Source organism: Papilio machaon, chromosome 10, assembly GCF_912999745.1.
Source record: "Papilio machaon chromosome 10, ilPapMach1.1, whole genome shotgun sequence".
Taxonomy (NCBI): domain Eukaryota; kingdom Metazoa; phylum Arthropoda; class Insecta; order Lepidoptera; family Papilionidae; genus Papilio; species Papilio machaon.
The window spans coordinates 2,664,642-2,799,299 of NC_059995.1; the positions used below are offsets into that span (position 1 = coordinate 2,664,642).

The 134,658-nt window shown below is 33.0% G+C and overlaps 10 protein-coding genes and 1 long non-coding RNA gene across 14 annotated transcripts; 6 read left to right on the plus strand and 5 right to left on the minus strand.

Annotated features, from left to right (window-relative positions):
- Nucleotides 1–11,375: 11,375 nt before the first annotated feature.
- On the plus strand, nt 11,376–16,541 carry LOC123721318. The gene has a single exon (XM_045679778.1). The coding sequence runs from the start codon at nt 11,376–11,378 to the stop codon at nt 16,539–16,541; it is 5,166 nt and encodes a 1,721-aa protein (XP_045535734.1).
- A 2,069-nt stretch (nt 16,542–18,610) lies between these two features.
- Nucleotides 18,611–21,342, plus strand: LOC106717491 (soluble calcium-activated nucleotidase 1). The gene is made up of 4 exons (XM_014511362.2): nt 18,611–19,324; nt 19,676–19,885; nt 20,199–20,432; nt 21,019–21,342. Exons 1-4 carry the CDS (start codon nt 18,785–18,787, stop codon nt 21,220–21,222), a joined length of 1,188 nt encoding a protein of 395 aa, XP_014366848.2. The 5' UTR covers nt 18,611–18,784; the 3' UTR covers nt 21,223–21,342.
- Nucleotides 21,343–21,686: 344 nt separating this feature from the next.
- LOC106717490 (mitochondrial glycine transporter A) lies at nt 21,687–30,327 on the minus strand. 3 transcript variants are annotated; one of them, XM_045679659.1, is made up of 6 exons: nt 30,065–30,327; nt 26,784–26,917; nt 25,293–25,547; nt 24,919–25,094; nt 23,338–23,507; nt 21,687–22,070 (listed from the first exon to the last, which is right to left on the minus strand). In XM_045679659.1, the coding sequence occupies exons 1-6, from the start codon at nt 30,146–30,148 to the stop codon at nt 21,951–21,953; spliced, it is 939 nt and encodes a 312-aa protein (XP_045535615.1). In that variant the 5' UTR covers nt 30,149–30,327; the 3' UTR covers nt 21,687–21,950. The 3 variants fall into 3 exon arrangements, with proteins under 3 accessions (XP_045535615.1, XP_014366847.2, XP_014366846.2); XM_014511361.2 differs by lacking the exon at nt 30,065–30,327 and adding an exon at nt 27,045–27,536 and having other exon boundaries at nt 21,691–22,070; nt 25,293–25,550; XM_014511360.2 differs by having other exon boundaries at nt 21,692–22,070; nt 25,293–25,550; nt 30,065–30,324.
- A 3,149-nt stretch (nt 30,328–33,476) lies between these two features.
- LOC106717489 (myophilin) lies at nt 33,477–48,121 on the minus strand. Its single transcript, XM_014511358.2, has 4 exons — nt 47,869–48,121; nt 35,818–35,954; nt 34,826–35,030; nt 33,477–33,806 (listed from the first exon to the last, which is right to left on the minus strand). The coding sequence occupies exons 1-4, from the start codon at nt 47,920–47,922 to the stop codon at nt 33,636–33,638; spliced, it is 567 nt and encodes a 188-aa protein (XP_014366844.1). The 5' UTR covers nt 47,923–48,121; the 3' UTR covers nt 33,477–33,635.
- A 1,655-nt stretch (nt 48,122–49,776) lies between these two features.
- LOC106717527 lies at nt 49,777–50,904 on the plus strand. Its single transcript, XM_014511399.2, has 2 exons — nt 49,777–50,095; nt 50,596–50,904. Exons 1-2 carry the CDS (start codon nt 49,862–49,864, stop codon nt 50,860–50,862), a joined length of 501 nt encoding a protein of 166 aa, XP_014366885.2. The 5' UTR covers nt 49,777–49,861; the 3' UTR covers nt 50,863–50,904.
- A 1,113-nt stretch (nt 50,905–52,017) lies between these two features.
- LOC106717529 lies at nt 52,018–53,223 on the minus strand. The gene is made up of 2 exons (XM_014511400.2): nt 52,964–53,223; nt 52,018–52,234 (listed from the first exon to the last, which is right to left on the minus strand). Exons 1-2 carry the CDS (start codon nt 53,213–53,215, stop codon nt 52,085–52,087), a joined length of 402 nt encoding a protein of 133 aa, XP_014366886.2. The 5' UTR covers nt 53,216–53,223; the 3' UTR covers nt 52,018–52,084.
- Nucleotides 53,224–54,347: 1,124 nt separating this feature from the next.
- On the minus strand, nt 54,348–56,499 carry LOC123721319. Its single transcript, XM_045679779.1, has 5 exons — nt 56,494–56,499; nt 55,736–55,986; nt 55,361–55,453; nt 54,855–54,986; nt 54,348–54,374 (listed from the first exon to the last, which is right to left on the minus strand). Exons 2-5 carry the CDS (start codon nt 55,916–55,918, stop codon nt 54,348–54,350), a joined length of 435 nt encoding a protein of 144 aa, XP_045535735.1. The 5' UTR covers nt 55,919–55,986; nt 56,494–56,499.
- Nucleotides 56,500–57,684: 1,185 nt separating this feature from the next.
- Nucleotides 57,685–58,717, minus strand: LOC106717530. Its single transcript, XR_001357342.2, has 3 exons — nt 58,597–58,717; nt 58,157–58,379; nt 57,685–57,752 (listed from the first exon to the last, which is right to left on the minus strand). It is a non-coding gene; the product is annotated as an uncharacterized LOC106717530 (long non-coding RNA).
- A 9,768-nt stretch (nt 58,718–68,485) lies between these two features.
- LOC106717474 (alpha-(1,3)-fucosyltransferase C) lies at nt 68,486–71,508 on the plus strand. Of its 2 annotated transcripts, XM_045679855.1 has the most exons (3): nt 68,486–68,511; nt 69,336–70,295; nt 71,212–71,508. In XM_045679855.1, the coding sequence occupies exons 2-3, from the start codon at nt 69,487–69,489 to the stop codon at nt 71,477–71,479; spliced, it is 1,077 nt and encodes a 358-aa protein (XP_045535811.1). In that variant the 5' UTR covers nt 68,486–68,511; nt 69,336–69,486; the 3' UTR covers nt 71,480–71,508. The 2 variants fall into 2 exon arrangements, with proteins under 2 accessions (XP_045535811.1, XP_014366829.2); XM_014511343.2 differs by lacking the exon at nt 68,486–68,511 and having other exon boundaries at nt 69,246–70,295.
- Nucleotides 71,509–86,399: 14,891 nt separating this feature from the next.
- On the plus strand, nt 86,400–91,442 carry LOC106717473. The gene is made up of 4 exons (XM_045679780.1): nt 86,400–86,430; nt 90,035–90,207; nt 90,835–90,998; nt 91,235–91,442. Exons 1-4 carry the CDS (start codon nt 86,400–86,402, stop codon nt 91,440–91,442), a joined length of 576 nt encoding a protein of 191 aa, XP_045535736.1.
- Nucleotides 91,443–91,743: 301 nt separating this feature from the next.
- Nucleotides 91,744–93,897, plus strand: LOC106717521. Its single transcript, XM_014511392.2, has 4 exons — nt 91,744–91,970; nt 92,286–92,458; nt 93,167–93,333; nt 93,678–93,897. The coding sequence occupies exons 1-4, from the start codon at nt 91,796–91,798 to the stop codon at nt 93,895–93,897; spliced, it is 735 nt and encodes a 244-aa protein (XP_014366878.2). The 5' UTR covers nt 91,744–91,795.
- Nucleotides 93,898–134,658: the final 40,761 nt, after the last annotated feature.

A 134,658-nucleotide genomic window follows, 5' to 3' on the forward strand; every position in this document is an offset into this window, starting at 1 on the left:
AATCGCAATTGTACAGGCTCGTCGTAAAAACAAGTATACCAGCAGACGATGCTTTACTAAGTAAAGTAGGATTTAATGATGCCTAATATAGGTTCTAAGCATCTAGGAAATTATGGTCGGATGCCACAAACAAACCCTTATACGTAAAGTTACATTAGTATTGTTTCGTTTTAAAAATGTGAAATATAATTTACAATTGATTTTAAAGGTAATATAATTTCAGAAACTGTAATAAATTTCCGTACATATTTTTTAATTACCGGATAAATATTTTATTGTTTTAAATGAACTAATGAAGTGTGTCGAAGATATAATTTCAAATTTTCATGCATGCATGCATCAACAACCGTGTATTTACATAACGTGTACATAATTTAATTACACGGATTTTTATGAAAAAAACATGTACTATGTAGCATTAACGTAATCTGATTTTTCCTTGTAAATAATTTTGATTTTAGTACTTACTGCGCTATTCGAAATTGAATTGGAAAGATGAAACATTTATCATTATTGTGTAATTTTTCCATTCCTTTCCGAATTTCAGTGATCCTTTTTTATACCGAGTCCGGCCCATGGTAACTTAACCTAACTTCTTTACACCTTATCCAGTATATCCAGTCATACGTAAACTGTTATAATATATATCTTTCCGTTAGTCGATAACTTCTAGAAGGACAAGTATTAATAAGACTCGATATACAATGGATATCAGCGCATAAACCGCACATTAGTCCGCTCCGGTACATTACAATACAGGACATACAACTTTAATAGAACAGCTCTTAATGATGCATTTATTACAAGCAATCAGACTGAATATTCTACTAGCCATTCCCGTGCGTCTACATGAAATTCCATTCAATTTTGTTCCACCAAAAACATTGTTTATATTGCGTAAAACTTTCAATTGAAATGCTCAAATGACAACGAAAGCCTTCACCATTGATTGAGAATTACCGTTACCATGTGTCTTTGCTGCTGTTGGCTTGCAATTTTTGTCCCTTTGGACATTTAACATGGAAATTTGTAGCCTAAAGGGTGTCGTAAGAGTAGGGTTTTTTTACTATGAAAATAATTATTTAAAAATATGCCGTGATTGCTACGATCCTGCGTTAGAAAAGAATGTGTATTTACTCCTTATTATATTAGTATAGATGACGGGTAATGACTAGGATTTTAATATATATCTTATATTATAAGGTGGCAAATGAACACGCGACTACCTGAATTCGTCGAAATAGCGAGCGAACGCCAATAGGTATCCGCAATTGCAGATACTTTGTCTACCTTTAATCAACGGAGAAGGGAAAGCACAGCAAGAGGATATTTCCCTTCCCGTTCGTTCCCTCCTCCCCTAAATCCACTTACCTTTTCCATCATTTTCTTATAAGAAAGGGGTGTGAAAGGAACTGAGACTAAAACGACGGTCGTCCCGGTCGTACACCCAACAAATATTATTGTAGCGGGATCTATGTACTGTTCCCTATGAACTTTATAGATTAAACTGAGACACAAAGGGTGGTAGAGTCGAATCGGCTATTGTCGTGAAATATATCTTAAAATTGTTTAAGCCTTTGATGCCACAAAATGAGGGTATGATAGGATTTTTTTCTCTAGCGATTTAAAGTAACTACGTACAAGTTTCGATGGTAAAATTATCGGAACTTACTTTTGTTAACATGCAGCGTCGACGTACACGCAACACTATATTTGGTGAGCTAGTTATTAAACCTATATTTAAGTCGAATAGGAACAGATTAATCGGAAACAATGCACAAAAATTATCACTTTCTACGTCCGTAACCATAATCGCCTGACACTTTCGCGGAAACGTGCGTAAAACGATTTCTTAATCGATTATCGTCAAAACGGTAACGTCCACGAATGTAGAATAATCGATTTGAAATCATGTTTTCATTAAGAAAGCACAAAAAATCAATTAAAATTTTTTGGGTGCTCCGCGCACTGCTTTAAATGCATGCATTTCATAAATGGTTAAAGTAATAAAATTCCGTGCTTAACTTCTTACATTACAGATTTTTCAATCCCGCAATTTTAATTTTTTACTTAATCTTACATACCACAGAAAAAAGATCAAAGGCAGAAGACGCCTTTTATTTTTTTTCATGTATTTTTTCGAAAATCCAAATTAATGGTTAATCTCGATATTAACTAAAATTGAGTAATTGTAACCTATTAAAAAAAATCATAAAAAGACAAACATTTTTATTTTTTTAACATTCTAAATAAAAAATAAATAAATAATTATCTCACCTTAAAAAATACTGGCATGCAACACTTGAAAAAATAAAAGGCAATATTCTTTTCGATACACGTATTCTGAATTTAAAAAACACTACGCACAAGTTTCAGTAGTGCGCGACGCACGCGCTACGGCTGACGGATTGCGCGCGCACCTTACGGCCTCGGTTCGCGAGTGACGCGCGCCGCGCTTTACTCGCGTTTATACGCTGACGAGCTCAGGGTGCACTTTCGCCGTTGAAGGGAACCTGACATAGGGTAGAAGATTTTCTTTCATCTTATAGACGCAACTAGCATAACCCAGCAGATTTATTACGTCTTGCAAAACGTCATCGAGAAATATTAAAACTGTCTAAACACATAAATTCGCTAAGTTGAAGTCACAAACAAGATTATCGTTGTTGTCAAGTAAATAAAGAGTACAAATTCGTAGAATGGATTGGTTATAATTTTAAGCATAAATTTTGGAATTAAAATAATAGAAATTCATTTGATTTTCATTCATGTTCAGTAGTTTAGGTAATTGTTGCGATTTTTTTAATAACTTTTTTGTTGCGAGTTGTTTCATAACGATCAGAAGAAAGTAGTCAAGCGCCAAGATTATCCAAAAAAAAGACCATTGATAAAAAGCCGATTAAAACATACTCGTGGGTTTTTATTACAGTTTTATATAATAATACATGTATTTTTGAATTTAAAATTCCCGATAGAAATTTGAAAACTTGGTGTGCGATGTACGCTAAATAAAATATTGGCTAGCCTAGTTTTAAGAATTTTCGTCAAGAGAATTTGCATAGAAATTACGTACACAACTTTATTTATAGTTTATAATAGGACATTAGATTTCCAGGTAGCCTTAAAACTCATAAGAATTGTTTAAACAAGTAATATGACTGTCATTCGATTTTTTGACATTTAAAATGACTTTATATTAAAGTGATTGATATTATATTAATGTAAGTTCTGATAATTGTCAAGAACTTTATTATAAAGGTATTTGATACTCTTAGATGTTCGCTATAAAGAACGGAATTTCGCAATAGGCATTGCACCTAGCGGTTAACGGTTATTATTAATTAGGAACTACTTCGCATTCTTAAAATTTACTAGATTTTTAATAACAGACACAATGAATATTTGAAATGCCAACCCGCGACTTCGTTAGCGCAGAATAAAAAATAAAAAGTACCCTATAGGTATTCTCGGGTCCATCAGTTACCTTCCTTTCCAAATGCCGTCAAAATCGCTCTAGCCGCTCTAAATATTATCCGGAACAAACATTGCCTTGCAGACAGACAGACATATATCTCGTGAAAGAATTAAGGTTTTTATTTCGATGTTATATATATATATATATATATATTTTATATATATTATAAGGTGGCAAACGAGCAATCGGCCACCTGGATTTGCCAAAATAGCGAGGGGACCTTTGCCCATAGACATCCGCAAATGCAGATGCGTTGCTTACCTTTAATCAACAAAGAAGGGGACGCACAGAAAGGGGATATTTCTCCTTCCTATGACTCCGCTCTTCCGCCAAATCCACTTTCCCTTCCCGTCCCACCCTTTTCTTGGTTTCGTGTGGTCGTGGTATTTCACCGGTCAACCTGACCAATTCGTGCACCCAACAAATATTGTCGTTGCGGGATCTACCTCTGTTAAAAATATACTCAAATTAATTAATATATAATTATATATATTTATTGCTATTCTTTTCTACACTTGAATGAATTTAAACATCCATAATCAGAGCCTAATTTATTCCTTGTGATTATAATTTATGCCATGATTTAAAAGCCTTGTTATTAGACACGCCTTCAGTTTCCTTAATCAATAGCGTTGTAAAAAATGGATTTTTGCGTATTTGTTTTAAATTTGCTATAGGCAAAAAATGATGCCGCTTATTTTATAAAAATATGCTCTTACACAAATTAATTAATTAATTGCAAATTTTGTATCTTGCTAATTGTGTGCTGAATTATAAATAAATATGTTTTATTTTCTGTTTTATACGGTAGTGGAAATGAACGTCGTAGCGATAACCGTTGTACTTATGAATGGACCGGTGCGTCCGACGTGACCTCAAAGAATACAGGCGTGAAGTAGAGGTGTTTTATCACAGTGACTTTGGTTCGCTGAGTAGATATGCTCTTGAGCCATAATATTATCCTTCCTTTTTCCTTACGTGTTCTATTCTCTGACTAATATAAAAGTGAGCTTCCACTGTAGTTACTTCTGTGAAAACATTTTAGCCTCCGATTTATATTCAATTTTTATAGAAATGTATAAAAACAAAATGATTTACTTATTGGAAAAATTTTATATATCGCAGAGTTGTCATTAATCTCGCCGTTTGCTCTGAGCTTTTCTGTCCTGTTCTTCCATAATACATTTTATGTATCTTCTCTTTCTATGGCATTCATACTGTAGGATTACTGTCTGAAGATTGGTACTAAGACATATTGTAAAAAATAAACAACAGTAAATGTGTTTTAACAAAAGTGTTACTGAATTTTATGGTAATATTTTTCGCAGCATGGGCGTACCAATATGCAGATTACAATTAGCTTTCAATTAACCCATAGATCGGGATACATTGTCATAGTTGATTACGTTACAGTGTTGCGTAACGATCTAAAATCTATTTTACAGCACCATATAAGTAAGAATAAATTCAAAGAGGTAAGATAACATCCTTTATTTATATCAGACTCTTCTTCCTGCGATTAAAACAATTTACTTGTTTACGGCGCACGCATTATACTGTAAATACTTTATTGTCTATAACGTGTACATAATCTATGATATTTATTCAATACTCATATATTTTAGAAAATAATAGCAAAAAAGACGTAACACATAATTGAAAACACTATTTGTTAATTAAAAAACACGACTTACTGTATTTCTATGGCATTGACAAGAATCATACGAATAGGTTTCCTTCTTTATGCACTTTTAAGTTAAAATGGAACATAATGGAACTTATATACAAATCCGCATTCATAAAACCCTCTTGTCGAGAAAATTACGCTTAAATCTAAATCTTTGTTACCGAAAGATTACATAATTATTTTTCGATGATTATTTTATATTCTCTTTGTTCCGATTAATTTATACAAAACTTAAAGAAAAGTTCAGATATAAAAAATCAATTACCTTAGAAATATTACAAAAATTTTACATAAAAAATAGAAAAAATTTCACTTAGATTTCATTTTACTTACAAACATTTCATTTGTATTCATCTCTAAGCCATTATCTCTATTCTATGATCGACAAAAACCATTTCTTTTTACCTAAATTTGTGATAGATTCAAGATTAAAAAACATTAAAACAAAAAAAAGGAGTGTAATAAACAAACAGCGTAAATATCTTGTTTTCGTAATACCGAAAAAATAGTAAAAAATCCGGTATCATTTTTTGGGTACTCTGGAAAAATACATCTGAATTGATAACATACTTCTTTTGGAAATCGTTTAAGAAACAATCGTATCACATTCCACAGCTATCGATTTCTAATTTCATACTAGTACCAGTACTTATGTTGGTATTAATCTAGAAAAAAATAAATACTTACTAAGTACCACGGCTTTGCTATTCGTGCACTGTTTCATGATAAATAAAAGAATCACACCGTATCTTTGTATGGTTATCATATTATATTTATTTTCTTTTAACATTTAAATAAGTTTCCACTTATGATAAAAATCTGTGGACGATCTCTGTGCTCAGACGCGGCCCACTTCCCGCGAGATTGTTTGATAACATTTTTTTTTAACAATCACGATACTTACTTAATTAGTCGAGGAAAATTCAAAATAACTGAATATAATTTCGTTCAGTTAATTCTACGTATTCATTAAATTCCAATAATTATATTGTAATTAAATTGAATATTTAGCTTTAGTTTTAGTAATTATGTAAGACATTACTAAAATTATTTATTACATACATGTATATTATTACATACATTACATATTAAAACATTAGTACATTTTTTAGCTTTAATAATACAGAGTTTTATATTAGAGATATTTTTCACCAGTATCTGTATAAGTTGAAAGTAGAAAAAAGCATATTATCCTGCGTATTGTATTATTTAAAATCAAGTTAAAATACAATAACAAGTAATTTCAACAATTATAACAATTTACAGTTATGAAAAGGATTTAAAATTTATATTTAATTTTAAGTAACCTAACGGTCAACTTGTGTGCAAAATATTTATTATCTTAAAACTGGACGTTTGGAAAATGTTTTGTTTCTGCGTTAATGTTGAAGTTACCATAAATTACTAGACATTATGTAGATAAGTAAATTTAAACCCTTTGAATGACTATAAATAAATATAACATGCAAATTGCCCATCTTTCCACGCCACGTAAACAAAGTCTTCCGCCCCTTTTCACTTAGCTCCTGTATCTATTTAAACAAAGGATTTTTAAAAGCAATTAAATTTCTACAGAAACAAATATACACTGCATTTTGTGGCAAGTAAAATCGTAGACCAGTCAATATAAGTTTAACATATTCAAGGAGACCATTTTCAACCATAAAAATTCTTAAACTTAAATTGTTTAATAATATCTAATATATAATCTATATATGTAAAAGAAAGTCGTGTTAGTTACACTATTTATAACTCAAGATCGGTCGAACTGATTTAGCTGAAAATTGATGGGGAGGTAGCTTAGAACTAGGAGACGGACATAGGAACTTTGTTTATCTTGTGTGCATTTTTTTTTATACCACGCGGACGGAGTCGCGGGTAAAAGCTAGTTAATAATAATCATATGTAGTAGTGTAGTTATGTAATATAATTTTATAATAATCTTATGTAGTATTGGAAAGGCCAATTGTAATAATATTGTGGACCCAATAGCCAAAGAGTTCCTTGAGCTACGAAAGTTCTAATTGCCTTAAGTGAAGACGGGATAGAGAGTAGAAAAACTGGTGGGGTAAAATAATGGACGCTGATTTGAAGTTAAATCTCACTTGTTACTAATTTTATGAATGCGAATTTTGGGATGGATCCATTCTGTTAAATCTGCAAATAGCCGTTCTGGAACGGCTCAACAGATCTCGATGAAATTTGGCATAGATACATAGGCTACTTTTTTTTATTCAGCGCGGACGGAATCGCGGGCGATAGGTAATGAATCAATAAATTAATTTGTGTTTAAGTGTGGATCGACTTCTGGTAAAAGTTAATACAACATTTTATTATTTTATCCAGCCAGTAATCGATGCCTAGAGCATGTAGAAATTAATTCGTTATTCATGAATGGACATGCCAATCAAAATCTCATATATTGACATCGTGCAAAAACTAAAACATAATCCGATAACATCTTTGTTTGGCAGCTTTGGCACCCGTCTGTTGAGAACTCACTTTCATTCTGGCTGCATTTTTTTTTTGTTTTTGGTGCTTTGTAAGCATAGAGTATTAACATGTAATTACAAATATAATAATTAATTACAAAGTTCTTATCAATGTTTAAATTCAATTTAAGCTAAAGCCATTCCGAATGCAAATATTCGTTTATCATCCATCGTGAATGTGAAATACATTTTAATTTCTTCAAGAAATATCATTCATGCTTAGACTAAAACATTGTCACGGTCACTCTGTAGTCTACAATAGGATTCCAAACGAGTATTTTCCTTTTTTTATTCAGAGAAAGCAAGCGAGATTGAAACATACTTCTTTGAAATGACATTACGATTGCATTTACGGACACTTATCATCGAAGATATTAAGATTACTAACATGAATATGCTGAAAGAAAGTATGTATATTAAAATAAAAAATGGTTCATTACTCTGTGCAGCCTTTTTGCAAGCTTACATGCAAATTAAGGCTACACGGCAACTATAAACCTAAACATGGTCGAACGTTAATTACTTCGAATCAAAGCGCTTTATTGGAGCAGTAAGTTTAACTTTGACAAGTGGAACGGCTTTAAAACTTTCGTGCTAAGAAATGTATCAGATACTGCTATCATAATATTATGAAGAATTTCTATTTAATTAATGAACGTCATGTCTTGTTTAGTACACGCTAGAAATTTATAACTAACATACTACAAAGTCATGAGTTCGAATCCGATTTTGACGTCAATTTAGCGTAGTGATTCCCATCGTAGTCCCATGGTACCCTAGAAAACCTACACCTATGTACGACAGTAAATGAAGTTGAGGTTTCATATAATATATCGTAAGGTCAACTTTAAGAAACTATTTCTCTGGAGATTCTCATTTCTTTTATTTATGATTTACGGTGGAACAAAGAGTCCAAACTTGAGCTTGGTATCGGATATTAGAGCGTAGGCGAAATAGTAACAAACGGCGATGGTGACTATGCTCCCGATGAGCCGGCAAAACCAGATGCAGCCCATGTCGACGCACACTGGCCGCTGGTCCGGCTCAGGCGGCTTGCATTTACATTTATCGCTCTCGATGCTTTGGTAGCTGAAAATAATACACACATCAAAAAAGTCTAAGCAACACATACTATTTCAAGTTATTAATCAATTATTTTATCATTTTTTACCAAGTAGGTAATACTTATGTAAACTTTTTTGATCTATAGGACATACTGGCTGGTTGTGAAAAAAAATCGAGTATCATTTGTTTTTTTTTTCACAAATTCAAAAGCGAATGCAATTGTTCGAATTTTACAGCGTTTTCTTTGCTTATTAAAATTTAGTGTTCGGTATCAATTTTAAGATTCAAACAATAATTAAAAAAAGTTTTGAACAAATTTGAATTTTGAGACATTTTTTACGTTATGGAGCGACGTCATTTGAACGCAGATGGAATGCAGAGAGCTGTAGGGATGTTGCAAGCGGGAAGAACTCAATCTCAGGTATCTCGGTATTTTGGTATCAACAGAAGCGTTATTTGCCGTGTTCATCAGCGTTAAACTAACACGGGAGATCCTGCTGAGCAGCACGCAGGTTGAGGAAGGTGTACAACAACACGGCAAGATCGATACATACAACTGACTGAAAGACGCCAGCCGATGTTAACCGCCCGAGAGATAGGTTTGAGGCTACAAAATTCAAGTAGTGTTGTTGTTAGCTGCCGAACTGTGTGAAATCGATTGCATGACTATGGCCTACGAGCACGACGGCCAATTAGGTGCCTACCGATACGTCACGGGAATCGCGCTCGTCGAAATGAATGGTTTAGGCAACACATTATATGGACCCGGAAACAATGGGATAAAATTTTATTTTGCGATGAGTCTCGATTTGAGTTCTAGCCTGATACTAGAAGGGTAAGAGTGTACCGTTGTCCTGGAAATACTGAAAGACTGAGGTGGCTTCAGGAAGTGCATCCATACAACGACTTAACAGTTATGGTATGGGCGGGTATTATGAAGAACAGACGAACTGAGCTCGTTTTTGTAGATGGTAACATGAACGCTGTAAATTACGTTGAGAATGTTCTAAGACCTTATGTCCGTCCATTCGCACAAGCGCTTGGCTTCGATTTCACCTTGATGCATGACAATGCGCGTTCGCATACAGCATTGCACACACGGGAGTACTTGGCAAGGGAAAACTTCCTGATATTGCCTTGGCCTGCACAATCGCCAGACCTCAACCCCATCGAGCATGCACGGGACATGCTCCAGAGACGTGTTTTAAATGACTTGGATGGAGTGACAACAACCCAAAAACTGATGGACTTACTAAAATTTCATTGGGAGCAATTACCGTAGGATCACATTAACAGTCTCATCGATTCTATGAATAATCGGTGCCAGCAAGTTCTCCATAACAGAGGAGACCACACTTTGTATTAATTTATGCAATTTTTGTACAACCATTTAATTTTACTTTAAGTTTAGTTGATTAGGCACCTTACTTTGTACTACGTATAAACATTCCTTACTCGTAATTATTGGTTATTAAGATTATTAAAAAGTAAATAAAAAAAACAATTGTTGGTTTATATTAAAAAAACATTAATAAATAATAAAAGTACGAAAATACTAAGGATTTAATGCGAAAACACATTGTAAAATTGAAATTTATATGTGTTGCTTAGTGTTCAAGATGCAACTCACATATTGTAATCACTTAGGTCGTTAGATGGCGTAGTGTTCTTATTAGATCGCACTATGGTTTGGTTAGCGTGGTAATGTATACGGACCGCGAGTTAAAAATAAAGACACGCTCAGATCAGAATACAGTTGTGGTTTTATTTAATTATTGACCCTTCTAGTAGTTCACAAATTTCGAGGAGCTGTCAAGAAAACACGCGAAGTGTTAAACATTTGGTCCTGAACGAGCCGAATTGTTCCCGGTATTGTTTGGATTCGTGGCTCATTTGGCCACACCAGCGTGTACTCGCAGTGGATCGCTGCAAAGGAGTACGCGTCATCGCCAGGAGGTAGCAGTTCACAAGCGCCTACCGGTGGAGTTCAAGACAAGGTCAACGGGCGTCACAGAGGGCGCCACCCGACACTTGGACGTGACGCATATCAATCACAGAGTGAGTGAGTCAGTGAAGTGCAACTGTAAGTACAATTTAATACATACAATAAATAGTGCAAGTGAATTAGATCAAGAGATTTTGAACCTTATATACATGAAGATTTTAACTTAGAAAATTGTTGAAGAAATAGAATTTAGAAATTCGTTTGAACTTTAAATTAGTAGATTTTAGTTGTTAATTGTTTTAGTTATAATACTGTGTGCATGTGAGACTTAGTGTAATTTTATACAAAAACGGAGGAACGGGGAATCTATGCCGATTTCTGCGGGTAGTAAACTTACCTTTTAAACACTTGTAAACGTTTTTGCATTATTTTAAATTTATGTTGCTTATAATCATTTTCATATTTTACATGTGTATAATATAAAGTATTCTATTTATTTGCTTTAGAAACTTAGTTGTAGTTTGCTGTATTTAATATTTATTGCTTATTAGATCAATCTCGAATGTTCAAATAATTTTAGTGTAAAGGTTTTTGTATACAAATATTATAATGGAGGGTTTAGTTAATGTTTTAAAGGACATTCAGAATGTCATACAAAGAGGTTTCACTAATTTTAAAAAGAGTCCCAAAGATAGGTTAACCGTAGAATATATGGAAACAAGACTTGAATTATTAGAAAACGATTGGGCACGGTTTAAAGAAAACAATACTAAATTACATGAAAAGTTCAAAGCTGAAGAATGTAAAACATTGGTAGACATGTATGATAGCACGGAAGAGTCATATATTACTTATAAGTGTTTACTCAAATCATTGTTGAATAAATGTAGGTCGGTCAATTCGTCAGAAAAATCTGGTTCAAATGATACTTCTAAGTGCAAAGGTTCAGTTAAGTTACCTAAAATCACTATACCCACATTTAGTGGTAAATATAGCGAATGGACGACATTTCGGGATTTATTTTTGTGCCTTGTAGATAAAAATGAGAGTTTAGACAATGTAGAAAAGATGCATTACTTAAAATCGCACCTTACGGGCGAAGCAGAACAATTTGTAAGACATAAAGAAATTTCTGACTTGAATTACGCCCAGTGTTGGGCCAAGTTAGAAAAACGCTATAGTAATAAAAAATATCTCTCAAATTGTATTCTAAAAAGATTGTTTAGTCAAAAGCGTATGTTAGTTGAGTCTGCCGCTGGTCTCAAAGAGTTGCTCGACACAACAAATGATTGTCTTAGTGCGCTTACTAATTTAAATGTCGATGTATCTACATGGGATATTATCATCATTCACATAGTCACTTTTAAACTTGATCCCGAAACTCGGAAACAATGGGAGTTAACTACTAATAGTAACGACATCAATGAATTACCTACCTACGAACAATTTGCCACCTTTTTAGAGAATCGTTTTCGCGCCTTTGAAAGGATAGAGCCAAACAAGGTTCATCAGGTCACCAGGTCCCATGTTCCTAAGGCAATGGTAACGACAAGTTCAAGCAAGATTCGCTGTGAATATTGCTCTGATTCACACAAATTGTGTTTCTGTAAGAAGTTCGCGAACCAACCAGTTGACTCAAGACGGGACTTTGTTGTAAAACATAACATATGTTTTAATTGTTTGGGTAGCAATCATAGTGTTTACAATTGTAAGAAACAGACAAATTGTAAAGTGTGTCTAAAACGGCACCATTCTTTACTACACCCAAGTGGTGAGTCCGTAAAGAAAGATCAGGATATACGAGCTAATGTGATGACTGTTGATGCTAGCTCTTCGGCTAGTGTTGATCATGTTGTTGCGTGTTTATCTACCAATAAAGTACCTAGAACTCGACAGGTTTTATTAGCTACAGCACTGGTTAAAGCAGAGTCCAAGGGGGGTGACTTTCAGTTGGTAAGAGTATTGCTTGACCAAGGCTCTCAAGCATGCTTAATCACTGAGGCCACAGTTCAATACCTAAGACTTCCGAAAATTCCAATTCAAGGAATTGTGTCTGGCTTAGGTAATAGTTCAACTGTTGCAAGGTACATGGTACAAATAAAAATTCAATCTCGGATAGATCCGCACTTCAATTTACAAGTAACAGCTTACGTGTTGACGAAAATTACGTCTTATTTACCGGAGCAGAGCATAAATAAAGATATTTTAAAATGTATCAATATATCAAGTAATGATCTAGCCGATCCCCAGTTCAACCAACCTAATAAAATTGATATTTTATTAGGAGCTGATGCTTACAGCTGCATTCTAAAGGAAGGCATAAGGAGAAGTTCATCAAGTAACTTGATCGCGCAGAACACCAATTTCGGATGGATCTTATCAGGTGCTGTAAATAATTCAAATGAAAATTCTAACTTCACACACAATAATATTAATGTAATGCATACACAAATAAGAGAAGAAGATGTTCTCAAGCGATTCTGGGAAATTGAAGAACAAATTAATAATAAAAAGATACTTACCCCAGATGAACAAAAATGTGAAGAGTTTTATGCCGCTACTACCTCAAGACGAGAAGATGGTAGATACGTAGTAAGATTACCATTCCGCATTGAGGTCCCTCAATTTGAAGATACTCGTTCCGTAGCTGAAATAAGATTTAAATCATTAGAAAAAAGGTTAGAAAAGGACAAGGAGCTAAAGGAAAAGTACACTAGTGTAATAAAAGAATACTTACAATTGGATCACATGAGACCTGTAAATGATAATAAAGGGGATGTTGCTGTATACTTACCTCACCATGCAGTGATACGGAATGACAAAACAACTACCAAGGTAAGGGTAGTCTTCAATGCATCAGAAAAATATAAGTCAGGTGTTTCGTTAAATGATACACTCATAGCCGGTCCATCATTGCAAGCAGATTTGAGACATACTGTGTTGAGATGGAGAGTTCATCCTATTGGTCTAGTGGCAGATATTGTTAAAATGTACCGTCAGATAAGGATAGCTGATGAGGACACCAAATACCAACGAATACTCTGGCGTGATAGTCCAAATAAAGAAATAAGGGATTACGAATTGCTGACAGTAACGTTTGGAACCACTTCAGCTCCTTACCAGGCAGTCAGAACACTTCACCAGATTGTTTACGATGAAGGTAAAGTATATCCGCTAGCAGCCGAGAAGGTTTTAAATTGCTTTTACATGGATGATTTGATGACTGGATGCTATAATGTAGAAGAAGGACTAGTAATTTATAAGGAAATGACAGAATTGTTAGGAAAGGGGGGATTTTTATTGCAAAAGTGGAACAGTAATAATGAGGAAATTATTAATAAGATAAATGAAGCAGAGAGGCAAGGAATACAAAATCAATTAGATCAAAAGCAAATAGTTCAACAACAAGGAGGTCAAAAACAAATAGATCAATGTACGGAAATGGAAACTAGAACAAACCAACAAGGAGAAAAAAATAATAAGGACATAGAAGATAAGGGAATAGATCATAAAATAGACAATGTTATTAAAATTTTAGGACTATCTTGGAACCGCAGCATAGATGCATTCCAGTATACGGTGAATCTTCCACCGCAGACGACTGCACCTGTAACAAAAAGAGCTGTAATTTCAAATATAGCACGTTTGTTCGATCCTCTAGGATGGCTAGCTCCGAGTGTAGTGATAGCAAAAATATTTATCCAAAAATTATGGCTCGCTGGAATTGAGTGGGATGAAGAATTAAATCCTGAGTTGAAACAAGAATGGAATACTTACCGACAGGAATTGTCTCATCTTACCCAGATCGCCATTCCACGCTGGCTTGGCACGAACTCCAACGATGACCGCGAGCTACATGGTTTTTGTGACGCTTCTAAGGCAGCCTACTCAGCTGTGGTATACTTGCGAATGACGGATGTCACAGGCAAGGTCAACATTGCCTTGTTAGTTGCAAAGACTAGAGTTGCCCCTATAAAGCAGATCAGCATTCCTCGTTTGGAATTGTGTGGGGCAGTACTTCTTTCAAAATTATTGATGGAAACGGCGGAGGTATTGCAGATTTCAACGAATAAAATCTTTGCTTGGACAGATTCTACTGTTGTTTTAGCTTGGCTAAATAGTCACCCAAGCAGATGGAAAACGTTCGTGGCCAATCGCACATCTGAGATATTGACTTCAATGCAACCATCTCAATGGTTCCACGTGTCAACGACGGAAAACCCGGCAGACTGTGCATCAAGAGGACTTTTACCCAGTTTGCTTGTGGAGAATTCCCTTTGGTTTTCTGGACCAACTTTTCTTAGTTCAACCATTATTTATAAAAAGCAAGATGTTCTGAAAACGGACTTAGAGCAAACATTAAACGTTTATGCTGTTGTAGCTTCAAGCATGGATGGTGATATATTTCAAACTTTTGAAAGATATTCCTCTCTATCAAAACTACTACGAGTAATTGCATATTGTCGTCGATTTAAAAATAAGGGTAAAAACGATACTGACTATTTACAGAAAAAAGAACTCGAAAAGGCATTAGAATGCTGTATAAGAAGAACACAGGAAGATACTTTTAAGGAAGAATATGTACAATTGCAAGACAAAGGGTTCTTACGGCTAAAGAAAAGTAAGTTAAGGTCATTGTGCCCTTATTTAGACGAAAACGGTTTGATTAGAGTAAAGGGTAGACTAGAGAAATCTTCGCTAGACGAACAGATGAAGCATCCAATAGTATTGCCAAACAACACACATCTTACTCGCTTAATAGTAGCCGACGCTCACATCAAGACACTACACGGAGGTAATCAGCTCATGCTAAACTATTTAAGATCAGCCTACTGGATACTTGGAGCAAGAAATTTAGTTAAAAGGCACATTAACAAATGCGTGACCTGTGCTAAGCAAAGAGCCAGTACCAAGGCCCAAATAATGGGTGACCTTCCGTCTGTCAGATGTAACCCGTCGAGACCGTTCTTGCACAGTGGTGTTGACTACGCAGGTCCTATAAATGTAAGGACAACAAAGGGTCGTGGTCACCATTCATATAAAGGCTACATATGTTTGTTTGTTTGTATGTCTACGCGCGCTTTACATCTAGAAGTAGTCAGTGACATGGGTACGCAAGCATTTTTAGCGGCCTTTAGACGGTTTGTGTCTAGACGTGGTCATTGTGCCAAACTTTATAGTGACAACGGCACTACATTTGTAGGCGCTTCAAGAGAGTTACAGCGACTCGCGCCATATCAAACTTCTATAGCACAACATTTAGAGGCGAACAACACTGAATGGCATTTCATTCCCCCACATGCTCCCAACTTCGGTGGTTTGTGGGAAGCGGGAGTGAAATCAACAAAGTTTCACCTCAAACGGGTTATCGGTGATGCGACACTTACCTATGAAGAGCTTACAACACTTCTTACCCAAGTCGAAGCTTGCCTGAATTCGCGACCGATAAGTGTTATGAATCTTAATGATCCTGGAGAACCAATACCATTGACCCCAGGACACTTTCTAATCGGTGAACCTATAATTTCAATACCAGAGTACTCTAATTACGAAAGTTCAAATGTTCATTCTCTAACACGATGGCAATTTGTTCAGAGGATGTTGCAATCATTTTGGAGACGTTGGTCTCAAGAATATTTAAGCAATTTAATGCATCGTTATAAATGGTCGTCCAAGGCTCAAGAACCAAAGATTGGTGATATCGTTCTTATAAAAGAAGACGATATGCCTCCTAGTCGTTGGTTGATGGGTCGTATTATAGAGAAACATCCCGGTGATGATAAAATCACTCGTGTAGTTACGTTGCGCACAAAATCATCTAGTATTATAAAAAGGCCAACTAATAAACTGTGTATTTTACCAGTATTCGAAGAATGACATAATACTTTTCTTAAATCATGTTCTTTTTTATTATTATATTTTTTTTTTGCATCTTATTTTTCTTACTAGTTTGTAATCATTATATAAAGTTTGGGTTAATTTCAACATTTTTCAATATTGTCAATAAACTTTATAAAAAAATTATGTATCACAAATCTAAACCAACGGCATGTATAATCATTGGCATATTATCAAGGACATTCTTCCACTAAATGTCCTTGGTGGGCGCTATGTTCAAGATGCAACTCACATATTGTAATCACTTAGGTCGTTAGATGGCGTAGTGTTCTTATTAGATCGCACTATGGTTTGGTTAGCGTGGTAATGTATACGGACCGCGAGTTAAAAATAAAGACACGCTCAGATCAGAATACAGTTGTGGTTTTATTTAATTATTGACCCTTCTAGTAGTTCACAAATTTCGAGGAGCTGTCAAGAAAACACGCGAAGTGTTAAACACTTAGACTTTTTTGATGTGTATATTTATGTCGGAGGCAAAATTCTAGTCTTCCCCTTCCCACTTTCTTATAAGAATATAATGCGAAGGAAATGTAAGCTTAGCAGAAGGGAACATGTAGAAATGAAGAATATCCTCCTGTACCTCGTCCTCTTTCTGGACGTCCCAACGTCTCTCCATTAAAGGTAGGCACCGCATTTGCAACCTTTTATAATCTACACTCTTAAGTTTTACTACGTACGAAAAAAAAATTACACAATTATCTGTATTTTGCCATCTACTTTTCTCATAATTCTATGCTTGAAGGAGCCAAGTACCATCAGCCATGTACCTAAAATAAAAAATAAACTTGGACATCATTTACGAATTATGAACCACAGTACTTAAATATAATAGAACAGATTAGTTGGAGAGTTGTGGTTATTTAAGAGTATTAAATTAGAAATTACTTACTTTTGTCTCATATCGTATCTAACATTATATTGGACGTAATTTGTGTTCGCCATATACAAAAACAAAATGAAAAATCCAATCAGTACTATAGCAAAGACGAAAAACTCGATATACCACAGGGAATTAGTAAACAATCCTTGCATAATTTACGCTTATTTTTATTTACATGGTTACGTTTTTATGTCACATTTATTTACTAAAAAGTTTGAGGTGATAAATGTTGTTTTTATTTCAACAATTTACATATTATGGCGAAAACTTGGAAAGATATATCCCAACAACCCTGTTTATTGTATCATGAATATTCAGAAAAAAGTTCTCTCAATCCTTCCAAATTGTTGAACCAATTAAAAAGTGGAATGATAAAACAAAGACAGATATGCCTAACAGTTTGGTGCACTGATTATAAATAAATCAATTGCACTTAGAACATATACATAATTGAAATCCATATAAAGTTTAAACGAAAATACAGTGAAATTGATGGAGTATCGAAGAACGTAATTAATTTATGAATATTTAACAGTACTACGTAACATGTTTATGATCTACATAAGTGGTATTCATTCAAGCGGACGTTGGACTCTCGCTAAATGGATTTCAAAGACGACCAAAAGAAAATTAGACAGACTAGCCAGCAGTCCAATTTAATTTTATTTCTATTACTTTTTTGCACAGGATGTCCGTGAGGAGCGCAATAATCACTTTTAAATTTCGTCCGACAGTGAAAGTTAATGTGCTATATTATTCTGTGTTACCTGTATAATTAACATGCATTGTTGAGACCCCTTCATATTACAATACAATTACAATGATTGCGTTAAATAACATGTAATTACGTGAACGATATAATTTAAGGTTACTGAATATAATATTAAATAATATTGAAAGTTATTTAAGAAATAACATAATTATCATCATCATTATGATTGTACATATTATATTTTTCATATTAAAATGTTAAATTAGAAAATAAAAAACAAACAACTGTTAATAGGATATTTTGTTTATTTTATGGCATAAATGAAATGTAATTTTCGACTCGTTATTTTAATCTGTGGCAAAGGCTTATATCTGTGACTTGACATTGACATCGTGACTTTTAAAAAAACTGCCATGTGTCAATATTAATTAATTTATCACAAATTTCTTTACAAAATTATAATCTTAACTATTAAGATTAATATCAAAATGTTGTATATTAGTTCCCTATCAACATTTAACACAGTTTGCCCATTCAGTCAAATTCGATTAGGAAAACTAACCTTCTACTGATAATTTCTTGCTATCGTCATTAATTCAAATGATAATGAATTAATGTCATTGAGTTATGTATGACTATTACGAGTTGGAAGATCGTAACATGAAAGGCTCACTTCGTGACTGGCGGAAAGCGCTCCGTACCCCTGCCACGTACAGGGTCGGCAATGCAGTAAGAATACAACCACAATTTGTGTTTCTCGTTGGGCTAATCGGATTATTTCTATTAATTTTAGTTTATTACAATTGGTGGACGAGTGCTCAAGTTCAAGTCACTCACAAATGGAGCACGATAACAAGGTCGTACAATACAACCTATCCATTAACACCACCAGTGAAGTCGGGTGATAGTGTCACTTACAGAATAGGAATAGTGGCTGACCTAGATACTAATTCGAAGAGTAGTTCAAAGAAGTATACATATAACAGCTATTTAAAAAAAGGATTATTAACTTATGATATTGTCAGGAAATCTGTATCAGTGAAATGGGATTCAGAGGCAGCAATTTTACTTTCTTCCACATATTCCCACAAAGGTAGAGGAATGGAGCTTTCCGAGCTGATTGTATTTGATGGAAGATTGCTTACATTTGATGACCGGTCAGGCATGGTATGTTAACTTTTATCTTTTTATTACATAAATAATAGATCTGGTGCATTTGTGATTAAAACACTTCTAAATTAAAAATGTATTTTACTTAACATAATATGAGACACTAATTTTACTTTGTTGCATTTTTTGAAATATTTAAGTCTTATTTATATCTCTTTTCTATTTTATCTTCTTTATTATACATACCCATTTATGTTTAATCAAAAAATTAATATGAAAAATTACATAAATCACAACTAAGTCACTTTACTAGATCATAAAGAGGGTATCTCATAAATTAACTCATAATTTTGCATATTTACAATGTATTATAAAATAGCAATATTATTTTGGCGTATCAATTTCCAGGTTTTTGAGATTATTAACAATAAAATGGTGCCATGGGTGATACTGACAGATGGTAATGGTCATGTAGAAAAAGGTTTTAAGTCAGAATGGGCGACAGTTAAAGATGAAATTCTTTATGTTGGTTCAATGGGCAAGGAATGGACAACTGCCAGTGGAGAGTTCCAGACATATGATCCAATGTGGGTTAAAGCTATCAACATTCATGGAGAGGTAACTGTAATTTTACGACTATAACAACCCATCCAATGTAAAGAGTTACATCTCTTAAGAGACCTTATAGATGTGTCTCGTTTCTTCGGATGAGTTGATATTTTAATTAAAAATTTATAATTAACTGTTATCAAATAAGAGTTAAGAAGTGAAGGTTATAAAATTATATAAATAGTAACTATCGGAATTAAAGGTTCATTTAGAATGTAAAACAACTCAAACAGGCATTTTACTGTCTAAATGTCAAATTTTATAAAAAATTGTCTGTAATAGGTTTATGATTATAGTTGCAATTAAATTTTTAACCTTTCAGGTTCAACATTTAAATTGGATAAATCAATATAAATCTGTACGGAGTTCTTTAGGCATTCAATGGCCTGGTTATATGATTCACGAGTCTGCAGTCTGGTCTCCGATTACAAAGAAGTGGCACTTCCTACCTAGGAGGTGCAGTCATGAGCCATACAATGAGACCAAGGATGAAGTGATGGGTTGTAACTATCTGATAACCGCAGACAGCAGTTTCAAAGCTATTGAAGCTAGAACGGTAATTATACAATGTTTTATTTTAACAGTGTTTTTTCATATGATTGTGGAGGAGCTATAGTGGTAAATGATAGGTGATAGATTGTGTTAAGGGGATTGAAAGGGAAATTAAGACTGAAAGGTGAATCATAGATTCCTTTGAAAGATGAAATCTCTTGCACCCATAGACTAACAAATAGAGTGGACAGGTAAGTTGCATACACATTTAATGGCATTTGAATCATAGATTTAAAACCATGCAAAATATTGGTTTTAAAACTTAATTTAGTGTAAGTACAAATAATAATAATTTATTATACAAAAAAATCACCAAATACATTTTTAATGTCTTGATAAACTAATCAACTTTGTGGAATGCCAATGAACTTACATATTATAGAATGTTCTAGAGCTACAAGTAATTTTTTTAATTGGTCTTTTTTTTTTGTTAATTGTTTTTTACTTACAATTGATAAAGGTTGATTAAGGTTCCACAGATAATGATTTTTTTTTTAAATTAAACACCACAATTACATTGAACAACTGTTATAATTTTTACATAACCAAATATCAAATTCAGAATTTGCAATCTTGGAAAAAAATTTCAGGTAACAAAACATCAACCGAAGCATGGTTTCTCATCATTCAAGTTTATTCCTGATTCAAAAGATGAAGCCATTATCGCTTTGAAAACTACAGAATTTGAAGGCAAAACAGCTACATACATCACAGCATTTAAAACTGATGGCACAGTTTTACTTCAAGATACATTCATAGAAGACATAAAGTATGAAGGTTTAGAATTTATATGACGTATAGATATTTTAGGTGAATTTTGTTATTACTTTTATGTATATATTGTATAGTTTTGTTACAGCGTACAATCGGGTCAATTAAAACTACATTTTTGTTTATATATTTTCTTTAATGTCAAAAATATAACAAAGAAAAATATTGCAACTTATTTTAATATTTATTTTACATTAATAACTCAACATATTGGATAAAATGACTAACATATGAAATAAAAATTGAGTGTTAGTGTAAAAAAAATATGTAAAATCCCATTGAGTGTACATTATATAAATTATATGACTACAATATAAACAAAGTGATAGAAAGAATCAAGGAACTTACATAAAGTATATAGGATCACTATGAGTATCAATTACCTAATATTTTCCCTTTTCATAAAGAATGTGCGAGATGACAATATTTGTTTATACAAGAACTCATGTTTAATATAGAAGACCAAAAAAAAAAAAAATAACAACAAGACAGGAATTCTCACATTGAGAATATGGAATTAAATTTCATAGAATAGGGAAGTGGAATTAAAAGAAAAAGTATAAAAAAATAATATAATGGCACAATTAAATTGCTAAACAGACTAACTAAAGGATAGAGAAACTTTGTTTCTTAGAATCGTAACAAACTACACTAGCAAACATTACATACACCTTGCTATAACATCTAAGGAACTAACATTCTGCTACTAAGCTCTTTTAATCACAAATTGCTTTTAAGCATCAAAATAGTGTCATTTTAAACCAATAGATCGAGTTATTTGTTCAAACACCGTCCAAGCCATAGCCGCCATTAAAGTCCTTCGTAACATCCTCGGTACCGCGCCCTTGAAGTAACCTTGAACACCATAAGTCTGAAAGTAGAAAGTAATAATAAAACAACTATTTGAAAAGATATCGTAAAGATTTAAATAACCGCATCTGCTTGGTTGAGTGGTGGCTTTTTTATCTGTAGTATTACATTAAACGTCAAAGTCGAGTGACATTTCCTAACTTTTGGCGGTAAATTGAAATTAACATTATTTTTGTAATAACAATTAGTGTGATTACTAAAAAGAAGAAAAAGTAAATTCCTAACTCAAAAAGTGAGATTAATCTTTTAAAATCCCAGTGTAAAATGAAAAAAATATTTGATAGACTATAAATTTAGCTATTTCTTATAAGGAAACTATTATTAGGTACTGCGCAATAAAATCACTCGTTCCGCGCATGACAAAGAGGTCAATAAGTCAATATGATTCGTAATTTTTTAACCAACAATTAATCAGCGAACACATTCATGGACCCATACCGGGTGGTCAGGGTTTATCATAAAGGTGAATATAAGACCTGAGACAAGACAATGGTTGTTATTGTTGCTAAATGATAACATTTATTATGTTTTATTTTTATTCAGCAATACCTGAAGTCTTTCAAAGTATGACTTAATCATTATTAAAATTAGGTTGTGCCCTGCCGTATACAATTCGAAATATCACGAGGGGAAAAGCGTTCTTTTTGTCTGCGCTGTCCCTTAATATCATAGCGTGATGATAAATAGCGTAATATTAAAGTATTACAAAGCTACCATATGCTAATATTTTTCGAATTCGGTCGGTAACAAAAAGTACTAGCAAACTTTGTTTTTATATAAAGCTACTTTTTAGGTTACATTTTTAGATGACAGTTATTAATTGAGATGGTAAACATAAAACCTGTTAAATACATTTTACACTCTCGATTACATAGTATCTTAATTATTCTGAGGTGAAAAATAGCACACAGAGATTAAAATGATAAGATCTCAGTATTTTTTGTTTTTAACTTGATGTAAGTAATCTGTATTTCAAATATATTTTTTTTCGATAAAAATTTATGAAAAATAAACTACACAAAAAAGGTGTCATAACTGCTAAAAGATACGTTTAATATAACTCACACATTCCTTAAGATAATATCGAGGATACACTGGGGCAGTTTTAACAAGATCTTGTGCTTTGGGTGTGAAAATCAGTCTGGCATCACTAAAAGTAATACTAATACGTCCTTTTGCCTCACGTGTCCTTATGGCGCTGAGTTCGGGTGATCCTCATCCTCACCTGTGCGTTAAAAAAGCCCTTAATATTAGGTAGAAGTTCTTACCTGTTGTATATAAATAGCTGCACTGAACGCGTTCGGGAACTTGTCGGGATACAGCTGCATATGAGTCTTGAGTACGTCAGCAGGGTTGGTGGCGAGGGAGGCGGCGATGCCGGCCAACACGCCGCACGAGAAGTGAACCACGCTAGCCGTGCTCGATGATTGGAGCCATTCTATTAATAAGTATAACAAATGAACCATTATTTAGGTATAAATGTCAAATATGACATTACGGTTTGATCGGAAATATAATTTTGTGTAAATTATTATTTAGAGTGAAATTATTGTAGAGTAAGAATAGGGATTTTGAACACGGCCTTTTTAAAAAGGCTTAATTTTACAATATTTTAGTAAAAACAAGAAGTTTAATAGTGGAAAATTTTATAAAGCGAAATAAATGTGACAAAAGGGAATTTTTGATATAGTTTGGTCTTACTAATTTTAGCAAAATGTGCAATGTGTATCCGCGTATTATATTTGTAACAAGGGATATAAAAAAATCTATGACAAGATCAGCTAATCAAGTTATATATCTAATAAAGTTATATATCTTATAATAAATGTTAAAATTACGGAATTGACATTTATGTTTACATTATTTCGCACTGTTTATACTAAAGGTTGATTCGTGCGGGTCACGATTTATGTAAGTTTAGATAACATTAGACATGAGTAACCACGTTTATAGATTACGTTTAAGGGCTTCACTCCTTAATGAATAAAAAAAACTACGTAAAACATAATAAAAAACTAAGTAAAACTACGTAAAAAATACCAGGAAATAGCTCAGTTATCAAGCACTATCGATTAGATAAAATTGATAATTTTGTCTACAAATTTAATACAAGTCATTTGTTTGTCGTTCTGAAAAAGTCTTGTAAAATTAAAAGAGTAACGAAGCATTCTTCAAAATTAAATAGAAATCATCTGCAAAGTTTTACGTAACAATAATAAGAAAATATAAGAACTAGACTGGTACCATTAAGTTAATAAATTCAGGTGTGCGGAGTAAAGACATAACCTTAAAAGGGTTAAAACTGGTTATCTATTTGAAGACAACATAAAAAATACTTGACCTATTTGTTTAATAGAGTTGCATATAAAGTTAATAGTCACGTATCAAAACTTCATTTTAAATTGCTTTAAGATACGCAATCTTAATTACTATATTTCTTATCGGAGTAATTAAACATAGTAATATGGGCCGAAGAAAGAATAAAAACTTAAGTCTGATAATTAAAAAATGTAACGCGTATATCAGCTTCAAATTACTCGCAATTTAAACTAAACGATTATGCATAACAAATTTACAAAGAGCGAATTTAAACCGTAAAGTAAAATGTTTGCATTTTTATCAGAACTTGTTTTTTTCTGAGGAGTGTCATGAGCCGTCTTATTATTTTGTGACATAAAGTGATATTTCTTATAATGTGGAAAAAAAGGGTTTTGCCATTTTCTAAAAAATTATGTGTTTAGCTAATTCAGCGTATATTGAAATTAGTACGAAATATTACAGTAAATTTAGTCATGAGGACTATTGGATGAGTCTATTAATTTTATAATCAATATGAAATGTAAACTTACCTTTAGGTATTGACTGTTTAGTTTGCGTATAAAACATAAGATATAGGCCAGAGAACGGCGCATCTCTTGCTAAAGTGGGTCCCAAGCCGCACACCAATCCGCGAACACCCTCCGCCCTGTAGATATCCCTCAGGGCACCGCTCAAGCTGTTATACTTGTACACACCGGATTCGTACCTGTTATAACCGAAATAAAATATTATTAGAACATAATTAAGATTTTTTTCTTTGCATATTAGGATTGTAATGGTATACATTCCCTTCCACTTTCCCTTTTACCTCCAATACCTTCCATACTTTGTAACAAGTTCTACTAAAGTGTATTTTCCTAAAAGATTACTTTAAAAATCAGTATTACCATAAAATAAATCTTACCTAGTCTTAATAACGGTGATAGGAATCAACGCAACTCCGCTCATAGTCCTCGCGATCACCCCAAGAGAGACCGCCTCCATTGGTCCCAGGTTTTCTTTACCCAGTTTAGACTTGAGCCAGTGGAGGGACGAGAAGTACAGTCCGACGCCTGGCACGCAGCGGGCCACGGACGGTACCATACCTCGCCAAAGACCGATAATGTGCTCCTGACGCACAATGTTAGCGAAGATGGTTATCATGCCGGGCTGGATTCGGCTGCTGAAATAAAAAATTATACTTGATCCTTGCTCTTTGATGGCTAATAGGACATCATCATCGAAGTTATGACGGTCCTGGGCATCTTACGAGTAACATCTGAAAAATCTACGTTAAAAGAGGATTTACTATATTATTTTATTCTAAGGTATAACGTTCTCTCTTAATACTATTTCATATGATGCCTTATTTAGTGATTTTATTGACTTGTATGACATTTTTAGAAAACTCCGATTCTTTTGACGCCCTCTGTCCCATTACTTTGACTTAGGCCAAAAGTCAAGTCAATTCTTTTGATAGCGTTCTACTTCCCACTTTTACTAGAAAAGTGTAACATCCTATATCAAGATAAAGGTCTTATGAAAGCGCTTGCTTCTCTACTATACCGGATTCTAATCGAAACCCTAACCAGAGACAAGCAATAATTTACGCTGAAATTTATAAATTCTAAAATATTTCTGACAAAACGCGTTATCGATGACACGTGTTTATTAGTGTCTATTATTTTTCAAATAAACATAATAAATGAATGAACAATGAATGAACATAATAAATGAATGAATGAAATTAAAAAGATAAAGCTGAGCATGTAGCCTTTAATTGCCTCTCGCACTAAATAATCTGTATTTATGATACAACATAACAAAGTCTTAATAATTTCACTGAGCAACACAATGATAAGGTTACAATGTTATTAATATGCTTATTGCCAAAAGCAGTTTAAATGACTCTTAGCTAAAGCTGTTTGAAAGTATATTCCAGATAATTAAAATAATTTTATAAACCAACTCTTGTTGACATAAAGTTGTTCTTATATTTTTATTATACTTTCACTTTTTAAAGAGCGACATCTTAATTTTAATAACGTGTCCTGATCCTATACCATAATAGAATGAAACTATTAAAAACTTGATTTTGAGATATTTAAGAACACCGCCATCTAGTTAGAAATAGGAGAACAATTAGCTTTATATTCAATTATTATTAACTAGCTGTCGCCCGCGTCTCCAGTCCGGGCGGAATTTAAAATCTTAATAAGTAGGTTATGTGTTCTTCCAGACTATGTTCTACATCTGTGCCAGATTTAATTAAAATCCGTTGAGCCGTTCCGGAGATATCTTCCAACAAACGTCCATCGATTCATCCAAACATTCTATTACTATTTATAATATTAGTAATAAGTAAAGTAAGTAAAAAATAAAGATGAATGCTTCTTTATTTGCATTGTACACTTACTTGACAGTCGCCGCAACAACATTCTGACTGGAGTTTTGCAATCTCGTCTTAACCAGGTCCAACGGTTGAAACAGTATCGTGCTGAAAGTTCCCGAGAACGAACCCGCAAGGAACGCCTTGAAGACAGGGTGGTACTGCGAACAAAATTAACAATGTTACATGGTATTTGGAAATTACGACGATACACTTTGACCTCAAATTACTAAAGAAACAAAACTCAATACAGACATTAGAAATAAACGTTGTTTAAATTGAACTTACATTTGCCACGATATCCATTCTTTTGATACCTCGCTACAAGGTTGAAGATCGTCAGGTAATATCTTTAGGATAGACACCAAACTTGTAGTACTCGAAATGGTACAACCAATGACAAAGGTAAGATTTTATTTGGTATAATTTAAAATGCGATCTTAGATCGTATCTGAGTAGTCCGAATAGTAAATAGGGTTGATGCGGAACATTAAGGTAATTGTCATTTTTTGGAGAAGCTCGTTCAAATATTGATGCATGTATGCTGCTACCAATGGGAATTTTAAAGGAACTTAAGCCGCAAAACACTGAGGCTTCGTGCAAGTCTTTAGTAAACACAAACACAGAACAGAATCAATGTGGGGAGAGAAAATCACTGAAGTCAATGAATTTAGCCATGAGGAAAGAGAAAAGACAATTGATAAATATTTAAATGGTGAATTAAACTTTAAATATAACGATGCTGTGAAGATACGTGTACAAGACAGAGCGACTGCACACAGACTGAATGTAGCGGATGGTACGATACAGATATTGTTAGGTAATTTATAGGAGACGTTATCAGTAGACGACCGCGGGTGAGCCGGGCTGGGGTCGTGCTCGACAACCCCGATTGATAGCACTATCTCAGTTTGTGCTAACTAGGGGGTAACGGGCACGCCGCACCGCATTGATACAGCGTAAAATAAACAGAATGTCTGCTCATGTTATAACAACGTAACAAATAAAATTGGTTAAAGTTTAAACAAATAACAATAAAAATGACAAATGGATACAATTTAGACGAATTAAGGGAAATTGAAGATAAGGAAAACAAATATAATTAATCCTTAAAAAACAGTGCAAGATGGAAAGAGACTAACCTCTGACATTAATTAATTGGTATTAATAACTTTACAAAAAATAAATAAATAAGTCTAGGTACTTCTAACTCGAGAGTTGCTTAATGAAAATTCAGCTTCACGAAATAACCCAAAGTGAACTGAATAAAACTTACAGCAATTTCCTTTCTATTTCACAATTAGTATGTGATACTAGCAATGGATCGTCATAACAATGGTTGTAAATTATCAAAACACTATCAAGAACACAGGTGTAAGTTATGTTAATAATTTGAGTATACATTATAGCAGTACAATAATAAAATGATGTAACAATAAAATTATACTGTGGATTTCATAGGTGTTAACAAATTGCTATTGAGAATTTATAAGAATTGTTACTAAATACTTATGAAATACTTCAAATAATAGAAACATTATTACAAAGACTATGCTTTTATTTGAAATATACGTCAGATTAATTAATGTGTTTGAGGAACTCTTAATGATATTATTATCAAGTAATAAATATCTAATATAAGTATCATCATCAACTGATGCAAACATGTTTCAAGATTAATATTTAACTACGTAAGCAAGTGCGCAAATGCAATATTTTGGTAAACAACAGATAAGTTTGGGGGTGTGTCTTAAAGTTACGGACACATTTTCGTTTTTATAATCACATAATTCCACTTCTTCAATGCTTATATTATTAAATATTTGCATCCAAAAATATAGAGACTGTCTATTTTAGCACACATTTCTCTTACTTTATTTTTCTTTACTTGTATACCATATCTTCATATTATTAGTCCATAAGTAAAAGAAAATAAAATATTTCTAGAAATCCAAACTATACAAATATTTGTAGTAACAATCTAACTAATGCGAAAGTTTAGATCACGAATTCCCAAACTATTTTGGACAAGTGACCCCCTTTTACAAAATGGACCGTTTCCACAGACCCCCATGGCCAAATTATCTACTTTTAAGATCAATATTGTTATTATTATTTTTTTTTTATTCTGACTTAGGTCAATAGAAGAAGACAGAGTGAAAATTAGCAATGCTTTAAGTTTGATATTGAGCCCTTTGGGAATCCCTGGTTTAGATGGATGGATGGATGTTTGTTATAAGTCATATCCGGCATATCTCAACAGATCTTGATTAAATATGGCACACATATAGAACATAGTCTGAAAAAACACATACTTATTAGGTTTTTTATTCCGCGTGGACAGAGTCTCAGACGACAGCCAGCTATATATACTTAAAAAATAATGAAATATATACCTTCATCACATTATATAATATCTAAGAAGCCAGTTTAGGAACAAGACAAGGTCAATAGCTATTATTGGCAAACATATTTGTGTGATTATGTACTTCTAACAGATAATGAAATATTTGTTTGTACAGATGTACAAAATTGTTTCCTTGATTTTGTTATATAAGCCATGATCAACAACTTATTATGACAATGATGTAGTACAAGAATGATAACATTTAATTTTTGTCTATAAATAATTTCATTAAAAACATGAAAATGAAATGAATTGTAATTTGTAAAAACAATGTTGTAGGTAACAAATCTAGCCATCCGAGTAAAAAAGTTACATATCTTAAGAGAACTCATAAGAATTTTTATGTTATTTATGTTAGAAGAGTTTAAGGTAAGTTTTAACTATAAAGTTTTTTAACTGTCATGGTTTAATCTGTGTAATTGTTACATAAGCTGTTAATGTAGATCCCTAAATTCTTTTTCCTAAATTCCTGCCTAGTGTACTTACTAAAACTATGACTGAGTGTCGCAGTCAAGCAACTATCACTATTAGTATTTCAGGTTAAAGATATATTTAAAAATGTAATTAATGCAAATAATAAAAATTTAAATCATCCACTTTCATCTAACACAATTCAAATGTTAAATCACTGTCATAGAATTCACATTTAACAGACAAAATTTGCAAACATACCTCACAGTAAGCCTCCATTGTGGCAATAAAAGTAAAAAGTCTGTACCGAAGAGAAATTCACAACCATATTGATTGTTATTCTCTTATTTATATATTTTAATGAACATTGATGACATATTGAAGATAGTTGCAGGAGCTTTAATAACGTACAAGAAGGCGACGTTTTGTGATAAGGTCAGAAAGGAGGTCTTTATCGAAGACAAACAAGTCCGCAGGGGGCTACACTTACGTTATCATTCGAGTTGTTGAGGTCAACCGGCGCTGTTGTATCTATCGCCCATCCATTCGAAAACGCCCCTGACGACTGCAACATCTCTTGTTAACCTAATTATAATTGTTTTTATTCTTCATTATAGTTTTGTAGAGCCAAATTATTGGCGACTTCAAGGCTATTTTTTTGCGCGACACAAATATGATACAAGATTAACATTTATTATTTTACAATCGTTTTGACACAAATTCTCAATAGTTTATTTTGTTTTAGTATAAAATACTTTACGAAATCGTATGAATAAGAAATGTTTATTTTATTGAAAACACTTCCACTGTTTTGACAGTTTTCACCTGACATTTGTTATCAAATCATTTTTTGCAAGTTGAGGTAGGATAAACTGCGTTCATAGATTCATTGTAATTCTAAATTCCATTCAATTTATAGATGAATGTTTTCTTGCGAATTTAACTTTATTCTGTTATATTTTGTAAATTAAAAAGTCTTTTAATTTTATTTAAAGTTTAACAAAGAGTCAAGATAAATGTTAACCATGTCTCAATAAATTTAAAAATATCGGTATATTATTTCTTCAGATCATAGACTATTCATACACTTTAAATCAAATAAAGTTGTATTGTTATTATATAAATTCCTACATTATACAATATAATTTGTAGACAAATTCTTCAGTGGACAACAATGTCTAACTGATCTCTCTTATGAAACGGTGATAATTTTCAAAGTTTGTACTTTAAGAAAACGCTCAGTACTTACTAATTATTATTATAATAAATTATATTTGTGTAACTATTAAAATGACGCGAATAAGTTATTAAAAATATATACAATATATAAATGACAAACAACTTATTGCTATCCGGTAGTTATTAAAAGATTTTGTATTATTCCTTTGAGCGCGAGGTTATCTTGCGGCCCGGAGACTGGACTCGCGATAAACATATCATAGGGGGTACCTCGTATCAATATCATGCGACAATTCGCAAAACAACTGGCCATTGCGCATTTTATAAATGTGTTTATAATAATTATTTTCCAATAATATTTGGATATAAATTTATTTTTTCTTATTAAAATCAGTTTATTTTGTATTAGCTGTGCCCGCGACGTCACCCGCGTGAAATACAGTCTTCGGGTAGTATTTTAAATGACTTAGGCTAATTATTTTACTTAAAATTGTAAAATGTTACAACAAAAGAAATTAAAGTTACAAAAATAAACGTTCACGTAAATCGTACATATTCCAATACAAACTTTCATATCATATTCGTTATTGTTATTTTGCACCCTTGAGAATTACAGCCTTAAAAAGCGAGACAGATAGACATAGTAACTTTCACATTTATTAGTTGGATAAAATATGTACAATATGCAAATCGAAAAACACTTTGGTACATGGCGGTATTTGAAGACAGAGCCCTTAACAACTGAGCCACCGAGGCTCATAATTAGTGATGCAACGGAAGTGTCTTACCGGAACCAGAAACGGAAACAGATGTCAAAAATAAATATTAGCAGAAACGGAAACGGAAACGGATGCGGAAACAGAAGTGTAAATAATAATAAAAAACATATTTACAAAAATATTTTTTTCGGTAAAAACAGTTTGTATTCGTTTTTAATTTATTAAAGCATTGCATATCGGTGTCCTTTAGCCTTCAATGTATGTATTTTTACTGCGCTGCAATAACTTAAAATACGCGTTTTTTTTTTAATTTATTTTCAGGAAACAAAATTACAATATTTACAAATTAAAGTTCGCCAAACCACTCGTGTTGACAAACGACAAATATATTTCTACCTATATAATGATGATGATATATTACATGGATATCACTTATTCAAAAGTACATTTAATAACTCGTAAGTATGAAATAGTCACATTTTGCCAGTTGTCAAATTTTATATGGACAACAACTAGACAGTTTACTCCAGCAAGAGAAACTGATTGTTTCAAACAGCAGCAGAAAATATTACGCGCTTAAATTCACAAAATAGTACGTAAACAAATGCGACAAGTGCCGAAAGACCGCGCACGGACTGCGCGTCTCTCGCCGCGCATTTGGATCTCTCAGCCGTCGTAAAGTTCTGTTTTATCTCCGTTATAAAAGTTGCGGAAACAGAAGCAGAAACGGATGTTGAAAAGCACGCGGAACTTCCGCACTTGCGGAAACGGAAACAGACATCCGTTGCATCACTACTCATAATATTAGTAAGGATTGGAAACTTTCGTGTAAGACTATCCTTATATCCTCATTAAACAAAACTATGTCTTCATTGTCCCTGGATTCAATTAATTCAGTACCTTCTTCCCAATCTTTATTGGTTCTACATAGAACTCCTTTGCCAATAGCGAATATTTAGCGTTAGATATTACAAAAAAACAATTCAGTGAGTACTTACGCATTGGATTTACAAGTCATGGATTCGAATCCCTACCTATAACTTTCCCTTAGCATTTTCACTGCCGAAACACCCGTTATTAAAACATTATTATCTCTTTTTTTCAAATAGAACGAAATTGAAAGACAATTTGAATGGGTACTTACATTAAAAAAAAAAACAAGTTTACATGTTTTAAATTGTATTTTATTCTACGTACTTTCATAAAGATACAGTGTATTCTATGAAACTTACAACTTTAAGAGTTTCGCGTCGTGGAATACAAATACAAGAATAAAGATGTATTCTTTATAAATCGTTAATCACAGTATGTACTAACACATAACATGGAATGAAATATTAAATTTTTTAATATTAATAAATAAGAATCTCAAGGTATCCCTGATTCCTATGAATGAAAAAACATTAAATTTCGTTAGTTACATTTCAAAGAAAAATATTCAAACCTCCTGTGGAGTTTGAAGGCACAATAGTATTTATATATAATTAAATAGTAATATTAATTGTACTGTACTAAGATAGACTAAATCATATTTTGTGTGTGATCAAAATTGGCACAGTTAATTAATTTAAAAAAAAACCGCAAATACTCACATTACTATTTCTGCCATTACTAAAAAAAATGCTGGCTGTCTTATAACTAACTGTAAGTTGGAAAACACTTACGCCCCTTACGTCATTATTAAAAAAAAAATAGAAATAAATTTCAAATATGGAATGAATTGAACATCTGGAATGATTCATCAATTTTGGAAAAATACATTCAAAATAATTAAATAGAGATTCAAAAGACTTAACAATATTGGTTCTTCATATACCCTTATTTATATTGACTTTATTACCTACGTAAATAAGTACAGAACTATTATTTGTTCATTTTGCCATGAGATTTAATGTCAAAAATAAAGTTGAAAGAGCATTTGACAAACTCAGTAAATTCAGTACAAACATTGGCGTTAATTTTTGATAACTATGTTAAAAACATATATTTAAGTACTTTAAATTAATATATTTCAACAATTAAATTCGTAGTTGAGAAAATAAGTCAAGAACAAGGCAATCTCATGTAAAAATGAACAGTCTGTATTTCGAAATGCTTATTAATTTGACGAAATAAAACAGTTCATATAATATTTCTACGTTCGTTAAATCAGTAAAGGCACGTCTACATGTGTCTTGTATTCCCGAAGTTGATGCCGCTTTGGTTGGCGCCCTTGTTGGAGCCATACTGTAGGGAGATGACGCCTTGTCCAGCTCTCAGCTGCTCCTCCGTGAAGTTACGTACGTTCTTCTCAGCTTCCTTTGGTCCTATCGACGGCTTGCCGAAGTTATGTGCCTGGAAATTATATTCATCAATTTAGATAACTGGAAAACAAGAAAACCATCAAATGGCAACCACCGAAATAATTTGGAATTTACGAATTGCAACATAAAATTTGTTGTTAATATTTAGCAGTAGATTGGATCAAGATATTATGTCTTTGAACATGATCTAAACAAAGTCACAAACATAGTATAGGTTAACATTGAAATTGTATTACTTTAATACTTCCGATTACCAGGAATTGATTGCATAAACACGCAAACAAGTTACATAAATGTATTAAGCTTATTATAATACTTATTTCTATTTATATAAAATGGAAATAGTAAATCCATTGTAAATCTGCGGAAGTGAATTTTGCGGACTTAGTGATTTAATGCCAAGACCGCGCGAAATAGAAATGCTTAATCTATGCCTTCTCCCCTGGGTAACGGGCTTGATTATGTTACTGTAGTTTAGTTTTTTCACCATTTATCTCTAGCAGCTTTAATTACTCTACATACTTTTACCCCACGTTTTGTTAGCACGAAACATTAAAATTACTTTAGACACCATAAAGCGTGTGAAGCACATTATTAGATCACAAACACAATGCTGTAATTGGATTTGAATGCTCGGCAACTGGAAATGTTTTCACAAGTTCAAGGTTCTATTCGTAGCTTAATATGGTTAATAGGTTTGCGGTCTTTGCCCTCCGTTCAAGGTTTTCAACACGTATGAGGTAAGTATGCATGCAAACATAGGAACGGCATTTTCGACATAATTGTAATATGTAAAAAAATATGTTTAGATTTGCGTAGACATGCGTATTACTGCATCATATTTGCTTGATTCTTTTGCGAATTCTATCTATAGTTTTTTTTTCGCATGATATAAACGCCTATACGTAGATTAGGTTTATGTGTTCTAGTGAATAGGTTAGACTGATATGATGATATACTCACGAATGCAAACGGTTTGTGTCTGTTGTGTTGTATTCATAATTTAGTAGAGCACTTTAACAGTTTTGCATTAAGTTGATGGCCACTTACTTTTCTCCCGAGGGACTGGAGGCATATAACGACAGAGTTCAAGTTCTGCCGTTCCCACAGGTCTACGGTCTGGAAGGTCTCCTGCGCGGGCACGCCGAGCTGACGCGCTGCTTCCAGGAACGCGTTGATGTTCTCCATGCATTTGAACGCCATCTTGGATTCGTTCACCTTCTTCACCATGCCCGGCTTGATGTTGTTCACCAATCTGGAAATTGAAAACATGATCTTGTAAAAAAGAAGTGAAAGGTACAAAAGGTTTTGTGTTCCAAACATGCATTTAAGTCTTGTGTTGTAAAATATTTATTAAGTTTGCCACCCTAAGCTTCTTTAGTGATTCTTAACGACACTGAATGTGTCAGGAACTTACCTAAATGTTGCAAAAACTAGTTTGAATTAAGCCTGGACAACAAACCCAGAAAGATGCTATTAATTTTCTGAAGTTCAATTTTGTTTATGCATGGGAAGATAACTGGTGTTAGTCATTTTTAATATAGCTCATGCTAACACTAAAGTGGCACTGTGTTTACTATTAGTATCGCTTAACCACTGTCACTAAATTATAAAACGGTAAAACACTTTGTTAATAAAGGGAATAACATAGATTCTTGATTTTATGGTTTCATGCGCAGCAGTGTTAAAAGGTTATTTGCACGCAAAGGCACTCCTTGTGTCCACACCTCTTAATAGTACTGAAAGGGGTGCCGTCCTTAATGGATGGGTCGCAAATAGGGATAATATCGATTAGGAAAACTAATTTTTAAATTTACAAATAAGGTAAATCAAATCTTTACTGCTTTCTTGTTCTTGAATTGTTTAAAGCTTTTAAACACTTTGAGGATACTTAAGTTTTTAATTCTTCTTTAGGGTATTCCACACAGGCAGGCTTTACACTTTAATTCTATTCACGCCTATCGTCAAATATCAAGTCAAGTTAGTTCATATTCTGATAAGTAACAAGCAAGTAACTAGCCGAGTTAAAGAAGTATACTTACTTGCACAAAAGAGTGCCGTCCTTAAGCACTTCGAAAAAGTTATCCATATCTCCGGACGTGTTCTGGGGCTCGCCTGTGATCTGGCGGACCCATTCTAAGCACTCCTCAGCCAACTCCTCGCTGTATTTGCTGTTGATCTGTAGCGATAGTAAAATAAAATTTAAAAAAGTGAATTAAAAAACATTTTAAATATAAGCTTTATTCATATTGTTTTTGGTAAAAGGAACAAAAAATTTTAAAAAGAAAAATTATTTGTTAAAACGAGCCCGAGCTCGATGAGGTTGTCTCTTTTCATAGCGAAGTTCCTATGGCCACCTTCCAAGTCTATCATCAGATCAGCGCCATGTCGTTATGATATTGCATTGTCACGCGATTTACAAAAGTATGCAAAATTTCAGCTCAATTGCAAGATTGATGATTAACATCGGGAAAGGTAAAACTGAATAAAAGCTTGAAATTAAGTTTTGGAACTTTCGAAATGTGAATTTTTTTACTTAACAACTAGAGCACATTTAATGGTCTAACAAATTTGACTATTTGGAGCTTATTTACACATATCGATAATAATATATTAGAAGATTAGGGAATAGGTTGTGATTACACTTTTGTCATAAAAGTCGGGCAGCATGGACAATGTCAAGGATATAAAGTGGCTCGAAAGTTAAAGAGCTATAGAGGGCAAGTTTGAATCACCATGATGACACATTATTGTGGAATTTTCTTAGTCTTTATTAACAGATAACGGAAAAATAAATATTTTATCAGAAAAATCAAAGTCTGTTTATTTTTAATTAAATCTCTATTTAGGAACACATCACGTTGTTAATACTTCACGCGCGATTCTCTTTTTCTACTATATATTTTATTCTCATTGAAAAAAAGGCAAAGGTCTTGGTGGCCAGCGAGCCACCTCTGTTTTGTTTAATTCTGCACTCAACAGTTATAGAATCATATTATGAAATACGAGTATATTCGTATTGCGATATCTATCACATACATGTATTATTATTCAAATAAATGTAACGTTAATATGTTAAAATTCCAAAGAGGTTTAGTCATCTAAATGCAATAGATATGAATCATTTACTTTTAATAAAAAGCATAGAAACAATTTAATAAAAAAGGTAGCAAATTGTGAAGCGCAAAATTTGCCGTAGTATTATTGAGCAATTCGGTGCAACATAGTCGTGCATTGTGCAAGGTCAAGCTGATAACGCAAGGGCAAACAAGCAGTTTAGCTTGTGTGTTGACATAACATTATAAATCATAACCTCACTCATGTAACTAGAAACAAAAAAAATAAGAAAAAAGAAAACCGACTTCAAAAAACATTGTCAAACAAAACTAAAAGGTAACAAACTAATGTCATGATTACCCTCGAAAGTATGAAAGTTCTCTGTTGTTATTTCCGACCAAACGACACGCAATGGCTATCGAATTAAAAAATAATTATAAAAATCGGACTACCAGGGGCGGATTTCCGAAGGATCAAAAAACGTCAAAACGAATTGAGAATCTATTCCTTTTAGAAGTCGGTTAAAAGCAAAATTTACTGTATGATTTTAGTCGAAAAGTCGAAATAAAATATTTTTTGTTGTCTTCGTACCACAACGGTTCCACTATTTTAATATAGACAGGTTGATTTATGAATTAGGTCAATCGTATAGCTATTTTCTTAAACTTTACTTACTTAAAGTTTCTTTCTATAAATGTATTGTTACTCTACATGTCAAAAGATGGATAAAGTGTGTTCAGTTGCATTTGTATGAAGAGTTAAGTAGGTAAGTAGTTATACTTCCTGTCAATGAATTTGGTGTATGCGTGCGTTAAATTATTTATTAAACAAAATAATTATAATTAAATTTAAGTGCGGGCTATATGCGAAACAACTTTCACAAATTCTTGAGGCCCTTATCATTCGTTATAATGTTTTAAATATTACTTAAGTTTCCCATAGCTAATATTTTTGGTATAAAAACAAAGTGATATACAAAAAAAAGTTTCCAGTCGAAAACAAATTTAGCTGTTTAACAATAAGACACGGTCTTAGCCGATAACTGCGTTTTTTAATACAAGTTGATAAAACGATGATGTAACTGAGAAAGTTTTTTTATAATTTAAAGTGTAGGTAAAACAGTATTATTATATTTCATTTACTTCAAATGCATTCCAATTCATGTAAATAACTTATTGCTTAAAAAAAGTTCCTTTAACGTACGATTATTAACACGTTAATTTAATAAGACAGAAACATTACAGTAAAAACTTCACCTATTTATGATAAGTAGGTATGCAGTTAGGGTTGCCAGGTCACCAAACCTACTAGCCGGACAGACCAGCCAGTTGACCGGACATTTGAGTAGAAACGTCGGACACCCTACATTATTTAGAATTTAGTCTCAGTATTAATAGGTACACTCTCGGTTGGGAAATGTAAAAAACCTAACAAAAGCTCGGACACCGTTTATTTTGGCCGGACACGCAATCAAAAAGCCTACCTATGTCAGGCTTTATTCGGACGCCTGGCAACGCTATATGCAGTAATGCTTACCATTATTTACAAAATCATTTCTTATTGCATCACTTATATTTTATTTCTATTAATAATACCACAATGATTTAATGTCATCAAATGAATAAAACATTTTGTTAAATAAAATGTTATTTGTTACACTTTATTCGTAATTCTCGAAACAAGCCGCAAATAACTCTATCAATTGGTCAGTGAGGCGCCGACTCAGCTTATTAATTAGAATTGAAGTGAGTCGTTTTGTTGATATGTCACCGGCAAATCGCGGACTCGACAAATTGTATGCGCTAATTCATTAAAATATTAGTCTAAGGTATATAATAATTTTCTTTGCAACCAATTAGAATTGCGAACTGCCGCTGGTTGAGATGTCACCTATACAAACTGTCGTAACATAGTCAATTTGTTGAATTCCTTAGATAGTATGCCGAGTCTTTACGATACCTAGGCAAATCACAAATGGGCGGTATAAACAATTTGTCGGTAACAGATGTGTTACACACAGTACAGACAGCCGAAACCCGACTCGGATACGGATGACGCAATCTGCCAAGGATTCAACAGTGACTCACTGTTGGCTGGACTCGGTTCCAACATACGTTAAAATATATCCGCATAAGGATTGAATTCCGTCTCATGCTTGTAACTAAATGTTTAGCAGAAAATTACCTATAAATTTATGAATGATTTCCTTGTTTTCACTGCCGAAACTTTTATACAAAATTATGATGCCATCCCTGTCACGCTCTTTGATAAATAACAGACAGCAATAAGATTGTATTCCGATGTTTCGGCTTCTGGAATTTTCTTGGCATGAAACCTTACATAGGGTCCGTAAGTGTACAAGCTACATCCTCGTAGGTGACGCCACTCATTTTTCTTTAATTTTTTTTTTTCATAATTTTGATGAAGATTCCAAGTGCTACTAATAAGTTTTGCTATCTTACTATCTACTACTTCTTACTAATATTATAAATGCGAATGTTTGGATAGATGGATTGATGGATGGATGTTTGTTTGAAGATATCTCCAGAACTACTTATTACGTTTTTTTTTATTCCGCGCGCACGGAGTCGCGGGCAACAGCTAGTATTATAATAGAGCATAGATCATTGAACTATTTTAAGTAGATCAAGTATAATACGCACTTTGAACTAATAAATCACAGTCCTATCACCAGATATGGCGACTCCGCCGCGCCAACAATTCGGTCGCTAAATTATTATTCAACCGCGTTATCTATTTTCGAAGACAGAGGAAGTAGTTTCTAGTATGTCCTGTTTTAACGGTTACCAAACCACTTGCTACTAAATGATAGGTTATTGAACTGTTACTAAGAAGGTCATCAAAATTACGTGACTGATAAACTCTCACTGATATTAAAAACCTATGTTACATTGTATTTTTTCTGATGGGCAAATTGTCTAGGTAAAATCAAAATCTTCTTGACTTTTTTATTCCTTCGTAAACATATTTTTAAACTCAAAAGCAAGTGTTTATGACATCCAATATCACGACTCTTACGATGAAAAGAGTTTGTAATAAAATGTAACAGTGTAACACTTTACGTCGCGTAAGTCTTTTAATATTGATAAATATAAGATATTAGTTGTAAACCATTGACGAAGAAGAATGTCACTTAAATCATGTCACCAACAAAATTAGAATTTCATTGAACTATGGACTTTCTACTTTTTATAATATTTTTTTCTTACTATAAAAGATAGGAATAAAATAGTTTTTGGCATTTTGACAATAAAAAGGTCCATATCAATGTATCGCGAGGTCAACATTGTTAGTAATGACCTCGTTAGTCTAAATATGATAAAGACACGTTTCTGCTAATTTACGCTGTTAATTAATATGGAGTAATACGTATTTATTAATTGTATTTTATTATAATAAATTAAAGTTGCTAATATTCGTGTTTAACACCGTTATACGTACAAATGTAAACATACTTTGTTATTAAAAATGAAATAGTTTGACAACAGATAAAATTAATTATCTTTGTGAAACCACAATGTTTATTTTACATTTTTATACAGTAAAAAATTATTTACTCAAGAAAGTAAATAATAAATCAAATAAAACATTAAATTATGAGTTATTTTTTAATATTAATCCCTACATCAATTTATGATTACATACCATTAACGCCAAATTAAAACGACATTCATCGCCCACGTATGTAGATGACCATACAGTCAAACAGTTAGCAACAAAAACCGTCTGTGGTCACAAATAGCCGTGACTCAATGCTCAAGCTTATCCGTTTGAATTTAACGTCTCGTTCGTTTTTAACTGAACAACATAACGGTAATATAAGATATTATTTCAAGTAACATACCTTTACGGGCCTCAAAAATAACGTTTTTGCACTCAAATTTTTATATAAATAATGGGTTTTATTGCTCAAGTATAGAGTAAATTTAAAGGACCTGCTACACCCTAATTAAGATTCTCTTAGCTCATTTAGGTTTCTAAAACAGGAATCAATATGGATAAAAGATTCATACCTATCAGTGAGAGATAATTTTAACCAAAAAGAAAAGAAAGATGAAAAAGAAAGATGAAAATAATCTCATGTAAACGATGAAAGAATACAAAAAGGTCCAAACCTTTTTGAAGGTGTGAGCAACAAAAAAAAAACAAACGCGGAAAGTGCTAAGTGTTAGTTATAACAAGAAATCCTCGAGCAATTATTGCAACTGCGAGGCGACGAATAAGGTGGCAGGAATGGGGTCAGCTTGTACGGCCGGTGGGGACGGGGTCAATGCAACGCATTCAGCCGATTTGCAGAAAGGGACGAATTTAAAAGTCCTGCGTTGCACGCAAACATTTCTTCACGTCTTTGGTAATTTTCAAATGACTGCAGGTACAACATCACATATGACCTTATTCCACAGTATTTTTGTACCAAATATTTTTTAACATTAGAGGTAATTATAGACGAAACATTGTTTGTGGTATTTATCTAATATTACCATTAATATAACTACCTAATATTTGTGATTAATAATTCCATCTGATATTTATAATGCAAATAACTAGCAACACTAACAGGTACAAAGTGTGTTAGAGAAACACGTCTAAGATTTCTACGCAAGAATTTCTAGTACTAAATTAAACATGCTTTAGGAAAGACTTTACGCAAAGCATTCCAAGTATTTAAATGTTTTATCGACACAGTTTGTTTAATGTAAATTTACTACTACGTCTATAAGAACTATGTACTTTGTGTTCACAGAAGGTACATTGCACCGGTGTATATGAAAGTTCTTTTTGAAATTTTTACGTAAAATTTCTAACTAAACATTCTAGACTAGACTGTAAGTAAAACTTGGTACCTGATAACACCATCACATACTTGTTAAAAGGTTTGAGTTAAATACCATTGTATTTGGAAGTTAGTGTTCGTTTAAATACTTTTAACTTTTGATATAGTCAATATATTTGTCATCAATTATATTCAAGCCAGTATTTTGGTCATACTGAGGAATAAACTCATTCTTATATTGAAAATTAACTGAATACATGAGTAAACAAACAACACAACGCAACGGCGCCAAAGAGAAATTTGTCTTAATGTCAATGTGCAACATATGGTGTAGTTTTGAAAGTAGCCTATATATTTAAGCCTTATACATACGTATGGCGTAAAGGCCATACCGTATAAGGCGTGGATCTGCGCCAGCCGAACCTTGTGAGTCATTGCCCGTTGTATTAGTATGAAATAAATTCTTTCAAAGTAATTGAACATCTGTCGTATGAAAATATTTATAGAGCTTGCGTATTTGATATCGTATTACGTAAATTAAGTGTTCATATGAAACTGGAACAAAAATATAACATTTTTACATATGACTACTACAAAATTATTTGATTGGAAATACATGTGTTTGAGATTAATAATTTACAACGTATTTATTCGTTTATAATACGAAATATAAATTCTACCAATGTACAGTCTTAGAAAATTAGCTACAAAAATGTTTATGAAGGAAGAAAGGAAAATTTCTGCATTCGTGTCTAATATTAATGTGATATGACTAATGTTAGTTTACGATTCATACGAGAATATATGTAGTTAAAATTAAATATCTTTATAAATCTTACTCAAAATAAAAACAAAATAGTTCAATATATTTATAGAATAAGGCCATCATAGATTATATAATAAAAACTTAATTAAAAAATAGACATCACGTTCCAGGAACACACAATAGGATTGCGTTATGCATCAAGGGGCAGTTCAGATTCATACAAAGCTACTCGTCAAGGTCACTTGAGTATACTAAACCATAGTACACTTAAATAGAAACTTTCTTTGTAAGTTTTAAAGTCTTTTAAATTAAAGGGCCGCATTAAATTTACAACCTTGATTTACGTGGACAACTTACGTAATTTTACAACGGAAACAGTCATCGTTTTAACTTTTATAAGTAATCGTTTCGTAATATTATTTCAAGAAATATTTGATAAGGTCGTCGCCATACCAATTGGATTCTGAGTAATATTAGCATTGTTAGAGGAAATAAACACATTACACTTATTAATATTATAAATGTGAATGTTTAGATGTATTTATGGATGTTTTAGGTATCTCCAAAACCGCTTAACAGATGTCGATTAAAAGAGGTATAAATGTAGAACGTCTGGAAGAACACATAAGAGAATAATTAAGTTTTATATTACTAGTGTATTAATTTGACGGTTCTCTTTGATATTTCATAGTTAATTCTTCTATTATTCGTAGTTTTGAATAATGTCTTCGAGTTCGATCATATTATTAATTGATACAGACACACAATTGATTGTATAAAATCTCTACAAATTATGCTTATTTCAGTCCCCTAAGTAGTTTTAGCATACGCATTTAATTTCACTATAAATTACGTAGTACTTCACATCACAATATAAAGTGCTTAAACATCTGTAATTCGTGTGAATTCCACACTATTTGTACAAACAAGTTAATCACACGTGAAGGTATGCGCTTTATCAGTGACGCGTTACAAACGTTTTAACCTTTTGTATACACCATTGACTGTACTAGGCATTGTAAATTCCTGTCTCTATGGAAATCTGAGCAAATGCGAATGTAAATTGAATCAGAGCGGTGACATAAAGGAGTGGAACGCACTATGTGAAGATACATGCAGAAAATACTAAAAAGTGTTGTAGTAACATTGTTTCTCATCTAGAAATAGATAATTTTATACAAATTACTGATAGAAAATGTGAATCGCCTAATAAACCATCAACATTTGTATGATCACAATATTCAGCAAACCTTTCAAATATAGGTAAGTACACAACTCAGTAAGTTGGCGCTACGAAATAATTAGTAATACGAAAAAATTCAGAAGAAGATAATCTTCACGTTTAACGAAGTAATACTTATATTGCATAAATCTAAGTGGATTATGATCTAATATTTGTAGTAATCTAATAGCAGCATATTTGTCTGAAAAGAATTACAACTGCAGCTACTGATAAACGCCTGTATTATTTTAAAAATGATAATTCAGGCGCCTTGTAATAAAATTACAACACTGACTTATAACACAATAAGCGATACATCCACATGTTCGGTAATATTCCCCTCACAAAAGTTGAATCGAGAACCGGTCCCGAGGTGTCGGCGGATTCCCCTTGACCCAGAATAACCAGTGTGGCCCGCGGCAGGAAGAAAGTCGGCCCCTTACTTGTAACAGTACTATAATCGTTTATAAAAATATTCAAAGATACACCGATAAAAAATTGTACGTACATCTTCTGTCTTGGTAGTTTAATTAAATAGTCAGAAAAGGTAACCCTTACTGGAGATGTTTGATGAATATTAAAAATTCCATAATGAGCAACGACTATAAAGTACATTTATGTTATTTCATGCTCAGTTATCGGACTTACTAGGGGAATTACTAACTCTATAGTTAGTAATTCTCAGCAAGGGAATTACTAATTCTACAGTTAGTAATTCGGAGGAAAGGAATTACTAATTCTACAGTTAGTAATTCCCCGGGTGACAGAGGACAAATGTATGTAACTGAAGCGTCTTCGAACCTAAATATTATTATTAATAACATTTAGGTTCATCTATACAACGGCAGAAAAAAAAACTGCTTAAGTACTTAACGACGACGACGACGACGTTCGGCAGAAAAAAAAACTGCTTAAGTACTTAACCATTACAAGACTGATATTCTCAGTGGAGTAGAACAGTGACAATCAATGAAGTTGCCAATGTTGAATTTAACGTGGGAACAATAATTTCTATGACGCAATCTTTGTCATCGTTTGATGACAAACGCTTATTGTTATTCTATACTTATTTACTTCAGTGAAACATAATAGAAAAATATTTTAAGTATAGTTAGTTGTCTTCAATGGAAACAAATCTATTGCTATACAAATGGAAATTTAATCAAGCAACACTGGGCATGGAAATCAACAGTTGTGGCCAGCAACAACATCTGTTGCACGAATTGGCCGGGACGACCGATGAAATACCACGACCACACCGAAGAGAGGCGTGAAGTGGAAGCATTTCTGCGTTTCATCTGATGAGTGTGAGTGCCGGAGGCCTAATTTTAGTCCCCTTTCCCTTCATACCCTTTTCTTATAAGGAAAGGATGTGAAGGGGAAGTAGATTTAGTGGAGGAGAGGACGCAAAGGAGGAGCATATTTTTCAGTGCATTCTCTCCTTCATCGATTAAAGGTAGGCACCGCATCTGCAATTGCGGATTTCTATGGGCAGCGGCCGCTTCGCTATATCAGCATATTCAGCTGACCGCTTGTTCGTTTGCTAAATTTCTTGTCTTCTCATTTAGCTTGTCTCTAAAATTCTTACATCAAATTGTCATAAGTTGTTAATAAGTTACTCTTTAATTCGTGGCATCAAGATTTGCTTTATATTCTATGAACATTACGAAGACGAAGACAGTTCTCTTACTATTAATGATGTCATTTAAGTTTGTTTTAGTTGATGTGAAAATTGGTTATGAATGGAATTTCATAATGCAGTGTCTTGTCTAGAGGTAAAGTTGGCTAGTGTTTCAACATCATATTTGCAGTTTTTTTTTTTAAACATTAAGTCAATTTTGATTGTGTTTACTATTCGTTATTATTTGCTACCCTCGAAATACATCTAATATATAAAATTCTCGTGTCACAGTTTTCGTTCCCGTACTCCTCCGAAACGGCCTGACCGATTCTCATGAAATTTTGTGAGCATATTCAGTAGGTCTGAGAATCGGCCAACATCTATTTTTCATTTTTTTTTTAACTTCGCGCGGACGGAATCGCGGGCGACTGCTAGTATATTATATAATTTATCAAAGAGAATTCGAGATGTTATTATTTCTTACTTATAAATGCGAAAGTTAAGATGGATGGATGGTTTGCTTGAAGGTATTTTCGGAAAAATTTAGGTTTTTTTAAATTCCGCGCGGACAAAGTCGGGGCGACTGTTAGATAATTTATATATTGACGGTTGTTGACATTTAAAATAAGAACGTTTTATACGTTTACGTGTCTGTTAAATGAAAATAAGAAAAAAGTACGTACAGTAGAGTCCAAATTTATACTTACGTTTTTAATTTTAGCCTTTTTATATTTCAGTCAGCGTAAACTCTCATTACGAGAGTGGAGTTTGCTTGTAAATTATAGAATAAGTTGGAGCGATTTTTATGCCTTCAAACCTTCATAACTAACTAGTGAATATTAATCCAAAAAATACCGAAATGCTTCGAAAGATATTCCAAGTAACAATTATTACCAAAAATTACATTACATAACCGTAAGGAAATAGTCAGTTTACCATTGTACAACTCTATTCTGTTACCTAAACTTCGGTGAAGATTAAAAAAATATATAAACTCGTTGTGTGGTTGACGTTTAATATAAAGCGATGACCTAATGCTAGTAACTACGAGTATATGAGATAACAATGTTAACAAAATTCATGAATAACTCTAGTTATTACAAAGATAACTAAGATTCAGAACTAATATAAATAAAAACATCCAAAAGTTGTGACGAAACTAAAAAACTAATACTGAATGTTTAAAAGCAAACAATTTCGGAAATAAGCATTTACCCAAGCTTGATATTTTATGCTGAACTACTATAAAACTGAACTAATTGTTTATCACGAATTCGTGAGAACGTGTTCGGGAAGTAATAAAAAAGTTAATTAGTAGCCTCTTCTTCCAGGCTATATTCTACATCTACCAAAGTTCTGCGAGATCCATACAACCGTTCTGGAGATACCTTCTAACAAACATCTATTCATACGTAGGCCTACGCACCAAGCCGGAAGAATTAGGTCATCGTGATAAATTCTTTCACAACGCCGACTGACCCGTAATATTCGTATCCCGTTGAGGACAACGGCCATATTCGCAGGAGCGAATATGGCCTATCGTATTCCTCGACAAATCGCCTTTATCAAATTCCAACCACGAATTATGTCGGTAACAATGTAGCCATTTTGATTATAACATGGTACAACACAAATTATTAAAAGCGGTGATAGAAGCCCTTCATAAAAGTGGGAGAAAAGCTTTGATTTATTTTCCTTGCAAATAAGCAGTTAATTTGACAGCAAGAACGACGTAAACATATCTGTTATTTACGAAGAGTGATTGTACGATGAAGACAGATTTTTCTTTAAACCTTGAATTTCTACTAAAGATTACCATCACTTGAAAATATATTGTCATTCTTCTAATTTTTATTTAAATAACTGAGATAACAATAGGTGTTTTGGCTGTATAAATTGACAGTTAAATTGTGGCAAATGAAAATTCATGTACGCCGTTTACCTCGCCCGACAAACTTTAAGTTAAAACACGTTATGTTATCAAGAACCCAATACAGTTTATGAGGTCGCCGTTGAGTAAAAGCGATAGATAAAAGTATTTTACGATTATGAATTGAATTACTAAAAAGAAATTCTATAAAATAAAAGGTACCCCCTCTTTTGCTTTATTGCGCAGACCACTCGAAATTGTTATTTTTTAATATTAAAACTAAAGTTAATAGTAATATGCAATTGTTTTCTTATAAATTATCAAGACTCCGAGAAATTAACAGCCCGCGTTTTGGGTACGTGAAGATAAAATTCTTTGCATTCGTTAAAACCTGTTTTCACCATTTAGGTTATAACTTAGTGCCTACGTAGGTATCAATAATAGCCTACACTCATACCTTGCGGGTACAAATGTGTTCGTATTGGCAAACGGAAAATTTTACGTAAGCCTTCTAACGTGCAGTGAGTTTTAATACCTGCTAAGTAATTGTTAAGCAGATTCTAATAAGAATAGCAAAGCTTTGCGAAACGTGTGCTCATGTGTTCTAAGTAGGTCATGGCTAAGTCCTTGAAACATTTCTGGAGCTCAGCATCCCAAATCAATATCTAAGTTATCGTTACCTAGTAATAAGCTGAGCTGACTTTTAAAATCGGTCGTATAATAACCGGCAACCGAAAAATTTAAATTAGAATTAGAACTCACCTTTCTTTGTGCCTCCGCGGCTAATCCAGATTTGGCTGCTCTGTTGTTGGCCATTTTGAACTAACAACTAAGTTTATACGATTAATAATAAATTAAATCACAGACACGGTACGCCGTGATGTCACTGCGTGCAGTTGAGAATAATCTGGCGTTTGGAAATGTAAACAGGCGTGCGGGTCGCTGTCGTGTCGGCTGTGGTGCCACTGCTATGTGTGAGTGTGTGCTGATGAATGACATCATGCAGCGCGCGACCGGCCACTGCACGACACGATCCCCGGCCAACGAATAGGGATGTGCACTTACGAAATATCGACTTATCTGAAATATATTTGTTTTTTTAATATAAAATAAAAAACACGGTAGTTCAATCTCCCAAGCTAATGGAGTTTAAAACTGTATCTTAAATTACTCATGTTCACTTATAAGCTGTTCAAATTAACACAAGGAGGGTAAAACAATTCAAATCAAAAAGGTTGATATTTAACCTTTCATAATTTTTGTTTTAAAAATAAATCTTTATTTTAGTCAATTTATTGATGATTTTTGTAAACTTTCAACTTACACACTTTAAAGCGATGTTTTTAGAGAAATATCTGCATTGCAGGAAGCAAAATTTTTTTAATGTTTCAGTTAAAAAATTGTCGCTCGTCAATATCGTAAAAGATCAAAGAGAATAGCAACACATATTGTTTGTAAAATTATCAAAATGCGAAAGTAACCCTGTCTCTTTGTCAAAAATGTTGTAAAGATTTAAACGAAAATTATTACACAGATAACCTGAGCCTACTTTTTAATGTGAAAAAGGGTTGAAAGATGGGATTAAAAGTTGTATGGTAGTATTTTTAAAGCTAGAAGCTTAAATTTTATTTTTTGTAGTCTGTTGAATTGATATAAATAAATGTTTGAAAATTTTGATTTTTTTCTCCTCAAGGGTGTAAAATAAAAATAGAAAATAGGGGATGTAAATTCGTTTGGAAATATGTGAGGTATATATGAATATTTTATAAGTTTGCGATAAAGTTCAAAATGTTAGTGCTATTCTGATGTAACATTAAGCTAAAGCTAACAAAATGCTACCCAAAAAACATCATTCCATGCGGACAAAGTCTATTTTTAACAATTCCAATATATTTCTTACAAATAAAAATCGACAAACAATTTTTGATACACAACACTAGTTCGAAATGTAAAATGAAAACCAAGTATGGACTACAATGAGGGCGAAGGAGATAGCAATATCTGAGTTACTGCTCGAACGTCGCGACGGAATGGCGGCGACCCGAAAAGCGTGGAGGCTGTACGGCGCAGGCTATACACATACAATATAGTAAGTACCTAGTGGGTCTACTTCTTACTATTGGGTAACCAAGAGTTAATATAATTGAACTACCTAAGGTTTTTATAGATAGTGGTACAAAATTTATGTATCAGTTCCAACATTATAATAAAATAAAATAAAGCTTTCATCTTAATATCAGAAGAATTTACCTGTTAAATTTTGAGAGATTCCAAGCGATGTGTTTTAGCGCCATCTTTTTTACCAAATATGCAAATAGAACTTCCTACTTCCTTTTATATATATAGGTTTGATTGTAAGGGTCGGTAAAAGATGGCATGTAAATGAATTCTTAATAAGCAATTAATAAAAACATATATTTTTCAAACTGTAAAATGGGTTCTTTTTACTATAATTCAGACCGTCACTCTTCAATAAATATTTAAATAGACATTAAGATTTTTTCTAATTAAACATTATTATTTAAATATACAATATTATTACCAAAAAATAAAATTATAACTGTAGCTGTCATAAAATGAAATGTATTTCTGTCAAAATTTCAACGTGATGAATTTAGTTTTTAAAAAGTAACACACCATAAAACAAAATGCTTTAAGTTACCAGATTTTTAGGGGTTTAAGGAGTAATGCAGAATAGGCCCGAAAAAACATAGTGTAAAAAAATCGATAACATCTTTAAAAAAATCCAAGAAAAATGGATTCAAATAGAAGGAACCGTAGAAAGAAATGTCGATTTGGTGTAACTACAGAACTAAATGGACTGGAAACGAGTCACACGAGCAATTCAAGTTACCTGGGCCATATCTGCACTTACTTGATACTGTCGAGCCTGATTGTAATAGTTTTCTTGCTTATGGAGTACAACTGCACCACTTGTAAGGCGAAATGTGACTTAAACTGTATCAGTAAGAACGTCGAGAATATATCTGTAAGTTGGTAATTACTATACGACTAATTCAAAGTGTATCTTTGAACCAAAACATCGTATTAGTTGGTGTATTATACTGTCCAATAGTTAGGGTAGGCCACATGTCTGCGAATTACATTCTCACGTTACCCTGTTAACTCTCAACCCAAGGCTTATAGGAGCTTTTCGCTCAGAGCGCTCGCAGGCCTAAAACTGGCACCGACAATGCTACTTATTGCAAGACTTTTGACTATCACATCCAGTCTTGGTGAATAAGAGTCTTCCATTACTTAGCTTAAGAATTACAACAGGTACATGTTGTTTCTATTTGTTCTCCTAATCATTACGAGTTAAAAATCCAAGGTAGAAGAAATTACATTATGTTTCCGAGGTCTTTTATAGTAAAAACGATGGCTTGAACGATCTGCATGTGCATAAAGAGGTTCGTGCATAGAAAAACCTAGTTCAAAGACATATAAATAATGTAATAGAAAGTTAAACATTGAAAACTAATTTTGCAGAGTCACTTAAGTTTCATGAAAGACAACTATAAAAAATTGGAAAATCAAGTATTAAAATTGTCCCGTGAGTTCCCCAAATTTGAAGGGCAATTAGAAGTATTGGAAACTCTTGCTAACACTCTCGATGCTACCGAAAATGGCTGGGATCCGAAAACACAAGAGCCTTTGCCATATGTCGGTGTATCACTTGAGTATTCGAGAAAAACATTCCGAGGATTGAATAAAAGTACACAAAATCCGTATGCAATGGACGTCAACGTAGGTTAAAATAAACGGTGGATAACAAAAAAAAAATCTTCTCCTAATTTTTAACTGGTGTCCTTGGGTAATTTTATAACAAATCATTTAATAATACACTAGGGAAGGACAACTTTTGTGTAATAGTCATAAAAAAAAAACAGCAGAATACAAGTAAAGCATAGAAACGTAGCATGCCCTAGCACCTAAAACAGTCGAAGAATAAATAATATCCAATCCAGAGCACACACATGCTTGGCGGACAAAAAGAAACATAATGGCCTATCTTTTCGTCAGTAAATGACTGTATACTCTAAGGTTTAGTACCTTCATTAAAGTATAACAGATTACAACCCTCTTTGTTTTTTTTCCAACGCGTATTGATAATTCATACAGCATAGTAGCTCGATAGTCGATTTATCGCTCCTACGCGATACCTTTGGGAATATTCGAACGTGAATTAGGTTCAGCTTGAACTCTGATCAAATATTTACTCTAACAAGAAGAATATTTTACAGCATTGTAACGTATCGAATACACATATTAAATGGGTCGAAGATAAAAAAATGGCTCTGAATCGAATGACATGAGAACCGCATGTCGGTTATTATATATTTATTTTCATACTTATTACATAGTCAAGAAAAATATTATAGCCTCATCTACAGACGGACTCTTTCTTATTGCAGTCTATTAAATACTACTGTTAAAAAGGGGAAAGATTTTATTGTTTATTTGCATTGAATTGGTTCCGAAACTACTGAAACGATTTGAAAAATCCTCTTACTGTAGGGAAGCTACACTATCCCTGGGTGACACAGGTCTTGTTTATTGCTATTTTTGTAAATTCCGCGTCGACGAAGTTGCGGGAAATTGCTACTAAAAATAAAGCGCATGTAGTTTTGGATTTCAAGACTCACGAATTTAAAAAAATTATAGGTTTTATTTGATAATAAATCAAACAGTTTGCAAATCGTTTATTGAACTTTACCATCATTGATGTCTTTTAAGTGAAACAAAACTAAGTAAAAACTAATCTAAACAATTTAATGGTTGAATTAGTAGGTTCCTGCTTACTGTATTTCTTAAACAATGAACTATGCCATGTGAACATAATCGTGGGTTTTCACTGCCGAAACAAAAATATAGTGTTTTCTCTTATGCAATGTAAAGGACCGCGATGAAAAAATATTTTTGTATAGGTGTTTCGGCAAAGGAAACACTTAATGTTGGTTGAGGATTTGGTTAATAGTTATACGGGGCCAAGTTTTTCATTACGCAAGATCGGTAAATTCTTTTCTCCAAATTCACTGGTATATGTGGCCATGTTGTTTATTGAATTTAGTTCATGTAATTCTTGGTTGACTTTATTATATTCTGAGCTGATATGGCTGATTGTATCCTGAAAGGTAATATTTTAAATTGTATTTATCGGTATTAAAATACATAATCCTATGATTTCTTTTGTAATGGCGGAAGACAAAATTCTGACAATAAAAGTTAATTTATAAAGTCCTTGTTAAGACTGTCTTTATAAATGTGTGTATATATTATAGGATAGAGCCGACGATTACTTTGATTATAACAGATAGTCAAGAATTATACCCACCAAAGAAATTAACGATCTAGCAGTAACCGAGCGACAATGAGTCCACGTTCATTTCGAAATCTCACTTCTTACAAATATCTTACTAATATTATAAATGCGAATGTTTATATAGATGGATAGATATTTCTTAGAAGGTATTTCAAAAACGGCTAAACGGATCTTGGTGAACTTTGGCACAGATGTAGAACATTGTTTGGAAGAACACATCGACTACTTATTAAGTTTTTTTTAATGCCGCGCGGGCGGAGTCGCTGGTGGCAGTTAGTTATTGCATACAAGTAAAAAAAATCAAGTAGATACACTAGATAGACTTTTAAAGCTTTTACTTTTGTAAGTTTATGAGGAGTGGGCATTGGTCACTTGAATAACTATCAAAAATATTACAAGATTCGAATATAATGGCTGCTCGTAATTTTGCATGGGACAGTACGCCTGCGAAGGCATGCGCTCGCAGCTAACCACGAGCCCCCATGAAGTTAAAATTTTAAGATACTTGAGTTACTTTGAATTAATTTATAGTACCTTTAATATGTGTAAGCTTGAATTGATTTCGCTGAGTTCAGATCTCAAGACGAAGTACTCCCACACATTGACAGTGAGGTGTGTGGCTATCACTACAGCGGCTATGAATAATCCTGCTTCAATGCACATTGTTGTTACAGACTTTTTCAGAGGCATCTTTATCGGACTGATTAATTTTGATACTTTTTTCTGGTATATTGAAGTTGGTGCTGAGACATTTTTTGATTTTTTTTTATGAAATACCTCTGACATGTTTGGCACTTTTATTCATTTTACAAATTTTTGTTATTGTCAAACTGTTACGTTGTCAAGTCAATTTAAATTAATGACAGTATTGAAAGTATATTATAGACCGACAAAGTTTTCTGACCCGGTGGCCATAAGTCAAACTAAATTATGATAGTTCACTAGCGCCCCCCTGACAGTGTCAAAAAAGTATCACAAGGTCCTTTTCGTACTGTAACTGTCATTTAATAATTTTTTGAAATGCCATTTTTTTTTACTTAAGTAGGTTTTATAATTTTCTGACAGAAGTAACCGCGTAACCTTAACAGTGGTAGATCCCGCAACAACAATATTTTTTGGGTGCACGCACGTTTGGTCGGGTCGACCGGTGAATTACCACGACCACACAGAAGACAGGCGTGAAGTGGAAGCAATTCCGCGTTTTGTCTGATGAGTGTGGTACCGGAGGCCTAATTTTATCTTTCCCTTCCCACCCTTTTCTTATTAGGAAAGGATGGGAAGGGGAAGTGGATTTTGCGGAAAAAGGGACGCATAGGAAAGATAAATATCCACTTTCTGTGCGTTCCCTTCTCCGTTGATTAAAGGTAGGCAACGCATCTGCATTTGCGTATGTCTATGGGCAACGGTCGCTTCGCTATTTCGGCCAATCCAGGTGGCCGTTTGCTCGTTTGCCACCTTATGATATAAAAAAAGAAAACCGCGATAGCTGCGTCTCTCATTATATATTTATATCCTTGTTTGACTATAGACATAAATATTTAAAGAGTTCAGTGAATTATATGCTCAAGTTCCGTATTTCTTTTTCTCTTAAATATTTAGTAACAATTTTTATTACAAAAATACTTATTTGCTGATCGAGTGACTGGTTGCATGAAGTTTGGTTTAAGAGTAAATTTCCACTGCCGACAAACTTATTATAATCCCCTTATTAACTAATATGTGTTTAGAAATGTGTTATAGCAGTAGAAAAAACACGATTACATTTATGTTTGAGGTAAAAAAAAAACGCACATAGCAATAAATGTAACTATTTAATCTTCTTAGTTATGATTTAACTATGAAATTCTGGTTAGATGAACAATACAATTCGAAAAGTTCTTTATTGATGGAATTGGAACGCTGTGTTCGTACCCATTTTTTAGTTTTTCTTTTTATATTCTAGACGCTGAAAATACCAGAAAATTAAAATTCAATGGATGTCTTCGCTATCTTATTTCGATCGAGGGAGCTAATAAGTTAAAAAGGTTCCTTTTTCAGATCAAAGATAATTTCAAATTAACTTAACATGCTTATATTCAATGCTGTTAAAAGTAACGAAACAGATTAAGAAAAATAGAGAAAGTCGCCTAAGTTATCTGTAGGGTTTCCACTGCATTTGAACAAATATCTGTCCATATCTGTCTTACTAGTTGAAAAACTTAAGTATTCTTCGAGTCAATCATTTGGAGGCTGAAGTCAGCTGCGCGCTGCGTAGTTCATCTTCCCCGTATACCTTTTCTTCCCACCGCCACACAGAATATTGTGCTTTACGAAACGACTCGTGCGATGTTCCAAGCCCCCAAGATATTTGAGCTTCTTAATAACTCTTTTGTTATTCGAGTGTTTGGTAGTGGGTACTAATGATAAACATATTAATAGAACTTACTGGAAGTTTTGGTTCCGGGATGCATTTAATTGACCGAAGTAAGCGTTGTATGATATTTTTCTTTGCCTCCGACTGTACACCTTGTGACTTTAACATACGTTGACAACTTTCGCAATAATGTAAGTTGTTTTTCTGATAAATTAAAGAAATAATTAAGTATGTAAGTAAGTAAGGATATGAAACATTATTTTACTCTCTGCCTATCCCTCAAAAGACAAAGGCAAATAAGGCGACTTAAATCATGTATTCGACCACGAAATGGGAAATTTTGTTATACAATACATACGTCGTCTATTCATTTATTACAATATCTATATATATAAAAGAAAGTCGTGTTAGTTACACTATTTATAACTCAAGAACGGCTGAATCGATTTGACTGAAAATTGGTGGGCAGGTAGCTTAGAACCAGGAAACGGACATAGGATAATTTTTACCCCGTTTTCTATTTTTTATTCCGCGCGGACGGAGTCGCGGGTAAAAGCTAGTTTAAAATAAATACTTACAGTTGTTGTTTCAACATCGTGTCTGGAGTGTTGGAGAAGACTATATTCACCAACTACCTCTTCGTAGTCGGTTTGCGCTTGAGCTACCTCTCTCTATTGAAAAAAATATAACTTCTACATTATTTATGTTAAGTCAAAAAAAAAATATTCGTGACGTCGAAGGCAATAGTAAACTTGATAATTAGAACACAGAATATATATTCACAGATAGTTAAATAAGTAGTTATAGATTTTAAACAATACAATAGAAAACTCGTAGGATGATACGGTTAAGACGTCGATAAAGATTGTGGGATTTCAATGTTTTAAGAAAATTAGTGGACGTCAACTGCTTATTAGTCGTTAGTTCAAATATTTCTTAGTAAAAAGTCTCACCGTGATAGCATTGACAATTTTCCTTAACGATTTCGTCTCCGAGGAATCATGAATAGCTTTTGCAACAAATGGTATAAACAGACTGAGTAGCATCATCACGACTATCATAGTAACTGTATAGTTGTCGATCATAATAGTCAAGCAATCGCTGAGGTAACATTTTATTTGGTCCCATAGTTTCATACTTTTAGATAATTTACGTTTCAATCCAGTTACGTTAAAGCGCGTTCTACTACGAACAGGATAAGCGCCTGCAATAAATTTTATTAAAAAATACTTAATAGTTAAAGGAATGAAATATTATATATATAATTCTATGTATCAAAGCAACAGCGGCAGCAGTAAATTAATCAAGTAATGTCAAGTAATAAAATTCCTCCCAGCTAAGTAAGAGCATACTAAATAGACTAGAATACATGATAAACACTTCAAGTAAGGTCTTTTCTACATTTATCCCCTAGTAATTCGTTTTATCCATAATTTCAATTGCTTCTTTCATAATATTATCTACAATCTTTTCTATCTTAGGCCCACCCTTACTGACCTATGCCTTTACATTCATATCTAAATATCTTTATGTCATAAGAAGTTATTTTATTTATAACTGAGACTTGAACCCTGTTCAATGTTGCCTAATTTATAGTTACGCCTTACGTGTATAACGTCGACCTAGAACTGACTAGTGTAATGTTGACTTTCAAGAATATATTAGAATTTTTCGCAGTCAAAACATCGTAATTTTTAAATTTACTATTCACCGGTGAAAATAGGGCAATGACATCTTTGATTTATATGTCTACTTTTTCTCATTGTCGTATTATTTTCTACATTATTACAATTTTTTCACATTTTTTATGTTTTGACGTCAAAAATTTTTTTGTAAATAGTTGTGTCAAATTTATTTATAGATTAAAAAGTAATAAAAAGTAGATAATGTCACAAAATGGCACAGACTAATTTCAACAATAGCAATTGAAATTAAATTCTCAATCGCGAAATATTTTAGGAAAACAGTATTGTGATCAGTTTAACGAACTTAAGATGAGAAATTGAAACTGCGTATAATATTATTATTAGACTATTCCGTTATATTAACCTTTATGATGAAAGACTGTGAATACCTTGACAAATACTTATATTATCTATTCGTTTTATAACAAAGAGGATCGAGGTATAGAGCTTTGTTTGTATTTTTAAAGGTATCTACTAGCTGTCGCCCGCGACTCTGTCTGCACGAAATTAAACACAAACTTACTAAGTAGCCTATGTGTTCTATCAGACTATGTTCTACATCTGTGTCAAACTTCATCAAGATCCGTTGACTCGTTACTCCGATACCTTAAAACAAACATCCATATATCTAAACATTCGTATTTATAATATTAGATGTAGCCTCCTACGAAATTTTCTGTTTCGTAAAGAAAAGTTTATTAGGTAAAGCTAAGCCCGATCAAGTTCTTACTCAGGGATAGAATAAATAATAAAATAAAACAATCATGAAATAAGATTTTAATAAGTAAGGCCTCGTAAGGAATAAATACTAAATATAAATCGAATATAAATAATATAACTTGGGTAATAGCTTGTCATTGTTAAGCATTTTCTTTGTACTGTTTCACCACTAAACATTTATTTACTTTTGGATTTCTCTCAGATGTGGCAGCTAAAACAAAAATGAAGAAAGTCATCTGTTCAAGTAAAAGCAAAAAAAACAACTGATTGGATTAGACTGAACTAATAAATGTAATAATTTGACTTACTTTAAAACACTCTGGCAAGCCTATTTCTCTTATAAAATCCTCGTCAATATTACTTTCGCTTGTTCCTTGACAACTGTCTTTAGATGCAGTTACTTTTTCTTCTTGTTTTTCTACGATGAGATTAGAGTTAAATTTGATACCATCGTTTGCTATCTTACGTGGCTTATAGTCATTATCTTTCAAAATAGAATGAGTAATTGTCTTATAGGATTCCTGATTTGACAAAATTGCCTCGAAACATGGACAACTTCTAACCTCTGAAACGTTAAGCAATTATTAAATATTCAGCAGCTATTCTATGTGTTACGATTCTCCCAGATAATAGGAGTGCGTGATGATGATGTAATCCCGGCCGATATCGGCCTCGACGACTTCTTCAACTCCGATTTTGACTTTGGTGTGCACGCATGTAGCTTATGTAGCCAAATTGTTTGCAAAAATCCTCGCACATTGCGAACATGATAGCACACCGTTCACATAATTATAGGAGTGCGTAGATGAACAGTGAAATAGTTATATATCACATACTGACTGCAAGCGTCAAGAACGGCAGTTATTTAATTCTCAACTTATTGGAGCATAGTTTCAACCCATGCAGTGGTGTTCCCGGTTATTAAACAATAGATAACTGATAAGTAAATTAATGAATTAAAAAAATTACGTGTTACTGATCCAGATGTTCGGATTTGACATAATGGTTTCAATAAATAAAAGACGGAAACGATGAGCACTGCAAGAGCTGCAAATATTATCAGAAGTGATGTTCGTAAGATATCATTAAGTCGATTAATTACTTCTCCTATAATATATTCTATTTGCTCGTTACTTTCAGTTGTAGACATTTTAAATTTATAATCTTAAACTATACACTATAGTAAATAAACCTGAAAAAAATACTGATTATTTATGGAGTTGAAATTTGTGAATAAAAATTGCGCTACAACTCAAGAATTTTTGGATTTAGTCTATATATTATAGTCTATAAGATTGTAGTAAGCAAATGAAGATCTCAAGTTTATCTTGATTACCGAAGTAGATCCTTAACTATTGCCAAAAATTAAATTGAAAATTTGCGAATAAAGAAATTCAAAATTTGAATACCAGGCAATTCTTTTCACATTTTTAAAGTATTGCGAATATCTTCTGTAAACGAAGACAGGGCGCATATTATGCTTTTGTAAATTTTCACCTAATTTTCTTCCAGCATATTATGTCAAGGCGTTGACGTTTCTAGTATAAAACTTAAATAATTAACCAAAAAGGTTAAATGTTATGCGGGTTTATGATTACTTTTTTAAAGCCTGACCAAATATATAACAACCATGTCATGAGAGCGCCACAATCTTCACTAACATTGCAACACTTTTTGTCTACCTCAATGCATCTTATGTCATTTAAAAATTAAATTCAGTATTTTCAACTTATCCTCTGTTAATTGACTACACACTTTTTCTCCGTAGCTATAAATTTTTTCAGCATACTAACTTACAAACTTAAAAATATTACAAACTTAAAAATTATATCACGATTTCAATAAAATTCTTCGAAAGTCAACAATGCCATTGCCATGGTAACGATTTTTTTGTAATGAAATTGTTGTTACCATTACAAAATATTAGTTCCGTAGGTTTTTCGCTATACTACATGGTGAGGGTTTCTATTGTTCTGGTAAAGCTATTTGCTATGTTATTCATTATTCATTTTATTTTATTGTAATAGATTTTTTTTTCTCTGAGGCGCGTTTTTTCTCTAATTAATTAATATGCTTAGAAAGGTAAAACCTTATCATTTACCATTTGTTAGTTTTCCAAGTCTATTCCGAAATTTATTCTGATTTTCTTCCTGGCAATTTCTTTTAGATCACTGTCATAATAATTAAAAAAAGTATTTCGTGAATGATAAATATAGTTCTTCGTAAATTCGATCTTTAATCATCCTTTTAACTGTAATCTCAATAGATTTAATTAATCGAATCCATTATTGCTAATTGAATGAATATCGAGATGATATTTTGATCGGAATATTTATTAAAAACTAGCTTTTACCCGCGACTCCATCCGCGCGGTATATAAAAAAATGCACACAAGATAAAAAAGTTTCTATGTCCGTCTCCTAGTTCTACGCATCAATTTTCAGCTAAATCAGTTGGATCGATCTTGAGTTATAAATAGTGTAACTAACACGACTTTCTTAGATAATAGATTTAAGATCTGTTGTAGGTCTTAGGTAGGTATTTTTCTATAAAAGTTTTTCCAAATTCCTACGTTAATTATAATTGATGAAATGTGTCCAAAAACAAAAATTATTTAAAAAATACCAAAAAGTTGTTTATCCATTTAATTAAAGAAATTTTATCCAAAAATTTCCAGATTTAAATTTTTGCTCCAATGGATAAAACTTTTATGATTCTAACAATAAATCTTATTGTTTATTACATTAATTACATCAAGCCTAATTACTTGAACATTTAAGCAATATGAAATGATTTAGGATTGGAAAATGAATGAGCAATCTTCATAATCCGTTTTAATTCAATGAATCACAGCCGAATTCATTAAGGTAATTTATTTTTACTTTTTAAATGAAGAATGGTATAAATAATAAATTAAATTAAATAATATTATAATAAATCTGTACAAATTTATAGAATTGGAGTAAAAAGTTGTTATGACCAATTTTTAAAATTTTTGTCTGTCTATGTATTTTTAGAAAAGCTGCGTTTGTTTCGTGTAATTTCGGCTAGAACGATTTTAATGCCTGCGAGCATAATATAAGCTACGTATTTTTTAAATCTTGCAACGACGAAGTCGCGGGCGACCGCTAGTTGAAAACACATTGAATGTTATTAGCAAAATATTAAAAGATAAATATGTTATTTTTGGAATAAATAATAAATAAGGTGACATATTTAACATAACTTATATAATTTTTATCTTAAAAACTAGATGTATAAAAAATCGTTTTGTCCGGCTCGGGTCATTAAGTTCAAGCGTTGGAACTTGTTGGTGGCAGGTCGTGTCAGTGACGCCGTGCTTGAGGGATCGTTCCCAGCTCTTGATAATGATTTATCCATGTACTTTGACGTTAATGACTTTTTATAAATCAGGGAGCATGAAATCCCTTCTCTTGTATTGACAGTCTAAATTAATAGTTATATCAAACTTTAATTAATATTAATTAAAGCGTACCTGATTTATAATTAAAAGTATTTTTTCCATTTCATGCACGTTTCCTTTCTTTGTTCTTTATGTTTTTTACATAATCCAAAAGATATTTTGTACATCCCCGTGCGTTAGTAATGAAATAGTCATCTACTAAAAAAAAAAACGCCTGTAATTTTATAATAGCACTTATTTCAAAATAAAAATCTTAGTTATTAAATAAAACAGTGAAAAATATTTGAGCGTTGACACACGCCAAAGTTTGAGACATTTTTCAGATTTTATATCATTATAAAAGTTTTTTATTTCCCATAGTCAATTTATTTGAATTGAAAGACGAACTTTCTGATTGCTTTGATGAAAACTTTTCATACTCGAAAAAGTTGAATTTTTTCAGCGATAAACAAATTAGGTCAATAAAAGTATGAAATATGATCCACATAACTGTGTTCTAGAATTTATAACCAAGAATAAATGTACAAAGCGAATAAAATGTGAGAAATATTAAAATCATGTATTTAAACAAGTTTTTCTAGGTAGTGTATGCGTATTAATGAAACGGCTGTTGGTTTCCGTCTGTTTTTCTATGACTTGTAAAGTCATGTTGTCATTCCATTTATTGTTTATGAAAAAAAATGTGTGTTTGTACAGGTATTTAGGCAGTTAAAATCCTCAGTAATAATATGATAACAATCAGTTAAGATCGGGTATATTGACGATTCCGTGTTCTAAGTTCCGTTCTAATTTTGATTATTTAGTTTTACAATGTACATTATTTTTACTCAAAGAGGTAACAGATGAATCTAGCTAGGAAACTAAATAAAACTGGGAAATTCCAAGTGAAGTTACTACGTGCTTTTCAAGTCCTTGTTAAGTTTAGGTAAAGTAAGGAAGAAAAGTGTCGCCACTTTACTTGATAGATGGAGGTACTCGGTTAAGGTGACTCGGTGACGGGAGACGGGGACGGCAAAGAGGGATGAATGGCAGACGTGCTTGCCGCGGCTTGCCGACAAATAAATTAGTACGCCATTCCTCACTTTATTAATTTGCTAGTTAATTTTTTCTTTTTAGTTTTTGTAGCGGATTAACTTATTTTAGTCCACCCGACGCCCATGAAATTGTGCAACACTAGAAGAACCGCAAATGCGTTACTGGTCTTTAAGTTAGAAGAAATGTCGCAAAGGCAAAAAACATTTCTTTCAGATATGAGAGGTAATCAATGGTAATATTTGTTCACAATATTACCATGCCTAGTCACCACTAACTTAGGGTAGGCACCGAGCCCCTCAATGGGGACGTATAATTAGCTGATGATGATCATCATCATCATTACCGTGTAGATTATGTTCGAGTTTATAGTAAATATACTTGTGACAGATTGAATTTAATGAGGCAGGTGTTTAAGCGTAATTGTAAGTAATTACTTGAGCTTATAACTAATAGTTGTTAATAATTAATTACAGCTAGATACTCGTATTTGTTGCATGGAAATATCGAAAATATTCACAAGAAACATGTTATTTGCCTCAAAAAAATACTTATGTGATTGTTCTTATTTACCTACATACATACAGCTCGTTATAAAAAAGATCTTTCTTCATTCACAAAGATGTTACAAGGGTATCAAAAGTCCAGAGTTGCTTTCAGAAATGGTTTGGATGTGTTCGCTGAAGTGAAGGCACACTAGTGCTGTTGTAAAATCTTTACCCGTTGCCCAGTCATCAAACCCATTAAGCAATATCCGTCCACGAACGACCCTTCGTTTCGACTATTACAGGACAATTTCCATGAAGGGAATTCGTTTTCGTTCCATACATTGGACTCTGAATTAAAGATTTTAGAAATTAGTTACATATGAATAGTAATTTATTTTTAAAGATTACTTAATTTAAATGGTGTTCAAAACATGGCAACTCAAACATTAATTTACATCACACCACACTAACTCTATATCTTCTATACCGATCACCGATCATCTTGACAAAACTAATATTGAATTAAAGAATTATAACAAAGCTCCGATCAACAGCTACAATACTTAATGCATAATTTCAAAGCAATTTCTAAAGCTCGTTTAATTTTCCAATCTAAATAGTTATATCATGAAAATGATGCTAGTTTTAGCCAATGCCGAGAAACTCTAATGCACTTGGGGTGAAGTTAAATCTATGCAGATATAAAATAAAATAAAATTGCAATGTCTGTATGTAATCTATACTAATACTAATATAGTAATCTATAAATAAGAAATATCTTATTAATTGTTTGTTTCCATTGAATAAGCTACGAAACTACTAAACCGATTTAAAAAAAATCTCTCACTGCTGGGAAGCTAAACTATTCCTAGGTCACAGGCTTTTCTTAATTCCGGACGAAGTCGCGGACAACTGCTAGTATCAAAATAAAATTGTCACATTTCATGCACATGCGTTAATTAAAGCAAAAAACCGTAAGAAACGACTGAATTAAAATATATGATGAGCTAATTAAGATTTATGAAAGAGTTTTTTCATACTATGTCGACCCCTCGTAGGGAAAAGGACAGGCTAATGATAATAATAAATGTTTGCGACCTGAAGAAACATTTTAATAATAAGTTCCATGCGGACGAAGTCCTGGGCACCAGCTAGTTAACAAATAAATAAGTTAAGCGACCGCTTTGCACTCGAAGAGAACGTTTACTTCGGTTCCCTCGGGCGATAGTGCTTGTAGAATTCCACTATCGTAACACTTACATTAGTAGGTATTGTCCCTTCCATTCCCATTGACGGAAAAGAGACAATATAATGAATTAATAAAAGTGATATATAATTAATTTGCAGATGCAAAATGCATAACGAGCGTCGGTGGCTCAGGGGTTAAGCACTTGACTTGCAATCTGCAGGTCCTGGGTTCGAATCCCGCCATGTGTTTTTCGATTTTCGACTTACATATGTACATTTATCCGACGTTCTTACGGTGAAGGAAAACATCGTGATGCAACCTGCACATATCTGAGAAGAAATTCAATGGTATGTGTGAAGTTAACCAACCCGCACTTGGCCAGCGTGGTTGACAATGGCCTAGTCACCCCTAAATTGGGGTAGGCTCCGAGCCCCTCGGTGGGGACGTATAGTGAGCTGATGATGATGATGATGATGAGATGCAAATTAACTTTAAACAAATTATTGCATTACTTCCTGTTCCATGACAACGTATAATAAATAATGTTTCATCTGTCTTTTTTAACGTCACAAATCGAAAAAACTCATACCGATTTTTAATACGCTTTTAATTATTACACAAAAGACATTCACCTTAATTTAAAAACTTGGACGTAATATCTTAAGCATATCATAGGCTACTATTTTTATTCAATTTTAAGTTTGTTATCTTTACTAATATTATAAGGAAGATAGGTTATTTTCTTTTTTATTTGCATTGAATAGGCTCTGAAAGTACTGAAACAATTTAAATAATTCTTTCACTGTTTGGAAGCTACACTATCCCCGAGTGACATAGGCTATATTCATTACTAGATTTTTTAATTCCGTGCGGACGAAGTCGAACTGCTAAATCATTGGTAATTTACAAAAGCCAATCCGTAACAATTACGAATATATAAAATTGATTAGTTGTGATAATACTGCACTACAAAAATCTCGAATGTATCGTCAAGCGGATGTGTAGTCAAGCGTTTGTTAAAACATTACAGGATATGAGAATTATCAAAATTTTTAATATTATAGTTTAGTTTTCGTAATAATTTTTTCTGTTTTACATTTATTACAATCTTACTTAATATTATAAATGCGCATGTTTAAATGGATGGATGTTTGTTGAAATTTGGCATAGATGTAGAACATAGGCTACATATTAGGTCCTTACATATGAAATTGGCGTTTTTCGTACTGGCCACTTTAATCACGAATTTCTCCTCTTTGGTAAGGAATTCCAAATTCAAATTTGTACAGCTATAGACTCATGTATTTGTGGTTCGATTACCGTCATTCATTTGTTTTTTTTCTTCTGTTTTTTTCTGTTTGCGTCACTCATTTTACAAAATGGAAAACTTAAAATATCGCATTATTTACGAGTACGAGTTCCGCCGTGGCACTAGTGCTGCGGAAACGACTCGAAGGGTGAATGATGTGTATGGCGGTCGTGTTGCAAAAGAAAACACAGTTCGTTTTTGGTTCCAACGTTTTCGTTCTGGAAATTTCGATCTGCAGAACAAGCCCCGTGGACGGCCTGAGACTCAAGTTGATAATGAAGAGTTGAAGGCTATTGTGGAAGCGGATCCATCGCAAACCACGTCCGAGTTAGCTGCAGGCTGCGATGTTAGTGATAAAACTGTTTTAATTGACTTGAAGTAAATTGGGAACAATAAAAAGCTTGAAAGGTGGGTACCTCACGAATTGACTAAAGCAAACCGGCAAACGCGCGTCGACTGTTGCGTTACATTACTAAACCGGCACAATAATGAAGGTATTTTAAACCGAATCATTACCTGTGATGAAAAATGGGTTCTTTACGATAATCGGAAGCGCTCAGCGCAATGGTTGGATCCTGGCCAGCCAGCCAAATCCTGCCCCAAGCGAAAATTAACCCCAAAAAAGTTACTTGTAAGCGTTTGGTGGACTAGTGCCGGTATTGTTCATTACAGTTTTCTCAAATCTGGCCAGACTATTACGGCTGATGTCTATTGTCAGCAATTGCAAACCATGATGGAAAAGTTAGCGGTTAAACAACCTAGGCTGGTCAATCGCTCCACGCCACTGCTGCTTCACGACAACGCTAGACCACACACTGCGCAACAGACGGCTACTAAATTAGAAGAGCTTCAATTGGAAAGTCTAAGACATCCTCCGTACTCCCCGGACCTTGCTCCAACAGATTACAATTTTTTTCGAAATTTGGATAACTTCTTGCAAGGGAAAAAATTCAACTCCGATGGGGCAGTCCAAATCGCCTTCAAAGATTTTATTGATTCCCGTCCGACTAGTTTTTTTAGTAAAGGGATCAATGAACTACCTATGAGATGGCAAAAGTGCATAGAAAATAATGGTTCATACTTTGATTAATTAAATATATTATATTAAAAAATATTCGACTTTTTGTTCCTCCCATACAAAACGCCAATTTCATATGTAAGGACCTAATATTAAATAGGCAAAATATGCCTCACTGATATATCAAATGAACGAATTTAATAGATCGAAATTTGACTATTGAGCGTTAACAGGTAAAAAGAAACTGACACCTGTCGCATTGTTACGGACCTTTTTTTTTATAAGAGAAGGGGGCAAACGAGCTGCGGGAACACCAAGGTGTCCATCGACGCCCATGGACACCTGCAATACCAGAGGAATCGCAGATGCGTTGCCGGCCTTTGAGATGGTGATACGCTCGCTTCTTGAAGGACCCTAAGTCGTATTGGTGCGGGATGGTCATAAAAATTGACAAACGTCTCATAAGTGGTCTCTCACGCGTTTACTTACCAGACCATGTACTACTACCGTCGTAAGAAATGTACAAAAACATATTGTCATCCCTTTATTTCTGTTTGTAAAACCAGAGACAGGTTACTCACAGAATTTAGATGATTGTTGCATTTCCTTTCCCCTACGTTAATCTAAGAAATGTAATTAGCGGACAGTTTTTTAGATTTATTTAAAGAGAACGTTTAACATCTAAAAACAGCGCAATATGATTTTGTATGTTGTACTAGTAAATATATGTATAATTTTAAAACACAGGTAATTAGTACCCACTCTATTAGGGTAAAGTGACCTGGAATTAGTTATTAATATTATAAGCTATGCGTGCTTAGTCTATCTTCATTAAGTAACGAGCTTGGAGCAAGACAAACTGCTAGTATCGATCTAACAAATATCCCTGGGGACAGAGCTTTCAAATTAAGCCTTTGCTTGTTCAAGGTAATCGATCATTTCCATTCAGTTTACTTGTGCACGATACTGGCCTGATGTAAAATATTTATAACGTAAAATTAGTTTTTATATAATTTTATAGATAACAGGTTTTGCATTGCAAAAAATAAGGGCTCTATGAAATTTTTGTATGATATTTTGGTATAAAACAACTCATACAATACATACACACAAATAAATTTAACAGTGGTAGACGCCAGGAACAACAACATCCGTTGCACGAATGGCCCGACTCGTACGGTGAAAACAATGACCAAACGGAAGACAGAGAACAGGAAGCAATTCCTCGTTTTGTTTGATGAGTGCCGGTGGCCTATTTCTTAGTCCTAATTTCGATCCCATCCTTTTCTTATAAGAAAATTATGGGAAGGAGAAGTAGATTTATCGTAGGAGAAGCATAGGAAAAGGAAATATTATTTTTCTGTGCGTCCCCTCCTCCGGCGATTAAAGGTAGGCAACGCATCTGCAATAGCGGATGTCTATGGGCAGCCGTCGCTTCGCAATTTCTGTGAATTCAGTTGGCCGCTCACTCGTTTGCCATCTTATTATGCAAAAAAAATGAACGGAAAGTTAGTATAAAAAAATATATAATATATGTTCATACTTCTACAAGTACATTTATCACGTCATAGATAAATAGATGAAAAAACTATTGTATTTCTGCTGCCTACAGAAATAAAGGGATTTCTCTCTCGATTCAAAACAAATCCTTTTGTAATAAGGCGGAGGAACAAATTTGACAGTTCCACTGAGCCGCGCACAAATTTGATTTTGTATTTTAGATATTTGTTCGCTGGTACCATCGTTACGGGACTTAGAGTGATGCTTTTGGAAAAGTTACACACAATGAAAATGCAAGAATATTGTGCTATGTTTCTGACAAGGCTAAGGTGAAATTTGTTAAAAATTATATAATTCTGTTGAAAATAAAAGTATTTGTATGGATGTATAATTAACAAAAGGTTTTTCATGTAAAAAAAAAAGTTTTCAGTTTTTGAAGAAAGTATAATCTTACTAATATTATAAATGCGAATGTCTGGATGGATGGATGTTTGTCTGAAGATATCTCCATAAAAGCCCAACAGATCTTGATGAAATTTGGCAAAGATGTAAAACATAGGCTGGCAAAACACTTAGGCAACTAAATAAGTTTTTTTTTTTAATTCTGCGCGGACGGAGTCGGGGGCGATAGCTCTAGTATCATGATAAATATATTGATTTTTTAGATTTAAAAAAAAATTGCCATGATCAAAAAAACCCATAGCAATAAAGTTAAGATGAGTAGTGTAATCAATGTACATTTATAACTTTATTTAAGAATAAAAAATAAACTCCTCCTAAGAATAAAAAAATAAAAAATATGAGTATTTAGAGGATATATAACTTCAAACTTTCATGGTTTTAAAATATCGGGAGCTCAAACAGCCTAATCGTGGTAAGAATCCCGTTTCTTACGAACATTATATTTAGAAGATGTTTATCTGCTATTAAATCAGAACAGTGATAATCATCAACGTTGTTTAGTATTGTCGATGTCGAAATTGTGTCAAAGGACCAAAAGTATGGGTCGCCCTTTTTACTGATGTAGACAACAAGATGTTGCTAGATGCGAAATAGGCTTTCATATATTTATTTTTCTTATTTTTCTATTATCTTTCCTATTTCTAAGATGTTGAGCACCTCAAATTATTTTATCGGAATCTTATCTTTCTATAAAAAGGTTCGTAAGTAGGAAACATGTGCAGAACAATGTATGCATCCAAGAAATAGTATTTTGCAATAGCGTTTGATCAGTGTTTTGCCTTCATTCGATACGTTGATTTGAAAAACAAGGCTATCATTTTTATTACCGCTCAAAGTCAGTATTGCATACTTTAATAGCTCGCTAACATCGTTGATGACTACAAGAAAACTTTAGAATTCTGGTAATTAACAATTAATTACTTTTTAAGTATTTTCATTTTTTATGTTTAATTCTTATTTTATTTCTACTTTCGACCTCAAAGGCCTTTAATCTTTTGTTTTCCTGTGTTATATACACCAACGTTTTTTTCTTGGGTATTATGGCTTAGTTAATATTATTTTTTAAATTACAAGTAATTAATTTATTGCGTGATAATTATTTTATTGTCTGTCTAATGTAAATAAAGTGCCCATTAGAACTATATCGAACTGTTATCGCTAATACTTTATCTAGTCATTTAAAATTATATTAATTATTAATTTATGTTTAAATATATTATCTATCTTTTGTTACGATTTTTAAATTACAAAAACGTGTTATTTTAAAATTTTGTACTTTGTATTATCTGACCGCTTCATTTGACACATTTTTTTTGTTAGAATATGCTTATAAAATATACTTGAGATCTACTTAATTACCGTGAGTTTCTAAGACCAAAATCTCCATTTAAAATTTATCTCTGTTTTGTCAAAGATAATGACAGGGATGGTGCTATGTTTCGTAAATAGATTATCATCTCAAAAACCCACGGTTAGTCTGACAATTTGGCATATGATATCCTATTTAAATAATTATCTGTGGTTACATTTATTAAAGGAAATTATGAAAAAATGGTACTCACATAATGCATGAGATAGTTACATATGATTTTGAGTCAATGTTATTTTTACGTCAGTGACGGATAAGGTCGTGGTAGGAGCGCGCGCGCCGTTTACTACGCACTGCGCCGCACGCACTCGCAATATCAAAAATGAGAAATCAAATATATGTAAAATTATTTTTCAGTTGCACAGTCCTATCAATACTAGTGTTTTTATATTTATCACTAAAAGATTTAACTCGTCCTCGTGAAAGTGTTTTAATCAATACTAAAATCTACGAATTAGAACAAAATATAGATAAAATAATAGAAAAAGTGTCGAATACAAGAGACAAAATGGACACCACTATTAAAAATTTGTTCTCCAATGAATCTGATTTGAAATATATATTGCAATGGACATCTTCGAAGAATGTACCGTTTGTGTATATGGGTGAAGGCAGAAAAGGTTTTATTGATAGGAAGTGTCCATACACGAACTGTTTTGTTACAGGAGACAAGAAATATCTCGGTGATTATACAAAATTCGACTTGATCGCATTCGCCGGTCCCGAAGTGGTGAGGATGAATAATATTTTTCTGCCTACTAAACGATCTCCTCATCAAAAGTATGTATTCGCGACAATCGAATCCGCGGACAACTATCCAGTATGTTCAAATAGGTTCGATGGCTTCTTTAATTGGACCTGGACGTATAGGTTGGATTCTGAAGCGAAATGGGGTTACATCGTGATTCGAGATTCGGATAAAAAAATAATAGGACCTAAGAAGGATATGAATTGGATGAAATTAGAGGAAATGAATCCGGTTACTGAAGAATTAAAGATGAAATTAAAAAGTAAAACAAAAGCTGCAGCTTGGTTTATATCAAATTGTTATTCGAGAAGTGGTCGCGAAAGATTCGTTAAAGAGTTGCAAGGTTACTTAAAGCAATATAAGTTAGATGTGGACATCTATGGAGCTTGTGGACCTTTAAAGTGTGGACGAGACCACGAAGATGAGTGCTATAATATGATTGAAAAGGATTATTATTTTTATTTAGCATTTGAAAATTCATTTAGTGAAGATTACGTGACAGAGAAGTTATTGCATGGGTTGAAACATAATGCTGTACCGATTGTTTACGGCGGAGCGAACTACACTAGGTAAGATTTTTTATTGACAAATGTGACAATCATTATTTAATTTAAATAGTAATCTATATATATAAAAGAAAGTCGTATATATCTATATATATAAAAGAAAGTTGTGTTAGTTACACCATTTATAACTCAAGAACGGCCGAATCGATTTGACTGAAAATTGGTGAGCAGGTAGCTTAGAACCAGGAATAGGACATAGGATAATTTTTACCCCGTTTTCTTTTTTTTTTATTCCGCGCGGACGGAGTCGCGGGAAAAAGCTAGTCAAATATAAAATTCTTCTCACTTACGCCATAATAATAAAATCTCAAATATTTGATACATTGATACCTACTATTAGTTGTGAAAAATTCTAAACGCAATATTGAATAATTATGTAAAATTTGTGTAGTGTTTACTTTTCTTCATTAATATACATAATTAATATAAATGTGATAGTTTAGGTAGGATGGTAGAAGGTAGATGGTGTTGGAAGATATCTCAACGGATCTTGATGAAGAACACATAGGTTTCTTATTAGTTTTTTTAACTCCGCGCGGACGGTCTCGAGTGCGACAGCTAGTTGTCTATAAACATACATCACAAGGTTTCCTGAAGCAGAAACTCTTGTATATAATCTGTTTTTTTTTTTAACTTATAATCAAATACTGAGAATAATATAGTTATTGCTAATATCGTAGCATTGGATATGCAGTACTTATAAAGTAAAAAGAACTACTCACAAAAAATAATATATAAGAATGAGGTAAGAAAAGCTTGTTACCAGTTCTTGATCCTTATAGCGACTTAAAACACATTGTTTAGTTTTCATCGGCTTAATTTATGTTTGCAACTTATGAAAGATAATTGTAATAAGCTCGGTGAAACTGTATTTGTACACATGTAATTTTATTATTTATTAGATGTAAAATTGTTTCAGGTTTATGCCCGATGGGATTTATTTAAACGCACGTGATCTTGGATTTGAGAAATTGGCAGTGAAAATGTACGAACTTATTAAATCACCAGAAAAATACGCTGAATATTTTCGATGGAAAGATCATTATTCATATTACAGAAGACACGAGAGTTTGGAAACTGATGATTATTGTAGATTTTGTTCCATTCTTAATGAAGATGAACTAGTTAAAAAAACAACGATATACAAACATTTTAGAAAATGGTGGGACCCACCAAATAGATGTTAGAAACTAATTAAAATATGTTTTAACGATAAATTGAAAGACTGTATTGAGTAGTAAAATTATAACTGTAAGAATTAAAACTTTAAGACAATGTTTTAATTAGGAATTCAATCAAGTAAAGATTTTGTACATAAGCTTATAATCAAATGGACTATCCATTTATTGTATAAAAGAATAAGGTAGGTATATAAATTCTTGGTGGATATTATAAACTGACAATCAAAGGAGTAAATCAAACGGTTTCTGTTTTTTAACATGAAATAACTAGCATATTATTTTACGCACTCCACTCTTAGACGTAGTCACAATGATTGGACCTTCTGGCGTTCTCGTCAGTTCCTCTTATGAAACTTGAACAATCTTTAGTGCACCTGTCGAAGGCAGAAGGCCTTTCGCTACTACATTGTGAAAAATATATATTTATATTTAAGATAAGCAATAAAACATCATGTTTACAAAATACATGTATACGGACGCTCAAATTTTATTAGTTTTATAGATATGAGTATTCAATGCATGTACCATTTGTTAATTTTATCTACAATACAATACCACTCATCGTATTGAATTACTTATGCAGAATGCACGATTGCATTTCACAAAAATGAGAATATAACATAGACCAGGGATTCCCAAAGGGGTCGACATTGAACTTAAAGCATTACTAATTCTCTCTCCGTCTTCTTCTATTGACCTAAGTCAGAATAAATAATAATAATAATAATAATAATTGATCTTAAAAGTAGGTAATTTGGCCATAGGGTTCTGTGGTAACGGTTCATTTTGGAAAAGGATGTCACTTGTCCAAAATAGTTTGGGGATCCCTGACGTAGACAATATATTTCTAAATACCTATATAATAAAGCTAAGATGTTATAACATAAATTTACATAATTTTTGTTTTGCAGCCACCTGAATTCGCCGAAATAGCGAAGCGACCGTTGCCCATAAACATCCGCAATTACAGATGCGTTGCCAACCTTAAATCGATAGAGGAGTAAACATATAAAAAGTGGATACTTCAGGCTTCCACTTCTACGTCAAATCGTCTTTCTATCTTTTCCTTACAAGAAAAGGGTGGGAAGGGTAGGGGACTAAGATTAGGTCTGCGGCAAGCACACTCGTCAGACGAAACGCGGAAATGCTTCCACTTCACGCCTGTCTTCTGCGCGGTCGTGGTATTGCACCGGACAAATCGACCCATTCGTGCAACAGATGCCTTTTTCCTGGCGTCTACCATTGTCATTTTTGTTAATAATTTCAAAAGAATTATTTGTTTACGATTACGGTATTAAATAGATTGGCTGTATTAATTTTGATTATAGATGATGCTTGCTATAATTATGTAATTAAAGTACCCAACATACACTTGCTTTAATTCTAGAAGCTTACGAGTAAATAATTAAAGACGTTACCCTTTGTACATCATGTAAATACTTTATCTTTCCTCTCGCATTTTCCAATAGAAAATTATGTAATGTAAAATTAACGTCAAACCTGACTATAAATTAAAGCATTTATTTTTAAACCAGACTTTCATTCATACATTTTAAAAGTGTTACGATTTTTTACTTTAATTATTAAAAAGATGTCTTCTTAAATAATTTTGTTCACACCTGTACGCATTAATAAACAACACCATCATGTACCATAGCAAAACACACTGTATTTTGCAACTTGTGCAAAGATCTAGGCTAGATTTTACGCGACAGTACATATATAGGCTGTTTCATTGTAAGTTTGTAAACCTGTACAGTTCTGTGCCAAATTAAAATAAAAGTATCTACGATTGTAACCAGTGATATTAATACTTATGTCTAATGTTTATAAAGCAAATCGCCCCTTCAATATTCATTTATACCTTGATAACAATGAAACGATGTTCAAATAAGACATTGTTGCGTTTAATTTTATGAATACTATTTAGTTTTTATTATCTAACTAGCTGTTGCCCACGACTCCGTCCGCGCGGTATTAAAAAAAAACATAATAAGTAGCCTATGTATTCTTCCAGACTAAGATCTACATGTATACCAAATTTTATCGAGTTCCATTGAGCCGTTCTGGAGATACCTTCAAACAAACATCCATCCATCCATCTAAGCATTCGCATTTATAACATTAGTACGATGTTATTCAATGTTATGTTTATGTTCATGTATTGTATGACTATTTCAAAGTAAGCTCCCGTAGTACAGACGAAATGACTGATCTAGTAAAATATACTGTTTTTTAAATTAACTTAAGGTTATTAATATATTTTTCAAAAACAAGGCAACAACAGACACTTACTGTCGGGTAGATTGTTTGTTTTTTTAATTTTATAATAATACTTTAACTAGCCAGTGTTACTCAGGAATTAGGATTCTAGTAGTGAGAGAATTTTTAAATATATTCGTATCTCAGCATCCAACTTTTTCCGAATCTATATCTATATATATGTCGCAATCAGAAGAAGAAATCAACTTTAATAAATCGAAATTAGAACACGAGCTATGTTCGAAGAGACTTCTTGTACGATGCGCGTCTGACATTAGTCATTCTGGAAATATGGTTCGTAGCTAAAGCATTGTTCGTTGTACATGAGCCTGTGAATCAATTATAACGAGTTGAGAAGTGATAAGCAGTGTATTCCTTGAATCCGATATTACCCATAGCCGCCCACAAGTGATCTCAATCAATAATAATTCTGATAGCGAGCCACCCCGGCCGTTATCAGAAGTGGGATCCATATCGGTTCAAGTCGTAATTGAGAAAATGGAGATGAGCGCAATTTTTTCAGTTGGTATTTGTGAAATTTTCCGTGAAATATGACATTGAGAAAAGAAAAGAAATAACATGACGTTTCCACCCGTCATTAAGGAAAATTATTCCGACTACGCAATTAATTTGGTAGAACGTAAATAAGAAACGTTGATGTGGAAGATTATGATAAATTTATTTGATTTTGAGTACGATCTAGAGGTTTCAGCAACTAAATACGCAAACGAAGTATGCGTGAGTCGCTACGTAGCAGTACGAGGTATACGCAAACCGATACAAGTGAGCCGCTAACATAATTTGGGAATCCTATGGCACACAATAATTTGAAGAAAACTATTTCGAAGATAAATTACGAGGAAAGAAAGAAAAATTCAACGCGCATGCACGGATCCATGACATTATGCTTCTAGAAACCAAACGTCAAAAGAAAATAATTGAAAAAAATATGAAGTTGATATTGCAGAATGATTACGTAAAAATGTATTGCTACATGAATAATAACAAGCCACCTCAGACATTGGTTCAGCATGGGCTTTGAATTATTATTTGGAGCAGCGGTGCCCGATATCCGAAATAACACCTCAAACCAATCCTTGAGTACAAGTCTCAAAATAATTCAATGCGGGTTAATACGGAAGTCCAAAATGATCATCAACAATTAAGAAACGATATTCTAGAACAGAATGAAACGAATTGAAATTGGAAAGAAGGCTTGAAGAGCAAGGTAGACGCAAGGGGTCTAGAGGTCTCCCAAAAGCAGTTGGGTCGTGCAACCTATTGAATGCTTTGAATGCATTCTGCGTGAATGTGTGTTCTTTCATATCAACAGTAGTTGGTTTCAACTTAATCATCCGGTGAGTTCGTTTCTGTACTATTTTGTGTGTTTTAGCTGTTATGCTATTGGGCACTAGTCGTGACGTATTCTTGTAAAATTCGATAATTTAAAACTATTGGTTTAATGTGTGGCACCAAAATAATAGTTCAATTAGTATTTCGGTTATTTGTGCAATGCAGTTATTGTTCGGAGTTATTTAGTGAGTGGTTTTTTTTTTACATTTTGGGATTTTTATTTCTCATTAATCAATAATGTCATGTCAATTTTGTAATTAAAGGATGTTGTTTTCAATGATTGACGTTTCAGAAAAATAAAACTGATTGTCAAAATTTAAAAATATAGCGATTTCTTTGAATGTCAACTGACATAACCTGACAGTTTTAATGAAAATTATTTAAACAGAAATGAATTAAATCGTGTAGCTGTTTCTTAAAAGCGAAAATGTGTTTAGACGTGATTAGATTTAACAGATAGTAAACTCTTCTCGGTAAACGGTAAACTTAAGAAAGTTCAATTAAATTCATTTTCTTGTTTATGGCTTTCCCTTAGCGGATTGGGCCTTCGGTCTTAAGTTACTATTGCAAGTAAACAAATGAGACATTGACTACTTCAAACGGTTCTGTGTCTAGGAGTTAATGTGGGTGTCGCAAAGATGTTAGAATTAACGAGTGCAATTCAGTAAAATTTGTAAAAACGGGTTGGCATTGATATTAAATCTTTGGGTTTTAATGTAATCACAATATGCTTACGAGAATTTGAATCTGGTGCCTAGGAGCTATGCTTGCTAAAAAAAAAAAAAGGACTTGGAGGAGGAGGAGGAGTTTGCTACTAACTGAATGAAAATATGGCATGTAATGACAGGATGTTTTCATTACGAATGTTATTGTTATTTCTTTACCGATTATTTTTCCTTTACTTAACGTCAAAACTTTAAAATATGTAAATTGTGAATAAGGAAGTTTGACTTCTACTAAATTTAAGAAGTAAATCTTTGAAATGATGTTGTCGACGTTATCGTACGAAATGACATTTGGTGCAGATGGTTTGATTGTTTGAGCCATGTTGCCATGAGTTAGTAACGGAGAGAATTTTGTATTGGAGATATTAATGTCCTTAAGGTCAAACATTCTTACAGTTAATTGATATGATTATTAACTATTCGTAAATCGTAATGATGCGTATGATGTCAGAATAAGACGAGCGGTGTGACACAGTAATCTCTGCGGTTTCGTTTTGTTTTTGCAGATGTACAATATGAAGGAAGTCTGTTATGAGGATAGCACGGGGACGTGCTAATGTCAGTATGGCCGAGACTGGCGGGTTTAAGCCACTGCAGCAGCGTCTGCGTGGCAGCGGTTGGTGGATACCAGCGACGTTTGCAGGATTGCAAAGCTTGATGCAAGATAAGTCGAGTTGATAATGAATTTGGTGATATTTAGTAAAGCTAATTTGTAACAGAAACTCGGGTAAAGATCTCTATCGGCCGTATTGTGTTCGACCGTACCAGTAGTTATTACGTCGTAACCGTAGCCCTGTGGAAATCGGTATCTCTTGGGGCAGCTCAAGTAGTCCGTGGGTGAGCGGTGCGCGTTCTACTCTGGCGGAGGTCGGGGTCAGGAGGACCGGTTTGTGTAACTGTCATGTCACGGGGTGACAGGCAGGGGTCTCAAGGACCATGGTGTGGAGCTGTCACATCACAGGGTGACGGGCAGAGGTCTCGAGGACCGTGATGTGGAACTGTAACGTCACAGGGTGACGGGCAGAGATCGAGGTCTGGAGGACCGCAGTGTGTGTGATGCACTGACCTCTATAAATGGACAGGCTGAAAGACGTGGTGTTTTGTGTAATTGATTTTTGATTTTCGCTATTTTGGCGTTGACTGTATTTTTGGTTGGTAGAGGTAGTGATGATTCAAACTAATAATAGGAATAGAATTAACTGTTACTAACGTGAACATGCACTTTTAGGGCAGAACTAAGCAAAAGCTATCATTTCCAGACAAATAGCCTATCCATTTGTACAAATCGGTGGTGTGATATCACGGTAACACACGTGTTTGGTCGGCCGGAGAGCCGTGGAGAGAGATTCGGCGGGAGAGCCGTGGTGAAAGATTCGGCTAGAGAGCCGTTGAGTGAAATTCGGTCGAGAGGCCGTGGCGTTAGAGATCTTACTCGGTGGGTTTCTGGGAGATTGGGAGTAACTAACGTTGTAGAGTATTTAAGTTGATTTTAACGGCGGTGTCCCGTTAGATAACAGAAGTTGGGCCAGGAGTGGCCGAGCGTAACAAAATATTTCCTTGAGTTAATGTTCACATGCTAAGAGCACACTGAGGCCGGTGTTTGCAATCTAACATCACCCGAGGACGGGTGTTCGCAGGACGGCCGTGTCGCAATCAGAAGAAGAAATCAACTTTAATAAATCGAAATTAGAACACGAGCTATGTTCGAAGAGACTTCTTGTACGATGCGCGTCTGACATTAGTCATTCTGGAAATATGGTTCGTAGCTAAAGCATTGTTCGTTGTACATGAGCCTGTGAATCAATTATAACGAGTTGAGAAGTGATAAGCAGTGTATTCCTTGAATCCGATATTACCCATAGCCGCCCACAAGTGATCTCAATCAATAATAATTCTGATAGCGAGCCACCCCGGCCGTTATATATAAAAGAAAGTTGTGTTAGTTACACCATTTATAACTCAATAACGGCTGAATCGATTTGACTGAAAATTGGTGAGCTGGTAGCTTAGAACCAGGAATAGGACATAGGATAATTTTTACCCCGTTTTTTTTTTTTTTTATTCCGCGCAGACGAAGTCGCGGGTAAAAGCTAGTTAATAATAAAAGCATTGTTTTTGTTCTCCAATTAGATGTTGTTATAAAATGAATCTTTGATGATCAACGTCATTCCCATTATGGTTTTTAAAATAATAGTTGGTGAACATCAATTATCACAATAACACAATCGATTATTGTGTATTGAAGGGATTTAGTTGATTGTTTGCATTGGCTTTGTCGTGTGAACGTGACAATTCACAGGCTGAGGGTGTTATCTGAAATGACCCTTGTTATTCCAGTTGACTGTTTAAAGTTATTTGTGATAAGGAAAATTAATTTATTAAAAATATATTTTTTTAGCAAAATGATACCAAACTATCTTAGCTTGACGTATTGTTATCGCATGAAATGTATGGATAGTAAACCAAACTATAGAGGGTTTAACAGTTATCAAATAGTGGAGATTATAGTACTAAAAAGATCTGAATTTTATTATGTTGGGTTTATCCCATGTATATCTACGAGTGCAATTTAAGTTATAAATTTTTAGACCAAGCTAATTGAAAATGTTGAGACCTGAAAAAGGAAAATTTACATAATATGGTGACCAGGTTTCAAATAAGACAAAATATAATAACAAAGGCAAGCATTTTCTATAGTTCTAAAGGAGTATTTTCATAAGTCGTTAGCACCCGCAGCGCGAGAGATTTCCTATTCACGCATGCCGTAGCGCACGCATGCGAGAACCATTTTTATTAGGCATTAGGGCCTGCAAACGTTGAGTGTTAGTCCATTATACTTATCAACTGAGCGAGACAAGAGGCTTGCTTTACATTGACCTATCTCTTTCATTAATTGCCCTTAAGTGGAGACACCTCGTATGCTGTTTACCGATCGAATCATCTACTAATGAAATTGCGCCCTAATGATGAATAATTTAATCGTAAGTTTTCATATATTACTGTCATCCTTTTCATCGAGAAATTAATTTTGCAAAAGTATTTGACTAACCAAATTTGTATTTGGTTGGTATTTGAAAAACCAAAGAAAATTACTTCATATCAGACTAAATTATAATTAAAGTAAAAAGCTTTTTAATCAATAGTTTGCGTTTTAAACCACAATTATAGTTAATTTTTAATCATTTTAATAAATTTTGTAAATAATGAAACTTCTGTTAGTGTTTTGTTCGCGAGTACATATTTATTGCTATAAAATCGATAACCACGGGATTGCACACGTTTATGCAAGAACTATAAAACTATAGAACGAAATTCTATTCCGTATACATTTGAAATAAGCTTGTACGTCGTGCATTGAATTAGTTACTTTACGTTTATGGAATAAAGTTTATTTTAACATCACAATGTTTTAGATGGATATGAAATTTAAATTAGGTATATCAGCTATGTTGAAGGAAGTGTTAGCATAAATGTTTAAAAAAATCCTTCAGGATTAGAAATGTCAAATTTAAACTCCGTTAAATATGTTATATCAATAGCATCTGGGATTTTTTTTTAAATTTCATAATCGAACTCTAATTATTTAGAATTCAGAAGTTTAGTGAAGGAGAATGGCATATTTTAGCACTGCGACTTTATTTTTTTTTCTTGTTATTTATAGACTAGAAGTTTGGATGCCAGATATTAAAATAGAGATGTACAATACGATGATAATTTGGTAAGGTAAAAGATATGACAGCTTGATTTTTAATTCAGTTGTGGCGAAAATCCAGTTCGATTAATTGGCAAATTAACAACAAATTTATACTAGCTGTCTGGGGTTCAATTTTGTGTTGAATTTTTTCCATAAAGTTCAATTGATGTACCCTATTCAATATTGTTTTATACTCCTTTATTAGAGCTCCATAGAGTTATTCCGTTCATAAACAATTTTACCTTTTCCTTGCAACTTTGACAGCAGACGGATAATATTACCAAATGGGAAACCGTAATTTATACGCAACTTTTTAGGCTACGTGTTTTTAATCCAAATTTTATTTTTATACTGAGTTTATCTTAATTTATTAATACGGAAATATTTATAGAATGATCACACAACACACATGTAACAATAAATTATTAAATAATACGTTTCTGTTTGCGATTTGTATTACCCGGTTTGTTTGTTCGCAATTATTTTCACAGTTTTTGCTACTTCAGCAAATATTTAATTTGATTGGTAAATAAAGTACGGATAGGAAAATAATAATAATAAATTACGGATAAGACTATTGCTGCCAATAGACCCGATATAGTAATAATAGACCGGTCTGAGAGTTGTGTAATGTTATTCGATGTCACTATTCCACATGACGAGAATCTTGTGAAAGCTGAAAACAAAAAATTACTAAAATATTTAGACTTGAATCACGAGGTTGCCGCTATGTGGCGTATGAAATCGACTACCATTATTCCGACAGTCGTATTGGTGAATGGACTGATATCGAAGAGCTTCGACCAACATCTTAAGAAGCTCTCACTAAACAGTTGGATTAAGGACCTGATACAAAAGTCAGTTATTTTAGAAACCGCGGTCATAGGGAGGAGATTCCTGTCTCTGTAGTCCTTACCACTGGTTGCTTCAGTCATGGGATTCTGCAACCAGTGGTATACTATTTTTTTTAATAATATATTTTGTTATTTTTTTTTAAATGAATTATATGGATACTAATTTAATAACAATAATTATTATAAATTCATTACTTGCAAACTGTGTACATTGTTCGGAAGCTACAAACATTTATAAATAGATACAACAGTTACGTATCCCTTCGGATATGCAATATTGTGATAAGCAATACATTTGAAGAAACAGAACAAATACAACGAGGGCGGAAATAATTTCGTATTTACAACATTAGAAGGAATATGGCATTATTTAACATTAATGCCTAAAATCAAATACGACAGTATAACTCTTTCAGAAATTCTACTGACAAACGTCAACGTTTACACGTCATATTTTAACAATAGATATTTCTTGAGAATACGATGAGAAACAGATTTACATCACAATTCCACAGAACCGACAAGTTATGACCGAATAAGTTTTGACAAATAAGAAACATTTACACAGGTCGGTCTTGTACAAGGAAAAGTTAATATTTAATATTTCATTGCGAGGTGGATAATTTAATTTTTTAACCTGAGAATGATAGAGCCAATAAGTGAAGTAGATTGTGTGAACAGTCAAAGCTAAAATGTAAATAGGTAAGAGTAAAAGTTAAGGGATTTTTAGGATGTTTAGATGGAATACAAGTAAATTAATTAGCCTTAAAGTACAATACTGCTAATTTTCTTTTGGTCATGTGATACAAGATATTATTACTGTTTTTTTTTACAAATTCCCTGCTGAAGTTATATAAAGGATTTAGACATCATTTGAATTACTAACTACATGAAAAAAGTACACACCTCAAAGGTGTTTCGACAACATTGTAACTGAAAAAGGTATTCATAGGAAAAGTTTATCTTTCTGTTGTGCAAAGTTGTTGTTAGTTTAGCGGCCATATTGTTTGATGTTTTCAACTAAACGCGAACAAGTGAAAATATTTGTCTCCTCGTAAATTACGCACGTAAAAAGTTCAATAAATAAAACTACTAAAGTTTTATTTTATTTATTTATTACATGTATGTGTAAATAAAAAACGGATAAAGACAAACTCATTAGTTTTTCGATATCAAAGGACAGTTGGAAGTACAGTCAGCTTCATAAATATAGTGGCAGTCAAGATATCCAAATATATAGGAACACCTAAAGTGATCAATTATATAAGTACAACCAAAGTCATCAAATTAATTGAAGCATCCACTCTGCTCAAAAAGATCGAAGCGTTCACATCGTCATATATATGAGTACATTCAAAGTGCCCATAATTATAGTAACAGACAGAGCGTCAATAGTAACGAAGCATCGAAAGTATGCAAAAATATCGTAACATTAGACAAAATTGAACTCTGTCTCTATTCACTTAAGATACACTTTGAAATATACTACTTCTGTTAAATTCATTTGACATTTTATATCAACATAATAGGTTGTCTAATAAGTTCGTTCCGATTTTTAATAGGTAGCTTAGAATAGACCCGAATATATTACAATTATTGAAAACATATGACATGTTTAGATAACTCATGTTTAGTTCTTGAGTTATAAATAGTGTTAGGCGGCTGAATCGATTTGACTGAAAATTGGTGGGCAGGTAGCTTAGAACGAGGAAAGGGACATAGGATAATTTTTACCCCGTTTTCTATTTTTTATTCCGCGCGGACGGAGTCGCGGGTAAAAGCTAGTACATACTAAATGAGGATAACTTCAGCCATATTTTGACAAATGGTAGGACACGATTCGTTCTTTTCTATCAGTTTTATAAAAACTGATTCACTTAATTTTTGCCGAAATACATAAGACGTTTTGCAATAAAATCGAACAAATATAATTTAAAAGACGTATTCCAAAACTTAAGGGCCTTTAAAACTTCCCTTAAAAATGGGCACGAACTTATCGGACAACCCAACATTTTTCTTCTTGTTATTATAAAGTTTAAAATTTATAAATTGACGATACATGACAGATACCTAATCTATATATATATAAAAGAAAGTCGTGTTAGTTACACTGTTTATAACTCAAGATCGGTCAAACTTATTTAGCTGAAAATTGATGGGGAGATAGCTTAGAACTAGGAGACGGACATAGGAACTTTTTATCTTGTGAGCATTTTTTTTATTCCGCGCGGACGAAGTCGCGGGTAAAAGCTAGTAAGTAATATCAAATTTTACTCTGTCACAATATGCGCTAGTTTCAGTGTTTTACTATTTTCGCCGCAGTACGTAAGTTTAATGGTTCGAATCCCAGGCTTACAAGGTTTTTATTTTTCAATATTATCAATCACATATAGAGCTTGTTTTTTTTAATGAAAAGGAAAAATCTGATAATGTACTTACAATATGTTTTTTCTTAACAAAAACAATTTTAAATTTTAATTTTTGGGGTATTAAATATTTATATAAAATTAATAACGATTAGGTTCGGCCATCTCGGAATAAAGCGAGTGGGCGGAGAGTGTTTTCACTTGTCATTGCGGTCATTGAAATTGAATTCTACTCGTATATCCATATCCTTGAAATACACTTTGAAATTATACAAATTCTGTTAAATTAATTGACAATTTGTATCAAAGTATTTTTCTCTTACTGTTAGGTATCTTCAGTCCGGTTGCAGTAGAATTTTCCAAGCATAGATTTATTACACGTATTCGATGTCGCCAGTGACAGTCCGCGCGGAATTTAATGACGAAACTTACAATAACAAACGTGAACAATAAAAAACATGCTAATGACGACTCGGTTAAAAAAAGGGACAAGGAATATTGTGGTTCCTTAATTTTTAAAGATGTCGTATTCGACTACTATTGTAACCAATAATTGTTGCGATAAAGTTCAATTTTATATAACGCTTTGATAATAAAATAAAAAACCTTAAAAAATGTATAAAAAAGTTTGGGATTCGAATCGCCAAAACTGCGTATTACAGCGAACAGTTAAGCCGTAAGGCCAAACTGGCATATATGGTGACAAATTAAAATTTGATATTGCTTATCTATCTAGTATCTGTCATGCGGGACGTAAACTTGTAGTAAATAGCAAAAAAATGTTTTGATTATAAAATGTCAAATTAATTTAACAGAAGTAGTATATTTCAAAGTGTATCTTAAGTGAATAGAGATAGAGTTCAATTTTGTCTAATGTTACGATATTTTTGCATACTTTCGATGCTTCGTTACTATTGACGCTCTGTCTGTTACTATAATTATGGGCACTTTGAATGTACTCATATATATGACGATGTGAACGCTTCGATCTTTTTGAGCAGAGTGGATGCTTCAATTAATTTGATGACTTTGGTTGTACTTATATAATTGATCACTTTAGGTGTTCCTATATATTTGGATATCTTGACTGCCACTATATTTATGAAGCTGACTGTACAAAAGGTGAATTGTAAAATCAACTAGCACTCGTATTAAGATAAGATGTATTATTTATTCCTCAGTATGAACGACGTATTTTAATACGAAATTTAAAGTATGTTTTATATAATATCAAAACATTGTGGTTTCGTACGGATTATGATAACGGCTTGAGTATCTTAGAATAAATCCAACAAAATGCTAACTAAACCGAGACTAAAGCGTTGAACCACGAATTATGGTGGAAATTCCAAACCGCAGACATTGATTTAGTGAAAACAACTAAATTCTGAGGTCGGGCTGAACTTGTTGTTTAGAACAATATCACATTTTATTAAATATATTGGCACAGATTTTGTATGAAGTATTAAGTTACATTTTTTACATGAGTTTATTAGCTGTCGCCCAAGACTACGTCCGCACGGATTAAAAAAACTTATTTAGCAAAACTTTAGATGGACGGATGGATGGATGGATAGATGTTTGTTTGAAGGTATCTTCAAAATGGATCAACGGATCCCAATGAAATTTGGCACAGATGTAGAACATAGCTTGGAAGAACACATAGACTACTAATTACGTTTTTTTTTAATTCCGCGCGGTTGGAGTCGCGGTCGCTAGCTATTTTTGCATAAAACAACAATGAAAGAATTCAATCAGGCTGGTAAAGAATAAGTACAGATAATGATTACTATGTATATATTTTACTCAATACAGTAACTGAATGATTCTTGAAAACCGCATTACCATATCAGGCTTATTGATGTATATTTTAAAATTTGCGCAAATGTAACTTTAAATGTTTTGAACATTTTCAAAAAAGTAGTTCTTATCGATACCTTTCAATATTATTTCTTCTAAATAATTTTACAAGAAAGTTTTGTTTAATCTTTCGAAAAATAAGATTATACAGTGTCAATGTATTTAATTTATTTCAATTCGTGTTTTTAATTTTGTAACGTAAAATTTTATAAACAAAATCCTTTTACGTACGTTGTGTTAGTGAACAAATGTTTAGCAGAAAATTGCGAGTTGTGGGGAGATGGAAGTACTCCTGGACCTCAAACACTGCTTAACATGCAAACTGCACTGTGAAACTCTAGACTCGCCTCTGAATGTAATGTTGCAAGCGGGTACGGATTTAACTGAAATTTAGTTTAGTCCGACCGCTTGTTAGACAGTGCTTTTAAAATTTAAATTAAAATGTGTGAACAGTGAGATTATTGACATTTTACTGTTTGTTTTACTAAATGTATTAATTAGCTGGTTTAATTTGTTAAATCCTTATACAATTCACCTACTGTATTCGTAAATTAATGCGGAGTATATTTTTTACGCGCCTGTCGAAATTTATTATCAAAGATGCTGGAAACAAATAAATCAAGTTCAGTCTAAAATATGATGTCGTGTCTCAAAATAATCTTTAATAATAATTAAATATCAATTGAAAAATAAGCTTTTACGTGGATCTTTATTGATTTTTGTCATTATTTTCTTTTATGAGATGGCAAACGAACAAGCGGTCACCTGATCTCGCCGAAATAGTGAAGCGACCGCTGCCCATAGAAATCTGCAATTGCAGATGTGCTGCCTACCTTCAATCGGCGGAAGAAGAGATGTACATATAGAGAATACTAGCTGTCGCCCGCGACTCCGTCCGCGCGCAGTTAAAAAAAACTTAATTGGGGTATGAAAAATAGATGTTGGCCGATTCTCAGACCTACTGAATATGCTCATAAAATTTCATGACAATCGGTCAAGCCGTTCCGGAGGAGTTCAAGTTTTTTTTTGTTGAGTTCGATTTCCGTTCTATGCGTACCCTTCATCATCAGATCCACTTCCCTTTCCCATCCTTTCTTTATAAGAAAAGGGTGGGAAAGGAAAGAGGCTAAAATTAGGCCTCCGGAACGCACACTCATCAGACGAAACGCGGATTTTCTTCGGCTTATTCATGCAACATATGTTGTTGCTGGCGTCTAATACTGTTAACAATGTATGTCTGAATTTATGTTGTGGTTGATGTTAATCTACTTATGCTCGAACCTAAAATAGTGTTTAACATGCAAATTGTAATTACTTTAGTACGCCTCGAGTGAGTGTAATTTTGTTAACATTAGCTATGGAAATTAATTAAAATTTTGTTCGACATATTCACTATATTCGCTTCATTACAACAGAACACTGTCCATATTTAATGAACAAACGCTTTACGAACTTAAATGTAAAAGAGAAATATTTTACTTCAAAATGATCTCAATAAAACAAAAGATGGCGATATGAAATGGTATTCTTCTACTGTCGACTCACTTACCTATTTAATAAAATAGTAAGTAGGTATTGCCATTAAACTCATTTCTTTGAATAAAACAAAGACAACAATATTGTTTAACACCAGTGTTGACAGTGGAATTTAAAACGTCCAAAATCAGACTTGCTATAACCCAATTCAAAAGCATCTTAATTTAATAATGCCATCAAGGTCGATGGGCAATCACTTGAGACGAGTACTTAATGACTGGTGATACTTATTACTCAAAGCGATATTTGATATTTAAATACTTCTAAAGTGCTAAAATGTATTGGGGTACAAATTGGGCCACTCACGGTAAGAGCTAGGGCGTGCTTATCTGGTGAACTGAGATCTAAGGAACTCCGTAGCGGGTGAATACAGGTAATTGTGGGTTTTCATCGACACGCTTGTATATTGCCATTTCCCTCAATCTCTTTTAAAAAACAAAGACAACATATGTTGTAATATCTTGAGATGATGAATTTCATCTACTGTACTTATACTGTTTTTTACGTTTATATACTTAGATATAAAAACTATTATATTATGTAGTTAGTTAGTTATGTAGTTACTAGAAATTATAAAACAAGATGTTACACACAAAAACGTGCTCAAAACCTTATTTATTCAGAAATCGCTTAAAAAAATTTATATCACCAAAAAAGTTTTATCATAAACTAACTAGCTTTTACCCGCGACTCCGTCGGCGCGGAAAAAAAAAAACAGAAAACGGGGTAAAAATACCTGCTACCTGCCCACCAATTTTCAGTCAAATCGATTCAGCCGTTCTTGAGATATAAATAGTGAAACTAACACGACTTTCTTTTATATATATATATATATATAGATAGAAGATTCATTGATTCATAGTGTTAAGATGACAAAGTTTATTTACTAACAGTAGATATCCTGTTTTTATATTATATATTTAACATATTTTGTGTCATAATAAAAGATACAAAACCGTGGCTTTGTTGAGATTTTGTAGCTTTCACTTTGAGATAAAATCAATTTCAAATTACCCAGCTGTGTGAACAGCAGATTTGCGGAGTGAAAAATTGATATGAAATTTTGTACTAAGTTTGATACGTCAATAAATAATGAAGTACTTATACTGAAAGCAGAGTGATGGTACGTATATTTGGCGAAACATAGTCACCATGTTGACGTCAATAACAGCGGCGGTCAAAAGGTTAAAACATGTTTAATTAAACTAACAATATTCTTGGAATAGTACTGTTAGTAATTAAATTGTTTAAACTTTCGTGAGACATAATAATTAATTAATTAAGAAACGGCTGAACTCACGTTTGATCGTCCGGTGACGGCACCGACTAGTTTCGGACCCATCGCGGGTACTGTTAGTGTTTTTAAATACAAATTAAAAGTTTCTACACGGGTAAACTGTAAAATTGAACAAGAAATATACTTGAAGCATGGAAATGGACCTATAATTGTCGATCTGGAGACTCGTTCGTGAACGGATATTGACTAATGGGTTTGATGACTGGCCGACTAGAGAAGATTTTCTCTTTTACAATTTCCATTTTCCAAATTGTTCATAACAAGAATACCCCGAAATTGTTGACGTTAACTTATCTGTGTTTTTGATTTATGTTTTTAGTTTTCCATAATTTATATGCCTTTAGGTGAGCCATTTTAAGGGGTCACATTTGACACTTCAAAATACAACAACGTAAACTTATAACAGCGGGCATAATTTTTTTTTTTGGAAGTAATACGCAAATGTTTTTTTTTACAAACTTTTACTATATATCTATTATAATGATGACAAGGTAACGTCGTTATAATGTTGCGTCAGAGAATTTTTTTCTTTTTAATCAGCAAGGATTTTACAAAAAAAATCGAACAAAAACATGAATACCTATTTCACTACTATATTCGAATCATAAACGTATGAAGTCCGAATCGATTTATTTACTTAAATCGAAGTTTTTAAGCAGCTCACCTCATTATGAAGCTAAAATTGATATACGGTCAAATTTGGCCTATTAAATTAACCTACCTATAATAACGACTTCTGTAATATAAGATCTGTATATAATAAAGTGTTCAGATTTATTAAAGGCTTATTTCTTTTTAATATTTAAATTATCGCATCATATTAATTTTCAATAATTTTAACAAATAATTTTTCCTTTCGTTTCCATTTTATTGTCGTAATACTTTGCCTATAAATTTTCTACTGACATTAATATCTTTGTAGTTTTAAAGTTAACGCTAGCCGGGATTTTCCACAACTTTATAATAATGGTTTTCTCAACGGGGAGTTAAAATAAATCATTGCACTCAACAATACCCATTTTCAAGTTATGCAATACTAGCTGTCGCCCGCGACTCTCCGCACCGCATTAATAAACACTTTATGTGTTTGTCTATGTGTTCTTCTAGACTATTTTAAATAACCGTGCCACATTTCATCTAGAAATACCTTCAAACATACATCAATCCATCCACCTAAACATTCGCATTTATAATATTAGTAAGGTGCTTAGATGATTAGATAGTCTATTAACGTAGTTGTTAGCGACTCTTTTTATGATTGTTGTGTGCATGTTTTTATAGATGTGTAGTTTTGTGTTGTAATTTTAATCGAGATCGCCTGAAACTTAAATGGTTATCGACTAGCTATTTTTTTTTGTTTTTTTAATCAACTATTATTTGTTAGATAAAACAATCAGCTTTATTTTTAACCTTACTTTGGTTTTTTTAGACCTTCATTAATACAATTCGTAATTAATCAATTAATTAGGATGAGGGGAACTCGACATGATCCATGTGATTTTAAAATGTTAAAAATTCGATTACTTTTCTTTAAATAAAGAAGGGATAGAATAAATTGAAAGGATCTTTCTTGCTTAGTAATGACTAAGCAAATTTATAATACTATTTTCAAAATAATAAAATCATACGACTTAGGATGATTTTCATTTTCATATTTTTTATTCAACGCCTTCGATTTTACATGCCGCAATGTTTCAACTTTGTTACTTGCTCAGATAAATGTAAAAGAAACAAGTAGTAGCTGTATCCTGCTGTATTATTTGTATCACTTGGTCGTCTTGGAGTCCTAATTGTCATATATATCTAAAATAGCTTAAAATTAAAACATTCAATAAATGGGCTGGTGGATTTTAAATTTCCTATCAACTTAAAGCTCTATGTGAATTATTGTAACTTCAATATTTAATTTCCCAGGGTTGGGAGTATGTGATAAAAGAATTTATATTATTATATTTAGAAACACTGTAAAAGACTATATTAGAAAAAGTAAATAAAGAAGTAACGTCTAAAAAATAAGTGTTTCGTTCAACATGAATTTAGTGTATTACGCAATCACTTGTATGAACGCGTTATTTTGGTGTAGGCAAGAGTCTAGTCAGTTGCTAGTTATCAAGCCAATTGGACATTATTAATCATAAAACCAATGCAGGTGCATGACAAACAAATTTATAGATTTCAGTCAAAAATACCGTGAGTGGATCTTTTGATAAAGTTAAGCGATAACGAAGTGACCTAAAAACTGTTAGTTGAATAAATAATGTTGCCGAATCACCAAGCTTGTCGCGTTTGGTCAAAGTTTGAACGAAAGAGGAACGACGGTAGTGTTTTAAAATTACGAATTCAAGATCCACCAAATTCAGCGCAAGAACGTGTTTTAAATTTTATAGCAAAATATTTTGTTACGGAAGAAACGTTTCAAAAAGCAGCAGGTTAGTTCAATTGTAATAGAAGTTATTTGTTATTTATTTTTCTAACTCAAAACCGTATAAAAACACTTGAATATCTTGGGACTACTAACGCCATCTGTTTATGCGGTCTTATGGTCTTTAGTTAATTTAATTAATCAAATTTAGAATTTTGATGGAAAAGTTGATTCTATTTTTTTTTACATCAGGTATATATTCTAATACTGATGCAATAGCAGAATATCGAGAAATTGTAGGACATTTATTAAAGATATGGACTGTTGTAATTTGCTGTGAAGATAGTGATACTGAAGAGGTGGGTGACATTCTCGGAGTATCTGGAGTAGAGATGGTTGAAGATAAAGCGCTTGACGGATTACAGGTAAAATTACATAAAAAACCCACTCGTTACACTACAAGTAAATCGACGTAAATTGTTACTATCTTTAACACTTATACAAAGACTAGCTGTCGCCTGCGACTCCGTCCGCGCGCAGTTAAAAAATGGGGGGGGTATGAAAAATAGATGTTGGCCGATTCTCAGACCTACTGAATATGCTCACAAAATTTCATGAGAATCGGTCGAGCCGTTTCGGAGGAGTATGGGAACGAAAACTGTGACACGAGAATTTTATATATTAGATATACACTTATCTATGTGTTTCCAATAACAAGTGATGACACGATAACTTGTACCAAATGTTTCGTCAGTAGAAAGTGATGTTGAAGTAACAATGCCTGATTATTGCTGCAGCTTTAATGGAATAATATATTCTAATAAAGGACTAGTTTTCGCTCTGAGTGAAGTTAGTTTTAAAGATGGGCAAATTTGCAATAGTTTACAGTTAGGTATTACAATCAGTCAGTCCGCTTTAGCTAGGTAATAAAAAGGTCTAGTTTAACTTCCTCAACTTATGCAGTTAATCTAATGTTTATATCTTGGTTCATTTGCCGGCGTTCGTATGAAAATTATTGTTATATTCGTATTAAATAAGATTATTTATTCTAGGTCAAGACCAAAGAATTTCAAAATTTAATAACAATAATGCTGGAGTGCGAGAAATTAGTGAAACCACTAATGAAAGAATTTATAAACCATCATGATGGAAGAGGAATCACTGTTCATCCCGACTATAGAGGTCTTGGTATCGCAAGTGAATTTGTAAAGACAAGGTAAGCAAAAATGGCAATTTTATTGAAATTAAATATATAGTAAAGACTTGTCTTAAATCCTTCCTGCCTATTTCCCTTGAATTTTCTCTCCATAAGGCGTTATCTCAATTCATTCCCTTATCCTCTTTCACACAATCGTCTTTCTCTACCTTTGTAGCAATTACACTTTATTGATGCATTACTTTATAGATCCTGTATTATTTAGTAACTCATCATATATCAATTTTACATTCTAGAAGACAAATGATAAACGAACAAAATGTTCCGATGTCTTGTGCGTGGATGACGTCATACGGTTCTCAAAAAGCAGCAGAGAAAGACAACTGGGAGACGTTGTTCGAGATAACGCCTGATGAACTAGGAGAAAAGTGTGGAGTTGTCTTCAAAGATCCACCTAAAACGTTCAAATTAATGCTTGTAAGAAAGAGTTCTGAGCAGTTATAAACAATCATTGTTTTCAAATGTATAGTAAAAATGTTGTATTTAATAAATTTTATTTACTTTTTACATTCTTTTTCTTGAATATATATGAAAGAGAGAATAGTTTCACTTGAATAAAAAAAAAGTTATTTTATATTGAAATGAGAATCAATTGTAAATCCGTTTAATTAGATTGCATTATTGGTAATCTGACCTGAAAATAATCTACGATAAGTAATCTATATATGACCATTTAAAAAGTCATTCCCGATCATTGCTCAAGTCCATGACAGTGTTGTGGTGAACAATATCATTCAAATTTATTTGAAAACAAAAGCCTACTGGTTGTAAAAAAAAAGTGTTAATAAATTTAAAATATGTCGTCGAATCAAAAGCACTGTCGTGTTTGGAGCCGTTTCGAACGTAGTAGGAAGAAAGACGGTAGTGTTTTAAAATTTCGAATTCAAAATCCACCAAGCTCAGTTCAAGACAGTGTAAATGAATTTATAGTTAAATATTTTCTAACAGAAGAGACATTTCAAAAGGCAGCAGGTGAGTAAAAAAATCTATCCGATTGTTTGGGATTAACCTGATTTATAAATGTAAATTTTCAAATGCAATAAAAAATAATAAGTAACAAAAATTTCATTTCTTTATCGTAGTTTCTTAACCCAAAACCTGGACCCAGAACACCTTAAAAATATATTTTATAAAGAATTTGAGGGACGGATTGTACAAGGACATGATAACAAAACACAACGTTAAAATTGCTATATCATCTTACAATTTTGTATTCATGATTTTTGTTCTAACAATTTATATTTTAAATTCATTCGGACCAAAATTATTTTATTTATACTTCTAAAGGTATTAGTTCTAATCCTGAAGCTGTAGAAGAATATCGTAGTATTTTGAAAGAAGTAATAAAATCATGGACCGTTGTTATTTGCTGCTACGATAATGATAGCGAAGAGGTTGGTGACATTCTCGGAGTGTCCATAGTAGAGTTGGCTGAAGGTGAATCATTTGATAGTCAATTGGTAAGTTACAAGTATCGTCTTCTATTATTTCTTGTAACATGAACCCTCCAAACGAGCAACCATGGTCATGTCGAGTTAAGTGACCGCTATCCATCTTTCTCTCTAGTTGCCTTTTCATTAATCTATTATGGTAACCTCTAGGTTAGAAGTCACTTCAGCGAATTTTTACCAGACTTAGAAAATGTTCGCCCACTCCTTGATATTTCACTACCACGATTTCTTTCTTAGTTCAGCGCATCTATCCTTTTACCCAATGTGATTACTTGATAAAGATTTTATTCTTCGTGCCGCAAAACATGTGCGCTATCGGTACACATCGTGTTGCTTAGCTTCATTGGACGGATTTATCTCTTTGCAGTTTCCCATGTTATTTTCAGATTCTTTTATTATTTTTACGAGGTAGGAAGGGATGATTTGAATTTGGCTTTCGGTCGAAATTAATAATTAAGATAAGCTTGGGTGAATCATATAATTATATATTATATACACTATAACGATATATTATATCACAGTAATCGCCGATAATAAATTTTCATGAGGTGACGAAACGTGAAGGAACTTTATTTTTTATTTACGATTTTTAATTATTTTTTGATAAAACTTTAATGACATTTGTTTTGCTTCTTTTCTAAAACATTTTATTCATAAATAATTTAATTTATTTATGTTTACTTTGGCTAAATTGTTAATGCTTGTCAATAATTTAAGCAGTTACAGATGGACGAAAATCGAAAATTATTTCAAATAGCTACTGAGTGCGAAAAATTAATTAAACCACTAATGAAAGACCTTAAAGGCTATCACAGTGGAAGAGGAATCATAGTTCATCCTGACTGTAGATGCCTTGGAATCGCAACTGAATTTGTGAAGATAAGGTTAGTTAAATTTAGGAAAATAACTAAAAAAAGGTTCCTACATTTTTAGATTTCATTTAAACGAAAATACCAAATAAGTTACCAGCTAGGGAGAAAGAGATTATAGTATAAGTATTGTAAGAAACTGTTTTCTATTAAATTTTGTATCAACTCTTTCTCCAAAGATGGAACATCGGCGATTTAACAATTTGATAGCGTGCTTAGTATTTCGCATCAAAAGCAAAGCTGATTTAAAAAAAAAAAAACTTAATTTTCCATGAGTAAAATAATGTTTATGATCGTGTTAAATATGGCATTCAAGATTTAGGTAGACAATCGATAACAAATAACATTTTATGTTTCAGACGACAGATGATAAACGAACAAAATGTTCCGATGTCTTGTGCGTGGATGACGTCACATGGTTCTCAAAAAGCAGCAGAGAAAGACAACTGGGAGACGTTATTTGAGATAACGTCAGAAGAACTGGGTCAAAAATGTGGTGTAGTTTTTAAAGATCCACCTGACAGCTTTAAATTCATGTTTGTAAGAAATCCTAACAGTACTAAACAGTGGTCGCCTTGATTTGAAATAAAAGTTTTCACTTCCTTATTTTATTTTTAATTCCTTAAATGAGCTTCGTAGTATGAAAAAGATGATCGTAATATGTTATAAGTGACCGCTTCACATCGGAAAATTTGTAGTTTGTTTTAAATATGTGGGATTGTTTGTATCTAGGCCCTAGAGCCTAAACGAATGAACCGACTAACGAGACAACTCATGTCAATTAATTTGTCTTCTCCCCCGGAGTGCCATGGCTTACATAGGCACAAAAAATCTGTAGTGGACTCGAGAAATTGAGAACTAATATTTTAAATAACATAACCTTAATTTAAAAAAACGCGATTACTGAGGTTCTAAGAAAATAAAATATTAAATAGCGCCATCTATTGTCTGTATTTGAAAACAAAGGTTTTTAAAATGAATTATTTAAAATAAACAAACTTTAGGTATGTAACACTTTCTTAATTAAGGATATATTTGAAAACACCGAAAAAATTTTTTTGCAATGAGAAATTGCTGTAGCATTGGCAACATTGAGCCTCAGTCAGTCGAGTTTTTAGCCGACTTCAAAAAGAAGGAGGTTATCAATTCGACTGAATTTTTATAATTAAGTTTTTTAATTAAGGTTAGGTTAAATGACAGTGGATTGATCCAAAAATCATATCAAAGTAATCTCTTCGTCCCGATATCTTATAGAATTATAATTATTGGCTTTCGATTCCGAGATCCAGAGTATCGGTACAAAACACTTGGAACTGGCACCACTACCGCTACCTTCATAGATTTGTTGCATTAATTATCACCTAATAAATTGAGGTGATTACAAAAATCATAAGTATCGTTTTTAACGATTCTTACAATGTGTTTTTCGATTAGTGAAGTTTGGATGAACACCCATTTGTCTCGAAACTCTTGACCAATCCATAGCATGCTCTTAAACGGTATAGCGCCATCTAGTTACATGGCTTGGACAAATTGAACAAGACCATTGGTTTATATTGTAGACACTGATACGATACTATGCTACTCGTAGTAATTAAGAGAAACCATTATACTCGTAGATAGCGTAAGCATGTTGGGGGGGGGAAGGGGGACGAATGTCAAACGTAAACAAAAAAGAACGTGTTTTTAATTAATACAACGGTGCTAGTGTTAATGTAAAAAAATAATTAGTAGACAAAAAAGTTTTTTGTTATTTCTTGTATCCCTTATTTGTAATTCTCAATAATTCCAAATCATTCTCTGACCAAGTATAGAGTGACTTCAAATTAGCGTTGCCAGGCGTCCGGATAAAGCCGTTTTGGGTCATTTTTCTTACTGTTTAAATAAGAAAAATGACACAAAAAGAACAGGAAAAAATACGAAATGTAAACATTGTGTTCGTTTTTGTTACTTTATCATTGTAGTATTTTAATTATCTTCAATGTTAGGAAGCGAAGCGAACTTGTTGATTACGTAACTGTTGGCAAAATAAAGTCTTTGAGTATTTTTTTCGTCTTCATAATACTTAGGTACTATTCAGACTGCACTAGCGGGTGCGGCGGCGGGCGCGGGCGCTCGGGTCTTGGCGTCTGCGTATTCACAGTGGCGATCGAGCTAGGAGTGTCATTGCACATGTGATAGGTCGTTCTCAAACTTTGCTACGTATTTAGAAGATATGGATGAAGATTTGTTTTTATTACTGGAAAATTCATACTTGAAATGGAAATTTCAATATATGAAGTTTGGCACACACGATTTAAATAAAGGAAGAGAAAATTTTGGAGAATTTTATGTAATATACGCTGATTTATTACTATTAAATGTTGCAGATGTTTGCTTTGCCAAATAGCAGTGCGATGTTGTACTGCAGATATAAATTCTTCAGTATTGATATCCATGACGATTGACGACGCTTCGGCGGGTGAATCAAAATGGTTTAGAACCACACGCGTAGTCGCCTAACAGACGCTATATCACTGTGAACGATACGGGCGGACTGAGCCATTAGATACTCCCGCGCCACGCGCGCCCGCGCCCGCCTCATGAAGACGCGCAGCTCGCGGGAGCACTGTGAACGCAAATGGCGTCTGCATACATTTTGATTTACCCGCGCCCGCGCTAGCACCCGCGCCCGCCGGCACTCTGAAAGAGTACTTACATATTTTATTCCACAAGTATATTTTATTTTCTAGTTAGGTAAATAATAATGAAACTATAATTCAAATGTAGCGACCAGATTAGAGCGTCTGTAGCTGTCCCCATGCACGAATGTACCAAAAAGGCGGGAGGAGTGGCGGCTTAGTAAAGCGGATTACCGATACCTAATGACCACGACCAGTCTGAAAAGACTGCAGCGACGAAGAAGAAGAAGAAGAATTCAAATGAACATAACTGCTAAATTAAGTAAAATAACAATGTCGACTAAATTCACTCCTAAGAGGTTTAAACAAGTCATGTTAAAGATACGGCCCGCGGGCCGTTAATGTGTTTTGGTAACCCAAATTAGGTTACCCTTTTCTTTTTATTATAAGACCTTACATCTTACCGATTTTCTCAATATTATGCTAGTAATAAGAATAAATAATTGTAGTTTAACTGCCAGGATTAATATGTGTAGAAAAGAATTACATTTGGGGGGACCGTAGTAACTGTTATTTTTAGGATTTTCAAGTGCCTAATACAACTTAGTAGCGTCCACATTAGCGGTACATTTTGATTTTTTTATTTGCATTGCAAATTTGTTTTCACGCTTAGTTGGATAGCAACATTAATATTTCTCAATGACGCAAACATCTGCGTCACACAGTTTAATGTTAATGCATTCAACACTTGTTTCTCATCTTATCGTATTTTAATGAATCATTTCATTATTATAATTTCTCCTAATCTCCAATCTCTTTATGTTTGCATTATGTCAGTCTTTGTTGCAGTTATGTAAAAATTTTCTAATTTCATCGCACTCTACTTCTCAGTTTCTAATAGACACTCTCTTAATAATATTAAAAATTCGAAAATTTAGATAGATGGATGGATGGTCCTAATCTTAGTCCTGTTTCTCTTCCCACCCTTTTTTTTAAGGCAAGGATGTTAAGGGTAGGTGGATTGGTTGGAGGAGGAGATGCATAGAAAGGTTAAATATTCTCTTTTCGTGCGCCTCTTCCTTCGTCGATTGAGGGTAGGCAACGCATCTGCAATTGCGAATGTCTAAGGGCAGCGGTCACTTCGCCATTTCGGCGAATTCATGTGGTCGCTTGCTCGTTTGCCACCTTGTAATATAAAAAATGGGTGTTTGTTGGAAGGTATCTCCAGAAAAGTTCAACGGATTTTGGCACAGATGGAGAACATAGTCTGGAAGAACACATAAGCATATTAAGTTTTTTTAATTCCTCGCGTACGAAATCGCGGGCAAAAGCTAGTAAACTATTTTATGCCACGAATAATGATAACAATTTGATCGCCATATCAAATTAACGTGATATTTATTTAATCTAATATACATTAAGAAGGTTATCATTCGTTAAAACATCGTATATATCCTAAAATAGTCTAAAAGGAAACTTTATTCCATTTTAAGTTTGAAAGGAAGTAATTACATTCTATACAAACATCTTGAGCTGAAGGATCTAACGTCGTTTGGCACCGCTCTTAATTAGTTTAGCGGAGTGGGAATAGCTTAGTACTCTCACAAACACGGACTTAAACCAATCAAGTTGTCGACATAGTGAATTTCCTTGAAATTTAAAGGAAAGAATTTGAAAATAACGTAACTTAAAAAAAAAATTATAGCAGTTTTATTGAAAAGATGATCGTAGGTCTTCACACTAGATACCCTTCTCATCTGGAATTACTCAGATTTGAACAACTTTTTAAAATTTCAAGTAAAAAATGTTAACAGAAGATTAAGCTGTAGAGAACCTCTGCTTAGAAAGAGAAGTTGATGCCTACAAGGTGAGTCTCTATTGTAGATAATAGACGAACAACTGTGAGCGGTAATTTTGTAAGTGGCTTGTAGTTTCCTACCGTAGTGGTAATTTAAGAGTCATTTAGGCTATCGATATCGGCTATTCAACAAGAAATTGCAATGTCATACCAGACGAAAGAAACATGGATTTTGTTTAGCTTCCAAAAAACAATCCGCTTTAGGACATTTAATATCCTCAAGCGATTTGTGACTCTAAAGAGATTGTCAGTAGGATCTGTAGGATAATTTCTATTTATTTATTAACTATTATTGCTATTATAAATAATACAGATAAATGACTAAAAACTAATTTACATAGCAAGGGCGGCCTTGTCGCTATAAGCGATCTCTTCCAGGCAACCCAGTGGGACAGGAGAGACTAACATGTATAGCGGGGTGTATATAAATAAATATCAAGAAATGTCAAAAATAAATAAATAAGAGCAAGAACATATTTGTAATTAATTTACTAGTTAAATACGAATATATTAAACAGATTACACAACTTACATAATATATAAATATGAGTGATTATGATTATAAATAGATAATATTTATAGAGTAACAAAAATTGTATTAAAACACTATAGACGGCACTGTTAATGATTGCTAATAATAAATGAAAATACTAAGATTTATTTTAATGTTAAGATATGTCTATACTTTTCTAACGGCTGTTGTGTGACCGTGTTGTTTAAGAGTTCGTGTTAAGCAGGGCTTTGTAGTGTCAGAAAAACGATGAAAAATATTTCCGAGATGCGAGAAGACGAACAATGAGCGATTGAAATTCTCGCCAGCTTTCATCTTGTCTTTAAAATATGAGAAAAGACGGCAATGTTGGTAAAACATATTTTTGGCAGTAGAGTATATTGAAACATTGGGTATACAGACTTACACCCTATAAACACATTATAAAAGTGATATGAGTGCGAAAAAATAATGTGCTGTAAAATCTCTGTCCTTTTATATTGAATTAGCTGTACCCCACGACTCTGTCCGAGCAAAATTAAAAAAAAACTTAATTGGTAACTTATGTATTATTTCATATGTTCAACATCCATGTCAAATTTCAGTAATATCTTTTGAGAAGTTTTGGAGATACCTTCTAAGAAACATCCATAAATCTAAACTTTCGCATTTACAATATTAGTACAGGCATCCAAATAAGCAGACGAGACATCTAGCTTTCTAATATCAATGTAAATAATACCGCTTTAAATGGTATATCCGTTACAATTCAAATCGTTTATTACGAAACATTTGTATCATGACACGCTTTGGACAGTAGACGCGTGCCGACGTCGACATTTGCGCAATCGCAAATATCACAGTATAAATGACATAATGACATTGTGTGACATGACGAGTTTAATATTCTATATCATTGTTTAGTTCAAACTAAATTAATATGTAAATGCTTACATAAGACGAGTGCTGTAATCTTGCACTAGCAAATTTATTTAATGAGCTCTTTTACTTTATTAACGGTGGGTTTCTTGGATCAAAATCCCCGTTTTAAACATACTGTTATCTCTGTTTGGCCAAAAATAATGACAAGGATGATTATATGTTTAATACTCTCTATATGTATCTGTTTTTTGGACTCGGAAACCCCAAGGTTCGGTGTTAGGGCCAGTTCTCTTTACCCTATACACCAATGACATTCCCCGCGTACACGGTGTAGAGCTCTATTCGCCGATGACACCTGCGTATACACATCTGGACGTTCCCCCGATGCTATATGTCGACGTCTCCAAACCGCTGCCAACACGTTAGGTGCCTGGTTTCGGAAATGGAGGATCGAAATTAATCCTAGCAAAAGCGCGGCGCTATACTTTTCACGCCAGAAAGGTACTGCTCTTCCGTCCATTAAACTCATGGACAGCCCGATACCTTGGGAAGACCAAGTTAAATACTTAGGTGTCATACTTGACTCTAAACTTAACTTCTCCGCTCACGTGACCCGGGTCAGGAACCGCGCGGCTTTCATCCTAGGTCGTCTTTCCGCGTTGATTAATAGAAAGAGTAAAATGTCCCTTCGGAACAAGGTGACACTCTATAAATCAGTAGTTCGTCCCGTCATGACATATGCTAGTCCGGTATTCGCGTACATCGCCCCGAAACAAATACATCGACTTCAGGTGATTCAGAATAGATTCATGCGTAGAGCCACGGGAGCCCCGTGGTACATGCGCAACAGCAATCTTCATATAGATTTGGACTTGCCCACCATTGCCCAACACCTGAAGTTGGCGTCGCGTCGTTATTTTGACTCTGCCGTCGGTCATCCTAATCCGCTTGTTGTAGGTGCCGCCACCTACAATCCAATCGCGCTCGGTAAGTTTCGTCGGGATTATCGTAGACCTAGGCACGTTCTTGACTTTCAAGACGATGCAATTACTATCGCCCAGGCTAAGCTCAAACATCACAAACAGATCACATGCCGCAGTCGCTGTCGGCTGCGACAATCATTCTCGCGATACGGCCTCATAGCAGGCAGGTTTTCACCTATTAATAGTAGAAGCGTTGCTGGAGTTTCTTCCGCCACTTCTTCTCCCAGCGCTAACGCTTTCCGAAGTGGTAGTAATGTTAGCTGTATTAATAATAGCAATCAGATGATAGCAACCGATCAAGCCGAGGTTCGGCCCTCTCGGGCACCCTTGAATCGGAATGCTAAACGCGTATTGAGTGACAGCCCAAGCCGAGGTCCCCTCTCGGGGGCTCTTGCGCCCAGTCACTCCATGGAGCGTCCACCGAAGCGACCTAAGAGCTCGGTGACCTCCCAATCCGGTAATAATAACGAAGTAACAGCCCGAGCCGAGGCTCCTGATCCTGAGGGAGCCCTCGAGTCTAGTTACTCTTAAACAAGGTTTAGGCTAAGCGCCATCTGCGCCCGGCCACCTCGAGCCCGGTGAAACTGTAAATGCCTCCTCAAGGCAAACAGTGACTACTCAGTCACAAAAAAAAAAGACTCGGAAACCAACGGTAAATAGAACGAATTAAACAAAACCATGTGTTGACGGATTATCTATCATTAATTCTGAAATTAAATACAAAACGAATATTTCAACGTATGATATTTGTTAGTAAAAAAGCTAATAATAAAGGTCGCATGTCAGAATTACAATGCGAAATATTAAATACGAAAACCGAGACCCGAATTCATAATTGAATTGAACAAAAAGCTGTGGGCATTTAAAGTAGGTATCCGATGGTACGGAATAATTAAGCTCCTTTTCCTATATGTACGAAATTTTAATGATGCACGTCTCTTTGTTAATTTCATACAACGAATTCGTTTCATTTATATTGTGATATAAGCAATTATTTCTTGTTTTGATATGCCATTCAAAATTATAACCCCTCGTTAATAAAGATTTTCACAAAATTAAAAAAACAATTTAAGCTTAAGCAATTAAGGATATGTCAGATAGTAAGTTACGATAGTTTACGTAGTAGCCATCGACATAATATGTTTTAATTATATAACAGTAGACTGGTAGACGGTATCTTTTGATTAATGCTCGTCCGCACACAATCGGAACAGCTGAGCCTCTTAACTTTCACAATAAAGACGCTTACAGTTCGCAACAAATTTTTGAACAACTTTCCTACGTTAATAGAATTGAGGTAAGGAAAGTTTAAAAAGGAAAAGCACCTATTCTTTTCTTAACGTCTAAGATAAGAAACCAATAAACGTTTCTTTCCTTTTTCGAACAAAATTGTTTTATTTCTCGAATAGATGTTGAATCTTAAAATAAATTATCATCACTGTTATTATTGTAAGATTTAAATCGTACTTTTGCATTCAAGGAGAAAGGGATGAATGGCATTTTGTCTATGATGGACAGACATACTGAATGAAGGAAATAATACGTATTTTATACCTAAATTTAAATGAGGAAACTTCTATATAATAGGAATTTAAACGCTGTTACATCGTCTCTATCCTTCTGTATGATTTCGAAGTTTGGACTTTAACGCAATCAAGTAGTGTTGCAACGAATTAGGAATATTAAAAACAATAAAAAAACAGAATATAAAGTACCTTAGTAATATAACGCGGAGGACAAAATACGAACTGTTACAGTCGATAATCCAGCGATATATGTAGATCCATCATCCAGGAAAAATACATATATCTTGGCTGAAAAATGTGCATCAGTGATATAATAAAAGTACACTTTCTCTGTTCAGAGTAGAAGTGTCCAAAATTCAAGTTGCCATGATGGTCGCCAAGAAGAAGATGGCACCCGAAGAAGAAGACACCTAAAATGCTTGCAATGAATCCCTCTTCTTTCCACGGAGAATAATAAAAACTTGAGAGGTGTCAAGGGACACCCGGATGGAACGAAGTTCCTTTCGATTAATTAGTGAAGGAACTAATGTTTATTCTATGAATAAAAAGCTTAAGTCTTCACAAGAAGTACATTTTATTTCTATGAATTTTCGTTATATATTGTCACGTCGTTGCCATGGTTACTATAGCAAAAAGTGTCGTGACAACTTTTCGTAAGAATTTTTTCCGTCTAGCCCCCTTTCACAAAGCGCGATAAGGAACTTCGTTCCAATCGTTCCAAAAGTTCTGTAGTGTAAAGTGCAAACATGTTTAATACATATTTTAGATGCCGTGAAGTTATTAAATTTTTTAAATTAACTTTAATCAAAGGGTTAAATCTTTTGTTATCTTACTAATGTTTTCCAGAAAGGCCTATTCCAAGTGAGTAGGATCCTATTTTATACCGTTACCGGACGCTTATCTAAATGAACTTTGTGAAAAACGAATTCTTTTAACAGAAAACCTGTTTCGCATAGTGTTTATTGTTTCAAACCCTTTTAACGGTTGTTTTTACGAGGGTCTGTTTTTGTTATTTTCACTTATTTTCTACGTCTTATTTACACTTGTCAGAATAAACATTGATTTTTTTTCATCATAAGATTGTCATAAGACATTGTCACATTTGCTAATAAAAGTTATAAAAAAAATTTGGTATGAGCTCTTAAATTTCAATATGTCTTACTGCTGATTTTTTTCTTCTTTAAATGCTTTACTTAATAAGCGAAAACACTTTAATATCTTTTTCAGGTCCGTAAAATATGATGGATTTATAGAAATTTTAATTAATTTGAAGCAGACTCAACTTCGTTTTGAACGTCAAAAACACAATTAAATGGTCCCATTTCAATTCAAACTTTCATAATAAGTCCGAGCGCAATGCAAAGTGTTGACACGACCTAATTTTACACTTCTTTATTATTTTGTGCGAAAATAAACAGGTAACAACCACGTATTAAATTACTCATGTTATTGTGTGAAAACTGTACTTAACTTTTAAAAAGCGATTTAATGACGACAAAACTTAAGTAAGACAGACAATACATCATCAGAGGCTCTACCACGAATATTTGTGAGAACGTTTGAGGAACGCCATCGACAAAAAGTTTGTATAATAATTGTATTTAAATTCATGTAATTTTCCCGCTAGGGGCCTGAAGTACACCAACAAATTTCATACAATTTCGACTTATTTTGTAGATGACGTTACGAAGGTGCGTGTTACAAATATTTGTGCTACGCCCTTTGTTCCTCTGGTATTGCGAATATTTAAAGTTCGCATAAAAATGTCGTAACAGTGTGACTGTGTCACATCTCAATGCTTTGCCCTTTGTATTTCAATGTTTCATTAGGTTTCTATCTTATTTGCCTTCTTTACATATAAAAACTTGAAATGTCTGCATGTAATATCAAATTTAAACTTATATATTTAGCACACCTGATTTATTTCAGTTACTTATATACTTAAAACATTTTTTTTATTTATGTCGGTCAAATACTCGACTTGTCGTATGAATATTATTGTTATTTTTTTTTATTTACTTTAATTGAAATGTTGAACAATTTCTTATTTAATCGAAGCCAGATATATTTGAGAATGTGCAACGTAATACTGTTTCAGCCTTGACCTACCTGTTGCTATGCCCGGGGCAAACCGCAAACCCTTGCTCGCTGGTCTGATAACAAATTGTTTTAAATGATAACATTTTAATTGAGTTCATTTAATTAAATGTAAACGGTTAATTTGCAATGAACATTACGACATTACGACACATAGATGTGTCGTTTTACCTTTTGTTGAACAAGTTACATCCTTGGATCTATACTACAATAAATGGTTCGTCTTTTACGTGTACTCTTACCAACGGGTTTTTTAGTTAAATTACGCTCAAATAGTGGGTAGTAAAATTCGTAAAAACATATTGCCATCCCTCACATTCTCCTTGAATAAACCGAATGAAAACTCATACGCTTACGTAATAACGTTTAGTGTATGTTTTTAGTTGATACTAATACCATTGTGACTGGCTGGCAGCTTATTTTTGAAAGAAACTAAACAAATTTCATTCCAGACTTAAAATGGAATTTTAAAATAAGAATTAAAATTTTCAAATTTTATCCACAGTTAAATTAATTCACAAAACGGTATACTCATTACCATTGGATGGAGATTTCTCTTTGAGTTTTTGATTTACACAGATCCTTTTTAGTTTAAACTTTGGCTTATTAGTTCTTTCTATATTATAACCTTTGTAATATAATTAAAAATAACGCCTACTCAATATGATACAAAATTTTGATTAACATAAGTCATATCGAAATTATTCTAAGAAGTTTTAAATAAGAGTAATAACTGTAAAATAACCAACTAATAACTGTAAATAAATAAACCAACGGTAAAATATTTTAATCTGTTTTTCGAGATTAGTTTAAAGACCGGAAGATATTGTCAATTTAAAGAAGAGATATTATGTAAAGATATTTTTTGTAAGTGTTCTGTTATATTAATCTAGAAATTATTATATTTAATCTAGAAATACAATGAAAGATTACAAAATAAACGGTTGGATAAAATAGGACGCAATAAAAACAATATTTTTTATCTGTACTAATATAATATTGTAAAGAGAAAAGATTTAATTGTTAGTTTGTTTGTTGCGTTAAATAGGCTCCGAAATTAGTAAATAGATTTGAAAATTTTTTACCATTGATAAGCTAAGCTACATTATCCTCGGGTGACATATATTTATTAATAGATTTTTTAACTCCGCGCGGTCGAAATCGCGGGCGACCGCTGGTTAAATAAATTGTAAAATTTACATTAAAATCAAATTATTTGAAATAACTTATACCAAAATACTGATACCGTTGTTAATATTCAAGGGAGGAGTTGGTTAACAATTTTCTTATAACTTAATTTTCTTGAGAATTGAAACGTGAATCTTAATTAGTGGTCCAGAAAGTTTACTGAGTCTCAATTAAGTTACCAATGAATAGGTAGGAATATAATTGAAAGCGATCCCTACAATGAAAATTCTTTATGAAAAAAATTATGAAAAAAAATTCGAATCAAAAAACTTTAAAAGCTAAAATATTAAAGATTGTACGGTATATAGTTAGAAAAATGAAAAATGTTTTTGCAAGGCTGTCACGAATACCTAAGTGTGGTTGTGTGTTTTTTATTTTTGTGTCAGTGTAGTCACTGTTTGCCTTGGAGATACATTTACAGCTTCACTTGGCTTGAGGTGGCCGGGCGCAGATGTCGGTTAGCCTAAACCTCGTTCAAGAGTTCTACTCTACAACTACAAGACTTCATTATTATTTCCGGATGGGAATGTATGTTATCACCATCAATCTGGATATATCAAGTGCTGGACAAGGAGTTTTATGCATGTGAGTTGTTCACCTTGTTGTACATCTCACCCGCAAGCCCCGGCGCTCTTATACTGTGCTCTTCAGTTGCGCTACAGCACTCCGCGCGTTGACATACTTATCATCATCATCATCATCTCCCTGGCCTTTTTCCACTCACATGGGGTCGGCACACAAGGTTATAAAACCTTAAAGTTTTGGCTTTAGTTTTTACGGCCGGCCGCCTGCCTGTCGCCAACCCTCCCAAGTAGGGTTGGCGACAGGCGATGATAAGTATGTCGACACTCCGCGCGTCGACATACTTATCATCTTTGCCATATATTTTGTACCAATTACATTTAACAAGTCATATTCAACAAACATGTCTTTCATTCCAACATACAGTCCACACGCGCAATATGGGTTTAATTGCATATAATTATCTTTACATGGTGACGTCATATAGTTGAAAAAAACTGAAAAGATGTTGGTGAGTGAGGTAGCATTAAATCGTATTTTTACCCAGTCATAGGCATACACACAAACGTCTTTATTTTTTGACTCACACCTAAGGGAATATTTATTGCAAAGAATTGACTTATTTTTTTTTTCATAAGTCAAAATATAAATTCATTATAGTCATTAATATATATACTAATTGCATACAAACCATTAAGAAAGGTTGTTAATACGTTATTGTATCAAACGTTAAAACTACGCTGTAAATTGGAGAGAATTTATCGAGTTCCTTTGTAATACTCTTTGCAACAGATGCAGAAACTATTAAAAGCTCGTGTACTCCTACTGGACGTCGAAATGCTTGTTGTTAATTAAGATTGCAGTTCAGAAACCTCTTATATAATAATACAATAGTGAAAGTACAATAGACTAACTCTGTCGAGTAATTGATTTATTTATTTAACTTGAAAACTGTGTTTTTTATAGTTTTCGCATATAGACAACGAAAAATAATAGTATCAAAATCGCAAAAGATTAACAATAATTAATAAAGAAAAGGGAAGTATAAGAAAAATTAAAAAAGTTAAACAATTAAAAACAAAAAAAGAAATAATATAAAATAATGTCGTGAAAACAGGCATAATTATAACTCGATGGATCTTTAAAGTAAAAATAATTATAAATGCAATTATTGTAATGAAAATTTGTTACCAGATTTGCTAAGAGCTCCATAATTATAGGTTATAAGGTGTAGACTACACGGCGTATTTTAATTATAAGTTACGTGTGGGCACAATCATACTAATATTATAAATGCGAATGTTTAGATAGATGGATGGATGGATGTTTGTTTGATGGCATCTCCAGAACGCCTCAATGGATCTTGATGAAATTTGACACAGATGTAGAATATAATCTGATAGAACACATAGGCTACTTTTTACGTTTTTTTTAATTCCGCGCGGACGGAGTCGCGGACGACAGCTAGTATAAAATATTGATAAGAGATATAAATATTATTAAAAATATATGTAACGAATAATTTATTGTTCGTAAATTATGTACCACAGACAAATGTTTCTTATAAAATGAGAAGATCGTTCAAGTAATGCTCCAGGCAGTCATTAGCTGAAAACGACACGAGATGGGTAAATGAGTCTCGCTTAAATTCTCCGCCGCAACTTTCAATGACAAGTATGAAGCGAAAACGTGTGATATCTGTAGGAACAAAATTACACGGGAATATTATATGGATATACTAGCTTTAACCCGCGATTTCGTCCGCGCGAAATAAAAAAAAAATCTTAATAAGTAGCCTATGTGTTCTTCCAGGCTATGTTCTACATCTATGTTAAATTACAGCGAGATCCATGCAGCCTTTCTGGAGATATCTTCTAATAAACATTCATATAAACATTCGCATTTATAACATTAGTAACAACGTTCGTTAATATTTGGGAAAGCCGTAAATGTACTAAATTTAATTATATTAGTGTTTAGCATAGCAACAGAGTAATATAAGGAAATTTTAAGGAAACCAAGGTTGCTGCAGAACTGATAGCAGCAGGGATAAGGGAAAAAAAAAAAAACATTAGTAACATTTTAAAAACATGTCAACCGGTGCGAAGCGAAGAACACCCCCGAGTTATTTTGTAAAATAATACTGTGCATGTAAAAATATTAGATTTTATTTTGTATACATATTATCAAAATGTTTGACGTTCATTTCGTACTATGTTCATATTCACGGCGATGTAACGGCGTTTAGTTCGTTATACAAATTGACTATTACCCGATGCGACGGAAAACCGATAATGGAATCGACATGCACGTGCTGCGAACCAAATCATTTTAGCATTGCCTCAAATCATTTGCAAATGAGGTACTGAAGCTATTGGTTATCGTAACAAATTTATAATACTTTAAAGAACTCTACGAATAAAGACAAACCGTCATTTATCACCTGTCTTTGTAAATTTTTACCGTTTATCGGTTACTTGTTACCTTTGACACGTCACAGGAAGCAGGTAACTAACTTATCGAACACCTCTGACTTGCCACTTTACATCTTACTAATATTATAAATACGAATGTTAAGATGGATGGATGTTTGTTTGAAGGTATCTCCAGAACGGCTTAATGGATCTCGATGAAATTTGGCAGAACTGGAATACACATAGGCTACTTATTAAGTTTTTTTAATTCGCGCGGACGGCAGGGCGACAGCAAGACTTTAAATATAACTACAGTATTCTATAGTTTTTATTTGCGAAACATATCTACAATTCTGAATCCTTCAATCTTATTTTCTATATACAAAGTGTTTGAAATTTTATATTTTGTATAAAAGAAATATTTTTTTACCGTTTGTACCGTTTTACTTTTAATTAACAAAAATTAATCGAAGCTTGAATATTCTTAAACGACTAAGATCAAGGTAAATTACCTTCCCTCTCGGTGGGCTTAATTAAGAGTTGTGTTTAACAATGAATGGCTTTTATTAAAGAATATAGCGGTGATTTGGTTTTAATTAAATTTTTACAAACTATTCTAAATTCATATACCTTCCATATCCTATTATATTTTACTATCTACGTCAATTTAGACTCCCTTCGCTTTACAAGAAAAATCGCCGGTTTTCGAAGATTTACCTCGCCTTGTGTACGAAAGGCAAATGTTTATCTCGCTGTCATTTATTATTCCACTTACGTATATTTCTTCAGTATACGAGTATTAATCTACATTCTTAATAATATCACCTTTCACGAAGTCCATCCATTTCTTCCGATGCCTATACATACCGGTGTACCGCTCCACATTCGCAATTTAATTTCTCCTTGTCTCATTTGATTTATTTAAAAATTTACTTTATTAATTTACTATAAAAAAATTACAACTTAGTTTACCATTGTCATACTTTTAAACAAGTCAAAATTATACAACTATAACAGTTTAGGTTTTAAATAAAAATATCGTGACGTAATTTTTGTAATTAGTCGCAGCGAACTGAATGTATAAGTTGTTAGTGAATGCCACTCACAACTCTAGAGCTACGAGAGTTGCTCGTTACTGCGTCACATTCAATGAAATTCATGCGCCATGCAACATCTGCCCAAACTGCACGTAAGAGGATTGCGTTCACTAATTCAATGCCTTAATTGCCACGTCTCATATATTTTACAAGCGAAAATATTGCAATTTCAATAGTGTAGTTTCTACTTTTGAGATCGATAGACGCTACCAAAAATAACATCTGTGGCACACATCGATCAGCACGAACAGTGTCACTCAAAAGACGGGGGTGAAGTGAAAGCATGTCTGAGTTTTGTCTGATGAGTGCGTCAGAGGCCTACTTTTAGTCATCTTTCCCATCCCACCCTTTTCTTATAAGAAAAGAATAGAAAGGGGAAGTAGATTTGACGGGGAAGGTGACGCTTATGAAGGGGAAATATTCTGTTACTATGTGTCCTCCGACGATTAATAGTAGGCAACGCTTCTGCAATTGCAAATGTCTATGGGCAATGGTCGCTTCGCTATTTCGTCGGCTGTCTTCATGTGGCCGCTTGCTCTTTGCCACCTCATAATATTAAAAAGGTTTATGTCTATGCGTGTTGTACACGGACAGTCGCACAGTATGTTTCTCTTTTTTTCATAATCTATTAACCGTTATAATATCAGAATTTATTTCTCTTCTTATAGGGGTTAAGCACTCGACTTGTAATCAGGTTCTAGGTTTGAATTCCGCCATGCCATGTACCAATGAGTTTTTCGATTTACATTGTGTACATTTATTCGACGTTCTCACAGTAAAGAAAAACATCGTGATGCAACCTATACATATTTGAGAAGATCGAGAAGACACTATGCCAGTTCAGTTGACCATGGCCTAGTTACTCCTTACTTAGGGTAGGTTCCGAGTCCCTCAGTGGGGCTGTATAGTGACCTGATGATGATAAAACATATTCTCTTCCATACATTACTGTTAGTAAAATAATAAAAAGATTTTACATAACTTTAACCTTTAACCAGTGTCTACTTTTACTCAGATAGGGAATTACTTTAATATCGTATGCAAAACTTTTATAATTAAAGTATGTTTAAATTTTAAGAGAGTTTCAAATAATAACTTTAAAATGAATTTTCTTCTATAAAAATTCATTTTAAAGCAGTTAAAGTGTTCTGTACTTAACGAAGGAAACTGGAAGCTAAATAAAGAAACTTAAAACTCCAATGTTGTTTATTTTGTTTTATAATAGCTTTTAAGTTCAGATTTAAAATTTCAAGCGATTTATTCCGTAGTAAATTTACATTCTTATATATTCTGTTACTTAGAGTCGCTAGTAGTTATTTAAACATGACCTCAGTATAAATTAAATACAAAAATACTAAGTTGGAGCGTCAGTGGCTCAGGGGTTAAGCACTTGACTTGCAATCTGCAGGTTCGAATCCCGCCATGTACCAATGTGTTTTTCATTTACATTTATCCGACATTCGTACGGTGAAGGAAAACCTCATGATGCAACCCGCAAATATGTGTGAATTCCCGGGAGAAAAAGACAGCGACGCGGCTCGCCACCCATCACGTTCCGTCTCCTGAAATGGCGAAAAGTGAATTGTGTAGGTTCATTTGTCCACACCAAATGGAAGTCCGTGATCTCAGCCTACCTCTCTGGGTTACAGGCGTGAGTTGTGTTTGAAATACTAAGTTTTACTAATGGCAGTAAGTAATTGTTTGTAAAGTATAACAAAACGAGGAAACTTTGCGTTAGTGATTTCCAGGAGAAGTAACAAACAATGATAATTCATATTTCTTTTGGTATCATTACTTTCTTAATTCAATTTCACAGGCAACGCGTAAACTTTAATTATAATAAAATGTTGGCATGAATCCCTGCACTCAGCTAAATATCACTTTTTCCATTAACAAGATGAATATTATTTTGTAAAATTTTCATTCTAGTTGAATGTTTAAATACATTTTAATTTAAAAGGAATTTAATAATGACGAAATTACAATGATATTCTTGCTTAAATTGGTAATTTTTAAGATTCATATTCGTTTATTAACTTATTATCTATAAAATTTTGCAGTTAGATCCCGCAACAATCAACGCAAGATTTTTGGGTGCACGAATGGGCCGGGTCGACCGGTGCAATACCACGACCACACAGAAGACTGGCGTGAAGTGGAAGCAATTCCACGTTTCGTCTGATGAGTGTGGTCACGGAGGCTTAATTATAGTCCCCTTTCCCTTTCCACCCTTTTCCTATTGGGAAAGGATGGGAAGGGGAAGTGTTTTCGGTAGAAGAGGGGAAGCAAGGGAAGGGGAAATATTCTCTTTCTGTGCGTCCCCTTCTCCATTGATTAAAGGTAGGCAACGCATCTGCATTTGCGGATGTCTATGGGCAACGGTCGCCTCGCTATTTCGGCGAATTCAGGTGGCCGTTTGCTTAAAAAATTAAAAATTAACAAAATTAAAAAAATAGTATACCACCGGTTGCGCAATCCCAGGACTAAAGCAACCAATGGTGAGGGCTACTGAAACAGGAACCTCCTCACTATGCGCGCGGTTTCTAAAACAACTGCCTTTTGTATCAAGCCCTTAATCCAACTGTTTAGCGAGAGCTTCTTAAGATGTTGGTCAAAGCTCTTCGCTATCAGTCCATTCACCATTAGTAATTTTAATTATTTAATTCATTAATAATTGCTTTTGTATGTGTAATTTAGTATATGTGTACACACAAGACGACAATCGTCTATAATAGCGTTTCGTTACTAACCACAAAAGGAATAGAAATTGTCTTTGTAATAACAATTGCTTTTACTACGAATCCTACTTTACTTGTTCTATAAACTGAACTGTCGGGTTCCTTTGCCGATAAATTTAACCGAATCGACCAGAAAGAATACAAGAACTTTCTGTTATGTCCTTTGGCTCTTTTGTGAGAAATGTAGGTTTATTTTTCTATCTTAATTCGCTGAATTATCATAATAAAAACTGGACAAATATACTTTATTGATAACTGAATGCCTATTTCATATTATAGCTTTTTTATAGTTCTTTTAAAGCTATGGCCTACTTTGTTGTATAAATAAAGTAGACAATATATAAAAATACGCTTCAACAAAAGTAAAAAGGTAATTAGGTCAAAGGAAAAAAAAATTAGTTGTTGAAAGCTTTTCGCTACAGATAATTTGAATCTTTGTTAAGCCGGAGTTATTTCATTATTCATAAGATTAGTTAAAGCGGTTGTTAACTGCCGTCCTAGATCTAAATCTCCATCCATCATTATTCCTAAATTTAATACGAGACTATAAATAGTTTTTGTTTGTACTTAATATTCTTTTCGTTTGTTGAGTTCAGAAATAAATAAATTAAACTTACAGTGTAAGTTGGTCGACATTGGAGGCGGTTTCATTGTTACACTCGTATTTGTTCAGACTCTATTTACTTGGTTCAACTCTCGTATTCCATTGTTTGTTTCTAAGATTAAATAAAACCGTACAACGTGTTTATTTTTGTATGTAAATTCACATAGTTGTAATGTTAACATATCGTCCGTGTTCACACACATTTTACTTGCATTAGAGACGATAACAGTAATAAAATCTTAGATTATACTAGCTACGTCTAGTTGCCTCAAATATCGTAATGACATGACATGATATTACAAAGATATTTTTTAAATTCAATTCATGTACATACAATTGGTAGGTTTTTGAATAAAAATGTACATACAGTAAACATTATTTTTGCTAGTACATTTAAAACTAACTGTACTAGAAGTTGCTTAAATTATTATTAATTTGTTAATTTTCCCCAAAATAAAATAAATCTTACCCCATAAAGTGCTGGCTTTTTATAATTCGACAGGCGCCGATGTATGGGCCTCAAAAAAAATCTGGTATTGTTACTGTTATTTTCATAGTTCAGCGTGTCGTATGATGAGTGTGCGTTCTATGAGAGGCCTCATTTTAGTCCTCTTTACTTTCCCACCCTTTTCCTGTAAGGAAAGGATGGGAAGGGGGAGTGGATTTGACGAAGGACGGGACGCATCTGCAATTTCGGCTGTCTATCGGTAGCGATCGCTTTGCCATTTCGGAGAATTCATGTGGCTGCTTGGTCGTTTGCCACCATATCTATATATATAAAAGAAAGTCGTGTTAGTTACACTATTTATAACTCAAGAACGGCTGAATCGATTTGACTGAAAATTGGTGGGCAGGTAGCTTAGAACCAGGAAACGGACATAGGCTAATTTTTACCCCGTTTTCTATTATTTTATTCCGCGCGGACGGAGACGCGGGTAAAAGCTAGTAGTATATAAAAAATAGCCCATTAACAATACCAAAAACTGCTAATTGTGTAGTCCTAAATCGAATAAATAAGTAAATATTACATACTTACATTTATGTGTTGTCGCCCTCATTTCAGTAAAGTGACTACACCACTCGTGGAGATAAGTTACATTGCGTTATTATCATAAATTATAGTAAAGTATAGTGAGTATGGTAAAGTAAATATATGAGAACTTAAAGTCAAAGTATTGCACTAGTACTAGGGGTATGATATGATCGACTGAAGCACAGAAACTTAACATATTAAGTCTTAATAAGCCAACGTGAGCGTAGAAATTGCTTAAGTGAGCTTCAGCTAAGCGCAACTCTGCACTAGGAAGTTTAATATTTACCCCCCCACCCCCACTCAGCCAGCAAGTACGGATTAAAAGCACAATCTCCGTATTCTGTTTGTCTTAGTTTTTATTGCTTGATATAGCAGATGAACTTTCAAAAAGTGCCCACTTTATTTGCAGTTTAGATTTTCTATAATAATATAAGGAGTTAGATTAAACTAATTTTTTCACGTTGGATGTAATGTGTAGTACATGTTTGGAACACAGATTTATCAAAGGTAAAGCGTAGATTGCCGAAGCTTCAATTGACAATGTTAATAAAATAAAAATATTATTAATATTACTCGTTCATAAGGAATTCTCATCTGGAAGTAAGAAATATTCTATTAATTTTTTTTTCAAATCATTTGTCTATCTTTCAACACTACATAACAAAATATAATTACGTGATCATACGTAAATCATAACAACCCAAGGACAAAAGCACTTTTCAAATACTTTGTTTTGCACCAATGTAAGGGGTGTATCGGTTGAATCGATCTGTAATGTGTTCCGTAGAAGAACTGGCAGATATCTAATCTAACATGTAGTTCCTTATACCGTTCTCGTTTACGTAATTCAATTACCAAAGTTTGGATATGTCTGCGCCCCCTATCGGTGCAGTGAGGCGAACCAGTCGGATCAGATTATTAAGCTCCGAGGCAATTTTCCATTTTCAATTACGTTCTGATATTCTTGGTTCCGACGACAACGGAAAACAGTTCACGATAAAATGTTTCTAATAAGATAACCGTTTATACAAACTTGGAGAGAAAACATGTTTTTGTTTTTTTTGTGAAAGAATGTAATTTTTGTATTCTTCTTGATTACTTTTTGAATGTTTCCTTTATTTAACTTTCTGGGAGTAATTTTTAGAAGTATAATAATTGAACTTTTGAAGCAACGATTCATATATACTAAAAGAGAATCGGACAAAAGGAAAAAAACATTTTTGTAAAACGTTATTTGTTATAAGTAGAATTCAACTTATTGCACATTAAGCTTTGAATTTATGTTTTCTGTTGTGGTATTGTCGTAATTACCCTTAACTTGGGGTAGGCTCCGAGCCTCTCAGTGGGGACGTATAGTGAGCTGATGATGATGATTGTCGTAATTAAAGTTTTTCTTGTCACAGCGATGACAAAGCCTTAGAAAAACTCTCCTACTTATTCTCGCTCTTTCATTTGGTAAATAGAGATTCTTTACAAGATCGTCACGAAATAATCATTAGTACTGTATTATTAACGCAAACAAACCGCATTAAAGGTGTCCCGGATATTTTCTTTCCTTAATTACACACGGTCACAATAATGTAGGGAGGTGACTCTCTCAGTGCGCCTTCAAAGAACTTGAGCCTGCGTTCTAATTGCGATCTCAGATAATGAGGGAAAACTGAAAAACATTTCGTTTTTTTGGTCCTTTGTTACATCAGAGAAGAGGAAATTAAATTACTACGGTACTAGGGTATCATGGGTGTTATGTAGATCAATGTACATCTCTCGACTTTATTTCTGGCACGCGTAAAAAGAATAATGTGTTCTATGGAGTTTTGACGACAATTTTAGATGCCGAGAGTATGAACGTCATTAGAGGTTATGTTATGTTATAAAGCTCTCTAAAACAAATCATTATCATCTCGATGGCTTTATCTCACTCAAAGTTTTTTAAACATTGATGTTTTGCCTTAATTTGGGATGAAATAAATTAAAATAAAATTAAATGTTTTTTTTTTATAAATCAAAAACATAATTTTTAATTATAAACTAAATACTCTACGTTACGATACGTTTTAAAGTACTTTAAAATTATTATAAAATATTTTAAAAGAATATTAAATCTAAGCCGAGGCTCTTGGATGATCGTTCGATGTCCTTGAGCTATGGTCTTAAACTTAGTCAGGCTAAAAGCAGTTGGTTCTAAGCCATGTCTAAAACCGGTAAAACTGTCAGGAAATACAAAATAAACTAGAATTAACTAATATAGTAGCATAAAATAAAATCAAGCGGCCACGAGCCATGCATTGTAAAAATACATTTAAAGCCAGTTACAAGTTACTGATGACCTTGTTGATATTCCAAATTAATTATACGCAGTAATAACTTCATGAGTTTTTAGTATTTAACCTATTGATTATTCATTTTAAATATTTGTTCTAAACAAGTGAATCATTAATCAATTCTAATCACACGTAAACATATACAGATATAATAAACAAAGGAATAAATATAAATATATACCGATTAAAATCCAAGCGTGATCGGATTGCAACAGAATATTAAGCTGGCTTACACTATCCGGGATTTGGGATTAAAATAATCCCTCTATGATTTAAAATTATTAGTACAATAGGAGATTGAATATTAATTCATAATTTTGTTTACGTTATTCATTATGTCCATTTATCATTACATCTTTGCCATTTTCCCTAAGGAGGGTCGGCACAGCATGTACTACTCTTCCATATACATCTCTATCAGAATACAAAATTATTTTACAATTAAAAATAAACTAGCTCTTACTCACAATTCCGTCTGCGCGGAATTAAAAAAAAAACTTAGTAGCCTATATGTTCTTTCAGACAATGTTCTACATCTGTGCCAAATGTCATCAAGATCCGTTGAGCCGTTTCGGATATACCTTCTATCAAACATTCATCCATCCATATAAACTTTCCCATTTATGATATTAGTAAGATTTCAAAATGATAACGTAATGATAATCATAAATGAAATTCATTTTAATGATCTAAAGATAAAAAAAAATTGCAATCGAAATACGGTCGGAAACATAATAAAATTATTGTAGAACGAATCTTTACTAGTTTCTCTTGTATGAACTTTCTGTTCATGTAGTGAAATAAATAACAACTTGCATCTCAACTCCGTTCAAACTTAACTGTTTCATTGTAACGTAGCATTTGTTAGTAACAATTTAACTCGTATACAACTTTCCGCAGTAGAACCCGTATTATACGAAATTAGTTCAAACATTAAAGTATATGCTCAAATTTTCTGCTCTCGAATGTAATCAAAGATAAAGAAACAGAGAAATAATACAACAACATAGTTAATCGCACGTTGCGGCATACACGTACAAGATTTTATTTTATTTCATCTCAGAGTCGTAAAGTAGACACTAAGGGACGCAACTTCGTAGTGTTAATTATGTTCAAGAAACCATCATACTCTTATTTTAGCAGCTATATTTTACAAGCTTTTATTTCTTCTCTTTCATGTGCTGAAATGGATGTAATATTAGGCGTCTTTTCAGTAATAAATTGACAGATAATCGGCTTAAAATTGAAGCCAGCTGTTAACAGTCGTGTGTGTACTTATTAAATCGGAAATTTCGTATTTCGATATTTCAAATGATTGACTTTATTTCTCAATTCTTGAAAAATATGTTTGTTTATACTCATTGATTTGAAACTGTATTTTACTGATACTATAAATATATCTAAGCGAGTAGAATTTAATTTCACATATATAATAATATTAGCTTTTACCCGCGACTCCGTCCGCGCAGAATAAAAAATAGAAAACGGGGTAAAAATTATCCTATGCCCGTTTCCTGGTTCTAAGCTATCTGTCCACTAATTTTCAGTCAAATCGATTCAGCCGTTCTTGAGTTATAAATAGTGTAACTAACACGACTTCCTTTTGAATAAAAAAAAGCACACAAGATAAAAAAGTTCCTATGTCCGTCTCCTAGTTCAAAGCTACCTCCCCATCAATTTTCAGCTAAATCAGTTCGATCGATCTTGAGTTATAAATAGTGTAACTAACACGACTTTATTTTATATATATAGACTAGCTGTCACCCGCGACTCCGCCCGCGCGCATTTAAAAAACTTAATAGGGGTATGAAAAATAGATGTTGGCCGATTCTCAGACCTACTGAATATGCTCACAAAATTTCATGAGAATCAGTCAAGCCGTTTCGGAGGAGTACGGGAACGAAAACTGTGACACGAGAATTTTATATATTAGATGTTCAACGTATTGTATTAATACAGTCCACCATAGACAACTAAAAGCCGGATTAAACTGTAAACTATACGTTTTATGTTTAACTTGGTTATTAAAACGTGATACAAAGCATGATACAAAGATTACAGAGATTCGGTAAACAACGTAACATGTTTTATATACATATTCTGTAATAATCTTATATATAAAAGAAAGTCGTGTTAGTTACACTATTTATAACTCAAGAACGGCTGAATCGATTTGACTGAAAATTGGTGGGCAGGTAGGTTAGAACCAGGAAACGAACATAGGATAATTTTTACCCCGTTTTCTATATTTTATTCCGCGCGGACGGAGTCGCGGGTAAAAGCTAGTTATAGATAAAATATTTCCCTCCAGATTATGTTTTCAAATGACATTGTAATGAAAAGCTTTGAAAGACTTTTGAGGAATTACGAAAGTATGTAATCTGTTTCATTTCACGATTCTAATTAATTTAATGAGGTCTTTATACCATTTAAGTTATACATTTTATTATAATCTAACTTCTTAGCTTACGATTCGGTAATTGGACAGGGTTCAATATTGATTTTTCAAAGGACAAGCCCTTGAATACGTAAGTACGATTAATAAATGGGGAATTTCCAAAACATACTTAGCTAAATTAATGTCAGAATTAAAATATTTTAATCGACTTTTTCTCGTTAATGGATAAAAAGTTCGTTTAGAAAAGGTTTATTGTTACTATCTATGCGAATGTTCCAAATTATGAAAATTAATAGAGAAAGAAAAATAACTTCATTAACGATTAAATTAATAGAAGTCAATAATTTAGTCAGCGCATTCGTAACAAAATCATTGCAATCACGAATCTATATTGTTATTGATGTTTGCCAATCAATTTTATTTTAAAATAAATTTGATATTGTTTGTAGAGTTCAACGAGCCTTCAATTTGAATAAACCATTTCAATGTTGTTTCAACATTCCACGCTTCTAATTTTATTCATATTAACATTTCTAACACCAAGGAAATGCTGAAGCGTCTGTACAAAAAAAAACTTTTGAAAAGTGTCTCTATTTCTTTCAAAGAGAATGAAAGGAATAAAAAAAGGTTTTCTACAGTGCTTCGACTTCTTATAAAGAAGGGATGGGAAGGAGATGCATAAGAAGGTGAATTATTCTCTCTCTCGTGCCTCCTCCGTCGATCTAAGGTACGCAACACATCTTCAATTGTAGATGTCTATGGGCAGCGGTTGCTTCGCTATTTCGAACTCAGGTGGCCGCTTGCTTGTTTGGTTAAAGATAAACTTGGTCAAAATGTTTAGACGTATTTCAATTATAAGTTAATATGTCGATAATAATATGTCATTCGTAATTTAATTTTGAATTCGAGGAACTTAACTTTTAATTTACACTTTGATACTGATATTTTGCGAGTTCGTTAACAAGTAACAAACACCGAGCACACACTAAACTTTTAATTGGGACGAGGATGGCTGTCTCGCTATAGCCAACATACAACTTTGAATGGGTTTGTACGCAAACATCTTTCCACCAATCTTGTAATATTATCGTGTAAATTATTGTATGTTTTTTAAGTATAACACATTCTATTGAAATTATAATCAAAGTTCGGAGACAACATTTTTGAAATAAAAAAAAATAGTAATAAAACCAAATAGTACAGAAACCTGAACGTGATACGTTCAATTTGAAATTGACAATCCCTAAAATATTACAATAGTTATGAGAATCTTTATATAAATCATTTCAGTACTTTACATAGAATTGCTTCAAATAATATTTTTTTTTCTCTTGGTTTTACTTCTCGTTAGAATGTTTCATCCATTAACTCGTAAAAAGAGCTGTCGAAATAAAAACTAGAAGTATCTATGACTTGTATTGGTCTATTTTTCAATATATAAATAGGTCAAACTCTTCACAGTGTGCATCCTTTTTCAGAGTTGCAGTGAAATAAATAAAAAATATATGCATTGAAAATCTGCAATGAATGTACATTTTTGTTTATGTTTTAATACAGCTCTATACAAAGTTTGTGGAATCATTTTCGGGCTTTTTACTAAACAAATATAAACTTATAGTTACAATATCAAAAATATTTAAATAAAAGAAAATCGTTGTTAGTTACACTATAACTCAAAAACGGCTGGATAAATTTGGCTGAAAATTGGTGGGCTAGGAAGCTTAGAACCAGGAGATGGATATGGGACTTTTTATCTCTTTTTATCTTTTTTTCATTCCACAAAGGCCAGTTAAAACTAGATACTTATGGTTATCAAATTCATATATAAATATATCTATATATATAGAATAAAATATAAAAAATAGACTTTTATTGTGTAAATAATAAACTATAAAAGAAATAATTGCGTACTTATAAACTAATCCTAATAATTTGACTTAAGAAAAAGAATGCGTGGGAATGACTATTTAAATTATTCAAACATTCGTGAGACATTATCATTAATTATTATAGAAAACGGCTTAAGCACTCACGTACATTTGTCCGGTGTCGGCACCGACTAGTGCGATACGACTGAGCGCTCAGTGAGCGACGGGCCGCGTTTGCGAAATAATACCAGTCCCACTTACCCTGATGAAGGTCCCCCGTTGTGCTCGAAACTAGTCAGTGCCGACACCGGACATATGTACGTGAGTGTTTTAGCCGTTTTCTATATTAGTTAATGACTAATTTTTTTTTTTATTTATTTATTTATATTAAACAGGGTACAAAATACAAAGTTATATTAAAAGTGTCTATAAACCCATCGTGGGTTTGTCCAGACACTTTGGTACTACGCTATGAAATATAACTGAAGGTAAGTTTAGATTAATTAGTTTACCAAAAAAAAATTATATTGGAAATTTACTTGTTAGGAATATTAATACCTAACAAATTTTCTACACGGGCTTGAACTTATCTTTTGAGATGCGTAAGGTGGTCCCTAGAGCGCTATTCACTACCTCTATTAGCACTTTATTTGTACGTCAAGATAAAATATTAGATTTAACGACGTGATAGAAATATATTTGGCAACTCTTAACATCGTTTGTTTTCTAACATTTGATTTTATATATATATATATATATATATATATTATATGCTACTATGATCACTTATGTACTTACGCAGTCAGAAACATTTGCTTCAGTTATGTTGCAGGGTTGTAACAGTGTAAAAACGCATTCTTTTGAATGCCATTCCTCGTGAAAAAACACCATTATGTTCGTATGCAGGTTTTAAATAAGAAAAACTTACGGTTAACTAGATTTTATTTCTGTATTTACTTATAGTGTTAAATATTTATCGATTTAAGTATGAAATTAATAGTCATTTTCAAATTATTAATCTTTATTTATTATATTCTTAAATAAAATATTGAGCTACTTTTAACATAAATAAATGCGGTGCAATTAAATTATTTTGAAGTACACTTCTGTATAGAACTTTTCCGACCTGAAATTTAAACTTTTTGCCCCATTTCAAACTTTCAAAAGATTTATAACGGTGCGACGTTGAAATGTTAAATTTAATTTTAAAAATACCACCGACAGAGTTGTGTCTTTACCGGACTAAGGGAATTGAAACTAAGGAAACGAATAAGTGGAAAAGCTTTTATTTTTTGGAAAAATCATCTTGAAGAAATAACAAATTAAAAAATTCTGCTTTTGTCCTATTTACTCTGACTTTACCTAATTCCCAGTGTCAAAACACTGCAAAAACATATTCACTTATATACCGATTGCTACATATACATAATCCTATATTCACTATAGTCCCATTTGAAAATAACAGAACGGAACATGAATATCCAAAAGTTTTTACGCAAATAAGTCGTTGAAACAAGTTGTTAAAGGACTCTTAGCTACTATAAATTCATAGAGGTATGATCTTGTTTTCTTGTTGTCTATATAAACAACCTCAGGGCCTCTGAAACTTATTCGGAGGTTTTATTTTTTTATCGGATACATTTGAAATACATAATAAAATATACTAGAAATATGTTACGAAAGAACGACTATAGTTTCACAAGTAAGAAAATTGGTTGATACTAATATATTTAGTAAAAAAACTTGAGAGGTGTCAAGGGACACCCGGATGGAACGAAGTTCCTTTCTATTACTTAGTGAAGGAACCAATGTTTATTCTATGAATAAAAAACTTAAGTCTTCACGAGAAGTACATTTTATTTCTATGAATTTTCGTTATATATTGTCATGTCGTTGCCATGGTGAAGTAGCGCTCATTCGTCGTTAACATACTTACTATAGCAAAAAGTGTCGTGACAACTTTTCGTAAGAATTTTTTCCGTCTAGCCCCCTTTCACAACGCGCGATAAGGAACTTCGTTCCAAAAAAAAACTAATTTAAATAAAAAACTACCTTCAGTCACTTAGGTACTTCTCCTTGCCCAGATTTTCATTACTCTATGGGGCTTCCATAATGAAATCTATTTCTCATTAAAACTTGCTTATTCATTTATCGAAATGACGTAGTTTAATTTAATTACTCTATTCGATATTTGCTTACTAGCTGTCGCCCGCGACTCCATCCGCGCGGAATTAAAAAAAACTAAATAAGAAACCTACGAGTTCTTCCTGACTATGTTCTACATCTGTGCCAAATTTCATCAAGATCCGTTTAGCCGTTCCGGAGATACCTTCAAACAAACATTCATCCATCCATCTAAACATTCGCATTTATAATATTATTAAGATTTTAACAATTTACAGTTGACGTATTTATACCAGCTCAGTTTAATTAACAAAAGTAAAACACGTACGTACGTTTCGTCTATTACAAAATTAATTTCCAAATTTAAATATTTGCTAAGTGTTGCCAGTATTAATATTAAGCCGATATAATCGTGTAGTAGAAGTCAAAAAAGATTACGAACTGATTCAACGTTAAAATACTGTTTTCCCAACCCTGATCATCTTGAAGCTGTCGGTACCGACTGCTTTAAGTAGTCCGTGTGTGGCTCTATAATTTTATTAACCAAAGGTTTCTGTTTCTGGGACCAATATCCCTGTTTAAAACATATTCTTATATCTGTTTTGTCAAAGATAATGACAGGAATGATATTATGTTTTGTACAGAGATTTTGGTCTCATAAACTAATGGTAACACCAACTAGTGCCTTGTTTAAATAACTTGCTGTATTTGCATTAAAGTTAAAGTGTAGTTGGCATTTCAAATTAACCTTAATATAATAAAGTAAACATTCAGTTTGTACTAAATATGAATGTGGACGCATGTAGGTTATAATTGTATACTGTGAAATGTAATGAAAAATTCTTGCATAAACTTCATAAAACAAGTAACATATAGAGTTTTAAAATAAAAATAAACTTCTATATGTTTTTCCTGTAGCTTTTTAAATTATTACTTTTTTAAGTTTACATTTATAGATTCTAGTTTTATTTCTACAAATTTGTACAAAATCTATATACATTATTTATACCAATTTCAATTGTTAGAATTTGTAAATTTTAGTAGTAATTTTAACAATAATAGATAGTTATAGATGTGTACACATAGTATAGATATATTAGCCAGAAAAAACATCTATTGCTTTGCACGACCGAAGAAAGGCATGGAGTTCGCGTTTCGTCTGATGACTGTGTGTACTGGAGGCCTATTGTGATCCTATTATCAGGGAAGGTGGTATATCCTTTTTCAGTGCGTTCCTACCTCTGTCGATTAATAGGTAACGTATCTATAAATGCGGATTTTTATGAGCAGGGGTCGCATCGCTATTTTGTCTAATTTAGGTCGTTTGCCGTTGCTCGTTTGCCACCATATACTATAAAAACATTACTTAGGTATGTTTTAGGTACATATGGCATGATATTTAATATGAACAATTTTTTTAATAATATTTTTAGGGTTTCGTATCCCGAAAGGAATATAAGGAACCCTTATTTTCAATATGACAACTATCTTGTTTCTACCCTGTCATCAAGGACCTTTCGACACTTAGAAACTTTTTTCATTTAGAGTCAAAGTTGGAACAATTTTCTCGACAAATGTAACTTATAAAATTGGCAACTGTTTATAACATCTAATAGTGTACATTAGTCTAGAATAATATTATCTTTTTTAAATATTGAAAACTGTCCAAACATCCATTTCATAGACGTGATAGCAAGAAAAAATTGACGCTTCTCAGAATCTTATCTTTTGTTCTTAATTTATTCGATGAGATCGACGTCTGTTCTCAGATGTATGAATAACCTATTAATAATTTATATTTAAACCTACACCTATCCATACAAAATACTGGTAGTTTGGAAGAAGGTCGCTACGAGGTTATGTTTAACCTCGGGCGATAATTTGAACCAGAATATTATAGTTATATGTTTAAGACATCTCAGAGGTCAAGTCTTATATCAATACAGCAATAGTTACATACAATTATGAAAGTAAATTAATTTACGGGGAGTTTAAATTATTCATATATACATTTTTTTCATTATGTAATATTGTTGAATCTGCAATGAAGTGAAAGTCGTAATAATAATAAATCAAGATATTTTAAAACATTCCTACAGACTTTAAAGAGCACGATAAATCAATAAAAAGATTCCTTTAAATTCTGCTTTTTTTGAGTAGTAAAAAAACATGGTAGTCGTATGTTATGTATAAAAGACCTTTATATATATTCAATAGAGAAGATATTTGAAAGAAGATTTTAATTAACGTATGCACGTTTTTTATTCAAACAAATTGCACACCGTAGTTGGTTGTGAGAGCGCCACTCTATGCAGAAAGTTGCGACTCGAAGCGTCACTGGATCTCGGTGGGCCTCATTACTGTAGCCCATTTCAATGCGCCTCTCGAGCTGGTCGAACGTGACCTGAGAGATACATCTTTGCTTATTCACTACTACGTTATTTTCATCAACCAAATAATGATGAGCTTATCTTGTGAAATATTATTGCTCAACTAATAGTGGGTTTCTGAGACAAAAATGTATGTATAAAACATATAGCGTCATGCCATTATTGGTCTCAGAAAGCTAGCGTAACATGATTTTGTTATTAGCTGTTGCCCGTGACGTCGTCTTCGTGATTTAAAAAAAAGAACTTGGTCTTTATTTTCTTGGTAAGCTGAGTTATATGAAAACAAATTCAAGAGCGAACCCTATATTACTCCCGATTTAAATGTAACCTATATACATGTTATTCGACACTGTATTCTATTACTGTTCATTTAAATCCATGCGGCTGTCTTGAAGTTATCCGGAAAAAAATATTTTCAAACTTTCATCTAAAAAAGAGGCATTTTCATAATTTATACATGTCGGCGGGTTACCACACTTTAAAACAAATCAGAACGAAAACATGTGTCCGGAATAACATCAAAGTCAAATCAGATTTGTTTATTGTAATTAGTTAATAAATTCCGTTTAAAAACTTAAAGTAATGGATTAATATTGCTTAAGATTTAATACAGACTATTTTTGATGTATTTTGTTGGTAAGAGAATGCATTTCTGAAGTAAAAACATGTGGTCATTGTTTATATCACGTGTTTACATTTAAAAATAGATTTACACATATTAATAGCTTTTAAAATAATTTAGAACGTTTGATTATCAAATTGTAATGATTTTTAACTTAAAACAATTTTTATTGTACAAGGGCGGATGTTTTGTTCAAATGAATGACTCGCCTAGTGTTTCTATAAAAGGCCGAGCGCACGCCGGACTCGGGCATTCTCGCTTGAGCCGTCGTAGCGATCGGATCTCCTCAATAGTGTTTTCTTGTGTTTACCTTTCATCGTTGAAAATGAGCAATAACCCTGAACATGGAAGTTGTGACGCCAGCAATGCTGGTGTCACGATTTTTAAAAACAACCACGGGGGGCCTCCTCCGTCATACATGATTTTATGTACCTATATACAATATTTATTATAATCTTGGCTTCACAACAAGCTTACGAAAAAAACAAATTTCTACTTCTTCAGCTGTTTCACCCTATTATGATATATTGATATCATTCTGGAAACAAATTACGCTATTACAAAGAAAAATTTCAAAACCGGAAATGGCTGCCTCGCTTTTAAAAAAATAGAAGAGTCTTTTATTATAAAAGTGCGGTTTTGGTACTCGTCTTAGTATACCTATATATTTTGTACCATACTGTGGATCATGTCATTGTGACGTCAGGGTTACTATATGGTTTAAAAACTGCATGTCACCGATCAATTGTAAACTTTGTCAGTCTATATTCAGACTAGGCATGTAAACTGTTTGCAAATTGTGATGAAATATTTTGACGTGCTGTTACGCACGCGTGCACTGTTACATAAGGGTATTGTTTAATTTTTATTAAAGTAAGAAATATAAATAAAGGTTATATTTATTTAAAAATAACCGAATATAAAATAAAAATGAAACCGATAAAAATTTTAATTAACTAGATCCGGCAGATCATACTCGGAACGCGGGAAGAATTATAAATCTTTTTTAATCCGATAATACGAAAATCAATCAACATTGCTTATATGGATTTGTTTTCAGTCATTTTAATTTAACGGGCTTTGGATAATCGTTTATTTGTAGTAAATAATCAAGATACAAAAGTTAAACTGACCGGTCGACTGACTGATACTTATCAAAGCACGCACAGCCAAAACTACTACGTTTGAAATTTTGCACAAAAAGTTTAAGTCCCTTCAATGATAAATGACCAATCGTTGACTAGGTTGTGGAAGGCAAGTAGTATTTGTAGCACCAAAGAGCAAGTCAATACAAAGAGTTGTTAATCTATATTATTTGTACCTGTTCCCAATAATTTACACTTTAAAATACATTTTAAAACGGATTTTTTGTAATTTTTGAAGAGTTTAGAATTCCAGTTTAATTTGACATGACTTAAAATTGACTTTTTAATTTAATGAAGTACCTATTTCGAAGTTTTTGAAAATACACTATCCAACTGAACGAAGTCGCTAGCAATAACTAGTCTTTAAATACACAATCGTAATTTAAACACATTTTTTTGTTATAATCTTCGCAAATAGTCTTTGTCAAACAAACATGTTCGAATTTTCTTTATTTACAGAAAGTATCAATAAAACTATCGGTTTGCGCAAACGATAAAAGTTATTGAGTCTCTTCGAACCAAAACAAATAATGAAGATATAAAAGAAACTTTCTATGGCTGTTTTTTGTAGAGTAAAAAGAATATTTTCTTAGCAGTAGTGAAATAAAATATTTACTGAAAATTCATTTTCCGGATTTAACTTTCAAACTACATATATTTGTGTATTTAGACTTTCCTTAATTATATCGTATTTTTACACTGCCGAAAATTATTTGATACGAATCAAAAAAATACTGTAAAAACTAAAAACATTTGAAAAAATCTCGAAAAAATACTCGTTATACATATGTATATACAAAAAGTAGAATGAAAAAAAAAGTTTCAAGCTATAAAAGTTCTATCGGGGTTATTGGAATAAAGACCACTACGCTTCCGGACTTTCCAAGTCTTTGTTTCGTAACAGTTTATTTTTTATAAGTCACACTTGCAATTTTTCCCACAGTGTTTTTCTTTCGCTACACACGTCATTGATTTAAATAAATTATAACATCAATGTCTCTATCAATGCTATTTTATCTATCAAATTTCATAGTAATATTATAAATGCGAAAGTTTGGATGGATGTTTGTTAATTATGAAATTTGGTGCAGATGTAGAGCAGAGTCTGGAAGAATGCTTAGGGTGCCGAAGACTGTGCCAAATAAAATTTTGTAATCACAACAAAATCTTCTGATTTTTTTTCGAAAACTATTAATGAAAATTACTTGCAACAAAAGCCTCAGGCGTAAAAAATATAAATAAGTTAGACTTCAGTTCCAAACTCTAATGGATAGAGTTGCTACGAAAAAAAATAAGTTTGTTGTATCTTTCGTGTATCTTAATACAACTGATGCTTGTTATAACCGTGTGCATCCACTGTTTAAACAATTGTACAAAAACGTATTTTTATCCTTGTTTTTTTTCCAAGGAGATCAAAAGGTAGACAATGTGGTTTAGTAGGAGCGTTTCATCTTTGGAAATACACGGTTAAAATTCGCGTTTATGATCATGTCAGTTCAATCCCTATCTCAACTAAAAAAGTCAAAAAAAAAACAATAAAAATAACACAACAAAAATGTTGTTACATTTCATTTTATTTCTTACAGCCATTATTCAATATACGTAATCCGAATGTTAGACTTACGGAGCCCAAATGGGTTGAAAGCTTGAGTAAGTTTATCTCGCAATGTCTAGGATACGACAGGCGCGTGCCAAGTGTAGGTCTATCATAATGTCTGTGTACATTAGCTAGTTAATGAAATCTCGAGGGATTAACTGTAGATTTAGTTGCCACATTTTCGAAGTTGATTACTTAGTTCTAGGGTTGTTGATTATAATATAGTAAAATAAAAAAAAACTTTATTTTATGTATTTAAAACAAAAAATAAACATAAGATTTAATATGCAGCATATAACGCTCTAGGATTCGTAATGCGTACGTCACATAGCTTCAAGAAAGCGAAGACCTATAAGATACTGTACTGTTCTTATGTACGCAGCATACTCGAGTACGCCAGTCAAGTATGGAACCCGCGATATAATATATACATCTCCCGCATCGAAAATATTCAAAAAAAGTTTATTAAATATTTATGCTTCCGGTTAAATTACAATTATCGTTCACAAGATTATCTAAATTTATGTAGTAATTTTCATATTCTCCCTCTTGTTGTTCGACGCGAAGTAGTAGACATAACCTTCATGGTAAACATTATAAATGGTAATATTGACTCTATTCTCTATTCTCCCTCTATTCTCACCAACGTATCATTTATTGTACCAAAGAAATCAGCACGTCACCACACTCCTATCCATCTCCCTATGGCATCTTCTAATTATCGTCAAAATTCATTTATGTGGCGCGCTGGCTTTCTTATTAACAGTTACTCTAAAAGTTCTAATTTAGATATTTTTAATTCCACAACTAATTCTGTAAAACAGGCATTCTATCGAAACTTTTTCATTAAGAACAAACTGTAAACTATAATAATTAAACTAGATCAAGTTTCTCTTTTTAGTAATCTTTGTAGTTTCTTGTGCTTTTCTTTTGACTTTTTGTTTGTATTTTTATATTTCTGTTCGCGCAAAAGAATTGTTAAATTGTTTCTATTTGTGAGGACCTATGCTATGTTTGTATTAATTACTGTCTTACCTACTTTGTTAAAATGGCTGTTGGTCTTCCTAGAATTAAATAAATAAATAAATAAATAAATATGAATACGACATAGAAAATTATAATCTCACGTCATCTGACTATTTAGATGGTGTTTTAAAAGAAAAAGTATAACTGCAACCGCGTTTTAATGTGTTGTAAACAAACATTATAATTGTGGGCGTTTTATAAACATCCTGTATTTTATGACGATTAATGCTCATCCGGACTGATAAAGACAACGTTCCTTTTGCATCTCTGGGTTATCGTATTCGAAAATTATCTTATTAATCTTACTAAGTAATATTACTGTAAGAAGGTATCTCTGGAAAGGCTCAACATATATTGAAAGAAAACATAAGCTAATAATTAAGTTTTTTTTTCTTTAATTCCACGTGGACAGAGTCGCGGGCGACAGCTAGTTCATAATTATAATCTTGCAGAAGAAAAGTTTCAAACAGTGTAATTTCTACATATTGCTATCCCTTTTGTACTTATACACCTCATAATAATTAAGTCAACTTAAAATTCAGCCAGTGGGTAAAAATTTGCGATGTATAAAACATTTTTTTTAATATAATAATTAAAACTTCTATGTTCAGTTTAATTGGGTTATTTGAAATTTTAAAGAGCGACAGAACAAAGGACCTAAATCATAATTTACTTTTTTATTATGGAAAATATACGGAGTATAGAGTTTAACCTATATTTAGTTTTAATTATTAAAGGATATTCGTAGAGAAGTAGCTTAAAGTTCAATTATTAACTAGTTTTTATTTAATTAAAAACTGATTAAAAAGCAAAAAGAATATGAGAGAGAATATAAATCGAATTATACATACTTCTACAATGGTTGTGCCATAAAGGTTTATCGGTGGAATAGATTCATACATTCCTGAGAAAAAAAATTGCAACATTATTGACTTGAAAATTGCACTAAAAAAAAAAACCATTTCAAAAACAAAAAGATTAAGATATAATGTGTTTGACATATGTCGAAGGTGAATATATGCGTTACGACAACTAAAATGAGCGGACAATTTCTCCTGTCTAATCAATGTGACTTCACAAAGCTTTTGAAAATCAAAGCGTAGTATGGTATTGACAAGGGCTGTCACCAACAATTTGTTATCAAAGTAAGCTTCAGAGATTAAATAAGAATACATTATAATATGCTTTTATAAAAAGGATATTAAGTTTTAAAAGCTATTTCCACTAACATTGCAAGTACAAAGGTTAGAAATGTTTGTAACCACGTAACTCCTGAATAGATCTTGATGAATTTTGGAAACTAGATATTGTAATCTAGATTGTAATCTGGAATAGGATGAAGACGACTAACTCGGTTTTTTTTATCGACAGCTTCGACAGCTAATGCCAAATATTAAACTATCATTAGGTAAATAATATAATATTTTTGAATTTTATTCAAAAACTACGGTACCGTTTAGTTAAAAAAAAAAAGAAAAAAAAAAGTTGCAGGTCGTTTGTGGACGAGAGAAGCCAGGGACAGACAGAAGTGGAAATCTTTAGAGGAGGCCTTTGCCCAAGGACAAGCTGTAGATTAAGGATAACAGTCGCCGGTTTAAATTTATTTTTTGCTATTAAACAATGTTAAAACTTTGTAAAGAAAATCTTCAGCAATAAAGGCTTTATTATTATTATTATTTGTTAATTGCTCGCGTATAAATTCGCGGGCTTTTGCCCTATTTATTTATATAGCGGTTTAAAAGCAAAAATAAAAAAGAAAATGTAAGGAATTCCAATTATTAAGAGAAAACTATGCATTAATAGGAAACCGCTTACCTTGTGCCACGGTGGAATTTAATTTAGAAACTTTTGCATAACATAGAAAAAGGCGTGAATTTACCTCTGCCAAAGAAAACTAACTGGAAATAATATATATGAATTCCTTTGTCTACTCGTATCAAACTTAAAATTACGATTACATAATTTTAAAACACGGTTATGTTTCACATTTTCAATAAATTAATAACTAAAAAATGTTTAGACGAGAACGATTACAAACATATTAAGAGAGATCAAATAACATGTTTCCTTTGTCGTATATACCTGACCTTAATACTTATAATGTCTAATATAATAGTTATCTTTGCAAAAAAAAAACATTAAAACCTTAAAATTAGATAATAGGACATAAGCTATATTTATTTCAATATACTTTTACAGCAAGAAAGGTGTTCCAAATGAAAAACTCTTTTGGGTACAGATATAAATATCTTCTTATTTATCTTAAAAATTAAATCAATCATTAATGAATCAGTAAGTCAGTCAATCATTCATAATTCTATTTAAATAAGCTGAACCATAATCGTCAATTTAAAGATATGAAATTGTAATAAAAGCTCATGAAAAGCTCGCTAATAAGGTCGCAAAATAAAAGACCATACGCACATAAGTCGGGTACGGAAATCAATTCGATTTGTCCATCAATATGAGCTACTTAGGTCTGAATGTGCCCACCGTACCTGTAACAGGTAGGGGATAGGGTGGGCTGGGCGGGAATCCGGGAGCAGTGCTGTCGCGGACGTCAGCTAAGTCGGACGTCTCCACGTTTCTAACGCGCGAAGACCATCTAGTGAATAAGTGAACAGTAAAACCCTGTGCCCCGTTTTTGCGAACTTATTTTATTGTGTTTTAAAAATTATATCTGGATTTTTCTTGTGCCTGCATCGAGTTTTTTTTTAATGAAAAGGTAAGCTTGATTTTAATTTTGAAAATTATTTTTACTCTCCAGTTGCATGTGCGGGGCTGAAAAATTAAAAATTATACTGGAATTTTATTTTAAATTTTTACATCATACTTGCCTTCTGAATTTGGGTTTTAACTATAACTAAAAGCGAAAAATTGTCAAAAATAAAATACAGAATAATAACTTTAATTTTATAATTATGTGTCGTAAGCATAAATTTTCGAATATGTATTTTATACTAATGTACTTAGTATGTACAATAAAATTTTTACACTGACGAAGATAAGCGGGATGGAGGCGAGCTTTACTTGTTGCATTCGACGTTTATGTAAACTCCGTAATATTTTTTGTATGTACTTCTTTATAGTATATATCTAGAAAAATATGAAAATATTTAATCGATTGAAAAAAAATATTTGAAAATTTTTATTTATTTAATTAAACAAATCTAATGAAAATGACGCGTTATTCAAATTAATATCAAATTAACGCGTACAATAAATTAATTCAAAATGTAAACCGTACTATAAAGCAAGCTTAAATTTATCGTCTCACACAAAGCGAGATCCGAGCAGATGTCAATATAAATGCTCAGAAATTAATTTATCATTCAGAGAGGTCTCGAACTTATTAAAGTATTCTGTAACTCGTGCCCGGCACAAAGGACTATTTCTTAAGACACTGCTAATCTGGACTTTGGCTCTGATCCAAAACTAAGTAAAGATTAGATATGGCAAATGCCGCAAATCTCTTTCTATTTAGTCGTATTTCATCGAAACAATAGGAAATAAGGAAATATAAGTAGCAAGAAAACATGTGCCTCGATTCATACATCTAATTCATGGCAAAAAAAATATTGTGCAATGTCTTTTCATCCTACTAGAGAATCTCGGTACTTCTACGTTTATGGAGTTAACTCCCATATCTGTTATAAGTTAATTAATGCAAATTCCTAGGAGAAAACCGATGAAGAAAAAGATTAAGCTAAGAGAACGAGGACTGACATCTCTATCTACGGTTGTATGGTTCAAATAGTCAATTTAAAACTCAACCACTAAAAAAAGTTGAAAATTAGCACTGAAAATGGTCTGAAAACTTCGTGGAAAAGCTCGACGTGTATAAATATCTGAACATTTTAATATGAATTTCGTACAACTCGTATAGTGAAATATATGAGTATATTCCTAATTAATTTTTAAACTTTAACCACAAGACCAAGTTATGAATTATTAACAAGGCAAAAGTAAACGAAACCAATTGTGCTCGCGGTAAAACGTATTTGTGTTTACATGTTTCACTGTAACCGTTTTGTGAATATCAAAATAATTTCATGAGAACGCTACGTCTGTATTATTTATGGGTTAATAATTATTAAAAGAGTTTGTATAGGTTTCTACATTCTAACACCAATCTTTGATACATATAATACGGCTAATCTTCATCTCCATAAAGATATTTAAACCGTCGCTCATTATGCATGTGGCAAAATATCTCTTTAATTTATCCTCTCTTCTGTACAATAAAGGTAGGCAACAAATCTATGACACCAGACATGCTTACTCGTTTCCCACCCGTTTAAAATTTGTATGATATGGAATTGATTGGACAACATTCCATCCATTTATTTTGTGAATGTCTTACATTGAACTCTATACATGGAAAAGCTATAAGCTTTGGTATTTCGTGCCTATTTGATTTTTGCCTTTTTGGTTACGGTTGCCGGCAGTGGTGAGGATTCGAAGTAATAGTACAGAATGAACTGTCAATAACATCAATGCGCCTTGCATTTCCATCCGCCAAGTTCCATCCACACCATCTCGATGGCTGGCAATCCACAACCGTGCGGTTTTCGCGTAGCTTTCTACCGCGTACCGCCGCGTTGTGGAATGGTCTGTCCTCGGCGGTATTTCCAAACCAGTACGACTTAGGGTCCTTCAAGAAGCGAGCGTATCACCTTCTCAAAGGCCGGCAACGCGTCTGCGATTTCTCTGGTATTGCAGATGTCCATGGGCGTCGATGAACACCTTGGTGTTCCCGCTGCTCGTTTGCCCCCTTCTCTTATAAAAAAAAGAAAAAAAATTATAGAGATCATTAATATCTTTTTAAATATTTAAATAATTTCTCTCCTAGTTGGAGTTAGCTGGGATCCTGATGGATTGAGATAACCAGATTTTTCACAAAAAAATATTCCCTTCCACAATCTTGTACAATGAACACGTAGCATCCAAATTGGTTTGCACTCTCAAGGAATGTAATCTCGTTCTTGGAGCAGAATTTAATCTTTTAGTGGGTAAATTATGAGTGATAGTACACTCAGAGAACTCAATTGGGAACGCGTTTAGCCGACAGACTACACCCGTCGGGAGATACGCATCAACTTATTTATTGATATTCAAGAACAACACGCTCTGCCCGATGCTGTTTGATTTTTATTTAAATGATAGGCAATGTGTGAAAGCTTACAAACGTAGTTATTTTTGTAATGTTACATTTATATTAGCTCCGCTTTAGTGTACCGCCTGTCTTGATAAGTATCCTTTTATAATCTAGATACTAATTTGAAATCAAGTAAAAAAACACTGAAAAGTATGTAGGTATAGTTTTTGCACGCAACTTCGTTCGCGCGAAATTAATAAAGAAAAATTAATATATAGCTCATGTGTACTTTCAGAATATGTTCTACATCTCTACTGAATTTCATCAAGATCAGTTTAGCCGCTTTTATTTTCAAAAAAATAAGTAATAACAAATATACATCCATCCATACACACAAACTTATGCATTTATAATATGGCCTTAATTAAACTTTGGCACAAAAAAATTTAAGGGCCTGAATCTTTTATTGTGTGATTTCTGTAGTGAGTGAAAATCTATGAAAATAAATTTTCTAATATTCAGTTCTAAGTTAAATCAAATCAGTGTATTTATTTTTATGTAAATACATTTACGACACCAACCGTGGGCTTCTAATACCAAAATCTCCGTTTAAAACAACTGGTTGTCTCTATTTTGTCAAACATGATGATGACGTTAGGGATGACGATATATTTTATTCAGAGATTTTGGTCTCA

Bases quoted from the DNA above. Each gene is read 5' to 3' on its own strand.
- LOC106717473 (XM_045679780.1), top strand. From the start codon at position 86,400: ATGTATTGGGGTACAAATTGGGCCACTCACG. The intron at 90,208-90,834 runs GTAAAATTACAT...TATTTATTCTAG, and splicing joins AAGCGCTTGACGGATTACAG to GTCAAGACCAAAGAATTTCA. The intron at 90,999-91,234 runs GTAAGCAAAAAT...TTTACATTCTAG, and splicing joins AGTGAATTTGTAAAGACAAG to AAGACAAATGATAAACGAAC.
- LOC106717489 (XM_014511358.2), bottom strand. From the start codon at position 47,922: ATGGCCAACAACAGAGCAGCCAAATCTGGATTAGCCGCGGAGGCACAA. The intron at 35,955-47,868 runs GTGAGTTCTAAT...CTATCGCTACAG, and splicing joins CCGCGGAGGCACAAAGAAAG to ATCAACAGCAAATACAGCGA. The intron at 33,807-34,825 runs GTAAGTGGCCAT...TATAATTTCCAG, and splicing joins TCCAGTCCCTCGGGAGAAAA to GCACATAACTTCGGCAAGCC.
- LOC123721319 (XM_045679779.1), bottom strand. From the start codon at position 55,918: ATGAAACTATGGGACCAAATAAAATGTTACCTCAGCGATTGCTTGACT. The intron at 55,454-55,735 runs GTGAGACTTTTT...TTTTTTCAATAG, and splicing joins AAATTGTCAATGCTATCACG to AGAGAGGTAGCTCAAGCGCA. The intron at 54,375-54,854 runs GTAAGTTCTATT...TGGTATTTTCAG, and splicing joins TCCCGGAACCAAAACTTCCA to CGTCTAGAATATAAAAAGAA.
- LOC106717529 (XM_014511400.2), bottom strand. From the start codon at position 53,215: ATGTCAGAGGTATTTCATAAAAAAAAATCAAAAAATGTCTCAGCACCA. The intron at 52,235-52,963 runs GTACTATAAATT...ATTACCTTTCAG, and splicing joins CAAGCTTACACATATTAAAG to GATACAATCAGCCATATCAG.
- LOC106717490 (XM_014511360.2), bottom strand. From the start codon at position 30,148: ATGTTGCAGTCGTCAGGGGCGTTTTCGAATGGATGGGCGATAGATACA. The intron at 25,551-26,783 runs GTAAGTGTACAA...TTTTTATTTCAG, and splicing joins GTTGTTGCGGCGACTGTCAA to CAGCCGAATCCAGCCCGGCA. The intron at 25,095-25,292 runs GTAAGATTTATT...CGGTTATAACAG, and splicing joins ATCACCGTTATTAAGACTAG to GTACGAATCCGGTGTGTACA.
- LOC106717521 (XM_014511392.2), top strand. From the start codon at position 91,796: ATGTCGTCGAATCAAAAGCACTGTCGTGTTTGGAGCCGTTTCGAACGT. The intron at 92,459-93,166 runs GTAAGTTACAAG...CAATAATTTAAG, and splicing joins AATCATTTGATAGTCAATTG to CAGTTACAGATGGACGAAAA. The intron at 93,334-93,677 runs GTTAGTTAAATT...TTTATGTTTCAG, and splicing joins ACTGAATTTGTGAAGATAAG to ACGACAGATGATAAACGAAC.
- LOC106717474 (XM_014511343.2), top strand. From the start codon at position 69,301: ATGAGAAATCAAATATATGTAAAATTATTTTTCAGTTGCACAGTCCTA. The intron at 70,296-71,211 runs GTAAGATTTTTT...AAATTGTTTCAG, and splicing joins GGCGGAGCGAACTACACTAG to GTTTATGCCCGATGGGATTT.
- LOC106717527 (XM_014511399.2), top strand. From the start codon at position 49,862: ATGGATTCAAATAGAAGGAACCGTAGAAAGAAATGTCGATTTGGTGTA. The intron at 50,096-50,595 runs GTAAGTTGGTAA...CTAATTTTGCAG, and splicing joins AGAACGTCGAGAATATATCT to AGTCACTTAAGTTTCATGAA.
- LOC106717491 (XM_014511362.2), top strand. From the start codon at position 18,785: ATGTATGACTATTACGAGTTGGAAGATCGTAACATGAAAGGCTCACTT. The intron at 19,325-19,675 runs GTATGTTAACTT...ATCAATTTCCAG, and splicing joins TTGATGACCGGTCAGGCATG to GTTTTTGAGATTATTAACAA. The intron at 20,433-21,018 runs GTAATTATACAA...AAAAAATTTCAG, and splicing joins AAGCTATTGAAGCTAGAACG to GTAACAAAACATCAACCGAA.
- LOC123721318 (XM_045679778.1), top strand. From the start codon at position 11,376: ATGGAAACAAGACTTGAATTATTAGAAAACGATTGGGCACGGTTTAAA.